The 126,846-nt window shown below is 25.9% G+C and overlaps 10 protein-coding genes across 11 annotated transcripts in view; 5 read left to right on the forward strand and 5 right to left on the reverse strand.

Moving 5' to 3' along the window:
* The window catches only part of LOC132930756 (sensory neuron membrane protein 1-like), a 14,947-nt gene extending 7,528 nt beyond the window's left edge, over window positions 1-7,419 (forward strand). The window contains exons 3-10 of the mRNA XM_060996788.1: window positions 3,511-3,668; window positions 3,741-3,888; window positions 4,191-4,445; window positions 5,483-5,700; window positions 5,929-6,083; window positions 6,251-6,366; window positions 6,517-6,648; window positions 6,876-7,419. Coding sequence (XP_060852771.1) covers window positions 3,511-3,668; window positions 3,741-3,888; window positions 4,191-4,445; window positions 5,483-5,700; window positions 5,929-6,083; window positions 6,251-6,366; window positions 6,517-6,648; window positions 6,876-7,052 — 1,359 coding nt within the window. The 3' untranslated portion in view covers window positions 7,053-7,419. The remainder of the gene's footprint in view (window positions 1-3,510; window positions 3,669-3,740; window positions 3,889-4,190; window positions 4,446-5,482; window positions 5,701-5,928; window positions 6,084-6,250; window positions 6,367-6,516; window positions 6,649-6,875) is intronic.
* A 5,160-nt stretch (window positions 7,420-12,579) lies between these two features.
* LOC132929101 (uncharacterized) lies at window positions 12,580-16,165 on the forward strand. Its single transcript, XM_060994202.1, has 7 exons — window positions 12,580-13,047; window positions 13,101-13,238; window positions 13,321-13,527; window positions 13,598-13,813; window positions 13,880-14,056; window positions 15,172-15,460; window positions 16,101-16,165. The coding sequence occupies exons 1-7, from the start codon at window positions 12,580-12,582 to the stop codon at window positions 16,163-16,165; spliced, it is 1,560 nt and encodes a 519-aa protein (XP_060850185.1).
* A 4,013-nt stretch (window positions 16,166-20,178) lies between these two features.
* On the forward strand, window positions 20,179-60,173 carry LOC132930427 (rhodopsin-like). The gene is made up of 7 exons (XM_060996300.1): window positions 20,179-20,579; window positions 45,418-45,617; window positions 46,010-46,169; window positions 51,351-51,546; window positions 52,519-52,645; window positions 56,359-56,592; window positions 58,669-60,173. The coding sequence occupies exons 2-7, from the start codon at window positions 45,480-45,482 to the stop codon at window positions 58,972-58,974; spliced, it is 1,161 nt and encodes a 386-aa protein (XP_060852283.1). The 5' UTR covers window positions 20,179-20,579; window positions 45,418-45,479; the 3' UTR covers window positions 58,975-60,173.
* Window positions 60,174-64,912: 4,739 nt separating this feature from the next.
* LOC132930419 (DNA polymerase epsilon subunit 2) lies at window positions 64,913-70,464 on the reverse strand. 2 transcript variants are annotated; one of them, XR_009662226.1, is made up of 11 exons: window positions 70,307-70,464; window positions 69,829-69,982; window positions 69,542-69,711; window positions 69,212-69,464; window positions 68,910-69,037; window positions 68,234-68,375; window positions 67,451-67,704; window positions 67,137-67,359; window positions 66,844-67,068; window positions 66,496-66,606; window positions 65,123-65,212 (listed from the first exon to the last, which is right to left on the reverse strand). XR_009662226.1 is itself a non-coding variant. In XM_060996292.1 (10 exons), the coding sequence occupies exons 1-10, from the start codon at window positions 70,375-70,377 to the stop codon at window positions 65,054-65,056; spliced, it is 1,779 nt and encodes a 592-aa protein (XP_060852275.1). In that variant the 5' UTR covers window positions 70,378-70,464; the 3' UTR covers window positions 64,913-65,053. The 2 variants fall into 2 exon arrangements, 1 of the variants encoding a protein (XP_060852275.1); XM_060996292.1 differs by lacking the exon at window positions 66,496-66,606 and having other exon boundaries at window positions 64,913-65,212.
* A 2,506-nt stretch (window positions 70,465-72,970) lies between these two features.
* LOC132929894 (adenylosuccinate lyase) lies at window positions 72,971-94,191 on the reverse strand. Its single transcript, XM_060995525.1, has 9 exons — window positions 93,877-94,191; window positions 76,669-76,872; window positions 76,096-76,220; window positions 75,837-75,994; window positions 75,300-75,451; window positions 74,983-75,200; window positions 74,724-74,904; window positions 73,522-73,698; window positions 72,971-73,456 (listed from the first exon to the last, which is right to left on the reverse strand). Exons 1-9 carry the CDS (start codon window positions 94,015-94,017, stop codon window positions 73,367-73,369), a joined length of 1,446 nt encoding a protein of 481 aa, XP_060851508.1. The 5' UTR covers window positions 94,018-94,191; the 3' UTR covers window positions 72,971-73,366.
* LOC132930439 (protein snakeskin) lies at window positions 79,589-81,334 on the forward strand. Its single transcript, XM_060996315.1, has 3 exons — window positions 79,589-79,879; window positions 80,351-80,557; window positions 81,002-81,334. The coding sequence occupies exons 1-3, from the start codon at window positions 79,829-79,831 to the stop codon at window positions 81,224-81,226; spliced, it is 483 nt and encodes a 160-aa protein (XP_060852298.1). The 5' UTR covers window positions 79,589-79,828; the 3' UTR covers window positions 81,227-81,334.
* On the forward strand, window positions 86,065-90,556 carry LOC132930590 (uncharacterized). Its single transcript, XM_060996531.1, has 3 exons — window positions 86,065-86,318; window positions 87,187-87,354; window positions 88,919-90,556. Exons 1-3 carry the CDS (start codon window positions 86,247-86,249, stop codon window positions 89,120-89,122), a joined length of 444 nt encoding a protein of 147 aa, XP_060852514.1. The 5' UTR covers window positions 86,065-86,246; the 3' UTR covers window positions 89,123-90,556.
* LOC132930589 (uncharacterized) lies at window positions 90,602-92,481 on the reverse strand. The gene has a single exon (XM_060996530.1). It carries the CDS (start codon window positions 91,449-91,451, stop codon window positions 90,852-90,854), a length of 600 nt encoding a protein of 199 aa, XP_060852513.1. The 5' UTR covers window positions 91,452-92,481; the 3' UTR covers window positions 90,602-90,851.
* Window positions 94,192-96,172: 1,981 nt separating the features above from the next.
* LOC132928885 (probable RNA-binding protein 46) lies at window positions 96,173-100,589 on the reverse strand. Its single transcript, XM_060993824.1, has 5 exons — window positions 99,551-100,589; window positions 96,815-97,058; window positions 96,644-96,738; window positions 96,482-96,569; window positions 96,173-96,226 (listed from the first exon to the last, which is right to left on the reverse strand). Exons 1-5 carry the CDS (start codon window positions 99,718-99,720, stop codon window positions 96,173-96,175), a joined length of 651 nt encoding a protein of 216 aa, XP_060849807.1. The 5' UTR covers window positions 99,721-100,589.
* Window positions 100,590-102,241: 1,652 nt separating this feature from the next.
* Window positions 102,242-113,448, reverse strand: LOC132930579 (uncharacterized). Its single transcript, XM_060996519.1, has 3 exons — window positions 113,049-113,448; window positions 107,831-108,185; window positions 102,242-104,354 (listed from the first exon to the last, which is right to left on the reverse strand). Exons 1-3 carry the CDS (start codon window positions 113,260-113,262, stop codon window positions 103,919-103,921), a joined length of 1,005 nt encoding a protein of 334 aa, XP_060852502.1. The 5' UTR covers window positions 113,263-113,448; the 3' UTR covers window positions 102,242-103,918.
* Window positions 113,449-126,846: the final 13,398 nt, after the last annotated feature.

Consider the following 126,846-nt stretch of genomic DNA (forward strand, 5'->3'; position numbering starts at 1 on the left):
AAATGAGGAATAAATTTGTATTATTTTTACTTGTCTTCTTAACAAAATATTCGTGGTAAGCTTTTACAGTTCATAAGGTTCAATCAGGCCCTCCTCTACTTGTATTCATATTTTAATATATTTCGTATTTTAATGTATTATGTATATATTTTCTTTACTTAATTTATTTCTCCAGTAGAGGTTTCCAAACTCACATATTATGACACTCAGCGAAACAAATGAATATGTATAATGATTAATTTAGTATGAATAGTATGTAAAAGACTAAATTTTTGTTTATAACTATAAAATATTTAATATCATATATAATTAGAGAAAATATATTTTACTAAAGCTTATTTATTAAAGATATTTTTAATTTTATTAATATGTATGGATTACTTCAAATATTACTGTAGACTATAATTTATAAAAACGGTGAAAATATTTTTTAATTAATATAGTACTAAAACTAATATATTATCTGATTTTTAATTTGTTTCCATTACAAATTTTATATTTTATACATTTCAACGTTTTAAAATATGATAAATAAATAAACAATATTTTATCTTAAAATTAATATAAATATTTTAAATACTATAGTATAAATAGATAATGATTATTTAAGCAATAGTAGAATTTTTCAAGTATCTGTCATTAATATTTTTTTAATTACAACCAAATAACTATTATTTTATAATAAGAAATTATTATTTTACTTTTGAATTCCCCAGTTTTGTCAAAATTTAAACTTAGTCGTTAATAAAAAATGTATTTACCTCTATAGTAAACTATTTTTTTAAATTTTTAGTTAAAAAGTGTGGATACATTTGTCAACAAATATTACAGAATTGAGAATTTAGATAGATACAACAAAAGAAAGTTAAAAGCGCAGAACATTTCAAATTCATAAAAAATAACACAAAACGTGCTAAAATATTTTTAAATTTGTATTATGACTAGACAATTTTGAAATAACTATTTATCCGAGCCACTCTCAAAGTTAAATATTGCAAAACATTTTTCTGTTATAAAGTAAATTTGAACACAAAAATAAAAATATAAATTATTTTAGAACCAATATATTCATCGTTCCAATGAACGCTCCAAATCTAAAATAAATAGTGAATAAAATATATACAAGATTTATAAATTTATGACCATTATAATATATATTATAGACTCACGTTTTGCCTACAATACATCCTTATAAAATAAAATATTATTTTATTTATATTTTAATAAGTGAATCCAATAAAAATGTAATATTTCAGACGTTTCAGATGTTTTGTTTAATAATGTTTAAATATAATTGAATTCTTGGTACAAATACATATAAATTGTTTATTAGTGTCTATAATATTTTTTTTTAAACATTAATTGTATTATTTGTAATTAAAATATTCATTGGTGTATAAAATAGCTAAATTATGTATATTGATATTGCTTTAAACATCAAGTATTTTTGTGTGATTTTTCGTGTGGAAATAAGTATAATATTTTTCTGCATTAAAGAGTAAATGCATTATAAACTCGTCCAAACCAAAATGGCAGAAGAAATACAATAAACAACCATTTGTTCTAAAATTGTATTTTCATTAGTTATGCATACATTATACATTAACCATAAAATCGATATAGATTATTTATTACAAACATTTTCCACACCTATCAATAAACATCATGGTGATGCATCTTATAGTCATTATAAACTATAATACTTCAATTATTAAGCCGTTTCTACTATAATCAATAAGATTTAAAAATCTTAATTCACCTCAAAACCCGTCAAATTCATCTTTGTCGGAGTAACTTTAATGAATTTATTTGCATTTTTGTAAACACAATTTATGTGTATTTAACAACAATCGTCACATTTTTTTATAAATTATAAATAACAACAATCAAATTCATAAAAATGAATTGCCCTAATCAGCTAGGTACCTACTTTATATTGTATTCTTGGTATTTTGCGTTTTCACTATTAAATGTCGACTAGTTTTTCAACATGATAATATATTAGTTAAAATAAATAAACCTTTGACCGTATCGTTGTGTTGTTTACTATTTGTGAACTACAATGGAAGATGGTTCTGTTTATCTAGGTAGTTGGTTTATACTTTTTCCTTGCACTGTACGATTTATTAACGGCTGGTCGTTTTTTTCATATGCGCCAAGCTATTTGGATGGTGATATCTTCACAACTTTGGGTTCCGGTGAACTGACTTTATAGGTTCAATGTAGACTTCACAATTAATTTACGCTCCGTGTACGTTTATTTCATTTAATATGATTAAGTCGGATCTATACGTCCATTTATCCAATAGAATGATCTAGTTTCGTATTTTATTTGTTACGTCTCCTGGCAGACGAGATACTATTGTTGCAATTTATATTTTATACGAAGTCGAGGCATATGCATATAGAGATGGATAGCGCTTTTATCGCCATAAAAAGAAAATCAACTATTGAGTAAAGCTATAGTATACAAAAGCACTTTTTGGAATAAATAATATTCATGTATAAATTTTTCCAACCACTTTTTTACGTCACTTTTATTAATATTTTCGAAGTCTTATGTAATTGATTATTTTTAAATGGAAAAATAAAGTAACTTTTAGTATCTATCTTTTTCTTTTTAACAATAATGACATGAGATCTCTTGTTCAGATCTCTAAGCGTATGCCATCTCATATTATATCTATGGGTTAAGGTGAATTAACATATTTCACTGAATACTTATGAAAAATAAACTAATATTGAGTGGTGTATAATGTATATATGGATCTCGTTTAAAACCATTTATATTATCAATGGCAAAAAACAGATTTATTTTTAAAAAAATAGTTCCTTTTGCAATATCTTAGTTATATTCAAGAATATAAATATAGATTATCTGACTCTTTAATTAATTTCGAATTTATTCATTTAATACTTGAGTTTTTATATTTTATATTTATTTTTTGATAGCTTAGAGCTTTTAGAAGCAGCTAGGATATCATAATTATTTTTTTTGAGTGCATAATTGTATTTATTAAATAGTTTAACGAAAGTTGAAAGACAAGAGTTAACATAAAAAAAACGTTACAAAAGATTCATACATGAAATCCTTTGTGTTACTAGTGAATGTAAAACGTTATCCATTCAAATAAATAAAAAATTTATGTTTTTATAAATATGTTGTAATTTATAATATAAATTTAAAAAAAAATACGATTATATGTATACTGAAACACAGACACAATATCACGGATAAATGATAATACTTAAATTGATTTTATTTTTAATTTTAATTTTTACTTTGCTTTTTCAAAATATTAAATTTTCAATCGGTTCATACATTGCTTAATGCAATTTTAATATAAAATTGTGAGGTGAATGTGTTGTTTATATAGTATTAAATTAAAAAAAAATATTATATACTTTAGGGATTTAAATAAATTACGTAATTCAATTATCAATGTGCTAACTTGTTATGTTTAAAACTTTTAAATTATTTAACGAGACATAAAACTTTTGTTTTTTTAGAGTAAATCATTAAACCCGAGATCAACTATGCGTCAAATGTGGTCACATCCTCCAATATCTGCCGATTTTAAAATTTATTTATTTAATGTAACTAATCCCGAAGAAGCCCAAAAAGGTGAAAAAATCATAATTAAAGAAGTCGGACCTTATGTTTATCAGTAAGTTTACCAATTTATATTTCACATAAATAAAACTAGCGAAAGCTTTATAATATACATTTTATAATTTAGTGAATGGAAAGAAAAAGAAAACCTAATCGACGATATAAATGAAGATACGGTTGAGTTTAGTTTCAAAAACACTTTTGTATTTGATGAAATGTCGACACTGCCATTAACCGGAGATGAAATTTTAGTTATGCCTCATTTGGCTATGCTAGTATGTTCAATGTCGCATTAATATGCTATTACTTAATAGTAATTTACTCGTAAGATTACTTAGTGAAATACAATATTTATTTATTCGTCAAAATAATAACTAATTACATAGGTATATACTAATACACGAATATCATTCTTTTAATGCGATTTAAATGTTTAATTTTTTATAATACCTATGTATGCGTATGGTATATACTTAAATTATTCTATAGATTATGTATATGTAGTAAAAATTAAACTTAAGCTTTAAGTTTTTATATATTTACAAAAAAACTAAAGTTAACTTTTAATTTTGTGCAGGGAATGGTAACAATGACTAAGATAATGAAACCGGCTGCACTAGGTTTAGTAAATAAAGCAATTCCTTATTTGTATCCAGATCAAACTAGTGCATTTATGACGGCGACTGCTAATGATATCATGTGGAATGGATTGGATATTAATTGTACGTCTGGGGAGTTTGCAGCTGTTGCTATTTGCTCACAGATAAGACAAAATTCGGCTAGTTTACACAAAATCAGCAAAGATCATTTCAAATTTTCATTATTTGGAGTGGTATGATATTAGTTATTTTAATCAAATATGATAAATTGCAAATTAATTGCAATTAAATTAATGAAACCTTAAAAAATATTATAAAGCATCTTTTATAATACTATTTAGCATAATACTAATGAAAGTACCTACCAACTAACCTATTTTTAATTTAAAATTCAAGTAAAATAAAATAAAAATTAATTAATTTTTGATAATATTAATACTAATGTGGCAAAACGTAATTGATCTATTTGTGAATTCAACATTATTGAGTCAAATAAGATATCAGAGTTTTCATAAAACGGTTGACCATTTCCATACTACAAGACGTATGTGGTAGTACATTTTATTTTACTTTAATCTTCTTTGTACTTCTTGTTTTTAGCGGTATCTACCATGCATCGGTTTTATCAGTTTAAATTCAGTCTGAATATTATTAAAATAAATGCACGTTAATAAAACAAAGATAAAAAAGAACTGTAAGTGTAAATACTTAAAGTTTTGAACTTATTATGTATTTTTAATACTCTTAAAATTTTAAAATACATAAAAAAACAAAAATGATACATATTTGTGAATTTTTTAATATTTGGTTTTGAAATGTATATAGATCAATACCGTTATAAACAGTACGTAGTATATAAACTTTTTTACTTCTGCTATTATAGCTATATATACACAATTCAGTATTGATTGTCTAACGGTATTGTTTATTCATTACATTGAACATTGTAATATTTTACTTATCGACTTTGTGTTAATCTAAATCTGAAAAACAAATTAATAATTTCCAAAACCACACTTGAATTGAAATCCGTCAAAATAATAAATCAGTACGCTATTCTCTTTTTGACTAATCGTGTACAGATTTAAAAAAAAAAACAATAACACGTAAAAATCAAAGCCCAAAGCGGTGAAGGGGTTTGTCGGTATGCACTGAATGCAGTGGAATATATCTACGGAAATCCATGTAGCAGCTATTGGTTCGAGCAGCTGTGTGACAGTTACGTTATACTTATCATGATTATATTTTTTTGCATTTTGTTTTTGTCCAGAAAAATGGAACCGTCGAGAGCAACCGATACACGGTGAAACGTGGCTACAAGATGTCACCGTTAGACGTTGGACAGGTGGTCCGATTCAACGACAAACACAAAATGGAAGTATGGCCTGGCGACGAATGCAATCGAATATACGGAACGGACACAACGATATTTCAACCATTCATTACGCAGGACACCAGCCTGGCCAGCTTCAGTGGCGACATTTGCCGGTACAGCGTACTTATGCTATTTATTATACCTAGTGTATGTCATGAATATGTTTTGGATAAAATACTTTAATTTTAAATGTATATATTATACTCAAAAAATATTACACTCAAATCAAACATTTAAAAATAAGATTCCGGCATACACGCAGTATTACTACTAATTAGTATTTTTTAATTATTAGTTTAAGATATTACTATTAATAAACAATTATTTCAACCACGTTTTAGATCATTAGTTCCAGACTTTTTACAAGAAACAAAATATAATGGGTTAAATGTTTTTGAGTATTCGGCCATATTAGTAAAACCAGAAGAAAAATGTTTTTGTTTGAACAAAAAAAAATGTCTGAAACATGGGGCATTGGATTTGACAAATTGCTCAGGTCAGTTTTTATATTATATATATTAATATTATTAAGAAATTTGTAATTAAAATATTAAAAACATTCAAAATGCCTGAATATATTATTTAAAGATTATAAGATAATAATAAAAAAAAAAAAAATTATATATATTGGAATGGCATACAATTAATTATTGTGTTGTATAGGTGCTCCTATAATTGCAACTCTCCCTCATTTTTATAAATCTGAAGAATATTTGAATAATATTGATGGATTAAATCCTGAAGTTGAGAAGCATAGGATTCAAATGTACTTTGAACCTGTAAGTAAATTTTATTTGTACTATATTGGACTGGCACAACAATGAAATTAACATTATCTATACCTAGCTATAGTGTATACACTATACTATTAATAGTACCGATTATATAATATATATATTATAATATTATTTAATAATATTTTTTTATAGATGACTGGTACTCCATTATTGGGTTATAAACGTTTACAGTTTAATATTTTTTTGAAGAAAGAATCGAAAATAAGCGTTATGAAAACGCTTAACGAAGATGAAAAACTAATACCACTGTTTTGGGTTGAAGAGGTAAATTAAATTATTTATCAAAATTATATAAATACTTATAAATACTACTATAAATACTTGAGCATGTTATAGATGTACAACTTTAATTTATTTAGGTGGTTAATAAAATCTAGATTTACAACTTTCTCCAATGATAAAAATAATTAATGATTCTGTTTCCGGAATATTATATTTTACAAGTATAATTATACATTTATTAAGACAAAGTTTTATTTATATAATTACAGGGAGTCGCTTTGAACAAGACGTGGACTAATCAAATAAAAAATAAATTATTCTTGCCAATTACTATCATGAAATACGTTAAATACATATTTGTGGCTTTTGGTGTTGTTTTCATTATATTGGCAGTGGTTGTCAACTACAATAGTGTTAAGACCATGGAAGTCACACCAAAATACTAGAATGCAACGATCGCTAAAAATAAATAAATAAATAAAATATACTTTATATTAAGTTAGATCTCACAGAAATAAGCATGTTTTTATTGTTGTACAATATATTATGAATACTGGTGTTCACTTTGTAAATATATTTTTAGTCTCGTGATTTTAGAGGAATAAACTAAAAATGTTCTAATATAACTATCATCTATATATTTTACTTTTACTATTTATTTTAAAATGTACTTCATAAATTATACATACCATAATACAAAAGTAGCTACACATGTATAAAAACAGTATATTAAGTTATGGGTAAAACCTACTTGTAATACACACCACTTAACAATAAAATATTTAATTAATTAAAAATTGTTTAAATTTTAAAGAGGTTTTTTAAAACTTTTTACGAATATTATAATTATAATTATAATATTCTTCGGTTCAAACCAAACATAAACTATCAAAAACTTTATTCCTTAAGTATCAGTATGTGTTCATATCTACGATCTACTTCTATAAGTAATTATATTATTATATCTAGGAAAGTATAAAAATCTACAAACAGTATAGATATATTTTACTTTTAGTAAATCAATTTATTTAAATTAGATATTTTAAATACAATATTACTAGAAAATATACATCACATAAAATAATTAACTACTGAATTAGTTTCAATTGCGATATTTTTATTGGATTTCATTATTTTTTTTTGTACCCGCATATTATATATTTATTACTAAAAACTTTATTGAGAGTCATGATATTATTAAAAAACCTTGTAGCACAGATTTCTTGTATCAATTGAATAATTTGATTTTGTTTTTTTTTTTTTTTTTGTTGTACATTGAGTCAGAGTATATTATTATTGTGATAGGCACTCAAGTATCCATTAGTCAAACTATCGTGAAAAAAAAAGATACATAGGTATGAATGAGTCGGTAGAAACTTAAGCTTTATTTTAACAACAATGGTCTTTTGGTCAAACTATTGAAAAGAAAAAGGTTCATAGTTATAAATGAATAGATACAAAACTTATATTTTATTATATGTACAACTATAAAACGCGCTCGTGTACTTCAATGCAACCTACTAGGAAAATATTATTTCCAAAAATCCCAACTAAACATTGAAGAAATAAATATCAAACCTTATAATGTTAACATTTATTTTTAGGTTGCTAAAAAAAAATACAGTAAATAAGTTGCTTATTTAATATGTATAAAAGTAAACATTTATTATTTTTATATTATAAATAATTATCTACCTAACTTGGTCATATTTTTAATACACAACTATTTTTTTTCGTTTCTCTATTATTAAAATAATTAATTTTAATAATAAAAAAAAAACGATTATTTTAGTAGATGAAATAAAATAACGTTAACGTAAGAATATGAGATGATAAGTCTAAAACCCGATTTGTTCATTAAAAAATGGAGTGATGATGAACAATTTTTAATAATATTTAATTATTATTCGTTTAAGACTTAATTGAATACAAAAAATAAAAATTATTATTTGTATTATAAAATATTTTTAGATTTTTATTAGCAATATAACACGATGAATAAATTAATCAACAAAAGCCAATACACTGAAACACCTAACCTAATATATACAAGTTTTGAGTAGGTATTGAAGTTTCTTACCAAAGTCCCAGTAGTCAAAACAAGACAGATTATTGATTCATTATATTCTAAGATATTTAGGGGAAAGTTTCAATTTAAATAGTGGTTTTAGGAAGTTAATTCACAGGGAGAAGCGTCATTTAGGAGGGTGAAGAGAGGGTAGAGGGGTTTGCATTCACACTAACTTTTACTTTTTTTAAAACACCTTCTTTGGACTGTTAAAAATAAAGTATAAAAGCCTATGTAATTAATTAATTTAAATCAGACATCAAGTTATAATTTTGTTTTATGACAAAACATATACCTCCAAGGGTATTATTAAATTGAATTTAAGTAATTAAATGAAAATAGTAAATAAAAAAATATACAAATCATGTGTATTAATTAACTATATACTGTGCCGTTTTAAGCAAGGGTAGTCATAGAATACATTTCAGGTTTTATTTAGCTAGCTATAGTCTATATTATATATTTGAAGTTAAGAATGAACAATTGTATAGAATAGACTGAGTGAGGTATTTTATTATTAAGGTGCTTATACCCATAAATGTATTTATCAAGTGTAAATATCACTAGAAACCACAAAATAAACACAAATATAAAAACATTAAAAGTAGTTATAATACACATAATTATAGATAAAAACAATTAATAATGGTGATATTTCCATACTAATATAAGTGATAATATCTTAAATAAATTACACAAATATTCATCGGTTTTTGAAATTCTACAGAGTGGAATTGTTCACTGTTTAATTATGAGTAGAGTCCGGATTTTTATACAAAAACATATTTTTAACAAGTTTATTATGCTGTTTGATGGAAGTAAGAAATGTTTGCATTTTATAACCTGTAGAATCTGTCAAAAAAAGTATTTTTGCATATTACTGCATATTTTGACTTTAGAGAATATTTCAGAATATTTTAGTTTATGGTACATATTATAGAATATTTTAGCATATTTCCGTATTATTTGATTATATTAAAGGATATTCAGCATATATAAGACAATAATCACGGACCTCCGTACTAATTTTACTCCGAAAAATTTGGAAAAATATATTATTGTACATTCCTTTAAAAACATTGTAAAATATTTATTTTTTTTTATGATAATGTATTGCATAATGTAACAAGATATAATTATATAAATAATGATAAATTATAAATTCATAATCACATTGCATTTTTTTTTTTTTACTTATTAGTTAGTATTATCAATATTTTGAGAATATTAAGAATATTTCATCAATTTTAGCTGCATATAAACATAATAACATAATATTTCAAACGTTTTGACAGAATGTAAATCCGGACTCTAGTTATGAAGAAAAACGATTACAAAGCATTGAGAGTGAGTATGGAAATTAATGTTGAAGAAAAAAGAGGAAGACCAAAGAGCAAAATAGAAATATTGAATAATCGTGGCAACCTCCTTAAAGTTGGCTGAAAAGGCAAAAAATAAAAAAACGTTGAAGATGTGTCCCCCCCCCAAAAAAAAAAAGAAAAAAGAAGTTTCCGTGATTATGGCCTGGTAATGATTTTTAATATCCTACGAAAATGTTGGCAATTAAAATAAAAAAAAAAAAGAAATGACACCATTGATGGGCTGTTTTTTCACTTGAGTTTAAGATGTTTGTTCTAAATTAGATGTTTACCTATTCAATTTTTATTTTTATTATTATTAATTTTATGGATTTATTTAATATTTAATTTCATGTACTATCTAAAAAATTATCAATTTAAATAACAAAAACAATATTTAACCATTTGTAAAATTATTAAGTATAATATAATTCATTGTACTTAATCCATAAATAATAAATTATAATTATTAAATTTTGAAGTATTTTAAATTTTTAACTAAAATGTATTTACATTTTCTTTTTATGTTTTCTATAAGAAATATTTTTAAAAGGAAAATAACCAGCACATTATAACTTCTAATATTTACTTTCAAGTTAATAATACAGGAAATTTCGCATAAATGATTTTACAAAGAATGATTTGAATTTATTTAAAAGGATAAAAATAAAATTATGTTATTATTATAACTGTTAATATAATATGTAAATATCAATTGACATGAACTATGGTAAATAGTTAACCTTCTATGGACATAAATATTATATTTTAATCAATAGTTTGTATCATGATATAGTTTGGATAGTTTGGAATACTTTAGGTAATTATTATATTATATATATATGAAAAGTTCAATTAAATAACTGCGGGTGCTATGCTCCAGACGTTGGAAAATTCTTTTAAAGTATTACCTGCATTGCAAAAATATAAGGTTAAACTTGTTTCGGGTCGAGTTCGATAGTAAATAAATAAATAAATTTATGTTTACTTTTATTTGTGTACAATTAACCAGCTTTCCCTTATATATTAAAAGTATTATTATAATTGATATATTTTTTTATTCCAATATGTACCCCACAAGTTTTATCTATTATTTTTTTTTCATGCCATCTGTATCAAATGAAAATTTAAAACTGTTAAAATTAATAATCTCGCATCATGACACTTATTAAGTGACTCAAATGCTTTGCAAAAATATACATTATTCTTCTTTTTAAATATCATATTGTAATAAAAATTATTAAAAATTATTAATTTATTAAATGTGAATAATAGTATAATTCCAACATTATTTAGAGCTTACTTATATTTCTAAATATAAAAATACAATTTATACATATAAACAACTATAATTAATTTAATTAAATAACTTTTAAAAGACATAAACATCATACTTAGTAAACCACAAAAAACTACAAAATAATAAATGATTTTATACAAATATGTGTAATTAAATTACGAAATAACAAGAAACGAAAAATGTGACATAGTTAAATAACTAAATTATATGCAAATTGTTTTTGGGTGCAGAACAAGAAATGTTTAGCAAGCTCAATTATGCCAACTTGGGGATATTTAAGAACCTAATAAAACTAATTTGCTCGTAATAATTAAATATCCAAAGGAAACAAAGTGTCTATTATTAACTATTTCTTATATATCTGTTTTAAACATAGCCTCACTCAACCACAAGAAATAATTGAATATAGCTATACTTAACACAAAATTCTACAATATAAAAACAATATATTATAAAACTACTAAAATAGTCTAATATCTATATATTCGTACTTCAATAATACCTACTTATCCTGTGTATTTATTTATATCTGCAAACTAACTGATAAAGTATATAACACATGTTTTTAATATTTAGTTGATCATTTAGGATTTCATCCGATTGTCTATTTAAATTTGAAGTAAATTTATGTTTATTTATAAATATTATAAGAAAATAAATAACGATAAAGGTAGTAGGGAGTTAAAAAAAGTATAATGATTAAATTTTTATAACTGCACTTATAATAACCGATTACAAATTTCACTCAAACAAGTTGAAACAAATTACAGTTTTACTATTATATTGATAATGAAGAGATTAAAAATGATAATAATTTTATTCATAATACTGATCAAATTTGTTTATGAAAATTATTCAATCTATACATTAAGTACCAATATTATATGATAAAAACCATACAATTTGATGCGAGTTAGACTAATTATTAAAATAATTTATAATTCATCGAATTCCATTACTAATCGTAAAATTGTATATTATGTTTCTAAAATATTGTAATTTATACAATTATTTTCTTTTTAATAATACAAGCCAAAATTTATTTTAAACTCGAGATATTGGCTTAAAATACTATGAAAATATCAAAAAATAACAACTGATACCAAAGATACAATTTTATTATTGTTAAAAAAAGTAACAAAGTTGTTTTAAAAAACAATTTATTAAATTGCAATAAATTTATCTTTTAAGTACGTTTAAAACCATTATATCAATTTTATTTAATACTGCAAAATTAAATTATTTAAATGGTTAAAAAAAATATCAAATCCAAGACTAAATCCAAGAAGGGATCCAAAAATAAAAAAACAAAGAAACTTAAAAATATTATTAAAGCCGTTGACACAGTCATACCAATTTCTACTCCTGTAGGTTCAGTTCACTTCGACGAATTTTTAAAAATATGCAGAGAGCCAAAATTAATTCAAACCATAGTTGAACCTGCTAAATTAACAAAAAAAAAAAAAAAAAAATCAAAAAAAAATAAAACTAAGAAATCTAAGAAAACTAAGAAACCTAAAAAACCTAAGAAATCTAAGAAATCTAAAAAATCTAAGAAATCTAAAAAGAAGAAGAAGATAGGAATTGCTAAGGTGAAAGTAGTCGTAAAACCAGATGATGTTCCTCTGTCACCACAGCCGACATTATTTCCGCTGATCAATACTTTATTACTTCCTTCCAATGACAATGCTATTGACGGAAATACATTATTCTCAGTAAGTTATACAAAATACATGAAAATTTATAAAATAAAAATATTACGTTGTAGGAATTTGTTGTTGGTAAACCTGAAACATTCGTTTTAAAACAATCATCAATTCGAGAAATAACAATAATTGAGCAACAGGCAAATAACACTGTCGACGAAATAAATATCTTAGAAGAAAAAATTAAGACCCTAATGGAGGTTGATACTAAATTTAAAAAATATTAATACATATTACATAGTAATTTCCTATAAAATTTGAGATTATTGTTTAATTTTACAGAAACCTAAATTGAAGGAATCCGAAACTATTGAATTAGAGAACCAACAATTACTTGTTATGAAGTTATTAAAAGATTTTGAAAACAACTTGGAAAAAATCCGAGATATTTTTAATAATGACAATAATTTGGAAAATACTGATAAAATTGATACTGACGGAGAAGATACCAAATGTCATATAACCGATATAACTGAATCACAGCAGATGGTATGAATGAACTAATTTAATTTTAAAAAAACTACTAATTTATTGTTCAATACCTATAATATTATCACAGAATGTAGATAAATGGTACGAAACCAATGATCTATCATACCTCCTATCACCAAATGCGTCATTTGACAAAGGTGTTACCGTATCGGAGGGCCTATTAGTAATATTTGAAGAATTAAAAGGCCAAAAAACATCTCCGAAAACTAATGCAGCACACAATGAAGTATTCAAAAGACTTAAAAATAAATTCAATATATTATTGCCCCCACCAAATTTGGACGTAAGATTGGGTTTAGTCTATATATTTAATTTACTTTATTTTACATAACATTTTATTTCCTTGTAGGGCAACAAAGAATATTTGACGTGGGTCGATACAAAACTTCACAGAGATCATCGGGATATGTTGAATGGTACCAAAAATCTGAAGATATTTCAATGTTGGAATGAACTAGAACTTAAATATAATATTATCAATGCACTTATGATATCTTTGAAGGACGCTATTAAATCAACATCGCCGGTTTGTTTTAACAACTAATTAAATATTTATTAATAACTTCTAAGATCATCAGCTATTAGTGCATTATAATAGTATCATATAATGAATCTAAAAGTATAAGTACATTACACCATGATTTATTAGGTAGGCAATTAAATTATAATTTTAACAATCGAGTAAATCAATACTACATAGTATACTTAAAATGCCTTCATAGATCTTGACGTCTTGTTAAACGATAAATCATTGCATTTAAATGGATCTATAATATAAATAGCTTAAAATTAGTTAAATATTTTGAAAATGTCACTAATTGTTGTAGGTACATGTAAAAATTTATAATTAAGGTAAAAGTGGAAAGTTCAAATTTGCTAAACGAATATTATATAATATACAATGTTATCAAAAATTAACTTTAAATGTATATAAACAAAGATTGTGACAATGTATTTCCGATGTTTTTTTAAATTCTGTAAGAACAACTCATCAAAACTATTTCAAGCTTTTAAATAAAAAATAAAATTTCTATCAATACAAAACTAAAAATAAATACAAATTTCCATTTACAACATTAAATGAATCATAACAAAAATAAATTTAATTTTGTAAAAAACTTGTGTTACGGTAAATATTCGTGTTTATCATAATTATTTATAATTTTTTCAGATTTTATTAATATTTATCATTATTTTTTATCATTTTTATACACGTACAGTTCTAAAATGACACTTTTCGCATTAAAATGTATTACAATGTTGCTTCAAAACCAACTACCAACTTAATTAATAACCGTATTATATTATTCTGGATTATTTTTTATAATATTATATTTATGTTATATAGTACAAGTACAATATAATCTCCTCTATAATGTTCAACTTTTCATTTGAAGATGACATTACCTACTCACATATCAATACTAAACGTATATACGTATATTTTGACTAAAGGTTAAAAAAAAAGTGGCATATACTATAATATACAATATGATATGATGATCAATAAAATAAATTATTTCATACCAATAATTTAATTTAATAAAATAGTAGTTTTATTTGAAACAGCCTTGAGTTTTTCTATCAACGCGTACCTTTGTCTAAAATTATAAGATACTTAATATTAACATTTAATAACAGTTTTATTATGCAAGTAATACCACGAAATCACAGTTTGCGGTTGATCAAAGTATTTTGGTACAAGCATTGGATGAATTCAAACGAAAGACAAGGGATACTTTTTTACGTGCTGGTTTAGAGAAGTATTGGAAAATAAATCCTGAATCTATAAGGCTTGGGTCCAGACCATGTTTTGATGTTACGATCTGCCAAAAAAACACGGCCGTCGACAATATCGTTCCATTAGATAAACGGACATTTTCATTTTTACAACATAATTCGATCACAATAAACGACGAAGATTGTAAAGGTATATATTATATATATTTTATATTTTTGTAAAACAGTACACATTTTAAAATACTATCATCCTTAGTAGGTAGACATTTTAATAATTAAGAAACTACTCGTTTAAATATTTGAGACATTTTCAAAAAAAAAAAAAAAATATATCCGCTAACACTTTACAGTAAAAAGATGTGGAGGTTTTCATTTTAAAAACACAAGTTTGTATCACTACAGAACCCTCTTTAAGTATTACAAAGAAATATCTGAAGAATATAAAAATATGGTTTTAAGGATATATAAAACCAGAATTTGAATAAATTAATTTTTAAATAAATAGGTGGATTGGGTAACTTGGTGTATGACTATGTTTATGTTGTATGTGTTTATATAGATTTATACGCATTTTCAAGAGTATAATTTGTATTTTTTAGTGATCGAATTTTTAGAATTTACCAAATAAATGTAATTATATTTAAAATATAATGTCTATATAGAATCAAATATATGTTATAAGCATGTAAATTGACTTTATTCTAGCAATTGCAATTTATTAATGCGTAAAAGTAATTAGTGCATATAAATACGTGTTCTAGGTTATAATGAGTTTTAGAATTATATACATATATAATAGGTATATTAAATTATTTAAATTATTTTTACAGACACAATAAAAACATCAAATTCAAAAACCAGTGAAATCGAAGTCGGTAATACCAACTATAACTAATTTATAAACAGATTAAGTTTTAATAAACATATTATCTACATATTTTAATAAACTACCAATTTAAGAAATATTGACATTAACGCTTTCAAGTTAGAAGTTTAAGCTGAGATACCAAGTAATTACCAACTATATTAACATAAATATAATGATAAAATATAATATAATATATTTTAGGATGTACAAGTGATGTCATTCGAAACCCTTTTCCTTGATAATTCCAGATTATATAATTTTTTATGAACCATATAATAGGTGTTTTGTATTTTATTTGAATACAATGATAACTCGTTATATAATTTATGAATTATTTTATTTGTATAACTCTAAAAGGGGGAGGGTTTTGAATAATATCACTTATACATCCTAAAATAAATTATAATATTTCTAACTTAAAAAATTAATTTAAGTATTTATTTTCTAATAAAGATAATATAATGTATGCGTATATTTATAAATTTTATTTTCAATTTTCAACATTCGTTGTGAGCGGATTACATTGTAAAAATAAAAATATCCGTTCATCAAATGAAACAAATTTTTTTATAGTTGTATTTCGTTTGACGGATCGTCAAAAAAACATTGTCCGGATTAGATCCAGTCTTATTCTATTCAGGATTTATTTTCCAATAATCCTCTGACTAGTGTGTAACAATGTATTCCACGTTTTTCATTTGAATTCTTGAATGCTTGTAACAATACTTTTGTTAACCACATAATATGAAATATTGGTATGTAATAAATGAATATTTTTTATATTGCATTATAACTGTTTTTATTTTAAAATAAAAAAAGTCATAAATTATACGTTATTATCATTATAAATCATCAAAATTAAGTCGATGAACTATAAAATAAATACAAAATTGTATTTTTAAAGTAACTTTTTAACAAACCTAGAACAATCCGTAGAATGTTTAAGAAAATCAACTCTAATATATATGTGAATTTGTATTTATCATCAATAATAATATATTTTAAGCGCAATATTTTCTTTTGTTTAAAATATTATATATTTTTATCGATATACAAAACGACGTTTAACTTTATAATATATTTAAGTTGTGTTAGAAGTTTATCATTTCATTATAAAGTAATTTTTTTCAAATTTCATAAAATGTCATTACAATTATAACATAAACTTATAATTTTAAGCGTATGTGGTTTATGTATAAATTATAAGATCTTAAGATGATTCAAATTTTCAATATTAGTTTTTAATTATTATGAAATTCAGAACTATTTTTTATTGTAATATAACCGATATTTCATTTATTTCATAATTATAATATTATAAAATACTTAATCAGTGTTTGTTTTTTATAAAATATGAAATCTGTTGATTCTATTCAAAACTAAAACAACAGTAGGTAACTATTAATAACTATGCGATAGATTTAACAAAGCGTTGCAAAAAAAGTGCAAAAGCATATGTACTTATGAGTAAGGACGATGTATCAAAAAATCAATGATATACCTAATAACCTAACTATATTAAATAATTTTGTTTATTATTTCGTATCTGTTTTTCCACTCGACTAAATTATTCGTGTATCCGTTGTCATTTCCATTTCACATACACGCGAACAAGCATATTTCAATATCGTCGATGAAACCAAAACATCACAGAACAAAAAGAACTCGGAATTCGTTTTGTGATTCTTTAGAGTAACATAAAATGACAGGATTTGTATGTTTGCTATAATATTTTGTGCATATTCGATATATTATAATACTATCTTTTTTCATGTTTTTTTATAATCTAGGCCAGTGGTTCCAAACCATTTTATATCCTCATACCACTTAGCACTTGACTTAATAACATTTTTTTCTTTTACTTATAAACAAATAAAATTACAGTAGCTTACATAATACAAGTATATAGCGGTAAAACTGTTCGGACTCGACAGGGAAAATATTGCAGTGTAGATGGGCCCTTACATAGGTCAATTTATATTTAGGTATATTTTTATACGGTCTATTAAGAGTTATTACCTATTGGTTTTCACAAAATATATAATATGTAAATTTATTTTATTTTTTTAAAACTTCATACTATATAATTTATGTTATATATTTTAGTTAAGTTCAAATAGTCCAATTGTAATGCATAATTCAATTACAAATTGACAGTAAACAAAATAATAAACAATTATTATTAAGAAAATTATATTATCTTAAAGTGATTTTTTCACGCTCCAACGACTATCCTTGAATATTTAAGTAAATTAAAAACTTGGAATATTTAAGGAGTGGGCTTCTTAAAAACATTTTAAATGTTTTTTGTCAAATGATAATAATTAACTATATTAGTTCAATATTCTACTTCAAAAAGTTTTAAAAGGAAAATATTTTCCCTTTAAATATAAAATTAAAAACTCAAATTGAATTTAAATAGTAGAACTCAATGAAACACGATAAAATTTTTCTAATTTATGTAAAATTGATGACACACGTCATACGTGGAAATACACTACGTCCATAATAATTTCTAATGCCCTTATAAAATATTACATAAAATGTTAAATTGAACGGCGTATTGTATAGGCAATATAGGTACATTATTGCGTAGAAATATTCAATCTACTTTGTTACTCATCGCAGAATATAATATTTTTCTATTATGTTTATTTCTATGTCAGGAGTTATATAAAAAATAACAAAGCCATTGCTTTTAAATAACTATAAAAAAAAAAGTAAAATGGTAAAATTTGGATCAGCAATTCAATAACTCTAAATTCTACCTATGAATATGTCCCAAAATACATATTATTAAGATTCTCGATAGATGATTATTCTCAACTAGATAATTTATTTTGTGAAATGCTGGAGTATAATATCATTGGAAAACATTTAGTATAATCATTCAAATTATTGTTTTTGTTATTTTCAATATTATTATTTTTTTGCCGTGTGGGATTATCAGTGTGTCGTAGCTGTATCAACAAATAATAATTGGAAATGTTTAAATATATACTTTTAAGAACGATAACAGTATTCTGTATATTTTTTACCAATACGGTTGATTGAAAAAAATTGTTTGTCTTGATATTATGATTAAGTTGTATTGTAGGTATTATTAATTGACTTAATTAATGTTTAACGGTCGTAGTTAGTAAAACAATCAAATCAAATAGTTTAAAATTACAAATTAAATACATGAAATGTATATAATAAAGATGAATATCAATGAATTAATAATTATGTGTATCATAAAATTATATACGCATACGTAAACTTAAATGTGTGAAAAATATGGAGTAGGTCGCCTAAACAATGAAACACATATCTATTATTTTATTTTAATGAAATTCACATTATACATATATTTATTACTGCACAACATGAAAAAAATCTTGCTAATACAATATAATATAATATTTATAACTACTCTCGCAAATCAGTTAAGCGGGTTTTTTTTTTTTATTAATTTGCAGCCCCGTTAAAAATAATTATCATAATGTCCTAGTTACGTAACTTCAGGATGCACCAGTCGAGAAATATTTACAAAATATTTTGTAATAGATAATAATAAATAGATGTACAGTTAAACAAGAATAATGGTCTATAGAAAATAGAATGTATTATAATAATAAAATATTGTATGGACCAATCGACAACGGACAACCAACTTTCATCACTATAATATTATTTTTATATTTTTACTATTATTATATAGTATATACAATACATATACATTATTATGGATAAAATATTTTTAACTGTGTTTTCGCCAAATACAGTTCGAGAAAACTACATATTATAGCATTTCTAACTCGGTCGGAACAATCATCTTTCGTATTACTTAATTCCTTCCTTCCCCTAATTAACGGCGAATGCAACAATTCGAAATATAATATTATAAATCATACGGAATTGTTGTCATCGGTGCGTGTTTATCATTTTATCGTCTATTCCGCCGTTGGATGTTTACACGACCGTCGCGACGCGTTCTCCGCCACCAGTCACTAGCGGATATTAGCGCTCCGTTTTGCCACCACTCAGTCCGCGCGGTACGCCAAGCCAAGCGCCACTGCTGCGACTATACAGCAGTCTCCCAAGACTTGAAACGTTTATAAGACTGACAGACAACGACGGCGACGGTGGTGACGACGTAATGCGCGCGTGATCTTCAATTTGTCGTCGACAATCGTACCGCTATATTTGATAGGAAAAAATAAAAAATTGTTTACGACGTTACTTTTTGACCGGTCGGTAGTCACCGCCGATAGTCGCTAATATACGTTTTGTCTCACGTCGTTATCTCAATATTAAAAATAATAATCATATTAGGTATATCAACCATTAAAACAACTATTAATTGTTTTATGACAGTTTCGATTTCGATTTAAATATTATTCGTATTTACGGGAATTGTTCCAATACTTGCGACTTCACTGTCCGACAACGACAATTCGTGAGTACCTATATTATGTGTATAATTTTTTTTTTTTGGTGTAATAAAAATAAGGTTGGCATAACAATATCTCATTTTTGGGCTATTGTATGCAATGGAACTTTTTGCTGTGCAGTAGTTTTCCGTTTCCCTCAACAAATGAGTATAATAATAATAATAATGTATTATAATTATCAATAATAACGTTTCATTATTTTCTGAAATAATAATGTAAAATTTCTATAGTGTTAATTTGCACAAGAAAATAATACGTATTATTTAGTAACTCATGTTTTAAAATTAAGTATAAAATAATATAGTGCATTATTAAGTACTTATGTTTAATGTCATTAACTTCATTTAAAATTAAAATATGGTTAAGATAATAAAACTGACATAAACATTATTACTATAGATAAAAATCTCACATTTCAATCTCATACTGCACTTAAGACGTGATTTTTTACTCAAAATTGAACCTGAGATGTGAAAAAAATACCAAATAAAATTTGTTTTTGTAATGCTAAATAGAAAAATCAAATATTAGTAAAATGCTCTCTTAATGATAATAAATAAAAAAATCTAATTGTTCAATATTCATACAATGAATTTTCACTGTCAGCGTTGTAAAATTGGATATTGTAATTTTATATTCAGTTTGTACACCTTTTATGATGTGGATTTAGAGTAAAGTTACTATAAATGTGGTATCAACAATGATCAAATTTCTGTGGGATGAGTGCGACAAAAAAGGATTAAAATATTTCAAGATACGAAAAATTGAATGTGATTATAGTATTAAACTTTTTTTCAATAAACAATATACATATCCAGATATAAGACTTTATCAAAACATACACGCCATAAATATGCTCATTCATTTTATATTAATTAATTTATTTGTAATGATGCACACTGGATGATACTTTATAAGTATATTTTGATATATAATCATGTATAACATGTTCCACCTCATGTAATGACAGCAAACTTGCTTTTAATCTTGCATAATTGTGGCCTAGCTAACATACACATTGTCAAATTGACTTCTATTTACAAGAGCTTAAAACAGAGAAACATATAAGAAAGTTAACTTAATAACAATAGCTACATTATTATCATATAATAATATTATAATAGGTATATTATTATATAAGGTTTCAGTGGCATAAGTAAATTTCCAGCAATGGTTCACAATCACTTCGTTGTAGTGATATTCACTTTCTCGTCTTAATTATCCAAATTATTAACTAATAGTAACCAAATTTGCAAGTTAAGTATATATTAAAAGCTTCAAATTTCTTTGTATACAAATTGTTAAAATTTAAAAAAAATAGATGCAGTTACATTAGAAAACTTACCGACGTGGCTTTTTTTTTTTTCAAATATTCCTCACCAACTTGACTATTGGCTGACAATAATTTGTTTTTCTAGTAATAATAATATTTAAATCGTAATAATATAATATGAATGATTGTTAAGGTTTAGTCTTACAGGTTTTATTTTTTTTTCAATTATCGGACTTTTATATATTATATAATAAAACTTTAAAAATTTAAAAATGTATAAAAATAAAAATAAAAAGTATAAGAGTTAATTACCTAATTAACAAACATCGTTATGAGTTGTAACTCGTTATAATATGACGTACTTAATATAATGCCTATTAACTATAAATTATAATAGCAAAATAATATTGATATATTAATCAGCTCATGGAGTATTCCAGCTGTTATTATGTAATTTGTTATGATATAAGAAAGCGTATTGAAAAGCTTTTTCATTTAAATTACTAGGTAGAATTACTTAATTTGAAAGTAAAAATATTTAATAGTTGTTTGAACATTTTTTGATTATTATAATGAAAAATGAAAAATATTGTCTTCAATCGTTTGAACTTTTCACTTTGGGGAATACAGTTATCCTCTATTCCCAGCTATAGGTATCATTACTATATAATTACGTATATAACCACAATGAAATAATCGCTGGTTAAGTTATTCTTTCCACAGTTATAATAGTATATACCTACATAACTTTGTAGCCTTATAGTATTTTGTTTTATCATAAAATACTATGAATACAATGTAAATTAAAATAAATAATAATATAAACATAAAAAATAATTACACTAAAATGTATTTTTTTAAATATTACATTAAGTTAATACCTATTATTACTCATAAGCAGCTAGGGCACGGATGTTGTTGCATTTGCAACTTTTTTCTACTTTTTCAATTAATTGCTAAGTGAGTTTAAAATGTGTATCATGCAAGTACGAACTAAAATCTAAAAGTTTTAAGTGCAATTTTCTGAAATTTTCGGATTTTTATTGCAATTTTATAGAATTTACTCATTTATAAAAAAAAATTTAACAATTTTTTAAAGTTTTTTACATAATTTTACTTTTTTGATACTTTTTAAACGGTTTTATAAAAAAAATCATGAAATAAAATTGTTAAATTGCTTTAATTCTGAAGTACATAATGTATTGATATATATTGCAGTTTAAATGACTGATTGTCTATTGATATTATTGTATATGTATAGTCAAAACGATAGTTTGATTAATTTTAGAATCTTATCGGTTTCGTTATACTGCGATTGTCGTATTTGCAATGCGTACAGATAAGATTATACATTTAACACAAAAATAATTTACGGTTCAATGCAATAATATTTTTTAAGTAATACATATATTGTTTATAATTTTTTTACTAATGATTCAGTGATATATAAAATATACAATACATTAATGAATTAATGATAAATAAAAATAAACCTAAATTTATGAATTATAACAAAACGTTGTTATTTTTAATATTTTAAGTGCAATACTGCAATCAAATTTACTATTTTTTTAGTACTACGACATCCATGCCATACTTATAGGTATTTACTTATAGTGATTACAATGCAAGGGTAAAGGCGTGTACTTTTGATAATATATTATAACTATAAGTATAACAACCATAATATTATAACAATAATTAAGATACTATCCGTGAGTAATAAGAAATTTCATGGAAAATATGTCGTTAATGTCGTACGAAAACGAATAATTGGTCGGTAGGTGGACAAAAAAGATTAAGTCAAAAATACTACTTTCATAAATTAAAAAAAAAACATTTAAAGATTCAAAAGTGTTTAATATTATTTTAATCATTCCTTTGAATGATCCATTAAACGTGAATTCATTTTAAATCGAAAAAATCAAAATATTTTCGATATTATAATATGATATTTTCATAAAAAAATGTTATTTTACTTATTCCCTTTTAAATATGACTTATTAGTTATTATTTTTGAACTAAGTTAATTTATACATGTTTTCTACTTTACTGTTTTCTTCTATTATATTTTTTTGATAAATGTGCTGTAAGAAAAAAAATTAATTATCCCTTGATCTTTTTTTATGGCATTTAATAAACCATTAAGTGATATATTTTCACAAATTTATCATAACTCATAACCAACAACTTTAGTAAAATATATTTTTTTTTACTTTTACTTTTTTATTACACCATGTAAGTGGAAGAATAATAAACTGTACAGTTAGCGTTGGGTTAATTGTGAATGGATGTTAAGAACTTTCATTAAAGGCACTTTGGCGTGGGTAAGTTGACTTTTTTTTAAATGAATAATATGACAGTCTCATCAATTATTTTATTTAATAATGTTTATTTTTAATGAAATTGGTAAAATGTAATAAAAATAATAATAACACAACAGTGTATAATAAAGTATTGTTAATTGTTTAAATCAGTGGTGGCCAAACTATGGCCCACCATCATTTAATATCTGGCCCACAAAAGAACTATAATATTTTATATTTACGTAAAAAAAAAAAAATTTTATGGCCAGAGGTAAAAAAAAGTTTGGCCACCACTGGTTTAAATAATAGGATAAAAATAGTATCAATATTTAAAATTTATAATAATAATAATTTATAATAATAAACATCACTTTTGTAAATTATCTTAGTTATCGTAAGTAATATTATTGAATAAAAGTTTTATGAACGTTTCTATGTAATTTTTATACTATTATTAAGTATAATAATTTATTATGAGAAAATTAAAAATTAAAATTACAAAATTCGTTAAATAAATATCAAAAATATGAAATTAAATCAGGTAGGTTTATAGACAGTATCAGTGTAAAACTAGACCACAATATTTTTTAAAATTGAATTGAAAAATTAAATGTAATAGGTACCAATAAAAAATAATAAATGTGCTTACCAAGCTAATAATAAAATATATAACTCGAAATACCTATAGTAATCGTAGTTTACAATTTTAAAATAAATTTGAATGATAATTAATTGTATCATTATATAAATGTTATTTGAAAAAAAATTGCCCCTTTATTACCGGTTATTATATAACCTATAAAGAGTATTAAACATTGATCCATGATATTATTATCTAATTTATATAATTATTTTTAGACATTTTAGTATAATTTCTCAAATTTATTAGACATTATCATAATAATAACTATACTAGAAAATAATATCAATTCCTAAATAAAACAAGGAATTTTGTTCTTACCTATCCATGATAATTCCTTAGGTAAATTTATATCTTATATTTCTAGTTTATTATTAATTAAGTATATAGATCACACTCAAAACTTTAAATAAATATTTAAAAAATTTAAAAATTCATAAGTGAAATAATTGCTGTAATAAAAATAGAGCTAAATTATATAACAACCATTAATATAGGTATTATAATATAACATAGAAATAAAACATAAATAATTTATCATATTTACAATTTTGTAACAAGCATAATAAAAATAATTAGTTAATATATATTTACCATCTGATGTTTTAATAAAATTAAAAACAAAAAGCGTGTTTTATATTTTAAACAAAAAATGTAGACTTTATGATGTTTTTAACTTCTAGAAGAACTATAACTTTTGAGTTTTGACCCATATAAGTATGATATATTATATATTTGTATGATAAATAGACTTATTATACAATTAAACTATGTTAAAATAAGTATAATTTAATATATCTTATATTTTTGTGTCGTTTCATATTATTTGTATATTTTATTACTATGTATTTGTGTAAGAAATAAACAAAAAAAAAACAAGAAGGATTAATGTATAGCTTAACGTTATTAACTTTGACTCATCTTAACAAATTCAAGTTAATTGTTTTCATATTAACTCGTTTATCTTTGAATATATTTGGGGTAGCCAAAAATCTTTTCTAATTTTTGTTTTTTTTTTTATCCATATAAAGGTACATTTTTTTTTTAAATATTTAAATTTAACATGACGAGCATTAAAAAATGCACATAGACAGAGTTTCACCACTCATACGCAAAGGAGGAGAATTAAAATGTAGAAGTTTTACTACTTGTATATTTTATACTGAAATCTAATGTGTTATCTAATAATATGAAAATAATGATTCATATTTCATAAAACCACATGATAATAATAGTTGACCATATTTTAATTTGTATACAATACTATATAAAAATATCTTAATATTACTACTACAGACATTCATTCAAAAGAACTATATCGTCGAAAGGAAAAACAATATTAAAATAGCTATAAACCCATTATGCAATATAATATAATTTAATTCTTCGATAAGGATCCAACACCGGCATTTAACTTATATTTTATAAAAATATATAACGGCTAAAGCATTATATCATTGAAATATTAAAAAAAAATCTAGTTTAAAGAGCTTAAATGTGATCCTCCTCATCACCACCCTCCTTAAACTTGTCCCAACAAGATTAGGTAGTCAATATTACAGCCTTAAGAGTGATTACTATATGTATAGTACTTATATTTTATTAATATTGTATAATATTATTTATTATATTATATTAAAGTATTATACACAGTTATTTTTGACAGTCTTTTTATAATCGTCATAATATATAGAACGTCACCAGTACCTTTTTACACTAAACTTACCATAAGTCATTTAAATTCACTTTTTAATCCGTTTGAATAAATAGGTACCCTTTTTAGCTTTGAATCGCTGTAGGTCATTCGATCTTGATTTTTATATATTATAGTCTGTTTGAACGTAAACTTTAACTGTTTCGTATAAGACGAGAATCATATTGTAAAGAAAAAAGCAATTGTTCAGTATATTTTCACTCATTTCTGAGTGTATCAATGTTATAAACAAAATTTTTTTTAATTTTCGAAAAACAGTTATTAAATTTATTCAATTTAATTTTGGTATTTATTAATTAAATGCTAATTAATTGATAATATTATTTCAACATATTATTTTATTTTAACAACATTAAATTAAACATTTTCTGATTTTCTCGTTGTTACTTAATAAGTAAATAATTCATAATATGTTCATCACAAACTTAATATAAATACTTATCAACAAAAAAAACTGTAACAACAGTTGATATAATTAAACTAAACTAATTATATTTATATATTTATATATATATATGTGTGTGTACGCAGGTATATACACTTGTATTATTTAAATAATGTAATTGAACGATAAACGTTCGAGTTAAAGAAATTAAAGGATTGAAATGATATTATATATTGATATTAACAATAATACCTAATAATAGTGAATTAACGAAATAATGTTTTTCTATATTTTCTAAATTTAAGACGTATTATTATGTTTTTAATGCCTACCAATTTCTCAATGAAATAATAATACTATCTTTATTCTAATATTCTATATAATCTCTACTAATAACTACAACTAAAAAAAAAAAGGTCGTTCAAACCTTGTGCGGCTCCCTGGACAGTGGACATCATGGTTTAGTATTTTTTTGAAAAAATAGCTCTTTCCTACGAAAAGATTCCCGACCTCTGATACATGACATTCGTGTGGGGATGAGAGTTGCAATTATATATGACCAAATTGTTAGGGTACTGTGGTACTCATATATTTGTTAATCCATATACAAATTGTATATGTAAAAATGTACCGTATATGCATCTTTACTATAAGTTTATATAATAAAAAGAGGGTTTTTACAAATTCAATTTCACATTAATTAATAATAAGTATAGGTATATAGTTCTATACATACTTATTATAACTTTCATTTTTTGTAACAAAAATTGTCTGTCTTTTAATTATAATTAGATTCCAATGTAATGTTTTGATAAATTGATAACACACATCATGCAATACCAAAGTCTTATTTGGTCAAATATGGGTAGATTAAACTTATCCAATTTTTTGTAACATTGAAGAAATTAGTTTTTGACTCTTGGTACCAATTTATATACTTGGATTTTCGATGAAAATATTTGAGGAGGAGCTTAGCCATAACCATAAATAATGTATACAAAAAATAGAAACATGTAGAAAATTGAATAAATGTAAAAAAATATACGAGGACAGCCAAACAGAACATCAAATTATATGAAAATATTTACTTTACAAAAACAAATAATATAAAAATATAGTCGCGTATTCAGTGGTTGTTAGATAGTTAGCAGTTCATCTCCCTTCCGAAAAAGATGACAAATGTGTTCGATCATCTTTTATAGCTGATATACATACACTGTATATAGTATAATATAGCAAAATATACGCCAACCCATATGATTTATAATTTATAAATATTATTTTATATTAGATAATTTAATGTACTTTTTTTATAACAAATATGGTCTGTATCGGTAACATCATAAAACATACGAACCTATATATAATATATATATTGTATACGCTAAGCATTTCCCAAATCTTTTTTGGGGCACCCCTTCCGCCGCTCACACTCCAATAAATTCTAGATACAAGACTGAACAAAATGTATTATAAATTATGAATATAGTGGTGTTTATATACGAGATATAATAATATATTATATTATGTGCGAGTATATATTGTACACCTACAATCTATATATCTGCACATATTATTATTATTATTATTATTATTATGACTACATGAGAGAATATTATGTTCATTATATTATTATTTTGTAACTCCACACTGCATTACATTATACTTGGTAAACCTATATTATACGGTTATGGGAACGTAATGAAATTATAATAAATAATAATATGCATACGAGTTATGCAAGTACACGTCTTGTTATAATAATAATAATATTATTATTGTCATGAGCTCAAATTTTTTTTTTTTCATTCGCCCGCATCGCGCATCGTGAATCGGAGCCAGCCGGCTGGTATCCTGTTGCCTGCGCACGGGCAATTCGGTTGCGTGTGGCGTGCGTCCGCGGATACGTCTGCGTCGAGTTCATGATCCCCTGATTAGCCAGACGCGCCGGGCAAAAATTTATTCGCCGAAATCAATTAATACTGTTTGTTATTACTATTATTAATATTTGCCGACCCATTTCGGCGAGCGTCAGCGTCTGACGGTGACGACTGCGTTTCGTAATCGAAACGGACGACGACAAACAACAACGACAATACAGCAACAACAATAATAATGATTATTACGTGCCCGTCATTGGCCGTCAACGACGTCAACGACACAAAACTAACGAAATTCGGGGGAACTCGGTACCAGGACCACAGAAAGTGTAGAGCGTCGCCGCCGCTGCCAAAACCGCCAGTTCCCGCGTTGCACGGTTCGGTGGACGCAATGCGAGATTTCGCGTTTCCAGTCCTACAAATTACAATCAAAATAATATATTAATAACAATAATTTATATAATATTGATTATTAATTAACATTTTCCAAGAAACCAAGCGCACATTATCGGCCTCTGGTTTAATACCCTTACTAGGCAAGGCTAGGTACATAATATTAGTATTAGCTTTAATCAAAATACACAAAAATTAATGTCCGCATTTCTAGAAATGTGGAATGAATTCCAATCAGTCTAAAATAAACAAATCACCGACAGGGAAAATGTTGAACTCTGAGTAAAAACATATTTTATGGTCCCAGACGTTGAGAAAATGTAGAGCAATATATTTCTATAGCTCGGACTGAGGAATCTAAGGCTGGTGAATATTTTACATATAATGATACAGCGGCATTCACGCTGGTTTAGTTATTTCCGATTTAAACACGGCGGTCTGGAGCAAAAAATGACATAAATGATACTTTGAAAAATATCAAACATTTATACGATGATTCGATATTATTATATTATTATATACCAATATACCATATAAATAATTAGTGCGCCTTTTGTTTTCTAAACAGAACTTATCGTGGCTAGTAATTTATTTCCGATTTTATGTTTTTTTATTATATCTATATACTAGACGATTTCCCGGATTAAAGTATAACCATCATCCAGCTGTCACATATTTTCTACTTACGCAGTTACGCCATGTAAAATAATTTAATATAATATATGGGTTCTATATCTACAGAGAAACAATATGTTGACGTTCATAAACCAAAAAAAATAAGCCAGTATAGTTTACCAACACTGACAACGGTATATATTATTTAATGACTCATAATATTACTATTTACATTAATTTAAAGTATGATTCTATTATTCAAACACAGATTATCACCATGATCTATGAAAAAATAATGGTTGGTCATATAAAATATTGCCTCACAAATTAACCAATAGAAATTCGTTTACATAAATACATTAATCGCTCCATGCAATATTGCAATCACAAACTAAATTATTATTCAACAATAATAAAATAATATGGATATTATATTATATTTATACAGAAAGTACAAAAGTAAATAATATAGTTACAAATAAATTATGAGCTTCATTGGTATTTAATTAACACAATTTTTTTTAAAGTTTTTAACTATAAAACAATAGAATAAATAATTTATATTATATACCATAACTATACGTTTTTATATATGTACAATTTTTAATGTCTATTGGTTATTATTAAGTATAAAATAAAAATAATATAATATACAAGATACTATGCCGTTTTTTATACATTGCTGGTAAGGCGGTAACATCATTGTATACGTATTATTTTAATATTATACGTATGTGTAGTTATACTTTAATGGTTAAATAAAAATATAATATTTATAAAAATAAATAATTTCAATAACTAACAATGGCATTTATATAATTTGATAAGTGTAAGTAGGTATACCTTTGTGAATTTAAAATGTGTACATAATAACATATATATATAGACATTAGAATAGTATGCAACCATATACATATTTGTGAATATATATAATATATAGCATATATATATTTATGATATATTAATACAATAAACATTTTGTTTTAAAATAAACACTTGCAGATTCGTGGTAAAAAAATATTTTCAAGTCTTGGTCAAATAATCATATTTCAATCTTTTTTTTAAAAAAATAAACAATTTATGCACTCACATTGGACTCCATTTAAAAAAATGTATTTTCAAAAGTTATAGTAAACGTTTATAGATTATAAATTATTAAAATATATTTTTCTGTCGTAAGTTAATTAATAATTTATTATGTTTGATTAATTAGGTTACTTTGCAAAAATGTAATCCAATACGTTTCATTCAAATTATTATCCTCTTTCAAAAAAAAAAAAATAAATAACAATAAAAATTACCAGATTCCGAATACCTATTCTACGAGGCATGTTTTTGTGTAAAGTTAGATATTATATATAATCGTTGAAATGGTTTGATTTTAATTTTCTATAGAACCATGTAAATAGCAATTACTTGCATTTTTTCTCTTAAAATTTGTGATATTTGTATTTATCTCTAACAATAAAAATAAACATTTAGAAAATATGTTTTACGAAATAAAAATATCAATATACAATTTTAATGATTTATTAAAGTTGATATATGTATATACAATTATTATTATCATACTCTATGAGCCCCTGAATCCCCGATGAATCGCAAAAACTTGTTATATTTTGTCCGTATATGAAAAAAAAATATATTTTCGCAGAATATTATATATTATCAGATTTTTGGTATAGTAAGCTACGAAATCGCAGCTCTAGTCGCATGTTGCCCTGGTAGCCATACTTACCGGATCTACCTCGGTGAAAAAAAAAGCGTTACGAGCGGAAAAAAATTTGTCCGGCGTGAGAGGTAAATAAATAGATAGGATGGAGACGATTCTATAACCTATAGGACATAGCCAACATAGGATGAGACCGCCGCGGTAATTGTGAAAAAAATACATTCCAATCACGGAGAGACTCGTCGATGGAATATTTTTTTTTCATGTGTATGTGTTTTTACCATTATTTCCAACCAGGCGCGGCGGCGACGTCGTCAACTACAACACGCGTGCACGAATGTGTTTCCCTCGGATTTTCAAAAACCACGAGCTACACCCGTATGAAATGCATACCGCCCGGACTTGTACCAGGATCGCAGAACGGTCGAGCGAGCGCCGACGACGCCGTCGTCGTCGAAAACATTCTGCCGAGTTGCGTTGTGTCGGCGAACGCGTACGCCACTTACCAGGGTCCCAGCAGGTGCGACACGAGTTTGTACGATATAAATATTGAGTACGCTGTAGGCGACGAGAGTCGGGCGCCGGTGTGACCGGCACCGGCCGTCGGCTTACCGAGACCAAGTCGACCTCTAGCGGGGGGACTGGGTTGGGGGCAACTACGACGACGATGTGGCGTACGAAGAGGAGGTGCACAGTATTATTATAGTCGACGGCCCCGGCACCGCACGCAACAGATGATCGGCGGATTTTAGTGGCGTACAATCTGAACTTATTTGAATTGTATTCCGCGCACACCGAAATGTCCACGTGGGCGCGTGGCACCCTCTTTGTAAACGTCATCATCACATTACACTCGCCAACGACGAATTGCATCGCACCCGTGAAACGTTTCATACGAAAAATGTTTACCTAATATCGCTCATATTAATGAGATACCTCGGTGTTCTTGCGTCCCATACCATATGATAATGATATAATAATATTTTGACATAAGGGGTAATTATTACTAATTTAATTTCGGCTTTAAAATGTTAAATAAATCAAGTTGATGAAACTTTGAAACGTCGACATAAAACCCTATTATATAACCACAGATAATGATACTTAAGATTTGGCATGTAAAATCAGATCATGGTTGTATAAAAAAATGTCTTCTATAACATTAATTTATAATAAATGCGATAATATTATATAAATTTAACCTTTGCTAAAATAATAACATTATCGTTTGGCGAATATTAGTATTACACTATTAAACGAGTATAATAAAAAAAATATCAAGAATTATCTTATTATAAATAGCGTTTGAAGTCTGAAATATTTCATGTGAAACGTTGAATTTCTTTTAACTCAACTATTGATGATAATATATTAATGCATTTGATAACATGATCGATGTTACTATATTTAATACTTAAATAAGTATATATAATAGTATTATAATGTAAGTATTTTGTATTTTTTATTGTCACTACAATTTTAAATACTTTTATAATATTAAAGAAAACAATCACTAATCACAAATGTAAATCAAAATAAAGCGTATTAAAAAAAAAATTGTATGAAAAATTGAAATATTTAATTTTCAATCAATAGTTATTAGCAAAATTCATAGAAAATTTCCAAAATATTATGATATAATATAATATTACATTATTACATCACATATAGTACCTATTAATTATTATTTTGTTCAATCTGGTATCCAAAATTGATTCAATTAAGCAGTACAATTGTACAAATTGTGTATATTTTAAATAATAATAAATATAACGAAGGTCGATAGTTACAATCGTACTTATAACGTATATTTGAGCCATAATAAATATATGTTGTGCGGTTCCAATGCCGAGGAATTCGTCATGCAAGACATTCTTTTTTTCATACACCGCCACTACAACTCGGCTTATTTTACTGCGGCGGTGTTCGCAAATGTTTTTAGCGTTTTTGTTTGCTCGTTTTTCTTCTTTGACAACGAGGAAACCGTGTACCAGAATAGTATAAGACTGGTTAACGGTAGCCACGGTTTTCCCGCCGCAGCGCGATCGACATCATGCACTCGACGTCGTCGACATTGGCGGGATCATGGCCGACTGCGGTCCTGGTATCAGTGCTGCTCTATGCGAAGCACCGACCGCAGTTCAAGTTGCCCGTGGCTCGCTGGTGTTTCCCTGAAACATAATATACCTTGTGCTTGTGTAATGACGTGTATCCCAATCATTTGCTTGTCTGGCCTTTTCATTAATTATTCTAACAACAAAAACCGTTCGTTTTAATTTATTAAAACAAAAGGATTTTTTAAGAGCGCTTTAAAATGTTTTAATAAACTTCGATTGAAATTATTTAATATATAATATTCGCAATAAATTATATATTTTATTTTCAAACGACTTCATAATCATCGTCTTCCGTTAAAAATTAAAATGTTGTTATTGATAATGATAAATCTAATCATAGAAATTTAATTTATTAAAAATTAAAATAACTAATAATTAATAAGGTAATTAAAATTTTGAGTTTTTCTCAAATAGACAATATCTATACAATATAATTTCCATCAGGTATTTAAGCTATCCAATCAAATTGGTACATGTATTATAATTTATAATATAATTGATATTTATTGTACACATTATAAAAATTGTAAATAGTCATATTTATTTACTAAAATAAAAATATAGATATATTACATTATATCTATTATGTGTTAATAGGTAAGTACCTATAATTCTTTTACAATGGTTAAATTTCTCAGCCAAGCTAAAAGTCGAGACTTAGATTGACTCCCTAGTCTTTGTATCTGTAATTATAATAACTATTATAATATACTTCATCATCGGCCACTGCCTATTAAGTTAAGCTATTCGTGACTTTTATGTATTATTTTTTCACTTAGTCATACACATTAGCACATTGCAGTTAATGTTATAATACCTACCATTTAGTATGACATAAAAGCATTTCTATTATTCTATTCTATTTTTAATAATTTATAAAACAGTTCCCAGCTGTTACATCATAGAATGATTAAAACATTAATTACACATTACACAATATAATCCAATAACTGCCACCATCGTTACAATACCAAAATTTAACATTTAACAGTTAATTATTTTTATAATTGGAACACAATTAATTTTTGTTGAAGTTAAGAATCGATTAAACATTAAGCTATATACAATCATTGAATGCTATGATATTTGATAATAGATACATTACTACATTAGATTATTATTTATAAAATCTTTTAGCTTAAAAATGAATTGTCATTTATTACATTGTCTGCATTTATAACATATAAATACATATATCACCACATCGATATTCAATCTTATATTAAAATGTAATTAAATATTTTATTTTGTACGATGACGAAAAATATATCTCATTTATTCATAATCAGTGAACGTAAATGTGCATGACGTATTTTTTAATTAATTGATTTATCTGAATAGTATAACATAAAAATGCACAATAATAACACAAATTATAAACAATAATAATTATAACAAATCAAAATAAACTTTTCAGCAAAAGCATCAAAAATAAATATTATTGGAAGGGACTTGTGAAAGGGTACTGAAGTACCCTCTATAGAATGTTTTCAAGTAGTTGTACGAGTTGATTCTCAGGTACCTAATTACCTAAATCGAAACCTGTAAATTGATCTCGGAGAAATTAAAAGGAATGCATGAGTTGATTTTCTGTGTAATGAATATCAGTGGACAATTTAAAAAAAGAAGTACTTATGAAGAAATTGGCGGCAATAGCGTACAAGTACAACAAAAAACATCATTAGTAGATATCAATTTTTGTAAGCAATATGTTTCACATTTTTATTCCTAATTAGTAATAGTCATCTAGTTATGCAAAAAAGCCTATACAATGATTTACAACATTCAATAACTTGATTAAATAATTTTAACCTAATTTTAAATAGACATGATAGCATAATGAATTAAAATATTACGATTGAATAAATTGAATAACTAAAAAAAAATGGGAGACTTGTCAGTCTGAAATCTTCCTATGGTATTTTATGGGAATCAACTATATGTGTGCTAGAAATCAATTCATACTCCTTCAAATGAACTTGGGAATCAATTAAAATAAAGTAAGTCTCTGGAATCAACTCATTCACATGGTTTTAAAGTCCCATATTATTGACCAGTGACCATCAATAATAGCCAATAAGCTATATTATATTTCATACAGTACAATATATAATAATATATCAAAATGCGTTTTATTGGCACCCGACACGTGACGTACGGAGACTATTTATTGCATCGGCGAAACTAAAATTGAATTTATTGTTTACCTATACCTAAGTTTGGACTCGTTTTATCCATGGATTTCTGGCTTATTCTCGAAGTCTGGGTAGTGGGCAGCATCTGCGCATTAAATAACAAAAATTATTTGCTTATAACATAATATATGTATATCGTATGACCCAATAATAAGTATATACAATTACGATTACCTACTCATAATATACATTAAAAATTAGTAAATTAATTTAATAATACAATAAATTATAATTATGTTTATTAATAATAAGTTCTATTATAATACTGGTAGAACCGTAGAACACATACTGCATGGTTTCCAATAACTAATGCCAATAACCGTATAAATTGTTATGACTTTATAAGCTTTATATTATTACTTTCCCGATAACTACCATATAGAATGCCATTAATTATATTGTAATTAGAAATATTTAAAAATAAAACAAATCAAATAACAATTATAATAAATAAATTAAAACTATTAAGGTCTATACTATATTAATAGTTTAAGGGTCTAAATAGTCTATTTTCATTAATAATAATAATTGTGTAGGTAGAGTATTCACAATGTTTAATTTTCTATTTTTGATCATTTGTTTCTATTGTGTAGAATGATGCAAAAGATAATATTTTATAATTTTTAGAGTTTATTTAAAAGTTAAAATTAGATACCAGGGTTTTTTTAATGTAATATTTAAATATTTTGACTCATTTAATAAAATAGTATAAATCCCAATGGCTGCTGACAAGCACGGAACTATAATTATTTTCCAGGGGGGGGGCAGAGTGGGGCAAATATTTTTTTTTACTTGGGCTAAGGTTTTTCAACAATCAATGAGGTTATTTAAATAACATAAATATTTTCGTATTATATAACATAACATAATAACATAATATAGCTATTAGCTATATATAGTACAAACTTTTGAATAGTTAAAAATGTTTTAAGAATAACGTCAAATATATTTTTATGTACCTTATGAAAGAAAAATTTTAATCACAGACCTTTTATATTAACTATATTAATAATGATGTACAAACATGATAATTTCTTTATTACTTTAATATTACATATACCTTTGTTAATGAATGATTATGTTTTTTTTACTTACATTTCATAAATATAAATTAAAGTATAATTGTGTTTAGTAATGAACAGATGAATTTGTTTGACTTAATTTTAATGCAATAATTTGGGGTACATTTGTTTATTTATTTATTTCCAGTAATTAGTACTCAATAAAGGTAATAATAAATAAATAAATTTTCTTATTTTACAAATTTGAAAACATATTTTATTGAAATTGTAGTACCTTACCCCCTCCCCTCTTTGGCGCCGTGTCTGAGTCTACTGATGCCGAGGATTATAATAAATAATAACAATAAAAAATAATAAAACAATTATTGCCCTATTTATTATTTAGGCTTTAAGAAGGGTGCCCTACATTTGTAATATTAAACAGTAAGTTCATAAATGGCACTATAACTTTTCAAATGCTAGATATAAACAATATATAAGATGGTGAATAAATAATAATTATATGTCTGAATAAGAATAAATAATGTATATCTGACAAGTAAAATACAATAATCGCACTAATATGAAAAATTCGAAAAGTTAAACCATATTATTTAGTACTTAAACACGAAAGTTCAAATCATGTTATGTTATAGAACATATAGTTGAAAATCATACAATATACTATATAGGCATTAATATTGTATATATAATATAAATATTTTTATTATATAATACATAAGTATATAACTATAGTATGAAAACATTATATAATTACTAATTTTTTTTTTATTGAATGTTAATGTAAAGGCTTCAACAACAATGGTAATTAGCCTATTTCAATTAAACAGATAAATATAGAACATAAGAGTTATGGTTTATAAATCTGTACACTAAGTATTAGTGTATTACAATTTTTTAAATATATTAATTTTACGAAAAAAGATACAAATGGCTTTACAGGTATTGTCTTCGTTGAGGGTTTGATAAAATGAAGAAGGGTTGCTGAGGATACCGACTGATTTTGAGAATTTTGGACAATGGACAGTCGATCATTATAATATGTTGGATTGATAGGTTAATTTCGCACATAGGTTTCAGTTCTTTGCTGATTAGGTAGAAAAGGGTTAAATGAGTTGTCCTATTCTCACTCGGGTAATAACTACTTCATCTCTTCTTATTCTTCTTCTTCTTCTTCTTCTTGTCGTGTCAAATTATAAAAATGCCAATAACAATATTATATAAATAAAAAAATTAAAAAATAAAATAAAATAAATCAATTTGGTACGTCTAATAAAATCATATTTTTGGTAACGTTCTATATTATGTTGTGTTGCGACCAGTAAGCGGCCACCTCTATTGCATTTGTGTTTGTCAGAATCAGATCTTCCCTGGTGCATTGTGCTGGACTCATGGTACATGACAAAAGGTGTTCATCGGTCTGTCATTCTACACAGTCACATGTGTCATCTTCTCCATTAAATTTCCATTTTACCATGTTAGCTTTAGTCCTCGCTGTTCTTGAAATGTCTGAATTACAAAATTTAAGCAATAATATTGAATGTTTTCACTTTAATTTTTTTTTAATGTAAAATTATATAATATTTAGTTTTTTGTATTATATTTCTAGTATACCTGTCCTTATTAGAGTATTTAGAGTATTATCTTTGCATAAAGAAATTGATAATTTAAAATATAGTTCTTTATAATATTTTTATTGCGTGTTTTTCATCATTCAGTCGTTATAGTATGTGTATAATGTATACCACAAATATTATGCCTGATTTAGTAGTCAATAAACTTCGAGTGAAATGTTTATTGTATGTTTATAATGTTTACAGTAGGTACGCAATTTAAATTACCATTTGGATGGTCATAAAATGGACATTGCTCATATTGCCATCGTAGCATATTATTAGGTATATGACATATAAATAATATAGCAGTTTCATTTAACTACTATGACATATTACTCATATTATAATCGTGCGTATGTTACTCAAATTATTCAATGGTTTAAAATATTCACATAAATAGTATTATGACGTAACGAATAGTCCAAAATACTTGGATACTCAACATCTGTATGTTAAAAATTGTACAGTACATGTCAAGGTATAATACTATATAGCACTATCTACCTTTTTTATTATTATTCCTACTCATAATAATACTCATTTTAAAATTAATTTTTTGGCAATATATATATATATTTATTATATTTAAATATTTTTCTGAACAGATGTGCTGTCAAATTTATATTTTAAAAGTACGAAAGTCTATAAATGAAATTATAATAAATTTTTGATTCAATAACTTTTTATTTATTTAAAACTTAGGGATTGGAATTATACATATATACGAATCTTGAGTCATAAAATTAAAAATATACATTGTCGGTAAAAAAATATTAAAACACAATATAATATATAAATAATATCAATATTATCAATATTATCATCATTGTAATTCAATAGGTATTTTATTTCTTTACTAAATTTATATAAAAAATCGAGCCAAAATACCGTTCCATATAGATAATATTAGACAATAGTAGAATACATAGAATTTGATCTCAATTTATTTGAAGTTTGACTGATCTTATTTAATAAGTTTTTTAAGAACTTTGGTTTATCCGCCATATATATCGTACACGGAATTCAAACAATTCACTAATTGTACATTCCAGCAAACATCTCAAATCTCAATAACTTCTTTAGCCTAACCAAATGTATTGTCGTCCCTTATTCGTTTATATGAATGATAACATTATCAGCACATTACAATTATTGATTTTAATTCTTATCATAATATAATACTTAAATTAAATTTAGCGTATATATTATTTATGAGATAGTATTCACATTCGTATTCACATTTTCCGTTATTTTTTCAGGGTTTTCCTGACGCTTTTAAAAACTACTGGAAATTTAATATTTTTGACCCTCCAAAGTAGTACCAACTAGATGAATTTTTCTTTTCAAAGAGGGGCTGAAGTCAAAAATTAAAGCATTATTACTACTCCAAAACGTGATGACAAACACAAAAAAAAAAAATAAAAAAAAACACACATCTTTGTAGAATCAATACATTCATCACTCCGTTCAGAATCTAAAATATTTCATAATTGCAGAGTATCTATAGCTAAAATTAATACATTCTGTCCATAACTACATATAAATTCAAATATTGCAATATATAATATTAATATATTGCGTTATTTATTGATTATTCTATTGTTACCGGTTACATATACTAATTAAGGTTAAAAAAACAGGTATAATATTATTATACTATTGATATGATTATTGATTAAGTAATTATAAAATTACTCACATTTTTTTGATAAATATAACTATTAAAATGTAAGTTATATCATAATTTGTATTACTTACAAAAACATAAAATTCCTAAATATGGTGATTTTTTTAACCATAAATACAAATAATCATTGATATTTTCACAAATGATACACGCATATATAATTAATATATATTATAATTTCCCTTTTTTAAATTATGTGTTAAGGCTAATTTTACAACTATGGCAAACTTAAAAATTAAATATGAAAATTAAAATTTAAGTATTTACAATTTGTGACTTAAATTTATAATAGGAAAAAAAATTATATATTATTGCTATGTTTTTTCTGTTGAGTATTTGAGAGTATTTACTATCCTTCGATGTATTTTAGACATTTTTAAATATAATTTAATTTATAGAGAGGCTTTCATTGCATACTATTAAGTAAAATATTGGTAATAAAGTATAAGTGAGTAAACAGTTAACAGGTTAAGTGCGTGTCATGAATGTCTTATTCTCACACTCACTTGATGCCCAGTTGATGGTTAATAATACTCATCTCTTATTTTATTTCCCTTTTAAAAAGGGAATATTTCCATTTTCATTTTTACTTTTTATTTTTATGCATTTTAAATTCCTTAATGACTTAATATGGTTATGATGTCATGTTGTTCCAGTTTTGTTTTTCATTCATCAATTGTATTATTTTGTATTGATTGTATTGTATGTGTCTTTGAAGTTGTTATTAGGCTTATTTATGTGAAATTTTGATATAAGGTGACTTTTTTTACTTCTCAGTCTATAATTTTGTTCCCGTGTATTTTTGTGTTGCAACTAGTTGCATTCCGTGGTAAAAATTTCTACCGAATCGCGGGCCACATTTTTTAGGGTGCATATACGAATTTCGGCTCAAATTGTATTACCTAATTAAACATTTTTGAAAAATAAAATATATTCTAAACTTAATTTTCCTTCTCATTTTTGTATAGACTTAGGACTGTTTGTTGTATCAGTGCTACTGGTTGGTTAAAAATGTTATTATTTTTTAAAATTAATAATATAGTAAAAACGTATGTAATATTTTTTTGATTTTATTTAAAATAATATAATATTATCATATATATATATAAAGTATTTTTAATTAACATTATGGCACTGATAAAAACTAATATGATATTATTTTTATATATTCAAGTTTGTCTATTTGGTTTTCTTCTAATTATTTCATAGTATTTCTTATAAATGTTTCTTTTTCAAATATAAATGTATATTATGATTGCTAACTGTTGTTATTATTGAACGAGGAACGATAATAATATTAGCCATTAGGTTGTGGCCATGTGGGCAAAAATTAATCGGGTCGCAATTCAGATTAGACCTTTTTTTAAACATCTTTGGGACGCAACTAGTATGCAAACTGTATTTTAACATGAAAGAGAACCCACATGAATGGTATTTGTAATTGATTTAATAGCGCTCCAAAGAGCCACTAATAATAATGCAGATATCAAGTTAACATTTTTAATACTTTTTAAACGGCACATATGATATGTTTCAGTTATTACTAGATGTATTTTTAAATTATGGTTTTCGTTTCTCAACTCTATAATAACTCAAAAATAACTCCATTATAGTTTTTAGACTAGTCAGTGTATATTTTGATACAATTCAGTTACTCGTGCAGTGATATAATGTTACATTATTTCCAAGAACAGAGTTTATCATAATATTTATTGTTGTACTGAGTTTAATGTTTACAGAACGAAAATGCAAAATTTCATAAAATGAATAACCCTATGTTCTGTATTTTATTGTACCTATAGTCCTTTATAAATATTAAGATATTAAACTTTTACATGAATAAATAAACTTTTGCTTTGTAATATATCATAATAATAAGTGTTAATCAAATCATACATTATTAGGCTCATTGCTTTATTTAATGCGACCACTCATTAATATCAGTAATATTTAATTTAAGCATTTTTTTCTATATTTTATAAAATAAATAAAGTCTATCAAATTAAAATAAAATTATAGTTACATATTTATTTAATTATACAAAATTTACTTCACCAATATCTACAATTTCTTTTTACTATTTCAAGAACTTTAATTAAAACACATTAAAATCATTCAATATTTGTTTAGTATTTAAAAATTTGAAAGTATATTAACAGAAAGTAAATTAGATAACATATTTTTTTTAAGAATTTACCAACATATACAATTCTTATATATTTTTCTAATTACTAAAAAGTAAAAATATTTTGGAACCAACTCAAGTTTGCAAATAAAAAATAATTTTTGTTTTTAGAAAAGTATTGTTAATTTACAAATATATAATATTTATGTACTCAGTGTAACTACTCATAATATTTTAAACTGGAACAACTTTTTTTTTTAATTAGTATAAAACAATTTCAACTTAATTTATATCAACATCATAAATTAAATGTTTAAAATGCAGCCTATCAACTTTTTCATATTGAGAGTACTTTTAAATATTATAAGAGTAGAAATTCGGTTTTTGGAATGTGGCGTGTGAAAAACCTATCAAACGATATACTAACAAACAAAATTATGATATTGACTTTCATTTACGGCATACTTCTATTTTAATCAAATTAATATTGATTATATATTTGCAACACAAAAAATAGGTCTTTATCTTAATTTATCCTAGCTAGAGTTCAACAATATAGTAAAATAGTTTTTATTTTTATTGTAGATTATTTGATTACAGATTAGGTATATATTTTACTAACGTAAAATATAGTTTTTAAAAACATTTTTACTGTGTTTATTTTTTAAGAGTTTTGATAACATACTCTTAAAAAGTTAAAAACGACCGGTATAGATGTTTGCAACCATTAATGTGCACAGATTAAGTTAGTTTGAAAGTGAGAAGCATATAAATGCATTTTTAATTCACATTAGGTAAATATGCATTACTTATTTAATACAATTGATGACATCCAATTAACCCTAACGTATATAAACGATCACATATAAGTATTTATTGTATTATCACATCGTTCAGAATCATTGCTTTCGAATGCAAGGAGTAATTTAGTAAAAAAAAAAAAACACCTAATAATAATAAATTCCCAATACACAACGACTGTTGAAGCATCACTTATATTCACATTCATTACAACTGATAAATTACCTGACATTAATTACTTATGTACACAGTAGAGTATTAATGGTGAGGGTAAGTGCACGGTGTTACTCACCTCGCCGCGTGCACTTTCAATATTTTTAGTGACGTAAACATAATATTTTAAATTATTTGCAATTATTCATAATCATCAGATGGTACTTAGTAAATATTAAGTGATTATATCTAAGTTGAAAATCCATGATGTCCATAATAAAAATATATTAATTTTTACCCATTTAAAAAATATCCAACATGTACATATTATATACTATAAATATTAAGTACCTACTTACAAATAATAAACTATGAAAATCACAAAAAGTTTTAGTATCAAATAATTTAAATTTCTTGTAAGCTCGTGCAAAACGTACAAATTTTATGATTGTTTTATGAAAAGTATTTTAAGGAATACCCAAAAGGGATATTTTTAAAGTACAAACTATACTTATACTTAATTAGTATAATAAGGGCTTTATGAAAATATAGTGAAGAAAGGAAAACTTTATTTTTGACTTTATTATTTTACATTATCTACTTGAAAAATACAAACAACCACGATTTTTTTTTTTTTATTGAGGGAATATATCACTGCTTGAATGATCTAACGTCTATAGAAAATAGGAGCCTAGATTGCTTGTGTTTGAAAACAAATTTAAAATTAATTTATATTTCTTAAAGAAGCTTTATTAATTGATTAAATCTATTTATTGTCGCTATTTTTAAATGTATTCATTGATTTAAAAAAATTCAATGACTACTTATCTATTTTATAATTTTGAATATTAATAGTAATAATGTATCTTTATACGCCATAGCTGTATAGATTCTAGGTAGTAACTATGATAGTACATCGGGGGTAGCTTATAGGACATAGGTTACAATCATTGATTGAACTTACATATATCAATTGAAATACCAAATACCAATAATTCTTAATAACCTTATTCTTTTAATCGGTAATTTTTATAAAATGAAGTGTATATAAATCAAGAAGAAACCTTGTTTTTTTCATTTTTTGTAAAATATTCTATACATTGTAAGTATTAGTAAATTCAAACACAACGAATAAGTATAATTTGAATTTATAAATAGATCAAATACTTCTTGAAATATATATCATACAAACAAAAATTTATATCAATCCACTGTAATACTAAAAGTAAAATAAATGGCTGTAAAAGCATATAGATTTATATATAATATATATATATATATAAACATATCATGAAATATAGTTTGTGATATAAGCTGTAAGCTCTGTTTAGAATTGTTGTTCGTATACAACGCTATATCATTGAATTCAAATTTGACACAGCCATGATAGTGACCCATTCGACACTTATAATAATGTACAGCACAGCAGTACTTATTATACTTCATACTTCATACTTGCCAACCTGTTTTTAATTAGATGTTAAAAGATATTCATATAATATAAAACATAACATTATTATATATGATTAAAAAATGTTAAGTACTTTAAAAATAAATGTATAATAATTAATTTTTCCATACGATCGTAGTTCATATTTTTTATAATGTTATATATTAATATTATACAAATAATATTAACAATTTATTTGTACAATCTAAAAGTATAGTTTACAATATTGTATAATATTGCATTATATAATAGCACACGGTGTAGACAATGTATAAATGACTCTCGCAAGTTGATTTTTTGTTTCCTTCACAGTTTTTATAAAAAAAAAAAAAGGATAGAAAATAATACTTATAGTTATCTGTATATAATAATTTTTTATCATTTTTAGATAATTATAGCTCCATTTAAAATGTCATATTTAAAATGTGATTTTATTAATTATCGCTTTTGACTTTGAAATACACCATCTATGTAGTTCAACCCTCACAAGTGTAACTAATAAATAAAAAAAAAATCAATTGCACAATTGTTGCATATAACAACATTGTGATTAAAAATTATAATATTATACAATCGTAAAAGTTTAATAAACTTAATTAATTACAAACTTAATTTTATCTACACCAATTACTCAATGATTTTCTGCTGTAAACTTATTTTTATATCAATGTGTCTTATAAAGTTATAATAACTCATCGTGGCCATTGACACATTAAATAAAATATATAGAATACTTAAATAATAAAAATAATTGTACAATATACAATATTACTGTATATTTTATACATATATTTTTCAGGCACTGTTAATAACCAAATACGTTGATGTCAAACATTCAATGTGGTCTTAAGATGTGTCCTTATGAACGGAGAATACGCTCAGCCACAGCACATTTCAGATGCCATCTACCTAGGTGCTGCCATCGCACTGAGTATTATCGGAATAGTTGGATTTCTTTTCAACACCTGTGTAATTTTCATAATGATTAGAGATCCCCGGGTAAATAATTTAGTTAGTTCAAAAAGCACGATATAAAAAAGAATGATTATGTTTAAAATGCTGTAATATAGTAATATTAATATGATATACTTATATTATATTATAATTACATAAGATTTTAAAACATTAGTTATCAAAAACAGTGTTCTTTGTAATTTCAGTATTCACGACTCTATATTAATATAATTAAACTCTAGTTATCTACTACTTTGTAAATGTTAGTTAAATATTAAGCACTTTGATTATAATTCATTATTTAAGACTTATTTTATTGTGTGTTTTAAAACAAACGTTTATGTATATGAGGATTTCAATCAAACTCAAATAGTCAATTATTTATTAAGAACATTATTATAAATACTCAATTAATTTAAAAACATTTATTTCCTTAGCTATGGACCCCTCAAAACGTGATAATATTCAACTTAGCAACGTCCGACTTAGCCGTGTCTGTATTGGGAAACCCAGTTACTTTAGCCGCTGCCATCACCAAAGGCTGGATTTTTGGTCAAACCATATGTGTTATCTATGGATTTTTTATGGCATTATTTGGTAATTATTAATTAATAATACAAAGTTTTAAATAATTAATACGAATATAGGTATCACATTTAATATATCTTTTATAAAACGTTAAATATAATTAATGTAAACGAAAACAAAAAATCCCGCTGAAAAATCATTTATGAAATGACGAGTACCGTAATATAGTATTTTACTAATAATAGTTAGAATATATAACGTAGTGGAATGTGGAGAATAAAAATTATCGTTACCTTCAATAGAAACTATACAGCATACAGGATGATTCTGATTCATTGAGTATACTTACCCCTTTTTTCTTTTATATTGGAATTATTCAAAATATCATTTTTAGAATTTTTAAATACATTTTAAGACTATATTTTTGAATAATTTAGATTTTTAGTACCACTTAAGGTTTGTCCTATAGCAATAAAAATTTCCGTTTTTAAAATCATAATCCCTTTTTTCCTGTAAATTGTTGGATAGATATTTTTTTTTTAAATGTATGTATCTAAATCTAAAATCAAACAATTGGTTTCCGGATTATTAAACTTTAAGTATAAAAGATAATGGTTTAAGCCTGGCGCCAACAATCGGTACATTGTTTATATTAACAAAATAAGATAGATAATAGATTCGGCGCCCAGAAAATAGACAAGAACTATTATCCTTTATAATTAAAGTTTAATAACTTGATAACCATTCGTTTGTATTTTGATTTAGATACATACATTAAAAAAATATATTCACCCGACAATTTACAATTAGGCATTATAATATTGGTATTTAAAACATTTTAAAACTTTTTTACGAACATGACTCCGTGATTTTTCAGACAAAATAAGTATTTTTATGTTGAAAATTTCAAATTTGCATACAATCTGTAATATACTGCTACTATTAAATTTATACCATTTTTTTTTTACTACGTGTGCACACATTTTACATTTTTCTCGAAAATCCAATAGAATCCGAGCGACGTAATCTATCGCTGTTGGAACATTTTCTTATCACTATAATAATATGGAGTGTGGAGTACTAATATCATAACATATTTACTGAGCAGAGAATTTCAAATAAAACATAAACATCTAACACTTTTACATAAAATAACACAATATATTATGCTAAAAACATTTTATGTATATTATAGCTAAGTGATATAAACTTAATTATCTAGGTATTAGTAAATTGTTTTTCCAATGCTGTAGAATATTAATACTTGGATACTCCTATCGGTCTATAAAGGATTCTATCTTTTTACCTAAACCCGAGTTGAGTGACACAAAATCGCTGATGATAGTCTCCTATACATTCTCTATAGTGTGATCTTGTAATATAATATTACTGTGTTCCGACGATAACAACTATAATAATTATTAAATGTATTCATACTACACTTTTACAGCAGTTATTTTATCATTACATAAAAACTAGAAGATTTACTTATATTTTCAATAATCTCCATTCATTGGAGTACGCACAATAATTCGTTTAAGTATGTTGAAAGTCCAAATAAATTTCCATTTGAAATACTGTACCATTTTATATGAAATTGCAGGATAATAATATCATAATACAATAATACCTCATTCCATTACTTATTTTCAAGATTTTCGAAATAATAAAAATAAAGAAAACTTATTACATTTACTGAACACATCAAAAGTTATTAATTGAAATCTAAAAAACTTTAAAATACATGTACATTTAAAATAAATAGTGTTTATTTAAAATGTACAATAAATTAAAAAAAATTAAATAAAAATGTTTAGTGATGAGTGATAACTGTACCTACTTTAGTTTTTGCATGTGCACCCATACGAAGAAATTTTATTTTTTCACCTATACGTCGTATGTGAGATGTCTGTTTTCATTACCCGTGTAATTGCATAGCTCACTATTGAAAAAGCTTTTGTGCATAAAAATGAAAAAACAATTAGGAACAATGAAAAGAAAACCATTTCGACTTTCGACAACTCGATGATTTTGATATATTTGCGACACGCCAGGCCGTGACATGTCAGTGCACTTTTATCGTATATTCTATAATATAATATACTTTTCCATAAATAAAATAAATACACACCTCTTATGAATTAGGTACTGCTATAAAATACGTTTATTTTTCATAAGTACGATATAAACTCGACGGCGTCGTAAACAAACGATACGAATGAGTAAGTGCACATTAAAGTATAAACTTCGTACAAATTTGACAGGTGTGATTGCGTAGGAATTTCCCATGTAGTATACTGTTGTTTAAACCCAAATGTCATTGTCTAGTACTCTAATGCTTACATGAATATACAGTATTCTGTATTCAGTATACATATTGCACGCTGCAATGTCGTAGGACTTCTATTCTGCCAATAATACTCTTTTCCAAACTTGAGTAGTTGAGTGTTTGTAAATAACTAACTATTAGTTCTATATTATTTATATAGAAAAATATTATTTTGCTTCACAATACGATCAAATTAAATCAATAATAATGGTTTTCAATTAAAAATGTAATGTTACAATGCATACTTACACCTATACTATACACTTACTTTAAATTCTACAAGATTAATTTGTTTTAACATTTAAAAAAATTGTTAATAAACGATTGGATTTCTCTAATATCTCAGTGAAGTGAAATAATTTAAAATCTAGAAGAATATATATTTTATATATTAATATTATTCTATCAATATTATTTTTGCAAAATGTCGAGTGCACACAAAATTCCTTCTTTCAATTCTTTAAAGTTTGAAGATGAGTATTATCTAGTTAAATAAAGAGTTAATAATAAATTATTTACAAGGCTCTTTGAGAGCCAAGGCCCTATAGTTTTCGAGTCAACTACTATTAAAATGAAAATACTTAAGTGTAAAAATTATACATAATAAATATGTGAATAAAATAGAATATATAATAATAATAAAAGTTACTTAAGATATTTACATAAATCAATAACTTACACGAGTTAAATTATATAATACTATATTCATAGATTATTACACATCCTTAACTAGGTACTGAAACACAAGAACAATTAAATAAAATATCAATAAAAATAATAATATTTATTACTTTTTTTCTATTAAAAAAAAAACTAGTTTGAATATTATAACTATAGATAGGTACACATATTATAATAGCTGAAATAGCCAACACAAATAGTCACCACATTAGAAAAGAATTTATAATATAAATTAAATAATGATTTATGTATTACAATGTTATTAATTATTTATATTTTAAAGGGAGATAATTATATTATTTTTATTGTGTGTTAACATTTTCCATTAGTCTTAACGAAGTGGATGGGAGTTTAAAGTCCACAGATTGAATTGTGTACCTAGTCTCAAAATCGTTAAATGGTGCCTTGCATATAGTAACAATCAACAAGCTAAGTGCTACACGATGATTTACAGCATTGACCTCATAATTTGTTTTACGTTTTAGTTGATAATTCAGTTCTTTAGATTTTCACCCAACTCTAAATTTTCTTCATGCGGTTAACGAAAATAAATTTAAAGTTATTAAACAAATATGTATTATTTATATTTATCAAAATATGAACTTATTACGTATGTTGTTCATAGAAGTACAGAAATAAATTGTGTTTTTATGAAATTGTCAACTAAAACTGAATGTGTAGTATAAATAATAGTTTGTTTATGTAAATGTTTTAAAACTTCCTATAAAATAAAAGCAAATTAATTATTTATTACCAACTGGACTGATATAAAGTAATATAAATCTCTTAAAATCAGTGTTTTTTTAACTAAACATTATTAATGTTTTCAGCATTGTTATTTCAGCTTTTATCGATCAAATTTAATTAACGTTAACATAAAGGAAGATTATATTTACAAACAAAAATCTAAATAAAATAATCAAATGTATATTTTAATATTTATGGAGTCTAGAATAAATTTCCCATAAACTCATGTTCATTTGATCTTTACTAACTAGTTTATTTATTACTTTTAAAGTATCCTTAAAAATATTAGAACTATTTAACTTTAATATTGACCTATAATAATAATAATAATATTGTATTTTTGTAGGTAGAATAAATTATCTAAAGCTTTTCGAACCAAATAATATATTTGTATCATATTATGAGCACATTAAATCATATAATTACTTTCGTCACCAACTATTACTAAAGTCTAAAAGTACCTAATAAAGATCTAAATTGTAATATGTTATATGGAAAAGTGAAAAACTACTAAAATTTGAGTTACCTATAAATATTAATTAATTATTGATTTTAATGATGTTATAAATAATAGTAACATTTAATTTTAATATTCCTCACCAACAAGGTTAGGTTAGGTTTTTAAAGGTTTTACAATTATATAAATTATAATAGATTCAATAAACTTAATATTATTAAATACAGGCTTTTAAGATCTAAATAATATTAATTGTGAATTTATAAATATATCCATTAGGTTAGGGTTAATACATATTAAGTACCTATATATAATAACTTATAAATCAATCACATTATTATACATTACACTTATTCTAATTTATTTAATATTGTTTTTTATCAAAGTAAATAGCATTACATTTTAAAATCCAAGTTACTTATATGTAGTATAAAAATATTTTTTTAATTAATTATGAATTAATACGTTTATTTAGGCTAATAATGATTGTTTATTGTGATAGGTATTATACCAATGTTTGTAAAAATAAAAAAACTGATAATACTAACAAAATATAATAAAGTTTTACATTTTTTGTTACAAGTTATAAGTATTATAAATTACAATATTTAGATACCACTGATACTAAACCAACTGATATGACAAAAAATTAATTTCTGATATATAATTTATCCACGTCTATTTTATTTCTGATATTTTTGAGTGGTTAATATTAAGAGCAATTAAATTTAAGTATTTTATATTTTAATTTTAACGTGTATATACATATAATATATGTGCAATATTAATTTCATAAAATATATTATTATATTATGATGTAATAAATAAACAAACTTAAAAATATTAATATCTAACATTTAATATAATAAATTAATAACTTTTAAATTATATTTGATAAACAATTTTTTTTTTATACTTCAATAAAAACAACACTTTTTAATATAATTTTTTTTTATCAAATAAATTGTTGAAGTTTTTGGATAATTTATAACTTTTCATATTGTTGAGTTGACTAATTTTCAATATTTTTAATTAGGTATAGCATCAATTACAACTTTAACTGTGTTGGCGTACGATCGGTATTTAATGATACGCTATCCGTTCAGCAGCAGCAGATTAACCAAGGAAACTGCACTATACGCAGTAGCTGGAATATGGATATATGCATTTGCTGTAACAGGACCTCCGTTGTTTGGATGGAATCGTTACGTCAACGAATCTGCAAACATCAGGTAATACTGAAACTGACAATGACGTAACTAGTGGCAAAAAAATATTTATAGAAAATCAACGATGATTGTCACGGATACCTATTAAATTCTTATCGTTATGGCATTAATCTATGTTTACATATATTATACTGTAGGATATTAATAATGAAATATAAACGTTTCATTTTTTTTAATCAAGAAGTTAAAAATATATTAGAAATTAGAATTTAAATGCAAACTGATAATAATTATATTTTTGAATGTCTTCATACTGGCTTATTTTCGATCGACAAGAAACGTTATATAAAATATAAATATAACAAATACCGTAGGTCGATGGATGGCTGCAGCCGCTTTGTTACGAAATCATTTTTATTCATCGATAGAAATTTACTTAAAATAATATTTCAACACTGAAATATACGAGTATTATTTAAAAAATATTAATTTAATTATTTTCTACGTATTTTGAATAAAATAATACACCTTCCTTATTGTTAAGGACTATCAAAAAATGATATTCAGTATACTCCATGTAACATTATATTCATATATTATACTAATAATGGTATCATTTTTAAATAAATTCTAGTTTATTTTAATGTATAATAAATAATAATTATAGCTGCTGTTGTCGTTTGTTTTTATTATTATGCCTACAAAATATAGTATATTATTATATAAGTTAATAATATTGGTTTAGTTAGTATATGCATAGGGTGATTTTTTTAACAGTTAACACTCATTAATCGTTGTCTAAAAAAATATTAGTTTTCGAAAATATTAAAAATTATAATTCATAATAATTATAACGTTCAAAAATTAAAAAACTTAAAAGGATTTATTTTTGTTTTTAATGACTAAATTAAAATAATAATTTAAAAAACATAAATAATTTTGACAATATATATCGATCATATATTGTAAATCATTTAATCACGTATAGTTTAGTTGTAAATTATTAATTTAGTAAAGTTTATTAATATTTTCTAGTTGTTCAGTAGATTGGGAGAGTGGCGAACATAGCAATTATGTCATTTACATATTTGTTTTTGGACTATTTCTACCAGTTACTGTGATAATCTATTCTTATGTGAGCCTCGTCGTTACAGTAAGAAAGGTAAAAAATTATAAATTCAAGTGTATAATTGATATATGTATATATATATTATGTGTGTGTGTGTGTGTTTGTTTGTGTATAAGTATACTGTATATACATTTTTACTCAAATTATTTAATTTAAAATATAATACACTACACAAAATTTTAATTTTATAAAATATTAGGAAATTTGACAATGATGTAGCTAATTAACCTATGCAGAACGCCGTTTGATCGTAACAAATTTTTTATCATGTAAATTCAAAAATCTCATTTATTATGAAAGACTAAGAAAATAGTTCTAATAATGGTACAAATACAAATGCCAATTAAAAAAAAAAAATTACATCGAACGCCTGCGCTGAGATAAATTTATAGTCGAATCGTATAATTAAGCGTTTTAAATTTTATAGGGGAAAAAATCTAATCATATCTACTATAAATTAATATATATGTATAAATACATTTTATAATTAATTGTAAGTAATTTATAATTTCAGCTTTACTGTCATTATAGGTCTAATTCTATATGTGTACAGTGTACATGTGTAACAGTTCCTAAATAGTAGAATTTTTTCTTTTTTCTATAGAGATGCACTCAATATTCACAATTTAATGACAAAAAAAAGGGAATTATGATAAATTATTACTCTAACATAATTTCGGTCATCTGACAATTCGATAGGGGACTAAGCCCGTTGGATAAAGTTATTACATTTAATCAATATCAGTATACCTATGTACCAAAAAGTATTTAGTTTATAGTTATGGTTGACATTGAGTCAAAAATAAACTAAATATGATGTATGGACTGAAAGTATTTCGTTATAAATGCGAAAATGTAATGAAAAACAATTTTACAGCTCTTGATGAACGCAATTGTAATCGGAACACAGTTATACTTAAGTACTGGATTATACACGATTATTGGCTTTTAATGCCTTAAACTTATTTTTCACTATAAACTTAAAAAAATAAGTTTAAAAAATTAAAAGTATAAAACCTTAAATTGTTATTGTAAATATTTCTTTTGAATAATTTTCTCTTAATAATTGAAGTATTTACACTATATGTAATACTATAGTATAATATGTACTATAGGCGTAAAACAAACTAAAATAATACATTTATACTGCCTCAATTTTTTTTGTGTATATTTACTTAGATACTTAGATATAGTAAACCTATATAGCACATTGTGTGTCACTCCGAACAGTCCAAACCACACGTACGCTCTTTTAGTAACACAGTAACACGCGTAACTGTCCAAAAAAATATCATTCGTATACATTTTTTAAGTTGAACAAGAAAAAAAGTCTTAAAGTTAAAAATAAGGTCACATGATAGTTTTATTGATGGATGTTGAACGGACATCGTTTTTCTAGTCACACACAGTTAGGGACAACGTTAGTTTCCATTGAAATGGATGACGAAGAGGTTGCAACTTTCGCTTATGCTACCTTCAAAGTTATTGGTAAAAATAAACAAAGTCAAATAAATTGGTTGGTGTACTACCCAATTAATAGTGAAAGATTATTGTATGTTGATTTTTACACTTTTTATAGTGGTCTGATAATATAAATTTTTTCATTTGTTTTCGTATGTCTTTAACATCATTTGATGAACTTTTTGCCAAAATTTAACATAAAATTTTACTCCAAGATATGAGTACTGTGATACCACCCAAAGAAATTATAGCTGTTAATCTAAGGTAGGTAAGTGAAAAAAAAATTCAGTTACTATTGATAATCAATAATTTATTTTAGAAAATCAGCATAAATGTACATAATAATCAATACCAATAAATATACTATTTTGTGTATAATCATTATTGAAATCTTTAAGTCAACACATAAAAAATTTGACTGAATTCGTGGCAGATTTCTATCTTCTGGAGAAAATTGTGTAAGATATGTCTATACAGAATTAAAAGATGATGCCGAGTGAAAATACATAAAAAAATATACTTATACTTCTAAATATATATTATTTTTTTAGATACTTAGGAAGTACAATCTTCATATTTTACATTATGCATATATAGAATTTATCGATCTACTTTAAGTAACAATTAGTACGAAGAGTTTGCCAACAAATTTGGGAAGTTATGTAAAATGAATCTATGTCTAGAATGAAGAAAATTGGAGAAACATAGCAAAAGGTTTTCAACATCAAGCAAATTTTCCACACTGTCCCGGAGCAGTTGATGAAAATCATGTACAGATAACCAAGCCCGCAGGAAGTACTTCGTTGTACTTTAACTACAAACATTTTTACTCAATTGTTTTTCTCATAATAGTTTATTAAAATTACCGTTTTACCTATACCCATGTGGATTTATTCTGAAAAATCACTGATTTTACCATTTTTTTTTTAAACTGTAGTGTATAAAATAAATTACAAAATAATTCTTTCTTTAGTATTTCTAGCCCAAACTCATACCAAGTATTAATATTTATATTCTTTATATGAATTTGTGAGATAGGAGACATTTGGATTATCAACAAACGTGTTTAGGTAGTTAGACTTTTATGGTAAAATATTTAGAAGATAATAAAACAACTTTTAGTTATAAATCATCCCGGGTGAGAGGTTACGTAAAATGTTTATGTTAATACGAGTATCTGTATTGATATTATTAAGTGCTGTTGTGTGTTACATATTTTTATACGCGACCGTGATGGTTTTAAATTTGGAGATACTTTGACTGTCATAGAAACGAAAGAACTTGAACATTATAATACGAATAATAACACGTAAATAGGTCTGTAAATAGATATCAGGACGCTCTAGCCAACTATTTTGTTTCTGATCGTGGACAGTTAGCTTAATAAAATGAAAAAATTTAAAACAATTTTTTTTATTATTCTAATAACATTTTCCTGAAATTCATATCATATAGACAGTGTTAATAACATTTTATCAACCATTTATATATGTTTTAAATTGTATCGTGTAAAGATGTTAATTTTCAATAAATAATTTTTATAAAACAAATTGTTATTAATTAGCAAAACCAAGCTTAATTTTTTTCGTTTTCATCTTAATAAGATTCATCAGAAATGCCCCTCACAATACTGGTCGTTTATCAACTTCAGTTATTAATTGTTCAATTTCTATATTTGTAATGTACATTTTTTTTTTTAAATACTCTACCTATTATACTATTACCTATGAGTGAAAAATATGTACTATATGCACAAAAACGGATGAGTTAAAATAACATTCGTCTGTCTTTGTCAATTGAATCTAATAATAATCTAAAATACGATAAGCAAATTATAAAGGACGTTACAGCATCAACGTCGAACGGACGATAAATCCAATGGACATCGTATGCATGGTTGCTGGGTATAATTAAAATATGTTCAGCCAACGGACGTCACGACTACTCACGACGTCCGTCAATAAAACGCTTGTGTGACCTTAGCATTAGTTTACACGCAGAGAAAATAAAATTCAACCAAGTTGACACTTGGGTACAGAAATGTTCACTATTCCTGACATAACTAATAGGTATAGGTACACGTCAAACCAAAATAATGTTTTGAAGTTGTTGTTTCGTTATAAATTCAAATATTATTATGTAGGTACACTTATTTTAGTCCGGTCAAAACGAATTTTAATAATATAGTAAAGTAAAGGCGAATACAAAAACTGTAAACAAATAATAAAAACTTCAAATACACTATTGGTGCAACAATAACGATATAGTGTTTTGCATTTCAACAGAGAGCTGCTGAAAAAATCATCGGTCAAGCGACCAAAGCGGAATGCAGGGTAGCCATTATGGTGGCCGTGATGATATTGGCGTTTTTAACTGCGTGGATGCCGTACTCAGTGTTAGCTCTCATGATTGCATTCGGCGGCGTCCACATCAGTCCGGTGGTCAGCATAATACCGGCTTTATGCGCCAAGTCAAGCATATGCTGGAATCCAATTATCTACATTGGACTCAATACGCAGGTAAACTACATGAGCCTATACCAATATTATTGTTGTATATAAAATATGTATTTTAAACGTTGACCGGAAAAATAACCACAGTAAAAAATATTCGAAAAAACGGATACCCGTTGAATAATAATAGTTAATACTCCAAAAAACACCAATGACCCGAGGAAATAATGTAAAATTAATCACCGCATTCAAATGTGGTTTAACATTAACATAATATATGTAAACACTTAATATACAGTTGTAACTGCGATAATTTCTCTGTGCACACGATTGCGTACCAAATCAGGTAAACGAACTTTTATGAACGAATAGTGTCCCGGGCGCAATTTGTGTTACTTTTTTTTGAAAAATTTTCTTTAGTAGTTTTTACTTGTATAGATTTTCAATAAAAATAATATGAACTACATGGACTTCCTAATCGATTAGTAACTATGGATTACAAGCAAAACACTATAAGATAACAACGTATGGTGTAATCATTTTAATACCACTGCAGTGATTAGGTGATCGATTATTATGCACTTTTCAGGCATAACCGATAAAATAACTGAAACCAGAATTTTTTTAACATTAAGTACTTAGATTAACCAAAATCTATTGATGATGTTCATTCTATTTTCAACTCTATAGAAATCAAAACTACATTTAACGAAAACATTTATATTATCTCAGGCAGTGGCAAGTTATGTTTTCATGTCAATCTAACTTAAGCTTTTTTAGTAAAATAAGTGTATTTTATGTAGATAGAAATATTAAAATGTCAATTTTAATGATATTGTACTACATTTTTCTGTCAGTTATTCACAATTCATGGAATACATATAATGGTTTTATATTCCACTTATATTTTACTAAAAAGTAAGCAAACATTGAATTACTTCGAAGAATTAAAATCAATTAATATTAATCACGAAATGACTAAAATAAATCCATAATTTTATTCAAACATTTTTTGAACCAAGTCTCTCTTAATTAACAATTATAAGTAATTATAATAGTAACTTTTGTTTTGATATTTAATAACCAATAACCATACAGGGTTTTTGAAGAATTAATAAAAAAAAACATATTTAGAAAAGTAAAAACTATAAATTCAAAATTAAAATATAAAATTATTTATCATATCTTTAGAAATAAAAATATAATATAACACGCGTCATAATACATAATATACAGTACGTACCCACTCTCTCCACCGCTGAAAACTTTTCCCATTGAAAATTTACCATAATTTCAGTTGCTGCAAAATCCTACATATTATTCATCGGTAAAGTCAAATATTAGGTATTCTGTAGATACATATATAGTTGTTTTATATAGTATGCATATTTAGTTGTTGGGAATTACATATCATTTTTATAATAAATAGTTATGGAATGTGATTTTTTCGATAATTACGTATAACAGTACCTAAGTACTAAACAAAAAAATACATATTTTCGTATATGTGTCAAACTTCATACTCCGAGATAGCTCAAAGTCATAGGGTTAAATTATGTATAAAAGTTTTAAAAGAAGGAAATACTTTAAATAAATTAATATTGCTGTCACATTTTGTGGGTATTAAAGGCTTAATAAAAGCACTGTGTGTAGGAGGTTGGTAAAGGATAAACAAAATAAGAATAATATGACTTGATAAAAGAATCAATAGAATTATAGAACTCTTTTTGAATTTGTTTGGCTCTCATATTTTTTTCCGTTATATTACTTATATTTCTAAAAAATAATTTGAATAGAATAATATTATAATTTTCTTTTAATTTTATTGATGACTATTTTATTTAATTTTTTTACTAGTAAGTACTTTGTATTTTGGAAAATATTTCACATGGGTAATAGGCAACAAATCACGAAAAAAATTGTACGCTTATAGTATTTTGTTCTTTAACTAATAATTATGTCACCAATAGTAGTTAAAGAAATAAAAATAAAATGCTTGAACGTGTTTTTGGCACTTTCATTTTAAATACAATATACTGGATTTTATCTCTCAGATGTACTATTGTTGTACCGTTTTACAATGGTCTTAACATTTGTAATGACTTATATTATTATAATTCAGTTATTATGGTTTCATTTCAGTTCCGGTCGGCGTGGAAACGGTTCTTGAAAATCCCAGGTACGGTGTCGGAAGTCTCGCTGGATGCCGACATCACCACGGGCATGACCAAGCTGATGACCGGTCACCAAGAGCTGCCGGTGCATCCCGGAAACAACGTCGACGCCGACCATCCGTCGGGTTTGATAATGTGCTGTTTGGCGCACGACGAACACCGGCGGTCCGCGACATACGTCGACCAGTACGAGTGTAATCTCGAAATGAAGTCATGCAATCCACAAACTCTAAGAAAACAAACCGAAACAAACCTCGGCGACGTTTCTTTGTGAATATAATAATAGTACCTAAATAATATCAAAATACCGCGACAACCATCAAAAAAAAAAAAATTATATATATTTAGTTACATTATAAGTTGGCTTCGAATTGGTAATACATTATATAATACAATTTTTGACATTTTTTATGTCTGTAGTTAATTCTAAAATATATGAACAAAAATTACATTTAAAAAAAAAAATGGAAAATTTATTATAACACAGTAATGCTTTATGATTTGTAACTCTATTAAAATATAATACGATATATAGTTGCTATATTTGAAAATATGCATTAGCATTATTCTACAAACATATATAGGTAGGTACTAATGGCGAACATAGGGATAAGGGTGGCTGGGACATGACCCATAGCCCATAATCTAACCTAGGCCATATTGAAAATAATATATATTCCTATATACGCCATTGATCAATACTTACCTAATATTATATACCAATCTACAATAATGTTCCTCTTTCGTTTTTAACGCATAGTTTATCGTCTAGAATTGCTATTGTTCGCTTACTCGACTCTGTACAGAGATAGCAGGCCGTTCCAGTCGTTCCACACATTAATCTGCGACGATGTTTTGCATAATACGTTTTGTTAACGATGTTTATGATCGTAAATACTTTTCTATTTTATAAGACCACAATAGTTTATATTTGAATATATACGTAAAAACTCACCGCAGTCTATACATTTATATTTATATATATAGTAAAACTACTGCAAATCCATTGAATCGCTTCAACTATATAATTGTAAAAATGTCACAACTGAAGATTAAATTTTATAAAGCGTATTCCGAATGAAAATTCTTGTAATTCTGAAGAAATATTTTATAACTCCTCGATTTCTCGATTTAATAAATATATGTACCTATTAATATTATTATTGTTGTGTTTAATACGCTTAAATAACAAATTCATTACCCACCCAATTGATAATTACCGAGTTACCCATATCTGCGAAATGACATCTATAAAATAATAGTCGTAGGAGTCACTGTTAGGATAATAATTGTAAAAAAGATAAATGTTACTAAAATATTATTATTTATATATTCTACAATCTAATTTAATTATGTTACTTTGATGTCATGGCTGCCATACAATTTAGGTCAGTATATTATAGAATATAGAGATTATACTTACAATTTAAGACACTGTTTAAGTATCTCTTATTTTTTTCAAGTAACATAATAATTATTATATAAAAAAAAACAAACAAAATTATCTATTAAATCGTAATATATTAATAGGTATTTGGATAACTAATAGTCTCAATTAGAATTTATAATATTTATAATTATATAGGTTCCTACACCTATGTTCAATTGTATAAAATTATAGTTAGTATAAAACTAAAAACGGTCTAAAAGTTATTAATAAATTGTTATTATATGTTTCATACTGACGGAACTTGCACACGATAACTTTTGAATTTGTTATTTTCAAAAATATAAAATTATTAGATTGTACATTTATGCAAATATAAGTAAATATTGTAAAGTAGTTTGGCATCAGTTTTTTGAAAAAAAAAAAATAATAATAACATTTACTTTTTACGTTTGGTGCATAATGGTAACTAAATAATATATTGCCATAGGCCATAGCCCATAGATATGTATTATGTACAACATAAATTTGCATAATTTACTAAACATTTTACTCAGATATATCGGTTTGAATTAGAATATAAAACGTCAAAACAAAATAAATTTTTATCATCATTGCAAATATAAGAATAATTATATAGGATTATGTATAATTTAAAAAATAGGTATCGTACCTACTCAAATGCAAACGATTATATTTTGTTCAACATTTAAATGTACCTACAATTTAAATGTAATAATTTCAGAAGTTTTTATTCAGACATTCAAAATTAATTTCTCTCAGATCAGTTTCAAATATTTATAACTAAAATTTAGACATAATTATATATTGTTCGTAAGAATAAATAATAATTACCTAGGTATATATTATGTAATTAATATTTAAACATAAAAATAGAAATAATTACGGTCATATCTAAATAACTATTTAATATAATATTATATATTATTATTTATTAATAATTACTAATATAAATTGAGTAAGTAATAATAGACAATTAATTAATATATTAAGTCTTAATAATTAAGATATTATATATTTTCAAAGAGAATTGCCTATATACGTCGCCAAAGGTCGTGGGAAGGTATTGTAAAATAAAAGATCATTTCTGAGTGTGTCACCTTATAAGGAAATTTTAAAAACTAGTACAGCAAGTAGGTATAGTACTTACCTACATTTTAATCGATACATTAGATATATAAGTACCTAAAAATGTTTATGCTAAATTAGGTACCTATTTTAATACAGAGTTTAAGTAAAATCATTATTATAGTCTCTATAGGTTATGATAAGATTTATAATGTATTTTTCTGAATTATTTGTAATTGATATTATATAAAATATAAAATATATTAAATTAAAACTAAAAAAATTGTACTTTTCTTTGGACGATTGCTAGGTATTTATAAAAATTAAATTTTATCAACTTTTTCGACTATTGATTTCTGAAATAAAATTCACGAGAAAGTTTGAAAGTGTTTGAAAGTGTTTAGAAATTCAGTGAATTTTTAGATTGCGAAAAATAATATTTTAGATAGGCTACCAAATTATTTGTTCCTAGATTATAGAGAACGAGAGAAATACCAACTATAATGGTTATGAATTATGATATTATTGATGTTGAGATTTGAGAATTAATATATATAGAAAATTAGGAACCAACGCCAATAGTAGACTACCTATCTATAATAACTGCTATTACTGCTGACATCAAACGAAACCAAAAACATGAATAAAACAGTTTTTAAATAAATATATATATATAAATATGCTACCGTGTATTTATTGAAATAAAATAATCGAATTTTGAAATATTGTATTTCAAAGGTATTATATTTCATCCTAAAAATAAAACGACGAATAATTTATTTATTTAAAATTTAAAACTACAAAAAGGGAATTGTTTTATGTACACCTATCATTATATGTATTGCCTATTTTGCTTTATTGAATTGAAATTTTATAACTGAGAACAATATTCTTACTGTACTTATAAGTATATGTAGTATATGTTGCACATTTTATCTTAAAAAATGAAAATTAGTTTAAAAACCTATTTTAACTTATAATTACTTGTATCTAACGTATGATGAATATCTTAATTTATTTTTTTATCATATTATGTGCTTTAATGATGTTGATTGATACTTAGGTACATTCAATTAATTTCGAGTACCTATGTTTAGTTAGTATACATTATATTATAATAATATTATACAAATATTTTATTTCATTACCTCAACTATACTTACCGTCCTATATAATATATAAATACAAATAATGAAAAATCTAATAAAAAAACCAATAACATTTAATTCTTTTACAAATTTACCACGTTCAAGAGATATCATTTTTATTTACCCCTCTATTACTTAACATTTTTGCTTCTCGCTTAAATATTTTTATATTTATATTCAAAAATAACTATTTTTCGTTATTAATAACCCATAGGTCTTATATTAGGTAGGTGTACTAAGCAGGTGATCTGTTATTCTGTTATGTTGATCATTAAGATATTTGAATTAACAAAACACTAAAAATGTGTACAATATTATAATTTATTATAAATAGATAATTAAATATGCTCGACATATTTTTAAAATTGATGATTTAATGATGTAAAAAAAATGATATTTTAATTTTTTACAGAATTTTAGAGTAGGTACTAAAAACCTACTTAAAATAGTCGTTATCGTCCAATGAAATGAACGGTGTTATTAATTATTTATCAATTAAAATTAGGTAATTAAGATGATAATATTATATACTAACCTAGTTGCATTGTGTTTGTGTATACTGTGTATACCTATTTGTTGTAATAAGTAATTTATATTTATTATGTACCTACTGTTACTGAGCGATGTGTTTTAAATGTTTTAATACCTATAATTATTATTTTATACATTTTTTTTGGAGAAAACATGGTAGAAACCTATAAGAATATGAAATTTAAAAAATGGAAAAAAATATTTTGATTTAACAAATTAACTACTGTGTACACCTATTTTAATGAAAAATAAATAATTATTTCCATATTTAATAGGTACCTATAAGTACCTATACTTGATACTTATTTTTTGCGTTATTTATTAACTATACCTACAACGGCTACAACCTTTAATAATATATATTAGGTAGTAGGTACCTAATGTACCTATGGCTATATTCAGTATATTCTACTTACTAATATAGTTACTTCGTACCTATTAGTAAACTCAGTAAATACCTTTATACCTTATAAGTTTTTAGTTTTAACAATTTTCCTTCCAAATTTTACAGGCTTAGGACTGGCTAAAAAATTAAATTGTTGGCTAGGTTAAAAATTAACCAGTGAAACTGTGAGTTATAATGTTGGTGGAATTATTCTGGTCCATGGGTCGTTCTAGATTCCTCTGAAGGTTTATCGGCCCATTAAGTTGATGGAAAAACCACATCACGGCATAATACATAATAATTGTCAAATATATGACCCGTAAAATTAAAGTTATCGGTAGGAGCATTTACAATTAAACATGAAAAGGCATAGCAATTTTTGGGTAAAAAACAATAGCAAAAGAGCATTTTAAACAAAGACCTATTTCTGACTTAGAATTTTATTTTTTTAATAAAATATTATTGCTATGGATTTTTCTAAACTAACTTTGATTTATGACCTAAGTAGTATCTATTATTATTATTATAAAACCTATATTATAGACTCGAATGCAATCGTAGTATGTTTTTTGCAGTTAAAAAGGTAAAATGGGCTAGATCTAGCTAATTACGCTGCACACGAATTGTGTCCCAAAATTCCTTTTCCACGTGAATTAATGACTACACGAATTGCGTTCCAATGTTAAACCCGTTATTTTCCTAGCAAATTATGACTAACGGTAAACTAAAAATATTGATTTTTGTCGTTATTTGCAGTTAGAAATAAGTAAAATGAAAATGTGTAGGTTTAAATTATAGAGGTATGCGATATAATAATTAAAATAAAAAGGGAAAAATATAAAATTTAAAAAAACTGGTAAAAACTTGAATGGAAAACCTAACCTTTTTTTTTGTATTCTTGTCACTGACTCAAACTAACAGTTTGAATTTTCCTCCACCAACTTTGACCTAAATGAAACCTGCATCTTTTCATTTTAACAGACGGTCATCACACGATTAATAATACTGAATGAATTGCTTTTTCAAAATCTGAAAATATTATTTTATGTGAAAAATTGATATTATTTTTTAGACATTTAGATTTGAGATGAACAATCTTTTAGTATAACTAGTATAAGTATCTATATTTTTACTAGGAAGTAAAAAAATACCAGTGTTATGTATAAATAAATATATAATTATTCTTCAAGCCATGGATTGTAAAATATTGGGTAAACAATTTTGGGCAACTTTTAAAAGTTCCATCCACAAATATTGAATCAATTTCACTTAAAAATTTTAAAAAAATGGACGCAATTTGTATGTAACCGCTAATTATCATGACGCAATTGTGTTGTTTTTTGGATGTAAAAAGATCCATAACCTAAATCTAGATAATCTAGTATTAAACTAAAATCTCTCCAACATAAAAAAAATATAAATATAATTTAAAGTGTAACTGATGCCAAATATTGAAAGTAATAAAAAGTTTAAAGTTCATTTAATTAAATAAGTTAGTTTCTAAAATATACTATTAACATATTATAGAATTACTTTGTGAAAGCGAACAAGTTAACAGGTGAACCATGTTAACAATTTATTTAATTTAGGTTAAAGGAACTTCCCAAGTACTGTTAATTAAATGATATAATGCATTATGTATGGAAAAAGATTTAAAAAAAAATACAAATAATAGATAATTAAAAATTACTATTTTAACAAATAATACAAAAATATAAATAATTTATTATCAAATCTTAATATTTACATTACTATATAAATTTAATTCATTAAAAATTACTGTTATAATATATGACATTACACAGAACATCCATTAAGTTTTGCGACGGTTTCCTGCTGTAGCTACAGTATCTTCACTGTCTATTAATGAATTATTTGCATCATATTCATCGTCTGGTAAATTACTGTCCTCAATTTGACGCTGAGCAGTTATGTACACTGAAAAACTATACTTATTTTTGGAAAACGATGACTGAAAACAAATAAAAATATAAAATATCAGTTACTGTGAAATGCGTAACTAATGTTTGTTAAGTTAATGTATTTGTATTTGTTTTTCTTTGTTAATAACTATCTATACATATTAAAATATATGAAAAAAAAAATTCATTTTAATAAACCAACTTTCATTGTATTAACAAATAAATTTAAAGCATTAATATTTAATGATAATTACTTTTATAAAAATATTATATAAACTATAATTATTTCAATGAATACAGGTATCATATTATTTAGAGCAGCGGTTCCCAAAATTTCTTAGCCTCGGAGTCTAGTAGTTTGAGTAAGTAGTTTGTCGTGGAGCCCCCAAGAAATATTTAACGTTAATTTTTATCTGTGTTTTCTGTGTAAATTTATTGTGGTATTACGAACGGAGCCCTTTATAATCCATTGCGGAATACAGTTGGGAAACGCTGATTTAGAGTTTCAATGTTTCTAATTTTTTATTTTTTATGCATAATATATCTACATTAGTATGTAAAAATCTGTCATTATCTTTATATTATGTAGGATATTAAAATGTATCGGTAAACTATACTATACTCTATTCAGCAAAATAAAATCACTAATTGACTAAAATCAGTTTTTCTGCGCATTCCCAAGTGTCACCCAGCCATGTTAGCAAAAATGTTTACCAGTTTTGATAGTAGGGTGACGCAGAGGGTTGCGCACAATCGACACTTTCTCTGGACAGAGTACCTATAGGTGATACTTTAACTCAACGCACACATTATTTCAAAATTAATAATTCCTATTAAGATGATGTCACACACTGTTTGTTTTCTCTCTCTAGCCTACATCCAACATAAACAAAACACATTTACGCAGTCTTAGTAGAACTCGCTTAATTTTAGTTCTAAAGTAAATACACCTATCATAAAATTAAATTTTGATAATATTTCTGAGTACAAGACGATGAGTTTTACCTAGGTGTATTCCATTATTCTCAATACAATGTTAATTATATCGTTTAGAAATAGCTATAAATTACAACATTTTTAAATAACCTTTAAATGTTCTTAAAAAAAAAACTCATCGTCTTGTACTCAGAAATATTATCAAAATTTAATTTTATGATAGGTGTATTTACTTTAGAACCAAAATTGAGCGAGTTCCACTAAGACTGCGTAAATGCGTTTTGTTTATGTTGGACGTGGGCTAGAGAGAGAAAACAAACAGTGTATAACATCCTCTTAATGCTTTTCAAAATAATTTTTAATTGTTAAAAATATTTGAAAAAAAATTTATTTTTACAATTTTTTAAGTATTTTACTCTTTTGAATGAAATTTTTGTTTCTTATTAAATCTTTAATATTCATCTAATTCTGGATTAGGCTCTGACCGCACTCGTTTCATGCATGTAGACTGAAAGCAGATAACTGATATCAACATTTTAAGTATGTGAAATATTGGAAAATATGTGAGTTTGGGCGGATTTTGGTTTTTCCTCAGGTGCGTTTTTTTGTGGGTAAGATTATAGAATTTTATGGGATAACTTAAAAAAATATATAATTAAAATACTCTGAACACTAAACCCATTATCATTATCTATTAAAAATATAAATTATAACATTTCAATTTCACAACTACATTAGTACTTACTGGATTAAAAAATATGCAGCCTGTAGATGATGATATTTTTGAATTAGAACTATTGGAATCATTAGAACCTACGGTACTATACTCTGGAGCATTGGCATCTGCTATGCACACTAGATCAGGCATTGGGTATAAACTCAAGGAATGTGATGCAAGTGGCCAGTATGTGGGGCACACGTCCAAAGGGACTGTAATTAGATGTGACTGGCTTTCCAAAGTTTTTATATACTGTATGTCCACAAATTAAAATAAATAATATTAATTAAAAATAAAAGGTACTAATTTTGTTTACTTACATTTTTAACAATATCATCATCAGACTCTGGAACTGTAGGAGATTTCTTTCGATCCATTGATCCGTGTCTGATATCATAGTTGGCAGTTTTTTTCATTAGACCATCAGCTCGTATAATGTGTATTTGTTGTGTACAATATTGCATACGGCACGGGTTTGTGGTAAATACACACCGTGGCACCAAGCGGCGAAATTCTTCAGTTAAGAACTCAGGTATAAAAGGTCTAAATAATAAAATTTAAATTCAAAATAATTAAATAAGTTTATTTAAAATAATAAAATATGTATCTTTAAACTTTAAAATATATTAAGTACCTTGGCAAGATACTTGCACCTGCAGCACCACTATAACGATCTCCAGGACCAGATAATAACACAAACATAGTGTGTTTGCAAAGTCCAGGCGTATTATCATGTAAAAAATGAGCTAGTTGAGTTAAATGAGTTTTTAATTCCTGGGCATATGCATGTGAGGGTACATGACAAGACAAGAAGTCACCCATCATCACTATGGCTACTGGAGCAAGATCATTGAATGAATTTAACAACGTATGGAATTTTCTTAGAACCTATAAAAAACACTTATAGTTTAAACTGTTATATAAGTCAATATATTATTATAATATTGGTCATATAATTATATTACAAATTCAAATTTTAAATTTTAAAAAGTGAAAATATTTTAATAATGTTTTTGAACTTTCTATTTATTTTATTTTAATAATAAATTAGTTGATGGTATCTAAAACTAATATGTTATAATATAATTAATTAACAACAATACAACAGTAAGTAAAGATTACTTATATAACTGAGCTAATGGAATGAGGAAAAATGTATATTACTCATTTATTAACATGTAAATTTTGTATGGCTGAATGTAATATATTACAAACATTTAACATTTTTAGAAATATGGGTTAGAATTTTACTAGAAAAATCCATGGTTGTAAACATCTGAAAGGTCGCCAAATTATAGAATTGATTAATTAAATTAAGTTTTCATAATGACGTATAAATTACAATTTAATTATAAATTATTGTAAATAATATCTATCAATTATAATTATAGTGCACATTATGAAATGTTTCACTAACCTTTGGATCATCTAGAAAAACATCAGATACAAATATAATCATTCGGTTTTTACGCTTCTCGTATTCCAACAATTTAGGATTACATGATTTTAAGTTGAGATCATTGTTGTCACTAAAATTGTTTGATTCTCCAAAATAAATTCTGAAAACAAAAACGTAAACAATTAAAATAACACACATAATAAGTGATAATTATTCATAAAGCTGTACATAATGTACGAGATTACATATTTAAGTAATAAATACTTAAGTTAGATTCAATTTTATAGATATAACGAATAATTTATAGTTGACATTTTGTCATACTTTTAATTAAATTCATTCAACAATAATTTTATACTTAAAACAGTTAAAACATTCTTAGATAAAATCAATAAAAAGATAATCAAAAAGTAGTAAGCAACTTTTATATCAATGATTAATCAGCCATTTAAAATCTGAAATTACTAAGAAATATTAACTTATATAATAGGTAATATATTATATAGTACAATTTTTTGATTTTTACTGTAAAATGCATAATTTTATCAATTGAACAACACACGCAAAACTTAAGTATCTTATTTTATTGTAACAATAAAATTTAAATATATTAAATACTTAATAATATTGTTCATAAAAGTTTTAACCAGCTAAAGTTATGTATTATAGATATTTAATATATAAAATTTCATACTTGCTAATTTCTGTACGTTCACATGGCGGTAAAGCCATATTAGTGACAAAAAAAACTCTGCGATCAGTACAATAATTACCTTCTGCCAATACACAACAATTCTCAGTAAAATAACCCCTTTGGAAATCTTATTCAAGGTTAAGAAAATTATTTAAATATATTTGAATTGTAAACCATTGATAAGCTATGTTATCAATATGGCAAAATTTTAAATAAATGATTTAATTGTAATTGACTAATTATTATTATTTTTTTTACTATTAATGCATTAATATTGTTACTGTCTTGAGTTAAAAGGATATTGTTGCACAAATATCAAGAGGTATAGCTCCAGTAGGATCTTCTAAATGATATCGACCTCCTTCTTTCAATTGCACTAAAAAACCCAGCAGTAGTATTGAATTACTTTTGGAAATGCGATCAAATTTCCTACAGGCTCCTGAACTCAAAAGATAATCGACATCTCGTATTTTATCACCGATTGTCAATGGTTGATTGAGAGTACCATCAGCTATAGTCTTTATTCTAGCCATACGTTGTCTAATGACAGTGTATCTATGAAAATAAAAAAATAATAATAATAGTAAAATATACATTAATATATCAATATAATATGACGTATAATTGCTTACCTGTCAAAATACTGGGAGATTTTCGACTGTGCATCGCCAAACATGGATGTTTCTGATATTATTCTTTGAAACTTTTTTGTTGTTGGACAGTATCTATAGCGAGGTAATTTATAAGCAGGAGTCACATGTAATATGTCTTCATCATTGAGGATTTGTAAATTACAGCAGAACTATTAAAATCATGACACAGATGTATGTTAAATGGAATGATACAATTCATTTTGTATTAGAATGTAATTTTGACAATTTTGTAATATAAATTAGAATGGATAGTCTAGTAAACTTACTTTAAGAGCTTTACTCAGTAACTCGTATGTCACTATGTTTCCATCGTTGGTACTCGAAACACGTACATAATCAACAATTTTATCTAACCATTGATCACGATCTTCTCTGGACTCCAATGGTTCCAATTGTTGTACTAAGTATGCACATGCTCTCCTTATAAAGAAAAAAAAAACCGAACACAATTTTAATTAGTAAATAGTATGTTAACATAAGATATTCATAAGGATCACCAATTGACAGTAGCTCATCAATGTACTTTATTTGAACCGCAGACAAGAATAAATTAATTTCTTTTATAGTGAATTAAATGAAGTTTTTTTAATTATAATTTTATTTTTATAAACAAGTATAATTATTCGTTCAATTTTGATGGCACACTTAGGACGTGTGTACCTAGTCATAGAGATAGACCATAGACGAGAACATTTTTGTACATATACGCGCTATGCAAATACGTAAGTTGAGGTGTTTACTTACTCTTGAACCGTAAAGCCATTGAGTGAGAATGTGCTGACTATGTACTTGCGTAATTTAGTAGTTTCACTCATTTTGTACACTGTTTCTAATGTAATTTTTTCTATTTTTCTATATTATTTAATCATTTTAAACGTAATCGACAACTGATAAAAATATGAAGTATTGAAATACAAATGTTTTATTATAATTTGGCGCGAAATTATTGTTGTTATCTTAATCTAGGATTTTTAGGTTAAGTTATTACTTATTATCACGGACTAGGATAAATATATTTTTGTCCGTGATAATTATTATCTTATTCTAAATTCAAATAAATTTTTTATTTTTTTCGTCATCGACTTGATTAAGTTGATCCACGAACTATAATCATAGTTCGTGAGTTGATCATACGAGTAATTATTTACTAATTTCTTAAGACGAATGACTCTTTGACATATTTAAATAAAAAATAATGTATTTGATTTAATCACGATGTGAAGGAGCTGAGTTTTATTCTCTACATCGTGGATCTAAATTCTAAACATACATCTAGTAAAAATCCCTCCCACTTTGTCCAATCGACATGTACCTATATTCTATTAGTGATTACTGATTAGTCCTTACCTGTTATACCACCAAATAATTGCAAATCCATTATCGTATTTTTATGATTTTGTTTTTTAATTGATTAACAGCTTTCCCTTATTTCACTTTGGTCAATCGATTTTAAGTCTAAATATAAATTCATGTAGGTACATAATTATGTTAGGATAGTAATGATACAATTAATAATTACAAGCCTTTTACCTTGGGCATAGTCGCAATGTCGGCATGTCGCATTACAACTAAGAACAACATACTATAATATGTAATATGTATCTTAATTCGCGTTTAGTATGAACTAAATAATAATAATAATAATAATAATAAAAATAGTACATAGTTTATTTAAGTCATAGTACCACCTATACATTATTATTTATTACTTTTTATATAACATGTAGGTAGATAAATATTGGTCAGTTATAGATAGATTGATTAGGTAGTAGGAGGTAGGAAGAGCAGTTAAATGTTGTTCTAGTTGAACGATAAGCTAAGCCTAAATGCACTACTGAGTACCATGATTTAAGATAGCTGTTTGCCTGTTTGATAGAATATCTGATTAGTTATTATTATCGATAGGTAAGGTATCCTTCTAATTAATCATTACCTATAGAAATTATTCAAAAGTTTAAAATATACAAAAAATAATTTTGATGCATTTATAGGATATAGGAATACATCAGTTTGTATTATGTACATTGCACAACATTGTCTTATAAACAATTGCTATAAATCATTTAGAAACTTACCAAATATCTTAAAACAAACATAAATATACTACAGTAATATTATCGGGACCTACAACCTCGAATGCAAAATAAAGAAAAATCATTGTATATGATTATTGTAACCTATCATTATAGATGGTTAATTCAATAGATATCAACTTAGAGTTGTCACCAATTTTATTACATTATTTATATTCAAGTAATTTACTTGAAGTAACAACCACATTTTTGTATATTAATATTTATTATTGCCTAATAAGCAGTGACGACACCATATATTTTTTATTGGAAGGCGATACTGCACCAAACTATTTTTGTCAAGGCATTTATATATGGCTACACATTTTTTGTACAATATTTTAGTATTGCTAAAAATGTTTTGAGTATAATATATTGTTATATTTTTCAGTGGCGCCGAAATATATATTTACCTATGCAATTGTCATAGGTAAATCTAATAGGTAGGGGATCACCTTTGTCATTGCCCATTGGGTGTACAAATTTACATTAACCTAACCTAGGTGGGTGTCAACATTTTATGTAGAAGTGTCTAATGTCTTCGGTAAAATGTTGTACTTCGGAACCACTAATATTTCTAAATAAATAATCAAAAAATATACCTATTATTATCATCACAAATGTACTACAGTAAAACTTCAAAGTTCCTCTGTTTTATTTTATTGATGTGTAACAATACATAACTTTTTATTTATTGAAGTATGAGATTTTAAAATGTGTGCAATTAGTATTTAACTTTATTGAGTATTTTTATTTTTAAATGTGCAAAAAAAGCATATTTAATTTGAATATAACAGTCAAACTTAAAATAATATAACTTAAGTATAAAAATTCTTTAATATTATTTTGTATATTAATAATGATTTACAATTTTTTTGTTTACTTACATATTTTTAACATTAAATAATAGGTGGGGCAATGGGGGAAGAGGCTAAATCAAATGTTAGAGGAGCACTTGCCCACCTTTGCCTCCGTGTAGCGCTGCCCTAACTAGTAAGTTATTTCAGAATTAAATAAATGTGTTTTTAAAAATGTTTTTTGAGTTATTGAAAAAATATAGAATGGGAGTTAACCGTTAACCTAGAATTAACCTTGGTTGCTTTGTGTTCCTTCAGTAAAATTGTATAACCTTCATATATAATTTTAAATTTTTATATAATTTTAATTTAAAATTATGAGGATTTTTTCATGAAATCAATTATTATTTAATTATTTATTCAAGTTGTAATAATTTTGAATAATGTAATTTGCAATTTTTTTTTAAAAATTTTAAAAGTAAGTTACAATGACCAATGACATATGAAGTGGTATTAAGAAAAATTAAATACAAATTAAATTATGTTTTAATTTTTGAATTTAATTATAATTCAATTACATTGTAAAACTAAATTGTTTTTTTGGTTAAAAAATATTATAATTCATAAACTACTATACTCTGTCAAACAAGAGAATACATTGTGACCCGACAACAATTGATACATCTACATATCCCTCGAGACACCTTTACATAGTGGAATTATTTTTATTTTTATAGTCTCTATAGCAGAATGTCAAGTAGAGATAAGCAGAATCAGCGTGTTTTATCACTTGACAGAGTATAAGTACAACAACATATTTTATTATAATATACAAAACTACAATTCACTAGAAAAATTTACTTATTTAAAAAGAGTAAAACTTTGAAATTTTAAATTATAGTAGATTTTAGTATGTATTTAAAAAGTATTGAAATTTAGATATCCAGTTTTGTTGCTGTAGTTTTGATTTTGGAAATGTATTTATTGACCACAGGCTGTACTTCTTCTCTTAGAAAATATGTTACCTATTTATAATTAATCATGTTATTAAGTTTTAAATAAACATCAAATTTATTGATTGAATATTTACTTGATCGGGTGCACACCCAATGAAAGTTGATGGATCTAAAATATGTGGTAGCTCATCTAATACCGGTGCAAAATATGGATCTTTCACAATTCTATCCAAAAGATCATTGTCTTTACCTTCAAGACGAACTGTACTGGCTGCCTCTAGTGATAAAACTCTTATTTTTTCATGACACACCTGAAATTTGTATTTATTTATGTATTAAATGTTATAAAATAAAAGTTATTAACAACAATTTTTAAAATAATTTTGTTCTATGAATTAATTAATATACTTTATTAGTAATGGCTAATGGATTTTTTAAAAAAATAAAATTTAATTAATAATGATATAAGTAATTTTAAAAATAATAAATGTTTTCAGAGTATTTAAGTTTTTGAGTTTAATTATAGTCTATTCTCTATTTACTAAAATACTAGGACTATGTATATAATTGTTTGGTAACTCTGTCAAAGCCCGCTTTCACAGCTTAATTATTTTGTACATATAGTGAGTTAAAATAAACTTCCATACCTGTCATATGGATTGCAATCAGTACAAAAAGAGTAAACTTACTATATAAATTATATATTACACAATACACTAGCTTTTCAGGATTCTAACTATACATAGTTATGAAAAATATTTAAATGTAACCATTTATATGTTTTGTCAAAAATTTGACTTTGATATAATATGTGACTTATTAAGTATTAACCTAGAGAGATTAAATAATTTTAATTTTGAAAACATTTTTATTTATATGAATATTTAATTATTTATTAATTAAATAAGAATACTTAACAGTGGTGAATTTAAGCTTGAAAGAGAGGTAGACCAGTCACCTCCCCCTCTCTATACTCTTATCCTTGTATAAATATTAAATCACAATTTCTTCCAAGTGAATAATATTAATTACATACAATAATTTAAAAACAGCTTACATTATAATATATATTAGTATGTAATTTAATACAACAAAATGGTATAAAATGTATAATAAATCGACATACATATACATATGATTCAATGATTGTTAAAGCTTATTCATATAACGGTTATATCATACAAATTTGACAACATCTTATTTATCTGTTGTAGTATTTTAATTTTAAAATTAAATTAACAGTTATAATTCACATATTATATATATAGTGATTGGTTGGATTACATTTTATACCATAACCAAAAATATTAATGTTTATATAGTTTCTGATGCTTACTTGTCTATCTCCGCCAGCTTTGACCATTGCAATAATTATATTTTCCGTTGCCATAAAGGGTAAGACTTTCTCAATATTTCTTGATATAACTTTAGGAAATACAGATAACCCTTCAAGGATGTTTTGCACTGTTAACATTACACTATCTGCAGCCAAAAATGCTTCTGATAAACACAATCGCCTAAAATGCCAAAAATATTGTTTAAATATGTGATGTCTTTCAAAAAAATAATTATGGTACAAAAACATTAACACGGACCTATTTGCACTGTCATCCAATGTTCGCTCTAACCACTGTACAGAGGCAGTGGCTAAAGGGTTGTTAATCAGATTCATTAAATATCGAGCAATAGAGCAAACTCGTTCACTCCTCATTGGATTTTGTTTATAAGCCATTGCACTTGAGCCTATTTGAGTAGGTTCAAAAGGTTCTCCAATTTCATTCATGCCAGCCAATAGCCTCAAGTCTGTACACATCTTTAAATATACAATACATAATAAATCCATAATATTATAAATTTTTATCAGAATAAAATACATACTATGGGATTGCATTATAATATTATATTAATATACCTTATGAACCGCAGCCCCAAGCATACTAAGGGATCCAACAACTTCTGTGTCAATAATGCGAGGATATGTCTGGCCCGTGACAGAGTATGACGATGGGAAACCGGCAAGCCTTGTTACCCTGTTATCCAATTCTCTAACTTTTTCGTAGTCACCTGTGAAATATTGAAACATTCTATGTATACAGACATCCAATGCAATTGACAAGTATACTCAGTTACAAAAAATAATATACAAGGTTAAGTTAGTGAACGGTGGAAAGGGATAAATGTGTGGACAACTAATGTATTCTTTTTAAGAACGGAGTATAGTTATATATCACACAGTACAGGATAAATAAGTGAAGAAATTTGGGCATTTTTTACTATTACTAGTATTAGTAGTATTACTTTATCATTTTACCAAATTAATTTTGATCATATAACATTATGTGTTCAAAATTATACAAATTTCAATAATATAGATAATTCCCATTTAGTAACATTAATACGTGGTTTGGTAGTAAGTGTGAATGGAAGGTATAGGGAATGATTAAATTACCATTGAAAAGTTGTAAGAATGACGCTTGAGTGCCGGTGGTTCCTTTGATACCGCGAAACTTGAGGTCAGCACGAACACGACTTATGTTTTTTTCGCATAAAATCAAATCCTGTAGCCAGAGACATGCACGTTTGCCAACCGTAGTCAGTTGAGCAGGTCTGAAAATAAAAGTGTAGAATTATTTTACTTTAAAATTAAATATTAAGTGCCCAAGATTGTCTATAATACCTATATGTATGTAATATAAATATATTCTTACTGAAAGTGTGTGAAACCTAACGTGGCCAAATTCTTGTGTTTATCTGCAAATTCGCCCAAAGTTTTCACACAACCCGCCAGTTTTGGTAACAGTATGTCGAACGCGTCCCTCAAAACTATCAAGTCCTATGAATAATAAAAAATAATTAAAATTCTTCTAGATTCTATAAATTTATTATTATTTTTAAGTACGACGAACTGCTGGATTTACGAGATAATTATTGAGAAACTAATAACACAAAACATTCCATTCGGATTCTGAGCGATCATTTCACTAACCTATTCACACCGTTTTACCAGTGGCGTACAATAATTCACGAAAATCGCGTATAATATTTTTATAATATTACAATAATTAATAAATGTAATTATTATTATTATATTTACGCCAAATACTCTGTATAATAACACGACTACTGAGGATGATTGGATGTGGTGCAAATTAAATATTTTATTTTAGAGTAAAATTAAAATCTCCCAATAAAATACGGACTCCACGCGTATAATATACGAGATGGACAGCGTGAAACTGCTTAACACTGCGGTCACTCGCGTCGGAGACTTCGGGACTTACGGCGTTGTCTCCGATGTCGCACGAAGTGGCGCCCAGGTGAATGATGGGCCCGGCGGTCGGACAACACGCGGCATACGTATGCACGTGGGCCATGATGTCGTGCCGAGTGAGCTTTTCTTCGTTGGCGGCCGCCTCGAAGTCCACATTGTCCACGTTATCGCGTAGCTCTTTTAACTGTTCGTCGGTAATTTCCAGTCCCAATTCCTGAAAATCATATAAAAAAATATATATTTAATTAAAAATTGCGATATTTAGTGATGTATAGGTACATATAATATTATATATATTATTATGTGGTCACTGGTAGGTAGGTAATTATATACGCAGACAAAAATACATTCAGTCTTTCTATATAGGTAATAGACTCAAAAGCTGTACTACACGTACGCCACCACAAACGTCCAACTATTTAGCCTCGCCACAAACAAAATTGTATGAATATGCATTGTGCCTCGATATATTGTAATAATTTTTTTTAATTATAAACGTATAGGTAGTTAAACTATAAAAATAGCTCAGAACTTATTAATAATATTTTAATTCCTTTAATGTAAGTAATACAGATATATTATGGGTAGTATATATAGGTAGGTAGGTTTTATACAACTGTAGGTATTTCCGTTCGTCAGGTTATTAGATTAATCATAGTGTAGTGTAATGTTGCCAAATTTTATTATTTTTCTTATGCAATATTACGAATAAAATAGAATAAATCCGTTGAACACTAAACTGCAGTCCAATAAGTTGCCAAAAAAAATTATAACAGCCAATTTCATATAGTGCTCATGGCTCATCCGCCAACAACTAGGTAAGTACCTACTTATAATAGTGATGTTATATTATTAAAAGAGATATAAATTGGAACAATGACAAATGTACACAAAAATTATTTGATATATTTTTCATTGATTAACTTTACTAATCCAATTAAAATGTTTATTTAAATTTATGTTATTTAATTGTAGTAATATAATATATAAAACTGATAATCGAGTGAAAATGTTTACCTTTTTAAAATATTGTTATTATTATTATTTTTTTTTTTAACTAACAAAAACCATTTAATTTGATCGTATTATTTTGCGAATAGTATAAATATTAATTTGACAACGTTTGGCTTCTTTTATTATTTGACAATACGTTTGAATTCAAGGAATGATGTAATATAGTATATATATACCATACATTAGCTCATTAGCATACATCCGGGACATCCCCAAGTACAACAGATATATTGGTACATAAAGGTAAGGTATGGTTAGGCAGTACGCCTAGTACATAAACTATGTGTATCAGAGGCGCATATAGGAATTATTTCCACTATGAACCAATTGCATTTTTAAGGAGCCGGTGGGGGGGGCGAGGCGGGGTATACATAACTGTAACATATAGGTACATATACATTTTAATTTATCACAATATGACGCACTAATTGAACCTGAAATACTCCATTGAAGCGCATGCGTTTGTAGCCGCATGCACTATGGTCGTTCGCACGCGTTACATATAATGCGCCACCAACGATTTTATGCCACCCGAGACCTGAATATCATATATCCTCATCATTCAACGGGTTATATATATAATTTAGGCATACAATATATATACACATGCAATATTAACGCAATGTATATAATTAGAGTCGTATATCAATTGTCTGTGGAGGGAAATATATAGGTACACATATAGTGTTTTCTACATATTTTGAATCTTATAAAAGAGTTATTGATAGTTTTAAAAATTCCTATTAACATTGCAAACCATATAGTATTGTGTAACAAACTAACAGTTGTAACATGATATTATATATGTGTATACCTATCATACATTAATGCATATTTCATAAAATTGAACATCACAAAAATATACGCTCAACACTTTTCTACTTAGTCCAAATTATTATTTATTATTAAAATACTACACATCAGTTTGACAGTCACCATCAACACGAGCGAAACTACCACTTTCCGGCATACGCACAGTTAAGTATTATTTAAAATAACTAATTATAAATCAAACATACGTTTATACGTTTGTCTTTTGATTGATAAAAACTTTTTTGCACGAGTACTCAAGCCCCCCAGTTATGGAAAACTTATCCACAAGAAATAGAAATTCTTCACTTCAAATGTAATAATAACCTTTTTTCGATTAGATTACAATTGATAAAAGCTTTAACTTTCTTTGGGATTGGAAATTTTCACCGCAAAGAAATATTCTGTCTATTTTTGATCCATCCCCCCCATCCAATAAAAATCACGTAGGTGATAGGGATACATGTTATTCTATTTGTACCTATATTTTACATTTTTATATTACAATAATATGTATCATGCTAGACAATTATCACTAAAAAGTGAGACGAAATCTTTAATTGTTACCTACAAAACGTTTATGGGTGCAGCGGTAATTAAATTCCAGTACCTCAGTATATCATTTATATATATATATTATATACCCATTACACACTCATTTTATAAATTAAATGCGATTTAAAAACGTCATGTTATTGCTCACTGCGAGCCTATTTAACACGTTAAATGAACGTAAAACCTATACATGTATAATATACACACACACATAGGTACATATATATATATATCATATTACAAACACACAATCATACATATATATCATATTACACACACACACACACATAGCAGGTACAGGTACGTAAATATTTTTATGCTTTTTCTTACGCACACAAATATCTAATCTGGTATTCCATCGTTTTTACACGCATACACGCATACACATACACACACACACACGCGCGATCAAGTGCTAATACCGACAATACTTATAGCGCATCATCATACAGCAGAGAGAATTTGGAGTGTCTATATAAATACGTAAAATATATTATTATGATATAAATGTACAGGTGCCCATCCTATATATGTAATGTGCACACATGAAGCCACTGACGATAGGTATAGGCAGGTCGTCAAACATACCGTCATAAAGATAACGCTCTAACGTGGAGAGGCGTAAAGCTCTCATCCGCCGAATACAACACAACGCACAATAGACTGCAGTGGCAGCAAACTGCCATCAGTGGCAATATACTTGTCGTGTAGTAGTGCGCGATTTGTCACACGACTAATACAGACTATACGGTGATTGTATTGTTTAATATAGGCACTAAACAGAATTCACGATGGTTAACATAGCAAGCGTGGGCACGGTAGTCATCAAAGTCGTAAAATTGGTAAGTGATTTACTGCAGAAATACGTAGACATAATGAGCAATATGAATTTCGTTTGTATAATATATATAATATAAGTAGTAACGTTGAGAAATTGAAATTCTTCAAAGTCTATAATATATATGTATTCCATTATCCCACCGCCAGTACCTCGATAAAAGCATTTACTGTTGTATATTTGTAATCATACCTGTTTGTAACAGTAAATACTATAGCCACCCCATCCATTAAAAAACACAGGCGACTGCCTCTGGAATCTCAATCACCCCGTTCGTCGGATGCATTTTTTAAGGATTATATAATCATACTATGTTTTTTAATTGGATCAGAAATGTTTCTATACATGTCATGCAGGCCCTGCCTATATTATACGCTAGCTACTGCTATACTAATTACACGCAGAAAAGTTATATTATACTATCAGGGCCCATATATATATATTAAATATATAATATATAAAATGTAAATATTAGGTGTTGAACATAATCATTTTGGTTCTGTACCGGACCGGATATCGAGGAGGATTTTTGGGGGTCGGCGGCACATGGAACTTGAACGAAGAGAAAAACCCGGATGCGGAAATCGTCGCTTCTGGCATTTTCGTTGGTTTTTTCATATACACTGTCGTGATACTCATTTCGTATGGATTCGGGTCCAACCACCAGAAGAAAACGCTAGTGGTAAGTGCACAATATAATATTATATACTTCACATCATTTATAGAAAAAACGACAAATTCGTTGTACCTATTATATAGGTTAGCCATAATTAATTTACTTCTTTATTTTGACATAAAAAGTAAAGACGAGCGATTTCACAGGTGGGCGACTTATTATATTCCACAAAAAAGTTTGTTGTTTTAATTTTGCGTTATCACAAACTGTAATAAAATACCATTATACATAAGTACTTACAAATTATATTTAAAATATAATATAAAATCCTGAGAAATAAAAAAAGAAAGGGCATATAGACAGAATATAATAATAATAATAATAATAATGAATTTTAAGCAGACCTATGTCTATTTTATACAGTTTTTTTTCCAATAAAAGGGATTTAACGCGCTGATTAATAGTCATCGCTCATCATACTATGTTACATTTTTTTAACTTCTTTTCTAGGATATCATAATGAATTTCGTCGGCATGTTTATGTTTATCGCCGTCGGTGGTATAGCGCTCCATTATTGGATTGGTTATCAGAACGAAAATAAATACATCAGCGTGACTTCCGAACGTGCCATAGGTATCACGGTGGGCGTGCTGTGCGTTCTTTCCGGTGCCGTTTACCTGGTGGACACCGTACTGTCGTTTATACATTTTGCGAGAGAAATGGAATTTGATTAACAGTGACTGCGACAAATTTAAGTTAATTAAAATATAGTTACTTTATACATATGTTTGACGATTTTGCTCTTCAATTGGCACAATTAATAAAACACATAAACATAATAATATTATGTGTGCGTGTGTATACTCTGGAAATCTTTCGGTATAAATATGTATAATAATATTCTAATGATACCGTGAAATGTATACACGAGCAGCTGCAGGTCTACACGAGTGTGTGTATTTCATAAATATTTTAAAATCGTTCAAACATAAATGATATGCTTTGTGAAATAATATCAAATAATTAATAGTTAACTTTCTTTTCTACTAATTTTACTACTTCTTAATTTTCTATTTCTATTTACTAATTTATTTACACACCTAACGACTTCCATCCACAGATAAGCAATAATAGTATTTTGTAAATATAAATAGTCTTATAGTTATATGTTTATATATTATGTTATGTTTATAGTTGGTTAGTTGTGTTATAATTATGTATTTAAATACTTTATATATAATTACAAATACATTACACCAGCGATCGTTCGTATTTGTAAAGATGATTATTTTGAATATTTTTTTAACACGCATATAGGTTCTATTATATATTATATTATCTACTATCCACATTCGATATAGACTTAAATTGATAGCTCTAACTGCACGAAAACGTCGATTTTAAAATACTAAAATACAACGTACCTACGCATGAAAAAAAACATTAAAAGCGATCATCGTAAGAAAACATTAAAAACTTTTACTAGAGTACTATAAATATGTACGATCTGTAATAAAACAAAAAGATAGTTGATAGTTAATCTGTAGTGTTGCAATATTTGTTTTCTATTGGTATTTGTCATTGTTAGGTATTTTTTTATTTTTTAGGGGCCGGCGATCGTAGTACTAAGCAGGTAATATTATGATGGTATAAATAATACATAGAATAAAATACTATTAAGAAATTGTTTAAATATTTTACCTATAAAAACGCTATAATTATCAAGTAAAAAATATCGTGTAGATTGAAATTTTAAATCAAAACAGCTGGAAATCGTTTGAAATTAACGCTCCACTGAGTATCAATAAACAATATACATAAACATATACCAAGGACTGCGAGTCCGGAAGGAATACCGGAGGAAATTGCACTAACACTGCTATAACATAGGTATTATAAAACAATCGTAAAAAACAAATAGAATATATGTAAAACAAAAATATTGTTTTATCATATTGTATTTATATATAGTTGTATAGTAATCAATAGTTTCATAAATTTATTATTAATAAATTGAAAAATATTGCTTATTTATTAACGTACGTAAATAATGAATGATAATAAATTGATAATGTATACCTATGTGTAAAAAAATTATAGTTCATAATAGTTAGGATAAATTGTTAAGTAGATACCTATTATAAACAATATAGCAATATAGGCACTAGCTAGAATATGTTCAATTTAAGCGTCCCGAACCTGGTGTACAGACACTGGATCCAAGATGATCTATAATATTATTATTATATACTATATTTTTTACACACAAATTAAAACAAATACGTGTTTATTCAATTATATTTCTACCATATGTGTTTTTACACAGTTACCTAAATTTGTAAAAAAAAAGGTCCAGGCCGTATATTTCATAATAAATTAATAGGTATATATTATTTAAATGAATTAGAAAAAATAAAACCTCAAATATTTTTCATACAAATTTCCAGAGATAAAAATCGTCAAAACTTAAGTATCAGCACAAACAACAATTATTACTCTTTTATTAGTGTATTAGTAATAAATAAAACGATTGTAAAATAATCACGAGTTTAGTCGCTTAAAATATTACAATATCGTAGGTATAATGCTTATAAGTCATAATACTATCTATAATGAACGCGATCATATAAATGCTGTTTATATTATAAAATATATTGTGTGCTGATATGAGTAATATACAAATACAGAGTAACTCACGTGAATATTAAAGTAAGATTATATTATTATTATAAATGATGTTTTGGAGCACATGAAAGATTATAATATATATTGACTAATAATTACTACAATACCTACCTATTGTCCTATATATATACACACACACACACACACACACACATACGATGTCGCCGGTGTGACTATATAATATAATATATACTATACGACGTAATTATATCACTGAGCACATACTGACTGCAATGAATCATATAATAATAGTGTACTTATAAATCTATATATTACTATTTATTATATTATATACTTATACACACCACGCATGCAACTCAGTACAACATCGAGGAGGCATTTAATACATTTATTAATTCTTCCAAATGTTACATTTTTATTCATTCGAGTTGTTGGAACAACTGCAATGATGATTCAAAACAATAATACAAAAATAATATTAATATGATATAACATAATTTTATCATTCGATGGTAGACGGTATATTACAAATTGTACGAATATTTAAAAATATTAAGATGTTATATGGCAAACAATTAGATAGGCATACGTTGTTGAAGTTCTTTGACAAATTAGGTAGGTATACGTTCTACATACATAATATGATATCTCGTATAACATCATATTTCAATAAACAATATACTATTGCTTATAAAGTTATATAATATTATTTATATTTTACTGTGACACGCGATGCACGTACAAGACGATAACGAAGAGTTATATAAATTAAACAATAATATAGATAGGTATATATCTCTTCTATAGAGCCTGGAGTCTAGATTAATTGTTTACATTTTTTTTTTAATACACGAGTAGGTTTATACGGCAAAAAAGATTATGATTATCAATGTATATATACAGTCGAATGACACACAAACAAATAATAAACTTAAACAAATAAAAAAGCGATTAACCAACGGAACGTTTCAATAAGAAAAAACCGACGCAATAATCAAACTAGGTAGTGAAAAAACAAGTTAATAATAATTGAACAAAACTGTTAATAATCGGAGAAAACGATTAGAAAATCAGAAGAAATAAAATTACACACTAGAATACACACTATATAGTAGCACGGAAGGGGTAAAACGAAAATCCGACGATAGTTCGTATATCCATTAGGTACTATTTATTATATTTAAATATAATATACGTATGATCGTAATATTATATAAAACTGGCGTAAGGGTTTTTAATTGACATTTTATATAAAATAAATAAATTCAATAAAATATGTGGGTATAGGTTAGGTAAAGTCACCTACCTATATCCTATACTACAGACAATCCACTTAATATTATTATTTTTTAGGTAGGTAAATAATGAAACTTAATTAATAATAAATAACGATAGTGATACAGTTAATGTGTAGTTGCCTAGCCATACTTGCTGTATGCCTAGCTAGATAGTATAATATATTATTTATACCCACATCCTGCTTAAACTTTAAAAATTATCGAACCATTTGAGTTAATAATAGATTTTCATATTATGATTAGAGAGGTTGAACAATTATACGATAATGACGGCTTTTCTCTAACAGAATGATTATTAAAAAACAAAAACTTATTGACTACGAAAAAAACAAGAGAAACACCTCGCGTTTATAGCATAAATATAGAATACTAAATAGCAATACCGCATTTATTTTATAATGTGAGAAAATTTGGCAATTACCCCATTCACTGGCGAAGAACCTTGAGGGCAGTATACATTTAACGGCCCTTTCTTGTGTATTTAGCTAACTGTCTAAAACAAATTATAATATAATGTAAATATTTTTTTGGTATGCATTGTATTTTGGATTCGCATAAGCATTCAAGCATATAAGCTATTCCAAGTGGTGTGAAAGTAAGCATATGTATAAATGATACCGTTACATTATAGTATGTACAATTTGTATAAAATATTACAAGGGTGGTATTATACTTTTATACATTTATAATTTTTATTTGTTTAGCACAGGACATCCGACCCACCCCTAAAAGAGGGGGAGGGAATTTCCTAAGTGATTCGGACACTAAATATACGGCCCTGCAAAATAGGTAAAATGTCAGTGTTTTTATAGTATATTTTTTTTTCAGGGTAGGTAAACATTAATTTTAACCTGAGTGAAAAACAAAAAAGTCCAGCGAATACAAAAAAAAAATCCTTTTAAAATGTTCGCAATTCCGATAGATCGTCGGTTTCGCGGTTAGCCGACTTCGACTATAGTGATAATAATTAGCAGGTTGCGCGAAGGCGGTGGCGCAGTCGTATGCCTATATAATATAGTATATTATTGTTGATTTGGTAACGAAATAATAATATAACGTTTTAATGGGTTTTTGCTGCTTTCTGGTTTTCTCGCAACGTCTGTCGTCGGGAAACATCTCGCGGCGGGAAATATGTGCACGACGCGTACACGCAGACCTAGATTTACAATATTATGTGCTGCTAGCGCGTCCGATCGATTCGTCTCGGGGAAAACTCGACCGGATGATATAGGTATAGATATATGAAAAACGTTCAGCGGGCGACGTTCACACCCAGACGGATCCGAGACGTACCGAAACGGGAGCGGGGCACCACGGTGTCGGACTACAGCGATATCATAATAATATATACCATATCAAGTATAATTAGTTTATTTATCTATTGAAATGCACGGCCGAAGGCTTATCCACAGTATAGCCATTATATATATATATACATTAAACATGAAGACATACATACATACAGTGGAAATACATAGGTAGAATACTTATATATATATATATATATGCTTCCTCTTTCGCGACCTGTGTCGTGGCGGTAAATATATTATGTAAACGGAATACGACGTAAAAAACAAAAAACGGCACGAGCAAGAGTAAAACGCGACGACCGCGAAGAAAACAAGTAGGTCCGGAGGTAGGGAGCGGTGTTTTTTTTTTTATATAAGTAAATTTGGATCAGCGCAACAGTGGCGGTCGCGTTCCATTAGTTCCAATTAAGTCGTTTCGCGCCCCTGCGGAGGTGCAGTACGCGACGTGTTTGTCGCGGCAACAGGACCAGTCGGCAGTCTACAGCAGTCGGCACGCGAACATGGCCAACGAGAAATCGCTTAAAGAGTCCCTGCTGGCCGCCTCGCCGTTCCTGATCAAAGTCGTGGAAATCGTGAGTATACCATTAAAATGAAACTTCAATGTATATGTGCGTACTGCATACCTGACTGTATTGGCCGTTATTATATATTATTACCACATACAATTGTACACACTATTAAATAGTTTAGTGTTCCGATCAAGAGATACAAGTCGTTTGCTTCTAAGAGTCCATCGTGTAACGTTAATTTAAATGATAATATTGTACGTAGATAATGATAGTGCACCTGCCGAAAACATTCGATACTTTGCGAAGAATTTTAAACAACGTCAATAGCAATTAATAGGTACAGATCATAAGCACACTACCAGATTATACTTATGTAGTATAGATAATACCCACTGTTGATTAAATCGGAAAAATACTTTAAAATATAGGTCACGCGAAATATATTTTGGAAAGTCAAACGAAAATGGAAAATTTGCTTTAGACAAGTCATTTTTCGATTTTTACAGACTTACAGTAAATATACAGTTTCCGAGGACAAACAAAAAACAGAATAAATGTAAAGCTACGAATGTATTTGCAGTCTTTTTAAAATATCAAGACGGGCTGCGAGGCGAATTCCTCTATTTATCATAAACATTAAACACGCCAATATATTATTTGCATAAAGATTGATTTTTTGAAGTTTTACCGTTTATTTTGTTTGATATAACATTATGTGTATTGAAATACGTATCCCCCGGAAACAATCTTTGCATTTCCTATATTATACAATATTCGAAATCATTAAAATGTATAGTATAGACGCCGCGAAAATCAATAATGCGCTCTGAACGTAATTTATTTGTTGACTATCGTGAATATTTATATAATAATACCTACAGTCTACAGGTGGTCGTAAAATTCACAATTTTGCTCGTATTTGTTATTTCAGATACTGGGGTTGACTAGCATCTGTCTGATAATCAGCCCGTACTCGTCGAGGCTGCACACCAGCACAGGTAGAGCGGGTTTCGTGTACTCGGCTCTATCTGGCGCAGTCTTGGTCGACCTCCTCATAGTGGTCAGCCATTTCTTACAACAAAAGATACCGAAAAAGCCGGTAAGTTCGCCGTTACCGTTAATCATATTGGTGACCACGTAAGGATTATATGAATGCACAAAAAACAGATTTTTAGAAGATTTAATTTTTGCCTCGTCGTCACTTATTGGCTACAGAATATAGACATAACTAAGCAATTTTTTTTATGGGAGCTAGTCTTTATAAATATTTTTTTTTTTTATTAATCTGGATGAACATTTTGCCTACAACTAATAATTCAATGCTAAGTTTATATATTTTTAAGTGGATTATAATAAATTGAAATTGAAATTACTATATTCAATATACATCGTATCTACATAACTATAATCTTATATATTTTAATCAACTAATTTAAATTTTATTTTGAATGTTTTATCTTTAAAATGATACATAGATTTCCAATTTTACGGTACTTAAATGTTTAATAAATTATAGATAATATCTTAAATTAAGAGGACGTCGTACCCGCACGTGTTGTCTCCGTTTTATACAAATAAAATATAACGAAGACTGTTTGGTATGATGGGAGTGGTTATACTTAGGCTGTAGTGATAGTTAAGACTCCAAATTAATATGCAATATAGTTGAGAATATTATCTGCAAAATAATTTTTTTATTTTTTTGATATCACTTATACAAAAAAAAGTTCTTATTGTTTCAAAATTCATTATTTTTGAACTCGAATTACATTTTTGTAGTTCCGGTATCGAACAAATAAAAAGGTATTTCACAGAAAAAGTTTTCCTTTTTATGTGGTGAAAATTTCGTTTCTTAGTTATGACTGAGCCTTCTCGGTTTTTTTCCGCGAAAAACAATTTTTGCTATATTTTACATTTATAAGACGCGCGGAAACAACACATGTGGGTGTATAGCGTTCTCTTAATGTTAGAGTCAATTTACCTATGTCGGCTATATTATAAAACTTAGAAGTAAGAATATTATGTAAGACATCACGTACACTTTTATTGATATTCTAATTTTAAAATAAGTTATGAAAATTTGAAAGTTTTAACATTTTACATAGCTATAAATCACTTTAAAATTAAAATATCAATAAAAACCTACGTGATACTCTAGATTTTTACCTTCAAGTTTAATATCAAGTAAATTGACTTTAATATTAAAACAAACAGTATAAAATGGATTCTGCTGAATACAAATTTGATATGACGTACGTTAGTATGAAACGCACATATGTCCAGGTACTATGCATGTCTTCTTAATCGTTCAATATTGAGAATAGCCAAATTTCAGAAATAGTATTGCAGTTCTTTGTTCTTAGCTAATTTCTTGCTTAATCGAAGAAAACATTATTTTTGACTAATCAATATATTATATTGGGAAATTATAAATTCATTCGATGGATCAGCTCTCCCGTGGAATCACCACTACCCATTACATGGTATTCTATAGTATACTAGGTATATTACTAGGACCTAGTCACATTATGTTTAATTATTACAATATTGTATTACGATCAACTATGGTAAACGAGCTGACTATAATATACCACATGATAACACGCATCGTCGTCTCGTTTATCATATAGAGTGTAAGTTGTATTTTTTGTTTATATTTTTAGTGCTTAATTGTGTCGTGCTGGTACGGCTTGATGCTGGCCATAGCCGCCGGCATCATATTCTCGGACTGGAGAGCCCTCCAATTCGCCCTACAGGTGCGTCCGTCCAAGAACAGAATGGATCTGATGATATCCTCGGCGGTCACAGCCACGCTGACATCCATCACGTTTTTCGCCGACTTTGTGTTGACATTCAGGTACGGATGAAACCGCACACAAAAAGTATACGAGTGACTATCAATACCTATCTACATCGTATGCTCTCGTATGCCACAGGATATAATTTTGAATCGGCTCTTAGAACATGTTTCTTTTTCATGATAATTATTTTATTGATTATCGAACGTCACAAAAATTCACAGTTATTCTTTATATCATAAACACGGTTTTTCTCACGTTAATTGCACTTTTTTTTATATATAGTAAATAAATAATAGAATATTATTTTAATATTAAATCCAGTAATCTTACGGTTCACAGATAGATAATACATAATAATATTAATACATTTTATACATTAGTATGCAAAAAATACAACTAGGGCTCGGTAGTTAATGCACCAATACTGCCTAAAAATACACATGCATCAAAATTATTTTTAAATTGTAACCAACTTTTTTATTATAAAACACATGGATACCTAGGTCCTAGGTATTAGTATACAAAGTTTTGCATTATTGTATGTGTTTGTTAAGTACCCAGATTTTAAGAATTTTAATTCAAAGCTACAAGATTGTACCTAATAGTACTCTCAGGCTATGATTCTAATTTTTACTAAGTTAATCCAGCTATTTTTTGGCTATTTAGCATAAACTAAAAATATACAATCTACTTCCTGGCCCTTGTGATAACCCCATTATTATATCTAACAAGCATATATTTATATATTTTTTACACTTTAAGCTATGTCATATATGTTAACTATATTTTTAAGTGATATATTAATTTTTACTAACTATTTATACAATTCATATTATTATATAGGTAGTTTGGTATTTGTATCTTCAATAAACATAAATTTAATATTATGTAGAATATAGATAGAGACCTACTTACATACTATATGTTATTTTTTGTTTTAATAAAACAATACCTCAGTATACATGTTTAATTAAAATTACATAAACATTTTTCTACTTATTAAATAGACATAATCAATTTTATTATTATTAAAATAAATTATCAATTTAATATCAAGTATTTCATAAACATTTTTATTACACATAACGTCATAAAGTATTTATAATAATCAAAAGTTAAAAAAAAAACATATATTTATACATATATATTTTCATTATACACAAATAATATTAATTCGTCAAATAACACTTAATATATATTATATATTATACCAATATAAATATATAAAAAATATTATTTATAATGTTGATAAATTTAATTAAAAATTAAGGACTGATTTTTGAATATATTAATCATTTTAATTACCTATTTAAATAAAGATAAAAATGAATGTGTTATGTAAAACCTAGAGGAACGTTTAAGTTTTAAGGTTACTAAGTGGAATCATTTGTTGGAATGTTCTATAGGTTAATGGTTTTTACAAATATTTTATATGTTAAGAATTTCTGTAAAATGTATTCAATGATTGTTAAAAATTATTTTTTATATTTTTGCACTGTATTTCAATTTTCTAAAATTAATCTATGGTATATAAAATAAAATAATTTCACAAAATGTTATTATTTCATTAATATGTCTTAAGATATCACAGACAAATTATATTTTATTATATCTAAATGCTAATGGAATATTTATGTTACACATCTAAGCTTATAAAATCATTTTTTTTTAATCATATCTTAGTTTTATGTACCTAGGGTATTGACATTATTTATAACCAATTTCAGTAAAGGAAAACAATTAGTCAATAAGAACGTGGGACATTGTTAATGTAATTTAAGTACCTATATATCTATCACATTCTTGGTGGTTGATACTGATTATCTTTCCATATATCATCCATGTTAAAAGGTTGGTTAATACAACCTAAAGAGTACTGTTCTAATGTATTGATGTTCTGACCAATGACAGGAGATAGTTTTTCATTATCCACAGTAAAAAATGTATCCATGTTTTCAACTATGGGATGTAACTTTTGGCCTGAATACGATGATTTAAAGTACCTTGAGGTGCTTATGTTGTTTGTTATAGTTGGTATTACTTGAGATTCATTTTGATATCTAGAATTTAGCATATAGTTTGTACTCTGTTTAGTAGTAGATAAACAATTTAAATTTGATGAAAATGGTTTTTTAAATGTGTGGACTTTTGTTGGTAAAGTACATCCAAAATCTTTTGAACTGTTGTCATTAGTCCAAATAGTACGTAATGGAAATTTAGGTAAGCTATTTTCTAATTCATTCATATTATATTTGTCTACAAAAGAATTTAATGTGTTAAGCTTTTTTACTTCTTGCTGTTTCTGAGATAATTGTAGACCGACTAACTTTTGATTATTCATATTAAATCTGGGTGGACAAACAGTAGTATCCATAAGCGTAACTGGTGCAATCATTTTATATTCCTTGTCGTCATTTTTATGTTGCGTCAAGTTAACATTTTCTTTACTGAAGCAATTGTGTATGTGATTTGGTTTAAAAGGCTTAAACGATATGCTTTTGGGCAAAGTTGTTGGCAATACATTAACACGTTGATTATTGTTGTTAGGAATAATAGGAACAAATCGTACTCTGTTACCTTGTGGGTTTATTGAAATATTCTTCTTTAAATCTTCCCACCTTTCCTTCAATTGAAAATTTAAAAACGAATTGTGTATTATTACTAAGTAGGTACATCTAGACAATAATAATATATGCTTACATACTCTTTCACTACTACAACACTACAGCTACATATGACAAATATTCATCTACATAGCTAAAAATATTTATTATGTATTTGTAAAACTCCAAGCAAATATTTAAGAGGTACCTATAAAACAACATAAAACAACTACCCCATTGAACAATACAATATTTTGATTACACATTTCATGTTAGTCTAACCTAACTTAACTTATCTCTAACAATTAAAGTTGAGTTTAAAGATAATTCAATATTAAATTATACCAACAGCTTTAAGGTTATTATAACAATCAAAATCAATAGGATAGCCTTATAATAGCTTAATTCTTTTCTTTTGATACAATATACAATTTCCAATCTATAATCAAATTAAGTAATTGTGAGGACAAGAACTATCAACCTCAATTATTAACATATATAGTTACTTCAATAAGCTAATGTTTTAAATTTTGAATTCTCACAGTCATTAATTATAAATACTTCTTTGGTATTTGACATTTTATAGTACTTCTTAAATGTATTTAATAGATAAGAAGGTATTTTCATTATTAAATTTAATATCATAAGTGAGTATCATTTGTATATACCTAACTTAGTTTGAATATTGTGCATGTTTTAATATAATCATACAACTTTTGGTAGTCATGGGCCCGTAACATTTTAAGGGGGAGGAAAAATAAAAATCTCAAATTTAAGCTAATTAAAGACATAATGTTATTTCAATATATATATAAATATAAATCTGCTTTTATTTTATGCTATATAAATTTAGTATAATGAAAAAATAATAGATAAAATATAATCAAATCCATTATTTGGTATCGGTAAATAAAAACGGCACATTGCTTCATTTCAATGTAGTTAAATAATTTATTTTACAATGTTCAAGTTATTAGGTAATAATATTACTAATATTTATTCAATCATGAGTTAATAATATTTTTCCAGGGGGGTAAGTGTCCCGTTTTGCCCTCTGCCAATGAGCGACCATCAACCATGATGATAGGTAACCATCTATTTATGAGGTAAGACTTATATTTTAGTAAGTGTAACAAATATACTGAATGAAACAACTATACTTACAATAAACAATGTATCTGGACAACACATTGTATACCATAATGGGAAAAACATTTTCTTAGAGAAAATTGATGATACCTACCTAACTAAAAAAAAAGAATACCTATAAATATGTATGTATCTATTTTAGATTCTAAATAGAGCTATAAATGTAATGATTTTACAATGTTTTTGTGTCTATTGTTACTTTTTAGGACATTATAAATGTTTTGATTTTTAACTTTGGGGTAGAACTAGTTGTTGTTTAATTTAAAAGTAAAATTTCCCAGGATTTTTTTTAATAATTGGGGAAAACAAAAAAAAAAAAAAAAATTAAAGAAAAATAGGAATATTTACCTATAGTAAAACCGTTTTTAACAAAATGTATTTCTTTTATTTAGTTTTAATTCAAAAACAAATAACTGTAGAAACTTAAAATTTTCACAAAGTATTTATACATGGTATTATTTTCAAAATATTTTAACTATTAATAAGCATGAGCATTTTTTTTTAACTTTCAATAAAAAATTCTTGAAAATGTAATACAAGATTCCACATAAGAAGTTCTTATATCGGCGTATAAATATTAAAAGTTCATACACAAGAACGATTTTTTTTTTATAGCAAGGTATACCATCTTCACTCAAAAGTTAATACTTAATAGTTATATAGTATGGTATAAATTATATTAATTATTATTATGATAATAATTATTTTAATAATATAATAAAAGTCATGTTTTCGGCAATAACTGAATCAACCTACCGTAATACTATAATAGTAAAATAAATTACTTTAATGGCAATATCAAAAACCATACCATAAAAATGTAACACATTTAATGTACTTAGTGATATAGGCTGACAGGCAATCTTTACTCAGAATCATTATTTGTATACAATGCTTTATCATTGAATCAAAATTAAACACATCAATACAGTGACTCGTTCAACACCTAGGTACTATACAGCAGTAGGGAACTAGCCAACCTTTTTTTAATTATGATTTATAATTTGAATGTTATGTTTGAAATTAGAATGTTATGTATATGACTGTAGATGAAATAAAAAAAAATACCTGTTCAGCTTGGGCTAGCAAAGTCCAAAGACTTCTCCATGTAGTAAATTTTTTCTTGTCACTAAAATTGAATTTCATTTCTGTAGACGCATATCTTGTCGAAAGAGGAGATACATAAGTATCATATACAGAGTTAGACATGGTTCCAGTAAGAATAGTTTAATTTTAAACAATAAACTTAAGTCGAAAAAATTATAATACGATGATTATAAAATATTTAAATTGAAACAATATTGAAAAAAAAAACTATAAGCCTATACGCAGAAAAATGAATAGAAAATACAGATTAAATTATGTTAAAAAACGTGTTTCAATCATAGATACGGTCTATGGCTTATCGGCTTCAATAATGAATGTTGATAAGTGTTATCTATTTTCAATAATTATTTCTTATCATTATATTATTATTAGCTTTTAAAATTAAACATTAAAAATCTTTATTAAAATATTATCAAGAGTCAACACTACAAGTTCAAATACCTACTAATTAGTAATTTTCAAATAATATTATACTAATATTAATTTTCAGTTACTATTAAGACTTTAGAATAAAAATAAGTACAATAATTTAACTTGAAAACTTCTGTACATATATATCATGATTTAATTATTCTAAGAATTATTATTTTATTGATTGCTTAAGTTTATGTAATATTCATAGATAATATGTATAATAATGCATTTTTATTAATAAAAGGCAATTAACTATATTATACTATTTAGTTGAAGTGATAACGTCAAACAACGCAATTACATAATAATAATTAAAAAATAACTTGACTTGTACAATGTTAATGTTATTAAAAAAGCTAACGGTCCAATATGTGGTCTATACGTCATATTTATCATCCTACCGATAAAATTGCATTGATCTAACTGTTTCTTTGTTATAGTAATTGTCATTAAAGACATGATGTATACTATTTTTTTTTGTAGGAAAACAAAATCGAGAAACTCTTCTACCTTTATAATAATAAAATCCAAATCTCCTTTATTAGATCCACTACTTGAATTTTTGATTCCAAATTCTTTTTTTGAAGACTAATAGACTTGAAAAAAATGTATTTAATGCAGAAAATAATTAATGTCAAATTTTTTAAATTAATTTAAGTAGGTATTATCTAATGAAATTTATTATTATATTAAATTGTAAACTGTATATTAAACCGTAAATTGATGCACTTATATATTACATATTGAATTATAAATTGATGTAAGTATAGATCACAAATTGAACCATTGGGTAGATTAAACCTTAACAGGTTTAATTTTAAATATTTTTTCAAATTAATATAAATTAATAAATTCAAGGTTGGTTAATTTGATTTTCATTTCTTATAAGGTTTTAAGTTATAGACTTCCTCGTTTTGGATATTGTTGCTAGCATTAAACATTTTTATAATATTTTAATTAAATTTTGTTAGAATTGTTGGTTAGTTAATATTTTTTTATAGTTTTGTTTTTAGTATATTTAGCATTATTATTACCTACCTAAACAAATTCACATACAATAGAATTTAAAAAAATACAACCTACTAGTTTCTACAAATAGAGTTTTAATCATGTAAACATTGTAAACTACTAAACCTAGGTACCTATTAGTTAAATTTATACCTATACATTTGTTTTAGTTTTTCAAATACTTAACTTATTTATACATTTTTTACAACCAAAACTTAAGAAAGCCCCAAGTTTTCCGATAATAGTGTATACTTTATAGATTATTTTGTTCAAATTAATTATGATAATATTACTGACATAATAAACTACTAAATAATGTAATTTTGAAATTTTTATTGATATCTTAATTAAAATATTAAATTTTATTCTTTCAAATATTTAAAAAAATTATCAAAAATTAAAAGTTAACAGTACTTAATGCAATATAGAATAATTGCTAATGCCTAATAGCACTATAAACTATAACTCAAAGATTTTTTTATGCCACATTGAGATTTTTCAGTAGTATAAATAAAGTTAATATTTAAAAACAATTAATTCAATATTCCAAAAAATCCTTAGTTTTTAGATTATATTCAAAATTTACATACATTTTTGAACCTGTAAATCATTATTGTAAATTAATTTACTGTGTACAAATATTGTATATAAATATTATTTAAATATAAGCATAGGTATTTAAACTATATATTGTTCAAATGGAAGTATAACTATTTTAAAAACGAATAAAAGTAATCCATAATAGGTTAGCTGTTATACTACTTTAGTTAGTGATTACAATACTAATAATATTTTTTGATATCAAAATACAAATATAGTTAGTATAAATAATAAACTAAGCTATGACTCTCTTTTTAAAAGGAAGAACATTATTATCATTTTTTTTAAACTATGAAAATGTAAAAATAATAAATTAGCAAGTAATATCCTTTAAAAAAAAATTATATAGGTAACTAATATTTCAATTTTATTTCTATAATATTGTTATTACTTTTTTTTTATTTTGATCAATTTATATTTGTAATTAAAGTAATAAATTAAAAACATTTATTTAATCAACTTTCTATTTATGTTAACTCTAGTATCTATTAAACTAAAATATAGGTACCTTTGAATATTTATTTGTTTTTAATTTATAACTTACCCAATTTTCTGTATCATTAAAATAATACATTTTAGCTCCATACATATTAAATGCATCTTTTAGTTTTTTCTTAAAAATTTGTGCTGCTCTAAATTGAATAAAAATAAAAAAACTTGTTTATTACATTTTTAAACTCTCTAAAAATAAGTTGCCATTTTTTACTTTAATGATTTAAAAGATATGAATAACTTTGTATCATCTTCACATTCAAATTTCAGTAACAGTGATGGATGATTGATAACAAAATAGTTAATTTCCTAAAACAAAAATAAGTGGGTATTAATAAATGAATAGCTGAGTAAGTATATGTAGTTAATAATATTAAACTCCTACAGTTCTGATATAGTATTTATTGTTATTTCTCTGTGATAGTCCATAGATCATCATAATTGTATTACGTAAGCTCTTTTGTACAATCAGTGGCTTATTAGTATCACTTTCTGTCAGGAATGTTCCATTATACGTTTCTATGGCAATGTCAACTGCAGCTAAACTTCTATACATTATATAACCAAAACCTTTATTCAAACCTCCACTGCCTTTCAGTAGTCGTACGCTGTAAATTGAACCACATTTTCTGAAATATAAAAAGCTGATAAATATTTTGAAGTTTAAATATGTTTCAAATTAATATCATGTCAATGAACATAAGAACATTGAACTTTTTTGTAGATTTTTTACACATCTAATTAAAGTGAATTTACTTACAAAATTTTCAATTAAAATTAAAATGCACTTAATACAAGTTGAAGTTTTCATTTAATATAATATTAATATTAGAGAACTGTAGTCAGTAAATTACTAATTAATGAACTAAATTGATAATTTGACTTCAATATTTTTAGTAAAACATGTAGATAGAAACCTATTACTGTCTAGGTAACAGAATCCATTACAAAATAAAGTTGATTTTGTTTTTGATACAAATATTGGATTGCATACACATACTTAATTAGTTTAAGAATGTCAACTACTTTTTAATTTTTTTTTAAATTCAATTTATCATTCGGTTATTATTATGAAACAAAGCGTATATTAATATTAGTTGTAATAAAATACACCTATACATTATACACAGAGCCATATTTATGCAACAACATAAATCATAATATGATATAGCCGATATAGGTAGGAACATTTGCACTGGGGTCCACTTAAAAGAACGACCCGCCGACAACAAACAAACAAAATTAATCGTATTTGCAACTTTTTTTTACACAAAAATCCTGAATTTCGACGATATTATTGAAAAGATTTCTGAACAGAAAGCAAGAAAATGTTTGTGAATACTTCAATAAAGTTAGACTTAAAAAGTTTTATTTTATACAATTATTATAAAATTAAAAATATAGGTTGACAGGTTGTTTAAAAATAATATAAAATACTTTCATTTTGTGTAATTGCAATTTAAATATTACGTTATAAAACGTAAGTACCTACTTAAAAATGTTTAATACCTATTCTCGTATGTTAAATAATTGTGTGTTAACCAATACAATTTTATTTAAGGATCTAGGGTCCAACATTTTAAATTGTACCTACTTGACCTACGAATTGGTAAATCTAAGCCTGATTAGTGATTATACACTATTATAAGCATAATTTATATCATATATATATATATTATGTATTAATATAGATCAGGAATGGCAAATTATTTGAACGCTATACATCGCTACATGCCAAAAATTACCTTTTTTATTTCGAATATACCATGAAAAATATTATACATGTATATAATAAAAATATTTTAATTTTTCGGGTGCAATGGATTTACTATCCGTGATATAGATCTATTAGACCTACTTATTAGATAAACATTATTTAACACACATAGTACCTAGGTATAAACAAATAATAATATATACTGTAATATTATGCTTTTAAGTTCTAAACAATCTAAACTAACAAATTTGGGAATGTCTGCAACTATAGTAGGTGTAAATAGTAACATTATTTTTATATGGAAATTGACGGATATAGTATTGAATTTCGATATTATAAATTAATGTGCATTCATTTTTATATCTCGTTAAAAGATAAGATATAATGTTATCGTTAATAGTCAATAAGGACAATAAGACAATAAGATACTCAATTTAAAACAAGTATCTGAAGTATCACGATTTTCGGGTGAAAAAAAAAATTGTATCGTACTAGTTAAAAGATATTACCTAATAGGTAATAACATAGCATACATTAAATTAGTTTATTCTGTGATTAAAATAGCAATAAAAATAATAATAATAGTCTATCAAAACAATATTGCGGCACGATTCCGCATCATTAAAATTTGCAAAGTGCGAAAAAATCGAGAATTCATCAACAACTTCAATGTACAATTATTATTGTTCAATAATATGATGAACGGAAAATGATATTTAACAGTATTGTATAAAATTATGGTAGGCATATCAGCTGATGAATGAGGTCATTATGCTTAACAGTCAACGGTGCTGTCTCCTTGGAATTAAATCATACGGGACAAGACAAGTGAAGGACTATTATTATACCCGTATATGTTTAACAAAATGCATTTATTTCAGCAGATTGTTTTTGTAACAAAAAAAAAAAATATCATTACTAGAGCCCGGGTTTATATGTTCTAAAAACATAAAAATATGCCAACAAAATCCGTAATCAAATTATTTTTAATATCTTTACATAAAATTATTTTATATCTTGATAAATTAAATTAAATTTTCAATGGTGATGTCGAATATATGCAAAAATATGCAAAATAAAACTTTGTATTTCTGATCTATTGACGATAATTCCAACTAGCTACTTTTTGGACTGTTTGAAAATAACATACAAATGCATATAAATCCGGGTCCTAATCGTTACACATTATGAAATACGGACCAATCGCCGTAGAATAAAATCCAAAACGCTTTATTCGGTCATCTACAGTGGAGAGAGAGGTCTCTGAATCGTAACTCACAAAGTTTTACGAGTTGAACGATAAATAATCTTAAACTCATCACCGCAGGGCGCAGGGACAAAGTACAGCGTCTCTCTGTACTATATAACAGTATAATAATATCTTTCTGTCCGGTGTATACTTACTTAGCAAAGTTGACGAACTTCTCAATGGTGTAGTGTTGCGGCAAGTTACCCACGTACACCTCGCGGTCATTGTCGGGCTCCGGGTCATCGCGCTGGCTGGTCGGCTTGTACACTATCTGCGAGTTGATGGTCATTATAGCGTAGTCCATGTCCACCAGCAAGTCAGCCATCACAAAGCGTTACGATTTTTATTGAAATTTAAATGCAAAGGACAGTGCACAAGTCGTATGTGTTGGGCTGTGCTCAGTCGGAAACCTTGCGACCAAATGAAGACGACATGTCGACGTCGAGCGAATGCGAATCCCTTGGACGGCGGCTGACCATCGGACGAGCGCAGATACGAGAAGCGGTTGACCTTGGCGGACGCAGTCGTCGTCGCTATGTCTGCCACGTCTGTCTGCATCGTTGCTCGGGGCGGCGCGGGGGACATCAGACGTTTTTATTTATACATTGCATTTTTATATATATATATATATATATATTAGTATTGATGTTATCATAACGGAATCGGCTGTCGATCGTATATAATATTGTATACTATTTTACTATTGTTGTTATAACATAATACGTATTAAAAATACTACGTAATCAACAATAGCCTACTATTATAATATTATGTGTAAATGTATAAATATTATATGATCATTATTATTGTTTTTGTTTGGCTTTTGGAGTTTAGACATCTGTAAAATATAGTACGCGTATTTTAGTATTTATACATTTATAACTCTATTACTATAAAGACAACGGTGAACGATTTTGACTTATCGTTTTGCGGTACTACACCTAAAACCACTCGATTACACGAATGGCAGGCCGGTGAGGTCATCTACCCGGTGGTTACAGATTTTTTCTGAGGGGTAGTCAGAAAGTTGATAGTTACTTTACAGTACTATACCAAAACAACAGCAAAATAGCTTAAAATTAGATATTTTTTAAGACCAAATTTCTAAAATGTTTTCATACTGTTTTTTTATTTATTTATAAGCGGTATTATTATTTATATTATATTATAAGAGCAGGTATAATAGTACTATATGCTGACGATCATCCTGTTAATTTATAGTAGGTAAATAAAAACTACACAATAATGTACAATATATTAAAACATATTATTTTATTGATAATTAATTTCTATATAAACATTTATTGAAAAATTGTTCACAATTTTAAAGTTTAATAGTATCTAAGTAAGTAAACTACTTAAAAGTAGATAAGTATATATATTATTGTTATACCTACATGGAAAAATGTTTTAATTAATATAGATAAGTGTTAAATAATTTTGTGACTTTTGTATTTTGTATTATTTTTAGCGTTTAAAAATAGTTAATATAATAAATAATTTACAATTACCTACGGATATCTTTAATTACACAAGCATGTCCAATAATAAAATAAAATAAAACAAATTAATAAATAATTTTAAATTATACGATGTATTTGATTATTTCTTATGATAATAAAATAATAATGAATAATAAAATATTCTTTCAATTAGTAAATACATTTTTTGTACAATAAATAAATGCACTATATTATATTTTCATTATAATATTTTGTAGATACCCTACTTAAAAATATCAATTGATTGTAATTAATACATTTTTTAATTAACAATAATTGATTTATTATAATGTTCATCGTAATGTATTTGTGTATACTGTACGTACCTATAAGGCATACCAAGTACTAAAGTGAATACATTATGATCTATTTTCAAAACATATAATTTAATTTAAAAAATACCGTTTAAATTGTAAATAAATTAACTATAAAATAGTTTTGTTAATCATTATTCAATTATTAATTTGGCGAGATTTAAGGTACCTGCTGTGTATATAATAAAGTTGTTGATTTATAATTTATTGGCGTAATTTGTAGAAGCTCTTTTCAATTCATCTCAAAACCCTTGAATTGTTTAATGTAATATAAAGACGACTACGGACTAGACTCTAAAATACATCATCAATTTTGTGTAGAAAGGACAAAAAATTCTGGCAAAAAGTCAAACAATATTCTCTGTAAAATCAATATAAATCCTATAATAATCTGAACTGTTGGCAATGGTTTGGGTTTTTACTACTATTTTTTTTCATTTAATTTGATTTCCAAAAAAGTAGATAACTAATCAATATTGAATAAAAAAATATATATATTATATTATGACTGTTTAGTTTCTATAAACTATTGAAATAGACTCAATATGTTTAACACACTACGACAAAGAATACCAAAGTAGATAGTTTAAATAATTTACCTCGTGAATTACTTAAAACGTACATCATTAATAAGCTTTAAAACAACTTTGTACACTTTCAATTAATATAAATAATCATAATATAGTTTAATATATACCTAGTTTCTTTTATCTAATATACATTATATAAAATATAAAAATAATAAAATGTAAAAATAACACAAATTTTACTTACTTCATAAAGATTGCTTACATATTAATATATTTTATAAGTAATACTTGCAGCTGTGTCAACGAAAACGATAATAATGTATTATTATTTAGTGAATCGATAATTTCTATAAGAAATAATTTACGGAAAACGTCAGTGATCGACTAGTGCTCAAAAGGTTATTATTTGTTGTGCTTTTGGCCCTACGCAGTAATAATATATTAAACAAATTCTATATTATAGCCTATAGAGTATAGATAGGTACTTATGTTATGTAGTATTGTTGTATTTTTTTTTTTTAATTTCGATTGTAATAATTGTTTTTATCATCTGGTTCGATATAATATAGTATAGTAAATATTTAATATTCTGTATAATATACTAAAGAGTAATAATCAAGATTATTTTTCTTTTCCATATTTAAGTAAAAATGTTTCCAATGCTTGAAAGTATTTTTCTTTTTATGTTATAACTTAAAATATATCCATATATAGGAATTTATAATAGATACATTTATAAAAATAATAAAATAAAGAATTGTAATAATATTAAAAAAAAGCAATATTTAATTTTAATTTTATTTAATTAGATTTACGAGTAGATAGCTATATAGTACATGAAATAACGTATATTGCATATATTATGTATTAGGTACATTTTTTTTTAAAAAAAAGAAACATTTGTTGAAAATATATTAACATAGTTATGAATTTTCATACAAACGTTGACATTAAAATGCGTTTTATTTAACATTTACATATATCCATGACAAAAATCACGGCTAATAAATCGTCAAAAAAGAGACGAGTATGGTTTATATTTCATGAATTGTACAAAAAAAAAACATAATATGTAACAATATTATCTGATAATAGAAATATGCGAATTATTTTGAATTTTTATCTGTAAGAGTGTTAACTGTGTGACGTATATTATGATGTATGACATGTCATGTTATTAATTCTATAAGCTTGTAATAATAAAAAGATACCGTTCTGTTCGATTTATATAATGTATATAATTAATACTTTATATGTGAGGTAAACGACAATGTTCGTTTACTTTTATTATATTTGTATTAGTAATATTACTATTTTTGTAAACTGTTTACATGACGGTATCGCGTTTGGTGTTAACTAGTTATAGTCTATAATAATTTGTACATACTTATTGCGAATTAAAAAAATTGAGCTTTAACCAAAAATCTATTAGTTTAGGCGGTAATTAAGGCGAAGAAAAAAGTGAACACGAAATATTTTAAATTAAAATATTAGCGAAAAAAGTCATAAACTATAAAATAGTATACTATAACTATAAAATATTATAGTTTATTATTTTTTAGAGGTTCGTTATAATCTATATAATTTGTACTTCCGAGTTCCAATCATTTACTAACAGCTAGCAACGTCACCAATCACGGCCGTTCGTAGTATGGACACTTATTATAGGGCGCAGGTGATTGTATTATACCTATTCGGTACAATAGTGTGAGACTATTACGTGCGCAGAACACCGACATGATACTTGTACTTGTATACGTCTATCGGGAAGGGATAGCAAACCATATTATTATTAAATGATTATATATCGTCTATAAACAGAAGACTACGCGGAGTCGATTTTATAATTAATATTTAACCGTGTGCCGTATTAATAAAAGTATATGGAAAAAAAATAACAAAATAATGTAATTATTACTTGTACGTGCGTATAAGTCGAGTTGAAAATTAAAAATTAAATTCGTTTTTGTCGTACCACTATTATATACAGTATAAAACGAATGTTTTGTCCAACGACCCGCACCGCGACGGTCGATTTTCGACTCCCTCTCCGTCCACTCCTGAAAATCTTAAACACGCCAAAATCGTCGTTCATATATTATACTGCAATAGTGTGCAGACGAGTAGTGCGCCTATACACGCGCGTGACGCGGTCACCCGCACCGGCGGCGGCGCGACTACAGACGGCTGCGGCGGACCCCGTGCACGTTGTTGGCTCGGCGTGTCGTCTGGTCGCCGTACCTTTTGGCGTTCTTCAGCAACGCGTCCCTCAGCCCGTCCGGCGTCGTCGACACTTCCACGCCCGTCTCGCAGTTTCCCCAGTGGTCGGTCTCGCATCCCGGACGGTCCGTCGTCTTGGGCAACACCGTCAGCTCCACCGACAGCCTCACGCATTCCGGCCGCGTCGTGGCGCGGACCACGGCCAACTGCTCGTGGCCGGTGCACGGGCCCCGCGTGCCCAGCTCGTAACACTGTCCGTCGGTCCAGCGGGCCACCGAGGTCGGCTGCCCGCGTTGTTGTCGCATCATCACGCCCGACCGTTGCGACGACGTATCGGCGGCGGCCCACCGGCGGCGTTCCTCCGCGCAATCGTCCACCGCGCAGACGCCGTACCTACAACGCATAAATTATGAACGCGAAAATTAATTATATATATTTTGTTTTTAGTAAGTAATTAACGGTAACGCGTTTACAAAATACAACACTACGACATGTGCAGTTATAATATAATATGATATCTCCTCGTGCACAACTATACCGTAATGTATAAATTACTATAAAATGTTTAACGTGTCGTATAATAATCTATAGAGAAATACTTTTTGGAAATCGTTTACTTTTAATATATTATATAAATATAAACGTCGTATTCATAAACCGGTAGGTACGCAGTTCAGATATATGTATATTAATGTTTTTTTTTTAAATAAAGTTATTATTATTAATATATATACTATATTTTATTGAAATATTTTCAAATTTACGGTATATTTATTATATAGTTGTTAGTTCCCAGATGGGTGACCGCGTGGGAATTTTAGCAACACACGCGCTTCGTCTAACCACAACCGTCGAGATAAAAATAGATAGATAATAATAATATCTCTCACACATAAAAAAACATGGGTTTATTGTTATTTGTTTTTTAATCGAGAAGATTGATCTCAGCAAAACAGCCCGGATTTTCTTTGCCGACACAGGTTTATATTATATAGTTGTATAATTATTTTTTATTATTAATTGCACCAGGACCAGTTCTAATACGAGCTAAATAAAATAAAATTTCATTAAAAAACAACAAATCGTATTGCCGAAGAAGATCGAATGGCCGCGGCTGCTTAGTAAATAAATTTAGCTGCATTATCGAAATGAATTGTTTTGATATTCCGCCCCTTCGGACTGTAATAAAAATATATCTGGCTATAATAAACTATAGCTCTAAGTATATATTTAATTATTGCCGTTAATACATTTGTTCGTATTTAATAACGCGACTAAATGCGATATTATTGTAGCTATCAATTTATTCTCTAATGGTGTCTATTATTTTAAACGTTTCAAAACAGGCGGTATGCAGACAGGCCGTGGCGTTCACAACGACCGACCTTAGGGAACACAAATATTTTAAGGGCACATTTTAACGGAAATTGTATTATCTAAGAAAATACGGATACGCACTATAATAAGTTTGTGACATCTGCAGAGTGTAATCGGAATAACTACTATACACGTGAATTCCGTGGATTATTATGGCTGAATACTGTGACATTACTCGTGTACGCACGTAGCAAAAGTTTGAACGTTATGGACGACGAAGGGTAGGAATGGTAAACAGCGCGCACAAACCCAGTTTGTGAACATGTATATCAAGAGAAAGAGACTAATATCTATCGTGTGGGATGCCTAGTGCCGCCGTCACGTGTATATATATATTGGCTAACATCCTCTTTTAGTTTTAAAGCTTGTTAAATTAATAACAAATTAGATAACGAACATGAGAATAATTTACAAATAAATTACACCCTAATAAATTTTTGTCTTATATTCTACAACTATGTTTGGACCATTATACCTATCGGAATATATTTAGACCTTATACATTCCATTGTTTTATATGGACATTGATTTACTTTCTAAGTTACGAAGTAAGAATTGTACCTGTTATAAAAATTAAGAGTAAACGCATATTCATCAAGTACTTTTCAGACTTTAGACAAATCAATACCACGTATATTGTATATTTGTCTACATATTTATTTTAATTAGTTTTAACACATTTATGAATTGCTTGCAAAATATCTTTGTTTAACAAAGTTTAAATATTATTATTTATAAAAAAAAAATAACTTCTGAGTAAAAATTTCCGCGTGCAGTAGAAATAAATGTTTTATAATAATTTAATATATTTTGTTAAATTTACAAAAAATATTCAACAAGAAATCAGTCTATTAGCATATAAAAGTGCTTACAATCAATAAATATAGCTGCTTATATGTCAGTGGTGTATTTATGAAGGGGTCTAACTAATTATCTAAAGACATTAAAGTGGGGATAACTGTATATTTATAGACAGTCTATAGTCTAAAGGTAAGTCTAAAATATATATATATTATATACTAAATATCTTTTCATGGACAGTTACTCCACATACCCTACCTATTCGTGTCCAGTCCTGTATCTTAGTCCATGTTCCAAAAGAACCTTATCGATTTTAATATGCCACTGTTATATTTTAAAATTTAACTTGATGGTTTTATGACGTGTGTGCTTCCTTCATTTCGGAAAAAATAGTACAATTTATGATAAAACAATTTGCACGCAGATAGTTAAAATTCAAATATAATAAACCAAGCGTATGTAGTAATTGTTTTTGAAATAAATGGCTTATATAGTTATATATATATTGAATAAATCATGTGCTGAATTTAAAGAGAGAGAGGTATATATTATGCTACTGCTACACAGTATAGTATTATTTTGTATATAAAATATATGAGGGGAGTTAAGCTTAGGAGTGTATTCGTTTGTGTATTTCCCAAAGGTCATTAATCGAATAAATGGCTGTTGGGCCAATCAATTTGAGGACAACCACTATGCGAATATAATATGTATACTGTATATGTATTAGATTAATTATAATATATTACAAGTTTCAATAGGTATACCCTTTTAGCCAAAATTGCCACTAGAATTTTTTTTTTTTTTATCTAAAATCGATGAAGCTATATATTTGTCCCAGCAGGTTTTTGGTTAATGTTAGTGTATCTAGATTGATTTTATCTAACCTTGTAATCTTATTATATTTTAGGTATATCAAACTTCACTTTTGCAAAGTTATAAGGTTTTAATATGGCATTTATAGCGACAACAGTTATTAACTTACATATGATGGCGTGCATACTGTATATTATACAAGAATTTTTGTAAACGATTTTATACACGTAATAACAAGGCATTATTTTACTCGTGCAAAATAATTATCTCACACATACTAATATGTTATTATCTTCTTGAAATTGGAATTTTTTTTTTTTGAAGATTTATTGAGTTTGGCCATAAGAATATTTCTTTAAAATATTATAATAAAATTTGATTGCTTGCATTCGTTCAACTAAATTACTAAAAGTATTATATACATATACTTATAATATAAATATCAAAGCAGAGAAAGTTAATCATTTTTTCAATTATGTTTAAGTTAAATTACTTTAATATAAAAAATAACTAAGTCAGAATATATGTAAGTTGTTTCTGAAATTTTCCAAATTTCTAACTTAGTTTGTTAGAAGTTAGTCGGTGAAAATAATAATTTAATTTAGAAGTTATAGAAAACTTGTTCGTTCAGGTGTATATAAATGCAGATACATTACTTTTCAAAGTAAGAAAATCTAGTATTTCGACCTAAAACCTTTAAAACAATCTAGGAACCTCGATGTCCCGATGCATTACGCTTCCTGTTGCATCTCCGCTAAATCCGGCACTGATAGTATGCCGAAATAGTAAAAGCGAAACGAGAGCAGGAAATAAAATAAAAGATCCAAATTGGCCGTCAATACCTACTATAATATCATAATAGTAATTGTACTCACATGTCTCCATAGGGCGTTAGCACGTGATCTCTGGGACAAGGACCCTTTGAGTACACAGGATAGCAGGGCTGCGAGTCGTTGTCATCATTTCCGGAACTGACGACGCGTACGTAGGGGACTTTGCCGCCATCGACGCACTTGCAGAAACCGTCGCCGTACCCGTCGATGGCCAACACGGTGTTAGCGCTGGCGCACAGCCGTTCACGTCGAGCCGTTTCCTCGTCGTGGCAAAACCCGTCACGCGGCCAGTACACGTCTGATTCACTGCACCGACGTAACTTGCATTTGGCTGTCAAGGGACGCGGCTCCTGCAATTGCACTTCGTCTGCCACTTTGTCCAATACCAACCACTGTCCTATACACACACTATTGTATAATAACGCATTATGAATATATCAATACAGTACTATTAAGACTTAACAAAAATATACTGCTGATAGTTTTTATAAGTAAATCGATTTAAAAAATTTCGCTCAAAATCGCTGTTCTACAATTTAGGTGCCTTAATTATACCTAGATCAACGGTAAACTGCAACAGAAAATTATAAAAGTACGTGCTTTGACAAACCACGCAAAAACGATGTGTACTATGATCGCGTGGTAAAAACTATTATAATAACGCATACATTTTTTTATGTTTATATCACTGGAATTCTCCATTCCTCATAATTTTCATTCCGAACCAAAACTGATCTTAGATACAGGTATAGACAGTAAAGTACCAATAGTACTTCTTGAAAATGAAAAAAAAAAATAAGAACTAGAAATTAAAAATTGTTTACAAAACCACCAGAAATATATATTATAATATACACACAACATATTTACACACGTAAATCAATCGACATTCAATGTCTTCGCGATCAACGCCCCTAACTAGCTATAAACATAAATAATAAATTAGCGCAAACCCTTCTCCTTCAAGTCCACGTATCTATACCGCGCCACTGGTTGTCCTCTTATGTCTTATGATATGCGGTTAGGCGTGTACCTATAATAAATTGTTTGAAACGTCTATACTATAACCTACTACGAAAGTGTCATAACGTGTGTTCTTTTTATTTTTACACGAAACGTTACCGCCCATAAGTTACGTATGATTTTTAATATTATATTACCTCCTCCGCATATCAACCATATCATTTAATATTCGCCTTCGTACTATAAGACTCTTCCTATATATAATATTACGAACGTATATTTTATACATTAATTTGTTTATGAGTAAATAGTGTTGCTTAAAATATTTACCTACGTATCATTACAATATGTACGTATACAATATATATATATAGATAATGATTAATTTCTGAAGCTTATAATATAGGCGCATATATACTTATGAGAATCAAATAATGTTATTTATTCTTAAAATTTGTCCTTGTAATTGCTTCGAACGGATTTTTAATTTATACACCACCTTTATTGCACAGTGCTTTGCGTGTATTTAATTAAAATGATAATATATTATTTAATTATTTTTATTCAGTGCGCTGTTTAGTTTCACCCAAAGCTCATCTATGACTAATTGGAAATGTATATTGGGTAACAATCGTTCAACATGGTTTATATTAAACTGCGGTATTAAAAGAAAATACAATAGTTAGTAGTCTTAAATCGCGCTGTTATAAAATATGATAAAATAATAATGTTATTAATACGATTTTGGGTTGGGAAGCGAATAGCGATTTAACGAAATAGTTTAAATAAAATAGTTCACGTACAAAAAATAAAACGTCCAAGTATTGTTTTTTAGGCCTTTATTGTTACACGATCGTATTGACACATATATCAAATGTTCATTGATATTGTACCTACTTTTACGTATTAAAGATAAAAATATGTATACAAATATCCGACAAAGACTTAACTGTACCTACCCGTCCTACCCATATTATAAATAAGCTATAAACTAGGTAAAAGGTAAAGCAATTAAATTTAAATACTTAAATATTTTAAGACGCTAAGAAATACATTTTTCTTTGACATATTTTGTGTGTATTATTTAGATCTATTAAAACACAATGAATTATTTAATTATAAAAACTTCAAATATAATTTAAAACAGTTAAATACATTTATTAGAATAAGAACAACTTTACGGGAATAATTAAATAAAAACAATTTTTAAACTTCGAGTTGTTATTAAATATTAAATTTTAAAACAATCAAAATATTTTAACTAAAAAATATCATTGTAAACTTTTGAAGTTTACTTACTTTGTTATAACCATATAATAACCTGATTTATTTTTCGTAAATACCATTCTTCAAATAAAAATTTGAAATAGTTAACTATTATTCGTCATAAATATCTACGCATAAATAATAATGTGAAATAATAGTAATAACGGTTATTTTGTAAAGTTTTGAACATGGTTATTAAAAATAATGGTTTTAAAATTAAAATAATAATAAAAAAAATGATTTGATCGACATTAAAACCTTGTAGATTATAATATTCTTAATATTTAAGTATATTTTGTCGGAGAGTTTTATTTCGACAAAGTTTAATCAATAATATAATCTATACAGTAATATAAGAATAAATTACTAATGGTATGTTGATAAATTATAATTCTGTCAGCTTCAAGTATACATATTATACTATATAGACTTAAGAGTTTGAGTTTGATAAAAATATTAAAATAATGTACATTTATTGAATTGATTTATTATTTTTCTTTACAAGTATTAACGATTTATATTAAATCGCAGTAATTAAAACTTTAATATCACGTTATATACTGCAATGAAAAAGTATATAAATATATCGACTTTAATTATCCACCACTTTATCATAATATTTAAAAAGTGAACGTTTTGTTTGTTTAGATACATTCATGAGATTTTATTGGGTAGATATTTTGAAAAATCCAACTACTAATTTAAATTAAAATAAATCTCCTCTCTGTATGGGAGATTTATTATGCATAATATGGTCTACCTAAATTGTGTTTTGTTGAATTAAAAACAGAAATACGTTACGTTATTTAATATTTTCTGATTACATTATACAGACTACGGTTTACATAATTAATTACTCGGTAGTTTTAATACCATAAATTATAATTAAAAAATAAGAGTCAATAATAGGTGTATTCTCGTTGGATTCTCTTGTAGCTGTATAATTATTAATTGACGGAAATTGTTCAAGAATCAAGGTACAAAATATAAATAATTTATTTATGCGCAAGCTCTTAGATTCTTGATTATTTATCTTCACGTATCCTTATTTACTACACGAAATTCTCGCTTTATACTTTACAGTTATATACTGACGAAAACAATACCCTTGAACTATGTTCAAATTTGGATTACTAGAATTACGTATTTACAGTTGCAGGGCATGCACGTGCAATTTTAGATTGTTTACTGTATGATGTATATACTATATTGAATGGTTAAGGTGTTTGGATTACCTTTAGTATTACAGTAGTTACTAGTTATGTAATTTTCATATAATAATAGTAATGAACAATGAGTATATGTATATTGTTTTTAGACTTTGTAACACAATATATTATTCTGGGACAGATGATTATAACTTTAAATGTATAAGATTCATTTTATCATTTAAAGAAAAATATAAAGACTATTTAAAATTATCGATTGAATCATTTCTAAAGAATTTTCAAATTATTATACTAAACAACAAAACTATGTGTATTTATTATTAAAATAACTAAAATAATTTATTATCTAAATTTAATAAATATATGTGTCTAGTATAATTCTTTCTAATTTTTGTAAAATGTATTTTACTATGTAATAAAGTATTATGTATTATGTAAGTAATCGTACCCTGTATTTATAAGGTTTAATTTAATAAAATTTAATATTTTATTAGATGATTAATACTTTTTATTTAGTTATAAGGAAAACTGAATGTTGGAAGTGGTGATGGCCCTTAACGGACCGATAGAAGAAGTATTGAAAAACAGTTTTAAGAATTAATTACTAAATATTTTACGCATTTAATTTAACATTTTTTAACCATTATAATAGCTGGTAATAATAATTTTCTAAGATTTATATCTTTATGTTCCATATTATTATGTTATTTAAGTCTTTTAATTGTCTGGAACTCAGGAAATGTTCAAGGTCTCAAACATTTTAATTGTCTAATTGTTAAATCATGTGCTCATCTTTTTTTGCAAAACATAATCATTGTTTTTATATAAATTTAAATTAATCACAACTATAATTTTTTAATTAGAAAATAATATTATGTTTATTGTACTATAGATTTTAATATTTTAAATAGGTTGGATTTCAGCCTAAGACTGTGTTACATTTTAGAGTATTAAAGATCAAGTATGACACCAAATTTCAGTGGTGAAAATGTTTGTTATTTACCATAGTTAATAATTATCAACTTTATAAATAAACAAATTATTTAAAATAAAATTGTTCATGCAATTTATTTATTTATGTATTATAAAATAATACTGTATATAGTTGCAATATACGTGTAGTATATATTCATACGTTTAAATATATATTAGTATTAATATATTATCTATCCTTTTTATAGCTTTTATCTAGTAACAATTAATAAATAATTCAATAGCGATTTATCTACTATTTTTAAGTTATTTTTAATCAAAGTTAATAGATTAGATATAATTCCAACCTCCAACTACATATATATATATATTCATTAATATATCGATGTTGTTTATTTTTAATCTTAATATGATCAAACGCAGAAAATAATAATTTGTTTAAGAGGTGTCAATATTTTTGATAAGAAGAGATAAGGAGAACGTAAAATTGAAAGGCAATAATAATTGGTCGATCTTGTTGTCATAGTAGGTACCTAAGTATATTTCAATTTCGTTTTTATTTAAATGAAATAACAATTTTTTTAATTTAAAATTATTAAGCACATTTATATAAATTTAAAATGTTAGTTACTTAATATATTTTTTTGTTTAAATGTTTCATTTAATAATATTGAATGGTCATTATTCTTGATGTTGACTATTGGTCTTTTATTGTTTGTTTTTCAAAGTATAAAATATAATACACGAAGAAATTTCACGGACCTATATTATCTACATATGTTGCTCCATATTATTACTCGTTTAATTTTTTTATTTAGGTAACCAACTTTTTTTCCATACTTTTTTAAATTATCTTTATTTATTAAAAAATATAAGAAACAGGCATGGCTTAGCGTATTATAAAAAAAAAAACGTGTCTTGTCACTAACCCTCATCGCACGGTCCTTTAGTCAATAAGTCCCAACAGCGGTCTTCGTAGACAATTTTGTTCATTGACAAACACTTTTTGTAAATGTATTCTGACTGTTCGCGGGGGTTTGGTATGGTCAAATCAGCTAAATAATAACTGAAAGCATCCGTCAACGACGCGAATATAAGTAAAGAAAAAAACATAGTGTTAGGTATATTCATAATATTTTTCATCGTTTGCTGCGATATCACTTGTTCTACTCTGAACTATCATAGAATTACTAGCAAAGTATAGAATAAGTATTTATTAAACAAAATAATCTTTAAACTCTTATCGTAAATATTACGAAAAAAAACCGTATACGAATCGCACCGACAGCTCGCTGATTCGAAATGAACGAATTTAACGACGAACCGCCATTTATGTTTTATATACGTGAATATCACGCCGTTATATTATACGCGCATTATATTATTGTAATATGGCCTATGCGTCTCCCTCCTAAACAATTCAAATATCAGTCGGTTGGGTTATATACAGCTAGTGTACGGCGTATGGGGCCTTGAAGCTTTCCCGGGTTATCGAGACGATTACTCACCATCGTGTGTACAAAATTGACCAACCGTACTCTCGTAGTGTATCCGGATAACGTATCCCAAATCCCAGCCTATATATATATAATATATGAGTCTCGTGCACTATTTCCTGAAGTATATATGAATATACACGTGTAGTCCCAATATGACTACAATATTATCGTTTTTAGATATTATTTTCTTCTTACATACCTAATATATGTTTTGACGTAATATTTATGTCTCGTACCATTCGTACCTATCTGTCAAGCGTAATCTGTGTACGAAGCACAATAACCTCACGAGTCAGTCACGGCCACGGCAATGGGATGTTATTTTCCGTTCCGCCGAAATTGTTGAAAACCCGACTGCAATAGAGAATTAAATTATTATGTATAATATTACATCCAGTAGAAGTAGACAATTGTTATAATACTATGCGAATATACAGTGAGTAAATATCAAGTAAACATAATATAGTAATACAGTGTACCCCATAATGTCTTAAAAGACACCTACTAGAAGATAATGCGCGGTGAGAGTATTTTTTTTTTTATTAATATACCTGCTAGGTACCTATAATGGTTATTAAAAATAATATCTGGTTACAAAAATAACTTGTTATTTTTTATCAATTTTACAACATTAAATCATTTTTGTCAAGAGGTTTTAATTTTTTTATCAACAATTCGTTGAAACGTAATATTGTTTTTTTTTACTGTAAGGTACATCTAAAAAGTTTATAAAAGTTTTATAGTTACATATTATATGCAATTTAAAATGTTAAGTTGTAACATTAAGAAGTTAGTAAATAGTTATTAAACTATAATATTAATTACTAAAGAGTTTAAAACTCTTTAATATTTTATTTTAAAGTTTTATTTAATATTTCGTTTCGGATTAAAAGTTGATGGAATGCCATGGAGTAATATAAACTGCTAATGTTATTATTTTGTTTATGGTTTAAATATCTTAGCATTTTATACATTATAAATAACCATCAAGATTCAGGATATACCATGAATAATATCTTACAAATTATAATATTTCATTATATCAATATTAATAATTCTTAATTTGAACATTTTAAATCATAATTTAGAAGTATTATTATAATTACGTGACCATATACGTATCGCTTTCGAACTCTGTGTACCGCTGTCCCCAAACAACCCAAAAATGTCCCACTTTGAAAAAAGTCACAACCAACATTATGTTAGTAGGTATATACCTATACTGTACACTGATATTCATATATGTTTTATACTGTAAAGTAGTGGTCGGCAACCTTTTTGGACACTCAGGCCACATTACCGAATTAAAAAGAGTTCGCAGACCGGACAAAAATAAAAATTTTATATTCTTAAATTATTTACTATAAAAAAAAAAATTACTGTCTAAAACTTTAAAATAATGAAATGTATAAAAAACATTTCGTCATTCTAAAATTTAAAGCGGGCCGTATATAATAGCGGGCGGGCCGGGTGTTACCGAATACTGCTGTAAACAGTTTAATCTTCACAGACAATAGTCTATACTTCAATTGTCTAGAAATAAAAATAATACAAAACAAGTACTTAATTTAAGTCATTATTTCTGATTTGTGGATCCAAAAAATATGAAAACTAGCCAAATAATTGAATCTATTACAATATTTGTCTGTATTTTTATTTTGTCATTTTTAAATAAAAATTAATTTTTTTTTCTAATAAAAATGAACTGTGAATTTTGGTAATCAGCTTTATCAAAATTAATCTGGGGGTTTAACAATTATTAGTACATTTCGTATTCTATAAAAATATGTTTGGTTTTTGTAATTTGTTAAAGAAATATAAAAAAATCTAATAGGTAACGTACAATAATTATTAAAAATTGACTAATTAGTAATTAATAAAGCAATTATTATAAAATAAATTATTTATTTATATTTATATTTTCAATTTATATAAATGCATTTTTTACTATAGTACTATGGTATTCCTATCAAACATATTTCTATTAAATTAAATTGTCTTATTTAATAAACTGGTCACACAATATAATATGTTATTTATTTATTCAATGTGATTTTTAAGATTAATTTAACTAAATAAGTAGGTCAAAGAATTCGAGTTATTTACTCAAGGAATTTTACTATTTTATCTGATAAGTATTGTATAATGTAATATTATCTGTATTAGGTACAACTATTTTTTTTAAAATCATATATTATTGGTATTTTGTAAGATGATTTTATTATTTATCTTTTTATGTATTTTTGTTTAGAATTGTATGATAAATTAAGTAAATAACCTAATCTATCTAACATATAATTTTAAAAATTTTATTATGTAAAAATTAATTTATTGACGTCATATTTAATATAATTAGTTATCCTAACAAATGACACGATAATCAATCGTAAAATAATAATCTGTAGTAACGAATTTATCATTGCTGGTGTCATTTAAAAAATAAGACTGTGACGAAATATTTCAAATATGTAGAGATATATTTATAAATTCTATGTTTAATAACAACTTTTTTGGTAAATTCTATTCTAATGATAATATAAAACTAAATTCGGTTCAACAATCTTAGTCATATATATTTTTACATTAAATGAATATGTACATTTTTTTAGATGACTAAATACAGATCAAATCCATATTTACGTATGATCATTGGACTACTAATAATAATATTTACTGCACCCTTCATCCATATTTTTTTTTTTAAAAATTCTCGTGCAAATGTATAAACTTTAATATGTGAAATATAATTGGATATATTTTTTTTATAGAATAAGTTATGAGGCCATTTATTGATGTCATAGTTCATACAAAATCACTATGAAAACGTAGAATATTAAAATAAATTTCTCATTAAAACTTGAGTTGAATTTTTAATTTTCATCTAAGTATATGAAACTTATTTTATCAGTCATATTATTATTATTATTAGTTTATTTTATCAGTATTACTGATTATATCCATAAAACTTTAAAAGAGCGCATCTAATACTCAAATAAAACAAAATGGTTTTTTTTTTGTTTCAAGTCGAATACAATAAAATAATGTGATTTGTAGTGATAATTGTCAGGGCGAATATGGGTTCACTCCCCTTAATGATATATTAATTTTTAATTTTAATTTTAATTTATAAAATGCATTATGTTAGTTTTAGCAAAGAGCCAAGAGCACATGTTAATATCAAACGCCGCATTAGCTATTAATACTGGACAGAATTTCCCAACACTGGTATATATGCAGTGTCGTAATCACGGGGGTATTTTATGTTTTTTGAAACCACCCACTCCAACAACCGACCGTTTTTATGTAAAAAATTATGTAAGTACTATATAATTCAGATTTCTACGAAATGCGTTGTCGTTTATATGGTTCTATTTAATGTTTAATGTTATTAATATGAAGATTGATGACTGTAATGGCTAGTTTGTAACACTCCCCCCCTCCCCGCCACACGGTTTATTTAATATAAAATTACTGCACTATAGAATAACTTGTATGTAATTAATATGTAATAACAATCAAACCACAGTCGTAACTAGACTAATTATATAATGTACATTATGTCCTTACGTCATTTAACTTTATCTGTAGGTAACCCTCGATGGAGACTCTGTGGTAGGCGTAGTAACTGTATTACTAATATTATGATCGTTGGAATTAGTAAACCCACCGCATGAATCTGTTTTTTTAATAATTATAATACATATTATGATTATATTTTTATTAATGAACGACACACATGCAAATTAACCATATTGAATAAATTATTTAAGTATTATTGCAATGCACCTGTAAAAATCTTCATCGTCAAAAGTTAAACGCGAGTACGCGACTCTTAAAATATTGAAAACATTTTATCAATCTTATTTACATTTTGATCATTTGATACTCTGCAATATTCTATTAAACATTGTGAATTCCATTGCGGTACCTATTTTATAGAGTTCTACGAAATTTTTTATTCCGGTTATAATATACCTATAGCATGTAACTACATATCGAGAATCATATTACCAATAAATATAAATTAATATATTTCAATATAATTTTATGTAACTAAAAACTCAAAACATGTATTGATTTGAAACAAACGTTTTCTCAACTAAATAAAATTACCATTTAAATTTAATATTGTTACATGGCATAGTATACTAATATTTTATTATGTTGTTAAACAATTAAGTTTATAAATTAATTTATAGTAATAATTATATTTTCAATTTTAAAAGATAGTCGAGGATTTTAAAAATGATGTGATGTATAATTGATTGTTATTTATTTGTGATATAAAAAAATACCTAAAAGTTCAGAGAGCTGTTCTAACTTTGAACTTTTTTTATAATAACCCTTAACTAACCAAAAAAATGCGTGTCTTTTCTTTCTCTATATTTATGGTAATTATGATGACGATAGAAAAATGTTCCTTTCATTTATCGTTAGTATTTTATTACAGTGATTGGAACTCAGGATATTGTCTCTCTAGTCTTTTAATTTTACAAGTATCAATTTTGATACTAATTATAAATAAATATACATATTCATCTTATTTATTGATAATATATTATTATAATAAATTTTATATTCATATGGCTCAATAGTCAATGTTTATTTTTGAATTCTACACTAAATTAATGTAGTGTCATTTTGAAAATTTCTGAGGATTAAAATTAGTTATATTTCTATTTTAAATTAAAATGTGAAATATGTTCTTTATGTAAAAAACAACATTGTTCTATTTTTTTAAAATTAATTTAAGAAATGCAGTGAACGCTGTTTATAAAAGGTACTCACATATATAAGATTTAGTCACTCAATCAAAACTGTGTAGCACGGTCTGGACGTATCAAAATACATTATAAATCGGTTATATTTAAGACTCATCACTTCGGTTAGATGACTCAAATTTTGTAAATAATTTTTTTCTTGATAAAATTTTAGAATAAATTAGTTTTGAAAAATCAAAAATTTGTATTAATTTGAATATAAAATATGAGTACGAATAATAGTATATTTCTAAAATACTAATTTAAAATAAAAAAAAACTGTAAATTTTGTTGATTTAAAATTATTTAGTTAATTACTTTTTTTAAATTGTAAATTCACTTATAAATGGTTATTTGTGAGGTAAAATTACAGTATGCAGGATATTAATAATTATATTTATAGTTAAAAATCTAAATTTCAAAATGAATCAATTTATAAATAATTGGATCTGAGCCATTTGCAATGTGTTCTAATTATAATAATATTAATATCATATGAGTGTACAAAATAATACAATGCTATTTTGATGATATCTTCTTCAAATTTGAATAGCAACATAGTTACTAACTAAGTTTAGTCACCTAAGTTTCTAATTAAAATTATTTTGGATTTTATAGCCTATAGTAATAACAATATTTTTCAACAAATCTTATTTTAGCAACTTAGAATTATTTTTTAAATTTATAAAAAATGGAATAATGGCAACAATTTAACAAATATTGGTGATTTTTCGATCCCCGTTATGACACAACCTACAACCCCTGCACTTCTGGTAAATTCAATGCAGTTTTTATTGTGTAACATTTGTAGTTTATTGAGTTTATTCAGACATGTATTTTATAATTAAATTTCAATAATGTATATTATACTGCCTAACCATTTCGCCTAATATTCTCAATACAGCATTTCTATGCTGTAATATTTTAGGTATTTTTTACTAGGTAACATGTTCTATATTAAATTATAATATTGTAACTTAAAATATATTGAAATCATTAATTTGTAGTTTTCATGACATCATTGTATTAATGAATATTATAAAAGATTTCATTATATAACACATGACATGGTGACAAATAAAGAACATTTATATTTCAACCTTGCATTGTTTATAGGCTGATAATTTAGTTTATAAATTATATGCTTATAGCTAATTAATTTTCATTTATTCAAATTTTGGTATATGGTTTTCAGTACCTAATATCATCATTTTTATAAGAAAATGAATATTTATACATTTTATGATTCGATTGATAGATGTTTTGGGCATATATTATTATTTTTTGTTCCCAAGTATTAGCTTCGATTTTATTGTTTTCTTAAATAAGTTTAACAAATTATACACATATACATTTTGTTATCCACGCCAATAAGGTATATACACATAATATAAATAATTCATAACATTTATTTAACCACCCTTACATTATCTATACACAATGTGCTTTTTTTATTTTTAATTTGATAATCCTTATTAATGTGTTATATAATATTCATAAACATTATTGGTTACAGCTCTCTGGAAAATAACTTATAAATAATAACTATATATATTATAATTCGATACTAACCGGTTGTTTTCCACAATATTGAGTGATCGTTAGAAAATCAAGTAAATGTTGTTTTAAATTAGATGGTCATCGAGTTATATCATTAAATAGTTATTGGCGTCAGTGTCCATGAATGTTTATGTAGTTTTGTCCTTTACTCTTAATTCATATTTTACTACTAAGCCCAAATGTCACGGTATGGTTTCTTAACTTACCCTATACGGTAATACTTACATTTTGAATAAGTAGAAATTATACTTTTTTCATTATATTTGTTTTATTTGCTCAATTTCCAATTTCCAATTTTATTTTTATTATTATTTTTTGTCATCTTTATCATCATTAAAGCTTGCAATCATAAGCAAGGTCACTAGCTTACAATTATTTACACTAAGTGAATTGTATATTACATAACATCGAGTAAAATAAAATAGTAGAACAAAGAAAAATAATGTATTGATTACATATATTTGTATGTACAATAATATAAATTTGAAATTAAATATTATATTTTAATGGTATAATGTTTCTATTTCTTATTTATTGATATATAAATTAATACGATTAGTATGTCAAAAATAAATAACATAAAATTATGAATAAATACATTATACAAAATTAATAGTAATAGAAATAAAAATAAATATTAATTAGATGTAACTTGTACTTAAACATAAGTAAGTTATTAATAGTAAGAAGAAAACATTTACATAAATTGTAATAAGTGAAATAATTTGGTTTAAAATCGAAATTGAAATTTTTGATTTGATTACATTACCACTCTATTATTTAAACGAATAGAATCCTGGAATTTGATTATTAGAAATTTTAAATGTACTTAAGACGAATGTTACAAAATTCTTAAGAAGTGTTGTACCTGATTCTTAAGGAATTCAACTTTACAATTTGCATTGTGGCGATACAAATTTCTTTTTAGCAGAAGATAACCTCATTTTTTACTATAAATTATTTTGTGAATATTTTTTCTGAAAAATTTGAAGAATCAAAATTAAAATTCATTCAAGAAATTGTTGAGTTATTAAAATGGTTATACTAAGGAACAAAGTCCTTGAAAATGATTTTACAAAAAATATACGTATGACTAATGTAATATTAATAATTGACCAGATTTTATTATACTTGGACCATTTTTAATATTGGTAGATTTATATAAACATAAATTATTAAAATTATCACAGTCTCTATATCAAAATTATCGAGTAAATAATTTACAATTGAAAAGAGAAGTTTTCTTTGAAAAATAAAATTTTAAATCTTTATAGGACACTACTTAAGTATTACAAACAATTTTCAAGAATTTTAAAATATGGTCTTTAAAGATATTTATAAATTCCAAAAATTAGGTTTTAAATAACTGCATTATTGATGAAAAAGAGGAGGTGAGCATGCTTGGAGAATCACCTTATATATTATGCAGGTAATGCAGATGATTTTAAAAACACTGTTTGTGATGTATTAAATTGAAAATAAATTATAAATCACATAGTAGAAACTCAGGTAGGTACTCAGCTCGTCTCAATCCTGAAAACGAATATAAATATTCTTGTTTTTTATAAGAATCTAAACATTTGATAAATTACGGATAAAAAATAATAAAGTATAATAACCAAAGAAATACTACGGTAATCCCCACTACAATTATCTTGATATTATCTTTATATGTTCTATCAGTTATATCCACAAAATATATAGTACTGTAGCTGATATAATATTTTAAGGTAAACCTGTCTATACAATATACAATTATGCGTAAATTGTATATTCTGATATCTTCTCATTTATAAATAAATATAAATATTTATTTATGTATTGTACTTAGGTATATTATAATAAAGAAAACGTATCACGTGGAAATTATTTTTTCTATTATACCTACTAGAACATAATTTCGGGGCCATCTTCTTATTTTTACTTAAAGTTCACCGACGTTACAGCATAATGTTTGGCTTTTACATTAAAAAAAAAAACAAACATTATTAATTAATTTTTTTGTATTTCTTTTATTTTTAAATAAGCATTTTACGAGTACCTATATATTAGAATTATAAAAATATACAACATTGTACTTGTACATATATTAAAAACCAGTCAACGGCTTTAACACAATAATTTAAATAATAAAAAATGAAATTAACATATTATTAAGATTATAATTTCATTAAAAATTTTAATTCGCGTAATATAAAAAATGTCGTATTAACTTAAAATACCTATATATTTTACTATTTTTGAAATTCCTGTGCTTGCAGGCATATTATTTTGAGGCTATCTGTGTTGTTTATTATTCTAGTATCTATATCCTCTCTAAAGTGAACATCACGTAATCCATAGATATTTTACTTTCTGAGTATAAGGTCTAGCTATGATGCAATCACCATTTAGACTTTTCGTCTGACGACTACCTCACCTCTCTTTACATGGTACCAGAATATTGCAAATGTTATGTTGGAGAATTTTTCAAACCAGTAACCTAATATGATTGATTTTTGTATTTCAAAGCAGATCAAATCACTTGCCTTTACTCCGTAATACATATACCTATACTGATACTACTGTAGCCATATTTGTACACATTAGTTTATACGAAATATTAATAATGGATGAGAAAATAAAAACCAGGTAAGTCGCTCAGCTGTACCTATCTGTATTTTAGGTTTAGTGTGTATCTTGTCATTGACTAGATCAATAAATTCCAAATTCAGTTTGAATTAAAAAATAAATAATTAAGCAAGAAAAAAGGTTTTTGAGGTTGATATGGTGTACCAACCTCTATTTTTAAGTATAATTTATAATTTGTGAATGTCGCTATAAGAAACTTATTTTCTATTAGTTAACTCGATTGGTAGATTTAATTTTCGCAAAAAAATCTTATTTAATATAATAATAGTACATCGTAATTCGTTATAATTGTTATTCAGGGCCAGATCAAAGGTGGAAAACCATGGATTCCTCCCCGGGCGTAATATTCTGTTCATGATTTTAGGTTTAATTTCATACATTCGTTTAATTTTCTTTCATAGTTAATATTTTATTGACACACCACATATTGTAGCAAACCAAATAAACATAGTCATCATTAAAAATAAGATAAGTGAATTGCAAGACTGAGTTTCACACAGATTTTAACTGAAAATGCTTAATCATACCAATATTGTCGAAATTTTTAGGTCTTAATATTAAAAATAGCTAATTCTATTAACAAAAACCTTGAAAAATTCAACAAATATTAAAAAGAATTTATCAAAGAATTTTCATGCCCTAAATTTATATAAATGATTTTTGTACAAGAAATTATTTAATTTAAAATACCATTATTTATACTTTGTTAATATTACACCGTGGGTTTTGTTTTATTGTATTTTAATGTAGAGGTAGATAATAAATCATTTTTTTACACCTCAAATTATTTTAATATTTTTTAATACTTAAATATCAGCTTTAACCTACTTTTGACAATTTTTGGTCAATATCTCTAAAATATTTTATAACTGTAAATAATTGGTACTTTTTGTTTAAATGTCCAACTTTGTGAAAGTTTTAACTTCAGATGTTTATATAAGTATATATACACAAGTAATTTTGATATTTTTTTTAAATATAATCAGCAGAATTTGAAGGCAGCTCTTGAATTTATATTAAATTTCAAGCTTATTGACTAAGAATTTTTTTCAAAATTTATCAAAACAGTTTAAAATTTAAAATGTAAATAATTAATAGAAAAAGAACAAAAATATTTTTAAAAAAAACTATGTCTATGTCAACACTATATCATATCGAAAATGATAACATAAATATTTGATGAAAATGTTCACGGTTATTCATTATTATTTATTATAAATAATATTTATGTCAATACATATTATATTAATAAATCATACATGTATTTTTAATTGTAAAATAAAAATAAGAAAATTATTAATTACTATATTAAACTAATATGATTAAAAAAAGAGCTAATAGGATAATAATAAAATACAAATTATTCTAATTTGCTGGTATTTAATATGATTTATTGTCCAACTATTTAGTATATATTTCTTAAAACTGTGTTTATAGTTTATAAACCGCGACTTTTCCCTAAAAATATGTGTTTGAAAAATAAACACATACATAAATATGCTTAATAATAAAACTGTTACATATGGATAGAATTAATAACTTTTAACTTATATAAATATAATCCTGTTAATTAAAAGTACTTATTAACTTAACTCATCTAATAGCTGGATTATGATAATTAAATGTATATTCATTTTAGCACGCATTTAGTTACTATAAAATAAAGCAGAAATCATAAAGTTTATTCAAAGAGAATAAATAATAAGTTACTATAGCTACAGACATTTTGAAACAAATGAATATCTATTAAAATTCAGTGTTACTAATTTAATTTGTTATTCAAATCATAAATATTTTTATTTACGAAAATACCTAAATAATATGACAATATTTACGGCTGGAGACTTTTCATTTTCAATCATCATGGCCAAGACACTGTTATTATTATTTATTTTAAATTTACTACTCTATAAATAGGGATAAAAGTTCGTCGAAATCATTCATTAACTGTATGTAATATGAAAAATATACAATTATATATTAATATAATAATAATTTACAACTAGAAACAACGGTTTATTTGGCATTGATTCTAATAAGACGTTATTATCTTTTTTTCGATATAGGTATTCAATATCATTTATCTATTAAAATGTATATGGGTGAGGATTTATTTAATATTTTATATGACAATTATTATTTTAGAAAACTCTAACAATATGATTTTTAACAAAAATCTTAATTTAAAGTAATTATTAAACAACATTTTTGGGAAAAAAAATTATAATTTTTACTATTTTTTATCATAACAATTTTTAATTTTTGAATGAAACGTACATTTTTAATTTAATATTCCAATGCAGAATATTATTTGAAATATTTAGATGTTAGATCTATAAAGTTATACTACTTTCACTACGATTATTTAAACTTTGAATACTTATAACTCATAATTCATAAACTACTCGTTCAAAATTCTATTCGTATAGATAGAACTATTAAAAAAAAAAAAATTGTTTTGTTATATAAAAGCACGTTTTCAATAAAAATAATAACGTTAGAAATAGTAAAATATAATTTTTTTTTGGTTAAAATATTTTTAACGACTTTAAATTATGTAAAAAAAATTATTTTCAAAATTTATTTTAGTTTTTGAAATAATGTCTTGTGTAAAATGATCCGACAGGTACATATAGGTATCTCTTTAAACAAATATTTATTTATCTTTAGTCATAGGAAATATATAAATTAACTGCAATATTAGTAAATATTGAACATTCATACAAAGAAATTAAAAATAATTATATGTTGGTCTTGTGATTTGCTCCTATAGATATACTAAAATATATAAGATTATTTTATTCAATTATAGACTATAGATAAATTATAATTATAGTAGGCACTCAATCATTTAAATTGAAAATAATATTATAATATTATATTTAAATAATACATACAGCAAAAATTATAGGTCGAACTATTGCCATGTAATTGCAGGGATTACATAATAAATTGACTCGGAATAGGCGAAATAATATTTTGGAATATTAACAAGTAAAGGAGAACAAATAAATAAGTCCAAACCTACTTTAAATTTGTATGTCTTCAAGGTTAGTTTTATTTAATTCTAATTTCTAATTTTCTTATTTTTCAATGATTGTACTTTTAAGTCAATACTATGTATGACGTAAGGTCTATATTAAGTAATTCAAAACACACATTACATATATGAATATTTGAATAGTAGGTAGAGATTCCCATTACAGTTTATTTGGTTTAAACAAACAATCATTATTTAATTATTATTCATATCCTCTAATAATACGAAATTCCACAATACTTAGTATAATGTATTAAAAAATAGGTACCTATATAATAGCTATAAATTATAAAATTTTATTTTTTCTTATAAACGTTTATAAAAATGTATATATATATACATGTATATTTAAATGAATATATTTTAATCTTTGCTATTTTTCATGCTTTTATGGCATATTATAGCGTTTATGCGTTTATTTTAAGATTCTTCATATTAAAGCGTATATTTCTGAGCCCTGATTGTAATATTATATTAAACATTTTAGTGATGAAAAAAGCGTTTTTTTTTTTAAATTTTAGAATAACTCAAACTTGATTAAAAGAAAACACAAAATAGTTACATAAATTGTATCGTAATTATATTTTGAATGAAATAGTTTAAATATTATTTTATATCAGTAGATTTTGAGAGATATTGTTTTAGTACCTATTCATTATGTATTATGTAAGTAGAATTATTGTGTTTACAGTATACTTACGCCACTGCCTATATTTGCTGCAGTATACTTTTAAGTAAACCATATACGTATTTATTATATCCATTTGAATAAACGTTTAAATTTATGGATGTTTAGAGTAATATATTATACCAATGTATAATATTATTGTTTCAAAGAATCTCCTAACGTGCACTTTGATAACAAAATCTATGATACATAAATTAGAACTGTTAACTTAATAGTTAATTTTATTTAAATTTAAATTTAAAATCAAAATTACATTCTTAATTAAAAAACATGGTTTATTTTTTATAAATGAACATTGTTTGAAATGTTTAGAGTATAATCAAATAATTTTATAAAGAGTGATTCACCAAGTATGGTTACTTATTACTCGCCGCCCTATTATTCTTTTATTATTGTAGTTATTCAAAATATGAATTTTGGAATTTTTAAATATACTTTAAGACTATATATTTTCAAGGTTTTAAGATTTTTTTGTACTATTTAATGAATGCCCTATGGAAATACATATTTTAGTTTTTTTTTTTAAATTAAAAGTTTTTTTTCTTCTGT

This window comes from Rhopalosiphum padi, chromosome 4 (assembly GCF_020882245.1).
Source record: "Rhopalosiphum padi isolate XX-2018 chromosome 4, ASM2088224v1, whole genome shotgun sequence".
Lineage (NCBI taxonomy): Eukaryota > Metazoa > Arthropoda > Insecta > Hemiptera > Aphididae > Rhopalosiphum > Rhopalosiphum padi.

Coding starts and splice junctions, on each gene's coding strand:
- LOC132929101 (XM_060994202.1), top strand. CDS start 12,580: ATGGTTAAAAAAAATATCAAATCCAAGACTAAATCCAAGAAGGGATCC. Junction 13,528..13,597: donor TAACTGAATCACAGCAGATG/GTATGAATGAAC, acceptor ATATTATCACAG/AATGTAGATAAATGGTACGA. Junction 13,814..13,879: donor TGCCCCCACCAAATTTGGAC/GTAAGATTGGGT, acceptor ATTTCCTTGTAG/GGCAACAAAGAATATTTGAC.
- LOC132930427 (XM_060996300.1), top strand. CDS start 45,480: ATGAACGGAGAATACGCTCAGCCACAGCACATTTCAGATGCCATCTAC. Junction 52,646..56,358: donor TCGTCGTTACAGTAAGAAAG/GTAAAAAATTAT, acceptor GCATTTCAACAG/AGAGCTGCTGAAAAAATCAT. Junction 56,593..58,668: donor ACATTGGACTCAATACGCAG/GTAAACTACATG, acceptor GTTTCATTTCAG/TTCCGGTCGGCGTGGAAACG.
- LOC132930419 (XM_060996292.1), bottom strand. CDS start 70,377: ATGAGTGAAACTACTAAATTACGCAAGTACATAGTCAGCACATTCTCA. Junction 69,983..70,306: donor AATGGCTTTACGGTTCAAGA/GTAAGTAAACAC, acceptor TTTCTTTATAAG/GAGAGCATGTGCATACTTAG. Junction 67,705..68,233: donor TTTTTCTAGATGATCCAAAG/GTTAGTGAAACA, acceptor TGTTTTTTATAG/GTTCTAAGAAAATTCCATAC.
- LOC132930439 (XM_060996315.1), top strand. CDS start 79,829: ATGGTTAACATAGCAAGCGTGGGCACGGTAGTCATCAAAGTCGTAAAA. Junction 79,880..80,350: donor TCATCAAAGTCGTAAAATTG/GTAAGTGATTTA, acceptor TGTAAATATTAG/GTGTTGAACATAATCATTTT. Junction 80,558..81,001: donor ACCAGAAGAAAACGCTAGTG/GTAAGTGCACAA, acceptor CTTCTTTTCTAG/GATATCATAATGAATTTCGT.
- LOC132930590 (XM_060996531.1), top strand. CDS start 86,247: ATGGCCAACGAGAAATCGCTTAAAGAGTCCCTGCTGGCCGCCTCGCCG. Junction 86,319..87,186: donor TGATCAAAGTCGTGGAAATC/GTGAGTATACCA, acceptor TTGTTATTTCAG/ATACTGGGGTTGACTAGCAT. Junction 87,355..88,918: donor AAAAGATACCGAAAAAGCCG/GTAAGTTCGCCG, acceptor TTATATTTTTAG/TGCTTAATTGTGTCGTGCTG.
- LOC132930589 (XM_060996530.1), bottom strand. CDS start 91,451: ATGATTGCACCAGTTACGCTTATGGATACTACTGTTTGTCCACCCAGA.
- LOC132929894 (XM_060995525.1), bottom strand. CDS start 94,017: ATGTCTAACTCTGTATATGATACTTATGTATCTCCTCTTTCGACAAGA. Junction 75,201..75,299: donor TTGGGGCTGCGGTTCATAAG/GTATATTAATAT, acceptor GTATATTTAAAG/ATGTGTACAGACTTGAGGCT. Junction 73,457..73,521: donor TTGGGTGTGCACCCGATCAA/GTAAATATTCAA, acceptor AATTATAAATAG/GTAACATATTTTCTAAGAGA.
- LOC132928885 (XM_060993824.1), bottom strand. CDS start 99,720: ATGGCTGACTTGCTGGTGGACATGGACTACGCTATAATGACCATCAAC. Junction 97,059..99,550: donor AAGTTCGTCAACTTTGCTAA/GTAAGTATACAC, acceptor TTTATATTTCAG/AAAATGTGGTTCAATTTACA. Junction 96,570..96,643: donor ATATCTTTTAAATCATTAAA/GTAAAAAATGGC, acceptor TATTCAATTTAG/AGCAGCACAAATTTTTAAGA.
- LOC132930579 (XM_060996519.1), bottom strand. CDS start 113,262: ATGAAAAATATTATGAATATACCTAACACTATGTTTTTTTCTTTACTT. Junction 108,186..113,048: donor TAAAGGACCGTGCGATGAGG/GTTAGTGACAAG, acceptor GTGTGTGTATAG/GACAGTGGTTGGTATTGGAC. Junction 104,355..107,830: donor CTAACGCCCTATGGAGACAT/GTGAGTACAATT, acceptor TATGCGTTGTAG/GTACGGCGTCTGCGCGGTGG.